General features: G+C 51.2%; 6 protein-coding genes and 1 pseudogene across 6 annotated transcripts; 3 read left to right on the top strand and 4 right to left on the bottom strand.

Moving 5' to 3' along the window:
* Positions 1-13,988: 13,988 nt before the first annotated feature.
* LOC139440657 (tetrapeptide repeat homeobox protein 2-like) lies at positions 13,989-15,502 on the bottom strand. Its single transcript, XM_071220514.1, has 3 exons — positions 15,394-15,502; positions 14,948-15,117; positions 13,989-14,483 (listed from the first exon to the last, which is right to left on the bottom strand). Exons 1-3 carry the CDS (start codon positions 15,500-15,502, stop codon positions 13,989-13,991), a joined length of 774 nt encoding a protein of 257 aa, XP_071076615.1.
* Positions 15,503-28,031: 12,529 nt separating this feature from the next.
* LOC139440656 (tetrapeptide repeat homeobox protein 2-like) lies at positions 28,032-29,656 on the bottom strand. The gene is made up of 3 exons (XM_071220513.1): positions 29,548-29,656; positions 29,099-29,268; positions 28,032-28,634 (listed from the first exon to the last, which is right to left on the bottom strand). Exons 1-3 carry the CDS (start codon positions 29,654-29,656, stop codon positions 28,032-28,034), a joined length of 882 nt encoding a protein of 293 aa, XP_071076614.1.
* A 3,303-nt stretch (positions 29,657-32,959) lies between these two features.
* On the top strand, positions 32,960-38,838 carry LOC128780179 (DNA ligase 1-like). The gene is made up of 5 exons (XM_053917989.2): positions 32,960-33,061; positions 34,770-34,823; positions 35,456-35,599; positions 38,523-38,615; positions 38,742-38,838. Exons 1-5 carry the CDS (start codon positions 32,960-32,962, stop codon positions 38,823-38,825), a joined length of 477 nt encoding a protein of 158 aa, XP_053773964.1. The 3' UTR covers positions 38,826-38,838.
* Positions 38,839-41,280: 2,442 nt separating this feature from the next.
* On the top strand, positions 41,281-49,631 carry LOC128780180 (calcium-binding protein 5-like; annotated as a pseudogene).
* A 3,202-nt stretch (positions 49,632-52,833) lies between these two features.
* Positions 52,834-69,352, bottom strand: LOC128780178 (epididymal sperm-binding protein 1-like). The gene is made up of 7 exons (XM_053917987.1): positions 69,283-69,352; positions 68,693-68,744; positions 65,387-65,462; positions 61,967-62,096; positions 58,120-58,266; positions 55,069-55,227; positions 52,834-52,991 (listed from the first exon to the last, which is right to left on the bottom strand). Exons 1-7 carry the CDS (start codon positions 69,350-69,352, stop codon positions 52,834-52,836), a joined length of 792 nt encoding a protein of 263 aa, XP_053773962.1.
* A 3,856-nt stretch (positions 69,353-73,208) lies between these two features.
* Positions 73,209-101,417, top strand: LOC128780177 (binder of sperm protein homolog 2-like). The gene is made up of 6 exons (XM_053917986.1): positions 73,209-73,297; positions 92,957-93,021; positions 94,872-94,904; positions 97,618-97,758; positions 98,025-98,172; positions 101,346-101,417. The coding sequence occupies exons 1-6, from the start codon at positions 73,209-73,211 to the stop codon at positions 101,350-101,352; spliced, it is 483 nt and encodes a 160-aa protein (XP_053773961.1). The 3' UTR covers positions 101,353-101,417.
* Positions 101,418-125,558: 24,141 nt separating this feature from the next.
* Positions 125,559-127,183, bottom strand: LOC139440655 (tetrapeptide repeat homeobox protein 2-like). The gene is made up of 3 exons (XM_071220512.1): positions 127,075-127,183; positions 126,626-126,795; positions 125,559-126,161 (listed from the first exon to the last, which is right to left on the bottom strand). The coding sequence occupies exons 1-3, from the start codon at positions 127,181-127,183 to the stop codon at positions 125,559-125,561; spliced, it is 882 nt and encodes a 293-aa protein (XP_071076613.1).
* Positions 127,184-131,495: the final 4,312 nt, after the last annotated feature.

The raw sequence follows: 131,495 nt of genomic DNA, 5'->3' as shown, positions 1-131,495 counted from the left end.
GTCGTTTGAGTCCTCAGCACTGACTGGGACCTCGGCTGGAGCTGGAACTGGAGCTGGAGATGCAGCTGGAGTGGATGCGGCGGGGACCGGAATCTGGGCGTCCTGGGCAGGAGCCCCCCAGGTCTGCAGGGGGCTAGAGGCACTGGTCTCTGCTGCTGCGACACCTCCCAAGGTGTTGTGGAAACCTGAGCCCCCAGGAAGCATAGAGCCCCCGGAGGACTCGGGATCCTCGGGAAACAAAAGGTCCCAAAGGGACTCCAAGTCCTCAGTGAACCCAGGACCTGAGGGCAGTGCCGGTTCCTCTGGGAACCCAGGACCCACAGCTGCAGGTGCTGGCCCGGGGACTCCTGGGCCCTGGGACGAGGTGGGGGCTTTCGAGCCTGGCTGCCTGGTTCTGGTTCCTCCCTGCAGCCTAGTCTGTTTGGCCCGGCGGTTCTTGAACCACACCTGGGGTGAGAGGGGACAGGAGCAGGTGTAAGAGGACAGGACCTTGGAGGACCCACTTGTGCCCAGGGGTGAGGCGGCCCAGGTGAGGAGGGCCATGTGGCCTCACACGTCTCCCTCCAACCCCAGACCCAGCATTTGGCTCTGGGTTTCAGTGGCCACAGGCGGGGACACCCAGGGGCCAGGACGCGGTCTGCCCCAGAGCACCCCGGGTTCAGAGAGGCCCTGAGGCCCAGGCATGGGGAGACTCCGGGGCATCGCTTTGGGATAATTGCATTGGCCGGTTTGCACCACACAGGGTGAGGTGGGCTCGGGGCTGGGCCCTGGGTCCACACGGGTGATCCCTTGCTATCGGGGTGACCCCGGGCAGCACTGGGCTCTCTGGCCCCTCGTCCGCCCCACCTGCGGCCCAGAGGGAGGGCAGGCGGCCTGTGGTCTCCAAGCTCTGGGATTGGGTCGGGAGGTACCTGCACTTGCTGTTCCTGGAGGTTCAGCCTGGCCGCCAGGGTCTCGCGCTCTTCGTAGGACGGGTAATGGTTGTTCTGGAAGAACCTCTCCAGCTCATCCCGCTGTACCACGCTGTACACCGAGCGCTGCTGTCGCCGCCGCTTTGGGGGCTTTAGGGGCAGCGAGAAGCCTGGAAGAAGCGGAAAACGGGGTCAAAGGAGCCTCACAGACAGTCCCCAGGCCACCCCACCTGGGCCAGCCCTCAACTGCAGGTGAGGATGCGAGTGGGGGCCGAGGCCAAGGTCGGGGCCGCACTGTGGTGCAGCCTGGCATCCAGACCAGCCGCCCAGACCCTCCACCTTCCTGACCCGGCCCTCACCCATCTACACCTCAGTCTCCACATCTTCAAAATGGGAGCAAGAACAGCGCTCGCAGCCCGCACAAGCATGCGGGGACCCAGGCTCACGCAGCCTGGCGCCAGGGGGTTCCTGCCTCAATCGCTTCACCACCCTCCACTCGCTGCAGGGAGCCTCCCGCACGTGCAGGAGGCCGCAGGATCCAGGCCCTATTCTCATCACGCTGCTCCCAAATATCCTTCCAGCCCCAAACTCACTAGGCCCTCCCAGACAAGGGGTCCTCTTCTGCACATCCAAGAGCTGGCTGGCACAGCCTCGGCCCTCCGCCTCTTCTCCCTTCCTGCCTCGGTGGACCCAGACTCACCCTCCCAAGACCTGGGTTTTTGCATCCTGGATGCTGCTGAGTCTGCCGTGTTTGATGCTCTGTCTTCCAGGTCTGGGCTTTAAATACCCCCGAGTGGGACCTCAGGGTCCTCGGAAACCACCTTCACCCTTGGCCACGCCCCCTCAGGAGACGCATTCCTGGACTAATCCTTTTATTGAGGACCTACTGTGTGTGGGGCCTATCTTGGGGACTGGAACCTGAGAGGCCAGATAGCCTGGGGCTGTAGCTCCGGAACCGGGTGGAGTAAGGTAGGGTGGGGTCAGGTGGGGTGAGGAGTGGCGGGGACCTAACCATTCCCTGGTGGGGGGTAGGCATTGCTGGAAACGTCCCCCCCGGGGTCCAGCCAGGGCCGCGGGCTCACCCTCTCCCTGGCCAGTCCTGGGCGTCCCACCTGCCCCACCACCCAGCAGCCTCCTCCCAGGTGCCCAGAGCCCACGGGCATTTCTCCACGCTGGTGTCCGGTGGTCCCCAGGCCCGGGTTCAGACACACTGGCCCTGACCGTGGCGTGAATTCGTAGGGGCTGGTTTTCCTCCCCGGTGGCAGTGCGAGGGGGCCAGGTGGACAGTGAGCCGATGTCGGCCGTGAACGAATGAACCGGGTCTGGTCTGTGTGTCTCTGTTCACCGCTTCCAGCCCCTGCGAGCGGTGCAGACCCGCGTGGAAACGTCAGGCCGGGCTCCTCGCCTGTCCAGGGTCTGCTGGGGACTCGGGTCAGGAGACAGTTCAACTCACAGCGCTCACCCCCTGGGGACTTTTACTATCCTCGGTGCGAGTGGCGGCTCACTAGGGCTCAAGTACAGAGAGAGACGCGGCGGAGCGATCTGGTGGCTGGGGTCACCTCCCGCGCCCAACCGCGGCTTCCCGGCTCAGGGCGGCTTTCCTAAGTCCTCCCACGGTTCTCCCGCTTCTCGGGAGCGCGCTGGTCGCCAGACCCGAGGCGGGCCCTGATGGCAACGCGGGAAAACCAAGCAATTTCCGTGGTCTGCAACGTGTGACGAGAGGCCCCCTCTCGCTGCTGTCGAAAGGAGATTAAGTGTAACGTCGTGCTGATTCGATGGGCAAAGATGAGGAGAGGGGTCCACCCTGGGCTTGGCGGCTGAGGGGGTGGGGAGGCGCCAGTAAACCTCCCTCTGTCATATTTGGAGGGTGGGTTGTTTCTGCGAGGGACTCGGTGGTATCTGTCTGCGTCCCTCCGCCAACGACTATCAGGAAGACAGCGGAGATGAATCTGTTCTGGCCAGACCCCTAGGCGACCTCATCTTGTGGCAGGACCCTGGTGGGGCCTAGGGGTCCTTTGTCAGGCTAAGCCTGGCTCACAAGGCTCGCCGTCGGCGAGCTACAGATCTCCCGGGAGATCAAATTCAAACTGAATAAACCATACAGACATGTTCATTGCGATTTAGCTCATAGTTTTGGCCTGCTACCTCACGCTCTATGCTGGCAAATGCCGCAAGCCATGGCCAGTGCTCGTCAAACAGGTTGACACGCCTATGACCCTGTAACCAGGCTGGGCGGGGGGAGGGGCGGGAAAGCCCTCGGGGATTCGGGAGTGCAGCCCTGTAATGGGCCAGGAAAGGTGTGGGTGGATGGACAAGTTGACAGTTCACAATCGCCAGAAAAGCAAAAACAAACCCAAACCACTATCAACTGGGGAAGGGAGAAACCAAGCCTCGTGTATTCGTGCAACGGAATATTAGTCAGCCATGAAAAGGAACGAAATGCTGACCGATTCCGCAAGGCGGGCGAGCCTTCCAACAGATCACAAAAGGGCGTATAGTGTCCGGCTCTGTTCGCACAAAATCCCGGGACAACTCCCTAGAGGCGGGGGTGGAAATGGTTGCCGGAGGCTGGGGGGAGGGGAAGTGGAGAGTAACTGGTGACATGTGGTTGGTTTGGGTTTCTACCTGGGGTGACTGAAACGTCTTATCCTTGCTGGTGGTGGTGGATGGGAGACTCTGCGGGTGAACTGAAAAACTCTGAATTGCGTGCTTTAAACGGGTGGCTTTTGCGGCAGGGGCATGTAGCAATACCGAGGAAAAGCGGACGTCACGCTCCTTTTCCTGTCCACTGGGCTGATCGGGGCGAGAGCAATGGGTTGCGTGCAGACCCGGCGGGGTGCGGGAGGAGGGAGTGGCCTTCGCTTCCCATCCATGGAGTGTAGGCTGGTGGGGGAATTTCTTCAGGGATGTGGGAGCCTGCGTCGGTAAGGTGGGTTGAGGGATCAGCCCTGGATAGTATCTTTGCCCCAACAGATTTATCGTCAAAAGAAAAAATTGCTCTGGGAGAATTCCTGTCCACTGGGAACAGGCACAAATATACATTTTTCGACATATCAGTGAACTGCGTTCATTGAATTAATTCATGTCCGGGAGCAAGAGAAAAATTAAATCATGCTTGGCAACGCCAGACTAATGAAGGGTTAAAAGGCGTGAGAGGAGGGACTTTTAGCAACAACTGAAGATTTTCCGCGTGCTGTTTGGGCTGTGCGCCTGGTGGAGGAGGTCTGACTTCCTGTTTCCAGCGGGTTCTGGGTCCTTGGGAGACTTTTGCTCCCTAACTCCGTTGTTTAGAATGAGAAAAGCTCCAGGTGACGACTAATGATGAGTTGTTGCCAGCGAGTAATGTCTCATTTCTGAGAAGGGACACATTTAATTAGCACATGGAAAAACAAAAAGAAAAGCAAAAACGCATGTATGCAGACACACCTAAGGTATTTGTGCGCACTCCTGGATTCTGCCCCACCCCCATGGTTGACCCACCTCTTGCCCCCAAGATGCAAACCTCCAGGAAAAGAGCTAAGGGCAACGGAGATAAGCAATCTATCAGATGCAGAGTTTGAAACGCTGTTTATAAAGATTCTCCAGGAACTCAGTGAGGACCCCAGCAGCATAAAAAAGACCTAGTCAGAACCCAAGGATACACTAATTGAACTAAAGGACCATTTACAGGGAAACAACAGTAGAGTGGATGAAGCCAAGTATCAAATCAATGATTGGAACATAAGGAAGAAAAAAAATCAACCAATCAGAACAACAAGAAGAAAAAAAGAATCCAAAAAAAAAAAAAAAATGAGGACAGTGTAAGCAGCCCCTGGGACACCTTTAAGAGGTCCAACATTTGCCTCATAGGAGTGCCAGAAAAGGAAGAGAAAGGGCAAGAAATTAGAAATCTCTCTGAAAAAAACAGTGAAAGAAAGCTTCCCTAAGTTGGTGAAGGGAATAGACATACAAGTCCAGGAAGCACAGAGAGTGCCAATTATGATGGATGCAAAGAGGCCCACTCCAAGACACATCATAGTTACAAAACCAAAGGTTAAAGAGAAAGAGGAACTCTTAAAAGCAGCAAGAGAAAAGAAGTTAGTTACTGGAAGGTTGCCAGCTGCGAGGGGGAAGGGGCAGAATGGGGGAAGAGGTGAGGAGATTAAGAACAGATAGGCAGTTACAGAAGAGCCAGTGCAGTGTCAAGTGCAGTAGGAAATGGAGAAGCCAAAGAACTTCGATGCACGACCCAGGGACGTGAACAATGGTGGGGGGATTGCCTGAGGGAGTGGGAGGCACTGGGTAGAGGGAGGCAAGGAGGACAAGTCAGGACAACTTTAATGACATTATCAATAAAATATACTTTTAAAAAAGATCTCATAAACCTCCATTGGTATTCAAATGTTCCTTATGACGAACCATGTTCCTTGATGGGACATTCAGCATTTGAAATCAACCCTTTACGTCTTTGTCAAGTCCTCCCTAAACCTCCCCTCGCTTAACCCACCTCGTACTTGTCCAGACGACGTTCTAAAAGTCTCGTAAGAAAACCTACGCCGCCCTATATTTTACTGGCAAGGTGTCCCGAATTCAGTTACACTGGGAAATTCATGTGGACTCGGCCTTTTCCATAGTTGTTCTCTTTCTGTTTCCCTTCTTCCCTTTCTCCCTCCTGGTCACGTCCAACTCCACACTTCTGTGCTCTCCCTCTCCTCCTCTCCCTCCTTCTGCTCCTCCTCCTGCCATTTCTCCTTCCCGTCTCCTTTCCTTCGCCCTTTCCCTTCCCTACCCTCTCTTTGGCATTTTCTTCTTCCAGGACACAAGAAGCACTCTACAGAACATCTGCCGATGCCTGGGCAAGACATTAGAACCAGAAGAAGTTAACTTAGTCCTCAAGAATAGCCCCTTCCTGGTCATGAAGGAAAAACAAGATATCCAGTTACTTTCTCCCGCCCAATTGGCTTTTAGATGGGAAGAAGGGATCACTTACTCGAAAGGGCCAATGAAAACGGCCCTCCTTCAGAAGGCAGCGGAGTACGCACAGGGCATTCTTGTGCTCAGAGTAGGGCACTAACAGTCGGGACCAGGGAGTGTTTGAACTTGTCAACTTTAACTGCTCATCCCCCCAGAGAATTCACGTGATTGTTTTAAAGATTGTATTATTCATTTATTTTTAGACAGAGAGGAAGGGGAGGGAGAGAAACATCAATGTGTGGTTGCCTCTCTCGTGAGCTCCCTGGAGACCCGGCCTGCAACCCATTTGCCCTGACTGGGGATCGAACCAGAAATTCTTTCCTTCTCAGGCCGGTGCTCAATCCACTGAGCTACGCCAGCCAGGGCTCTTCATATACTCTTATCAGGGGGTCTCTTTTCCAAGGACTGGTGTGACCTGCAGACATTTGGAGGGGGTTGATTAGACCTGGAGTGGTCACCTGACTTTGCAGGCCATTCAGATTCTGTCTCCTGTGATTCTGGCGTGGGGGTGTCCGCTGTACACAGTGTCCGGGTGAACTTGCCACACCTGCCGACTTGCCAGCTGGGATTGACCAGGGAGGCGAGGACAGGAGTGGGGATGGTCGTGTTGGTGCTGCCGCGTTGCTGAGTTAGCACAAAGTCCCAGCCTGCACAGGGACGTGTGTAAACAATGACTCAGCTGGACAAAGGAGAGAGGAGAGACCTTGCACGCAGCTGAGAGCCGGTGTTGCTGTCAGACACTGTGGTGAGCGATTACTCACATCCATGCCTCTGGGCTAAAGGTGAATGAAGAGTGTCCCCTGCACCGGATAGGAGGAGCCTGAAATTCCCAGAGCCCTGAAATTCAAGACTGTCCAGGATGACCCATGGAAGGAAGAATGTAAATGATTCAAGAGACCACAAATGGTGGGGGCTGCCCCTCAGGGCAGATGGGATGCGGGCCACCACCCCAGTGGGCCAGAAGGTCAGAGCAGCGGGACAAAAAGGCGAATTCCCGATCCTTAAAATCTAGAGGGAGCCCCAGCTGGTGTGGCTCGGTGGATTGAGTGCGGCCTGCAAACTGAAAGGTGGTCGGTTCGATTCCCAGTCAGAGCACACGCCTGGGTTGCAGGCCAGGTCAGGCCCCAGCTGGGGGCGTGTGAGAGGCAACTGCGGTATATCCAGTCCATCGACGTTTCTTTCCCTCTCCTCCCCCCTCCCTTCCCCTCCCTCCAAAAATACACAAACAACACCTTTAAGAGAAATCTAGAGGGTTACGGGACTTACCATGATCACTCCATAAGATATATAAATGTCTCACACCTGAAACAAATATAATATTACATGCTAACTACACTTTAATTTAAAAAAATTTTAATTTAATGGACGATGACCTGCTAGATTGGATTGGCTTGGGACCCACGATGCCTTTCTTCTTTCTGATTTCTCCCTTTTGCAGTGGGACTGTCTACCCTGTGCCTTTCATACCATCGCATTTTGGAAGCAGACAACTTGTTGGATTTCTCAGGTTCGCCTGCCGAGAATCGTTCTCTCGGCTGATGTTTCCTCCGGGGCAGCCATACTGAATTTTCCGAGATTCTGGTACCTCAAGAGCCGCTTGTGGCTTACGACAAGTCGGGCGTGTTATGGAGGACACGTGAGCATAGGAAATCGATTCTAATAAGAATTGTTCCAGTAACGATGTTGATGAGCCCGAGAGTGACAGCACATGTGTATAGGACAGCAATTATTTACTAGACATTCTGCTCAATTATTTCTATGCACATAAGTGTATAATTTATATTCCTAATTTATATATAAGTATATATTATTCTGTTGTATGTTAATTTAACTAACGTGTTAAATTAGTTACCATATTAATATAATGCCCAAGTATTCATTTATAGGACCTGCAAAGTAATAATATGATCATAAATTAAGAGTACGGCTTTTGCTGTCAAAATCTTTTGCTTCAAATCCACATCTCTATCGCTTTCTACCTGTGCAGCCTCTCACGGCCTCCGTCTCCTCACCTGTGTGTGCAACGGGGTAATAATAGAACATCCCAGATTCTGCCGTCACCCTGCCAACAAACACTTGAGTACTCGCCGTGCGTCCGTGCCTCGGAACAGTAAGCCTTTGGCGATTCAGAAAGCAAAGTGTATGACTTCCTAAAACACACAGTGGAGATACGCGCCACCCACTGAGAAAACCGCAATGGAGCGAAGACTTGAAAGAAGCCAACGGGCACCACAGGACTATTCCCGGACGAGCCGCACCCCAGGAAGAAGGATGGGAACTGCAAACCGTCTGAGAAGGGAGCGGTGCCTAGCAGGTTGGGGGCCAAATCAGAAGACTCAGCGTGAGGGAGTGGCGTGAGCAAGTGGACTGTCATAAGAGGCGGAGTCAGAGAAATGAGAGGGACCGAGTCACCTTAAGCCCCCTGGAAGCCGTGGCACTTTCTCCGACTGACCCCAGAAGTCCTCGGAGAACCTGAGCAGGAAGTGACTTGTTGCTCTGGAGGAATCAGATGGCCACCATGCTGAGAACGACTTAGAAAGGAGAAAGATCCTAAACGGAGAGACTCATTACAAGTCTAACACCCTCCTAGTCCAGGTGAGAAATGGTGCTGGCGTGGGCCATGGTGGTGGTGGAAAGAGAGGTGGTGAGAAATGGCCAGATTCTAGATGCGTCTGAATGAGAGCTGCATTACTGTCGGTGAGTGGTGCGTGTGCAGGGTAGGCTGGGAGAGAGGAGAATGGAGGAGATCGTTTCCAGATGGAGGGAAGTGGGAATGCACCGCACAGGTGTGGCTGCAGGCAGGAAGAGGCCCACCAGTGGCCCACTGGTCATTCTGCGACATTAACTACCGAGCAGATGCGTTGGGGACTTGAGACCTGCCCCTATTCTGATCTGAGTCTTGTTTTACATTTTTCAGGCACTGCTGGGGACTGGAAAAGTCACTTCACGGTGACCCAAGCTGAAGTCTTTGAGAAAAGATTCCAGGAGAAGACGGCAGGTCTTCCTCGAGAGCTGTTCCCATGGGAATAATGTTGAAGGACTTCTACGTCTCATAAAAATAAATATTTGTTCTCCTGCTGTGAAAGGCTGGCCAAATCTGCGGGAAACCAATTATTTCATCCCGGAGGCTTCAATGATGAAATCTCTGGACTTTGACAACTTGATTGTTAAAAATTAACAGGCCACCTCTAGTTCACTGTGTGACATCCAAGCTCTTAAAAAACATGTAATACATTTAGAAGGATACAAAATAATATAAATATTACCAAAGCTATTCCCAAAATTATTTTATAAAAATGAGAAATAAAATTACAAAAGCAGCTAAGGCTCCTTTTCTCTCCATCGCCTGTATCTCCCCAGTTGTTCATTCCTGTGACCTTGCGGTCTGTAAGTTCCAGCCTCACATGATTGGACCGGAACCGATATATAGTATCAGTGGAAGCCTTGGAAACTTACATAAATGGCGTACCGTATGGTGCTGTCACCAACCGGCATTTTTACCCCGTATTTTATACGTGCTTTGCACCATGTTGACTACGTAACTAGTTCAGTATTTACTATGGAGACGCGTTTCAGTGACCCATGCTCCCGTGGGTGAATCTGGGCTCCTTCCCCACCAGCTTTTCCCTGTTTAAAACACGGCTTTGGCCAAAACGTGGGCTGTCCCGGAAAATGTTCGAGAGACGGGTGGATAAAGGCCATGCAATGTACACACAAATGGAGGATTAAGGAGCCTCAAAGGAGGAAATTGTGCCATTTGCGGCAACATGGATGAAACTGGTGGACGGTAGGCTAAGTGCCAGGAGCCAGAGAGAAGGACACGTAGTGCACAGCTTCCCCTGGGTGAGGAATCTAAAATAGGCCAGCTGCTGGACAGAGGGGACAGTGGGGGCTGCCCAGGGCTGCGGGTACCAAGTTCCGGTTACACCAGGTGCGTAAGGTCCAGAGACCGGCTATAGAGTTGTACCCACAGGTAACGATACCGTATTGTCCATCTACGATTCGTTAAGGTGGCGGATCTCACGTTAAGTGCTTGTGCTCACAAACAGTATGTTACGGAGCGACTGGAGCAAAATTTACTTCATTCGTTAGATGGTTGATGGGCGATTGGGAAGTTTCCAATTTGGACTATAATCCCTCACGCGCCTCGGAATGTGTGTCTCCGTGTGTCCCTCGGCGGACACCCCCATTGGGCAGACGCCCAGGGCTGGGACTGTGGATTCCAAAGGCGTGCGTGCAACAGGTGGTTCCAATTCAAATTCCCGGGTGACAGGGTTCCCAATCCTTGCCAAATTAGCATCCTCTGGCTCTTTTCGTTTTAGCTTCACATTAGACTCACAGAAACAAATAGAATCTTATCTGCGTGTCTTTTCTCCCACTTGAATGTGGAGCGTCTCTCCCATCCCACCCAAGGTCCCCGGCTCCGGAGCAGTGGTGTGGCGATGCCCCCTAGTGGTCCAGAAGCATTACCACAGGTATGGGGACACCCGGTATCTCCCGGCCCTGTGGGTTCCCCTGAATGAACCACATCTTCATCTGACCCAGCTGTATCTCTCGCAATGTGTTCACGGCAACAACAATTTTGAAATTCCACTACTTCAGGGTTATTTTCTATTAGGCATTTTATTTAGCAGAATTTCCAGTACAGAGTCAAACAACGGTTTAAATTTCTTTTTACAAGCAAAATTATGGGCACATAGTGTACTCATTTACTACAAAAACAACGATGGCCATTTTTAAACATTTTATTTATTTATTTTTAGAGAGAGGGGACGTGAGGGAGAAAGAGAGGGAAAGAAACCAATGCGTGGTTGCTTCTCCAAAATCCCCTACTGGGGACCAGGCCCACAACCCAGGCATGTGCCCTGATTAGGAATCGAAGGAGCAACACTTTGGTTTGCAGGCCGGGAGTCAACCCACTGAGCCACACCAGCTGGGACCCATTTTTTAAAATCTTTCTTTTTTGGCATTTAATTTGTGTGTGTGCCTCTCTCTCCCTTTTTTTAAATTTTTTTGTGGGGTGTGTGTGTGTGTGTGTGTGTGTGTGTGTGTGTGAATTCTGCACAAGGATAACCAGATACAGCAATTTTGAATTTTCTATTCACAAACTCCACTCTTGGTGTGGTCTTCATGCTGACAGCTCTGTGTCTACTGAGTCCATCTGCTCCTCAGCAGAGCAGTGACTGAGGTTTGCATGTAGGAATGAATCCCTTCATTCTCACTCCCAGAGACCCTGCTGCATAAAAATGTTAAAACGGCAGGAGACAAAGTTGAGGCCCACGGCATCTGAGATGAAGCAAATGGCTAAACGTGAAGGTCCCCCTGTGGGGTGCGCGTCCTCTAGGGAAGGGCCTGGCAGACTGGAGTTGGAGGTGCCAGGTAATACGTCTGCGTGGAAGGGGCAACAGAGAGCAGATTCCAGGTGAGGTGTCCAATGCCCACCTTCCCCCTCGCCAGGATGAGAGCCAGCACCCCTGGATTTCAAACAGTGATTCTGTCTACTTCAAATAGCTCTCTATCCTCGGCGCCACTCAAAGACTCCACTTGTCACTGCTGGAAATCGGCTTGCCTCTTCAATTTTCTCCAGTTGCCATCTTTGCATCCGAGAAACACAAGCTAGAAGCTGATCATCTGCCTGCCTGGCCCTGCAGTCCCTCGGATCTGGCTGCCTTCTTACAGTCTGGTCCAGATTCATTCCACCTGGAGAGTGGGACACCCCCTATCTCCGGGTCCCAGTCCATACCACGCTGTTCCCTAGCTATTTCTGCTGACTCGGACCTGCTGAATTCAGAGACCCTTCTGGCCCCTTCTGCCCCCTCATTCCTGGGCTCTCCGGATTTCCCTTTGGCTTCCTCCTCCCCTCTCTGATCGTCTGACCAGGCAAGGACCCTTCTGCCCGCACCACTGCCCTCTCCACCCCACTCACCCAGAACGGCCTTAAGCTTGAACTTCACCCGTGCGTTCAAGGTACAATGAACTCTCTTCCTATACGCCCTGAGTCTAAAAGCTTCACTTTCTCCACAGCAAAACGCACAGATTCACATCTTTACCACGGATGCCATGGAGACCACCAATAGGTCTGCAAGGACTGCCGTGGGTACCATCAGAGACGGACCTGTGTGGTGCGCAGGGTCCCCGGTAGGCGCCAGCAAGTTCAACGGGGAGCCCATAGCCATGTGACTGAGGGCGCAATTTTTTAAAATTAATTAATTAATTTTGCTACAGCTAGGCAAAGAGAAATTCTTGCTCTGGCACTACCCTGGAAGACACAGCTATGGGGAACTTAAGACCTGAACTGAGGGAGAAGCCCAGGCATTGCTATTGGGGATGGTCGGGGCACAGCCTGGGCTTGTGAGGAGACCTAGGGTGGAGCTTCCTAGGAGTTGGTATTATCCCGCGTGCAGAAAAAGGGTGTGTGGTGGGGAGGAGGGTTGGGGAAGGAGGTGGAAAGGAACTGAGAAGATGAGCAAGGGACGTACCCTGTGTCACTTAATCCACTCACTTTCTACTCGGTCAGTCCGGACTTGTGCAAACTCTGTCTCCATTCTTTAGAAAATGAATCCGGTTTCCATTCACGCCAGGTCCTTGCGTATCTGCAGCGCGACGTGGGCTCTGCCCTCCCTCCCCCCACCCCCACCCCCACCCCCACCCCCACCCCCGCCTCTGCCTAGGGTGCGAATCCGAAACTCATCTCCTACCTCCTGCCCTCAAGAACTTCCCCAAGGTCTCCCCCACCTGAGCTCCCTCTGCAGGGATAGGTGGGAAATTCTTGGATTTCTTCCTGCAGTTCCTAAGATGTTAGGGTCTAAATGGAGTTTTGGTTCCAGTGGTGTGGGGGTGTGCGGGTGCGTCCTTGCGCGTGCGTCCGTTCGCGCGCTCGCGCGCAACCCTACCTGGGTCTCTCCGGGAAGCGGGAGGGGCTTTCATTGCATCCCGCCAGTCCGCCTGTCCCTCCCGCACCCCCAGCACTCCCCGCCCGCAGTGCGCCCGAGACCGGCCGCCAAAATCTGATCTAATTGTCTCTGTGCTCCGAAGAGGCTGGCCTGGCCTGAGAGGGTTGGAGCGTTTGCTGTGTGGGACCAGGACCGGGTCAGGGAACCGGCTGGGGGAGACGCAGGGGCCAGCACGGCCACAAGGAGGCGGCAGAGGAAGCGGGAGGTGAGGCAAAGGAGCAGAGAGAAGGGGTCAGGGGCGCTCCCCCCCTGCTGGACTGGGGGTACCCGAGGAGGAGGCAAACTCGCAGTCCCTGCAGGAAACAGTGTTTACAAGGTAACCATGCACTTTATTAATTTTCAAATCATAAATCCCCCCGCAATGTCCAGGTAAGCCATTAGCACTTGAACAATTGGAGTCAGGTCCCTGCCTCAAAATAATAGTATCAACTGATAACAAAGTCGGTCAACTGAGTCCTATAAATAGGGCGTATTTGAAAATACCTTCCAAAAAGTCAGGCAATAATCCAGCGCTAGAACTGAACCCACATAAATCTGTGCCTAAGCCCATGACGATTAAAATCAAAACACTTTGTAGGGAACCTTTGTAAAATTCTAATGAAGAAAGAAACGATAGACTTAGATTGGATTTTAATTTTTTTAAATTATTTCATTTACTTGGTTTTACACACAGGGTGAGGGAGGGAGAAGGAGCCAGAGGGATACATCCTTGTACAAGAGAAACACGGGTGGGCTGCCTCCTGTACGTCCCCACGTGGCTCTCGACCCAGGCATGGGCCCTGACACTGAATCGAACGGGCCACCCATCAGTTGGCAGGAAGGCTCTCAATCCGCTGAGCCACACCAGCAAGAGCTGAGTGTGATACTTAGACTGTAAATCTCAGCAGCGGACCTCTAACTCCCAAAGTTAGAGAAATAGAAGTGGATTCACGCTGCACCAGAGTAACCCACCACCAAGCCCCGCCAGCCCTGCTTCCCGCACCCGCCTGGGCCCACGGTGCTGGAACAGACACCCTGGTCACTTCTGGTCCCACGGGGTCTGGAGGACTTCGCTGGGACAGATGCCCCGTTAGATCCAGGGACATCCTGGGGTAGGAGTCCTTCCCTTCCACAGAGTCCATTCCTCGGTTCCCGGACGGAGGAGGCGAGGAAGAGGGTCCCTTCAATTGGTTTACAGGGAAAGCAGATTCATGAGATCAAGGTCTTGCCAGAGATCCCCGTCGTTTGAGTCCTCAGCACTGACTGGGACCTCGGCTGGAGCTGGAACTGGAGCTGGAGATGCAGCTGGAGTGGATGCGGCGGGGACCGGAATCTGGGCGTCCTGGGCAGGAGCCCCCCAGGTCTGCAGGGGGCTAGAGGCACTGGTCTCTGCTGCTGCGACACCTCCCAAGGTGTTGTGGAAACCTGAGCCCCCAGGAAGCATAGAGCCCCCGGAGGACTCGGGATCCTCGGGAAACAAAAGGTCCCAAAGGGACTCCAAGTCCTCAGTGAACCCAGGACCTGAGGGCAGTGCCGGTTCCTCTGGGAACCCAGGACCCACAGCTGCAGGTGCTGGCCCGGGGACTCCTGGGCCCTGGGACGAGGTGGGGGCTTTCGAGCCTGGCTGCCTGGTTCTGGTTCCTCCCTGCAGCCTAGTCTGTTTGGCCCGGCGGTTCTTGAACCACACCTGGGGTGAGAGGGGACAGGAGCAGGTGTAAGAGGACAGGACCTTGGAGGACCCACTTGTGCCCAGGGGTGAGGCGGCCCAGGTGAGGAGGGCCATGTGGCCTCACACGTCTCCCTCCAACCCCAGACCCAGCATTTGGCTCTGGGTTTCAGTGGCCACAGGCGGGGACACCCAGGGGCCAGGACGCGGTCTGCCCCAGAGCACCCCGGGTTCAGAGAGGCCCTGAGGCCCAGGCATGGGGAGACTCCGGGGCATCGCTTTGGGATAATTGCATTGGCCGGTTTGCACCACACAGGGTGAGGTGGGCTCGGGGCTGGGCCCTGGGTCCACACGGGTGATCCCTTGCTATCGGGGTGACCCCGGGCAGCACTGGGCTCTCTGGCCCCTCGTCCGCCCCACCTGCGGCCCAGAGGGAGGGCAGGCGGCCTGTGGTCTCCAAGCTCTGGGATTGGGTCGGGAGGTACCTGCACTTGCTGTTCCTGGAGGTTCAGCCTGGCCGCCAGGGTCTCGCGCTCTTCGTAGGACGGGTAATGGTTGTTCTGGAAGAACCTCTCCAGCTCATCCCGCTGTACCACGCTGTACACCGAGCGCTGCTGTCGCCGCCGCTTTGGGGGCTTTAGGGGCAGCGAGAAGCCTGGAAGAAGCGGAAAACGGGGTCAAAGGAGCCTCACAGACAGTCCCCAGGCCACCCCACCTGGGCCAGCCCTCAACTGCAGGTGAGGATGCGAGTGGGGGCCGAGGCCAAGGTCGGGGCCGCACTGTGGTGCAGCCTGGCATCCAGACCAGCCGCCCAGACCCTCCACCTTCCTGACCCGGCCCTCACCCATCTACACCTCAGTCTCCACATCTTCAAAATGGGAGCAAGAACAGCGCTCGCAGCCCGCACAAGCATGCGGGGACCCAGGCTCACGCAGCCTGGCGCCAGGGGGTTCCTGCCTCAATCGCTTCACCACCCTCCACTCGCTGCAGGGAGCCTCCCGCACGTGCAGGAGGCCGCAGGATCCAGGCCCTATTCTCATCACGCTGCTCCCAAATATCCTTCCAGCCCCAAACTCACTAGGCCCTCCCAGACAAGGGGTCCTCTTCTGCACATCCAAGAGCTGGCTGGCACAGCCTCGGCCCTCCGCCTCTTCTCCCTTCCTGCCTCGGTGGACCCAGACTCACCCTCCCAAGACCTGGGTTTTTGCATCCTGGATGCTGCTGAGTCTGCCGTGTTTGATGCTCTGTCTTCCAGGTCTGGGCTTTAAATACCCCCGAGTGGGACCTCAGGGTCCTCGGAAACCACCTTCACCCTTGGCCACGCCCCCTCAGGAGACGCATTCCTGGACTAATCCTTTTATTGAGGACCTACTGTGTGTGGGGCCTATCTTGGGGACTGGAACCTGAGAGGCCAGATAGCCTGGGGCTGTAGCTCCGGAACCGGGTGGAGTAAGGTAGGGTGGGGTCAGGTGGGGTGAGGAGTGGCGGGGACCTAACCATTCCCTGGTGGGGGGTAGGCATTGCTGGAAACGTCCCCCCCGGGGTCCAGCCAGGGCCGCGGGCTCACCCTCTCCCTGGCCAGTCCTGGGCGTCCCACCTGCCCCACCACCCAGCAGCCTCCTCCCAGGTGCCCAGAGCCCACGGGCATTTCTCCACGCTGGTGTCCGGTGGTCCCCAGGCCCGGGTTCAGACACACTGGCCCTGACCGTGGCGTGAATTCGTAGGGGCTGGTTTTCCTCCCCGGTGGCAGTGCGAGGGGGCCAGGTGGACAGTGAGCCGATGTCGGCCGTGAACGAATGAACCGGGTCTGGTCTGTGTGTCTCTGTTCACCGCTTCCAGCCCCTGCGAGCGGTGCAGACCCGCGTGGAAACGTCAGGCCGGGCTCCTCGCCTGTCCAGGGTCTGCTGGGGACTCGGGTCAGGAGACAGTTCAACTCACAGCGCTCACCCCCTGGGGACTTTTACTATCCTCGGTGCGAGTGGCGGCTCACTAGGGCTCAAGTACAGAGAGAGACGCGGCGGAGCGATCTGGTGGCTGGGGTCACCTCCCGCGCCCAACCGCGGCTTCCCGGCTCAGGGCGGCTTTCCTAAGTCCTCCCACGGTTCTCCCGCTTCTCGGGAGCGCGCTGGTCGCCAGACCCGAGGCGGGCCCTGATGGCAACGCGGGAAAACCAAGCAATTTCCGTGGTCTGCAACGTGTGACGAGAGGCCCCCTCTCGCTGCTGTCGAAAGGAGATTAAGTGTAACGTCGTGCTGATTCGATGGGCAAAGATGAGGAGAGGGGTCCACCCTGGGCTTGGCGGCTGAGGGGGTGGGGAGGCGCCAGTAAACCTCCCTCTGTCATATTTGGAGGGTGGGTTGTTTCTGCGAGGGACTCGGTGGTATCTGTCTGCGTCCCTCCGCCAACGACTATCAGGAAGACAGCGGAGATGAATCTGTTCTGGCCAGACCCCTAGGCGACCTCATCTTGTGGCAGGACCCTGGTGGGGCCTAGGGGTCCTTTGTCAGGCTAAGCCTGGCTCACAAGGCTCGCCGTCGGCGAGCTACAGATCTCCCGGGAGATCAAATTCAAACTGAATAAACCATACAGACATGTTCATTGCGATTTAGCTCATAGTTTTGGCCTGCTACCTCACGCTCTATGCTGGCAAATGCCGCAAGCCATGGCCAGTGCTCGTCAAACAGGTTGACACGCCTATGACCCTGTAACCAGGCTGGGCGGGGGGAGGGGCGGGAAAGCCCTCGGGGATTCGGGAGTGCAGCCCTGTAATGGGCCAGGAAAGGTGTGGGTGGATGGACAAGTTGACAGTTCACAATCGCCAGAAAAGCAAAAACAAACCCAAACCACTATCAACTGGGGAAGGGAGAAACCAAGCCTCGTGTATTCGTGCAACGGAATATTAGTCAGCCATGAAAAGGAACGAAATGCTGACCGATTCCGCAAGGCGGGCGAGCCTTCCAACAGATCACAAAAGGGCGTATAGTGTCCGGCTCTGTTCGCACAAAATCCCGGGACAACTCCCTAGAGGCGGGGGTGGAAATGGTTGCCGGAGGCTGGGGGGAGGGGAAGTGGAGAGTAACTGGTGACATGTGGTTGGTTTGGGTTTCTACCTGGGGTGACTGAAACGTCTTATCCTTGCTGGTGGTGGTGGATGGGAGACTCTGCGGGTGAACTGAAAAACTCTGAATTGCGTGCTTTAAACGGGTGGCTTTTGCGGCAGGGGCATGTAGCAATACCGAGGAAAAGCGGACGTCACGCTCCTTTTCCTGTCCACTGGGCTGATCGGGGCGAGAGCAATGGGTTGCGTGCAGACCCGGCGGGGTGCGGGAGGAGGGAGTGGCCTTCGCTTCCCATCCATGGAGTGTAGGCTGGTGGGGGAATTTCTTCAGGGATGTGGGAGCCTGCGTCGGTAAGGTGGGTTGAGGGATCAGCCCTGGATAGTATCTTTGCCCCAACAGATTTATCGTCAAAAGAAAAAATTGCTCTGGGAGAATTCCTGTCCACTGGGAACAGGCACAAATATACATTTTTCGACATATCAGTGAACTGCGTTCATTGAATTAATTCATGTCCGGGAGCAAGAGAAAAATTAAATCATGCTTGGCAACGCCAGACTAATGAAGGGTTAAAAGGCGTGAGAGGAGGGACTTTTAGCAACAACTGAAGATTTTCCGCGTGCTGTTTGGGCTGTGCGCCTGGTGGAGGAGGTCTGACTTCCTGTTTCCAGCGGGTTCTGGGTCCTTGGGAGACTTTTGCTCCCTAACTCCGTTGTTTAGAATGAGAAAAGCTCCAGGTGACGACTAATGATGAGTTGTTGCCAGCGAGTAATGTCTCATTTCTGAGAAGGGACACATTTAATTAGCACATGGAAAAACAAAAAGAAAAGCAAAAACGCATGTATGCAGACACACCTAAGGTATTTGTGCGCACTCCTGGATTCTGCCCCACCCCCATGGTTGACCCACCTCTTGCCCCCAAGATGCAAACCTCCAGGAAAAGAGCTAAGGGCAACGGAGATAAGCAATCTATCAGATGCAGAGTTTGAAACGCTGTTTATAAAGATTCTCCAGGAACTCAGTGAGGACCCCAGCAGCATAAAAAAGACCTAGTCAGAACCCAAGGATACACTAATTGAACTAAAGGACCATTTACAGGGAAACAACAGTAGAGTGGATGAAGCCAAGTATCAAATCAATGATTGGAACATAAGGAAGAAAAAAAATCAACCAATCAGAACAACAAGAAGAAAAAAAGAATCCAAAAAAAAAAAAAAAATGAGGACAGTGTAAGCAGCCCCTGGGACACCTTTAAGAGGTCCAACATTTGCCTCATAGGAGTGCCAGAAAAGGAAGAGAAAGGGCAAGAAATTAGAAATCTCTCTGAAAAAAACAGTGAAAGAAAGCTTCCCTAAGTTGGTGAAGGGAATAGACATACAAGTCCAGGAAGCACAGAGAGTGCCAATTATGATGGATGCAAAGAGGCCCACTCCAAGACACATCATAGTTACAAAACCAAAGGTTAAAGAGAAAGAGGAACTCTTAAAAGCAGCAAGAGAAAAGAAGTTAGTTACTGGAAGGTTGCCAGCTGCGAGGGGGAAGGGGCAGAATGGGGGAAGAGGTGAGGAGATTAAGAACAGATAGGCAGTTACAGAAGAGCCAGTGCAGTGTCAAGTGCAGTAGGAAATGGAGAAGCCAAAGAACTTCGATGCACGACCCAGGGACGTGAACAATGGTGGGGGGATTGCCTGAGGGAGTGGGAGGCACTGGGTAGAGGGAGGCAAGGAGGACAAGTCAGGACAACTTTAATGACATTATCAATAAAATATACTTTTAAAAAAGATCTCATAAACCTCCATTGGTATTCAAATGTTCCTTATGACGAACCATGTTCCTTGATGGGACATTCAGCATTTGAAATCAACCCTTTACGTCTTTGTCAAGTCCTCCCTAAACCTCCCCTCGCTTAACCCACCTCGTACTTGTCCAGACGACGTTCTAAAAGTCTCGTAAGAAAACCTACGCCGCCCTATATTTTACTGGCAAGGTGTCCCGAATTCAGTTACACTGGGAAATTCATGTGGACTCGGCCTTTTCCATAGTTGTTCTCTTTCTGTTTCCCTTCTTCCCTTTCTCCCTCCTGGTCACGTCCAACTCCACACTTCTGTGCTCTCCCTCTCCTCCTCTCCCTCCTTCTGCTCCTCCTCCTGCCATTTCTCCTTCCCGTCTCCTTTCCTTCGCCCTTTCCCTTCCCTACCCTCTCTTTGGCATTTTCTTCTTCCAGGACACAAGAAGCACTCTACAGAACATCTGCCGATGCCTGGGCAAGACATTAGAACCAGAAGAAGTTAACTTAGTCCTCAAGAATAGCCCCTTCCTGGTCATGAAGGAAAAACAAGATATCCAGTTACTTTCTCCCGCCCAATTGGCTTTTAGATGGGAAGAAGGGATCACTTACTCGAAAGGGCCAATGAAAACGGCCCTCCTTCAGAAGGCAGCGGAGTACGCACAGGGCATTCTTGTGCTCAGAGTAGGGCACTAACAGTCGGGACCAGGGAGTGTTTGAACTTGTCAACTTTAACTGCTCATCCCCCCAGAGAATTCACGTGATTGTTTTAAAGATTGTATTATTCATTTATTTTTAGACAGAGAGGAAGGGGAGGGAGAGAAACATCAATGTGTGGTTGCCTCTCTCGTGAGCTCCCTGGAGACCCGGCCTGCAACCCATTTGCCCTGACTGGGGATCGAACCAGAAATTCTTTCCTTCTCAGGCCGGTGCTCAATCCACTGAGCTACGCCAGCCAGGGCTCTTCATATACTCTTATCAGGGGGTCTCTTTTCCAAGGACTGGTGTGACCTGCAGACATTTGGAGGGGGTTGATTAGACCTGGAGTGGTCACCTGACTTTGCAGGCCATTCAGATTCTGTCTCCTGTGATTCTGGCGTGGGGGTGTCCGCTGTACACAGTGTCCGGGTGAACTTGCCACACCTGCCGACTTGCCAGCTGGGATTGACCAGGGAGGCGAGGACAGGAGTGGGGATGGTCGTGTTGGTGCTGCCGCGTTGCTGAGTTAGCACAAAGTCCCAGCCTGCACAGGGACGTGTGTAAACAATGACTCAGCTGGACAAAGGAGAGAGGAGAGACCTTGCACGCAGCTGAGAGCCGGTGTTGCTGTCAGACACTGTGGTGAGCGATTACTCACATCCATGCCTCTGGGCTAAAGGTGAATGAAGAGTGTCCCCTGCACCGGATAGGAGGAGCCTGAAATTCCCAGAGCCCTGAAATTCAAGACTGTCCAGGATGACCCATGGAAGGAAGAATGTAAATGATTCAAGAGACCACAAATGGTGGGGGCTGCCCCTCAGGGCAGATGGGATGCGGGCCACCACCCCAGTGGGCCAGAAGGTCAGAGCAGCGGGACAAAAAGGCGAATTCCCGATCCTTAAAATCTAGAGGGAGCCCCAGCTGGTGTGGCTCGGTGGATTGAGTGCGGCCTGCAAACTGAAAGGTGGTCGGTTCGATTCCCAGTCAGAGCACACGCCTGGGTTGCAGGCCAGGTCAGGCCCCAGCTGGGGGCGTGTGAGAGGCAACTGCGGTATATCCAGTCCATCGACGTTTCTTTCCCTCTCCTCCCCCCTCCCTTCCCCTCCCTCCAAAAATACACAAACAACACCTTTAAGAGAAATCTAGAGGGTTACGGGACTTACCATGATCACTCCATAAGATATATAAATGTCTCACACCTGAAACAAATATAATATTACATGCTAACTACACTTTAATTTAAAAAAATTTTAATTTAATGGACGATGACCTGCTAGATTGGATTGGCTTGGGACCCACGATGCCTTTCTTCTTTCTGATTTCTCCCTTTTGCAGTGGGACTGTCTACCCTGTGCCTTTCATACCATCGCATTTTGGAAGCAGACAACTTGTTGGATTTCTCAGGTTCGCCTGCCGAGAATCGTTCTCTCGGCTGATGTTTCCTCCGGGGCAGCCATACTGAATTTTCCGAGATTCTGGTACCTCAAGAGCCGCTTGTGGCTTACGACAAGTCGGGCGTGTTATGGAGGACACGTGAGCATAGGAAATCGATTCTAATAAGAATTGTTCCAGTAACGATGTTGATGAGCCCGAGAGTGACAGCACATGTGTATAGGACAGCAATTATTTACTAGACATTCTGCTCAATTATTTCTATGCACATAAGTGTATAATTTATATTCCTAATTTATATATAAGTATATATTATTCTGTTGTATGTTAATTTAACTAACGTGTTAAATTAGTTACCATATTAATATAATGCCCAAGTATTCATTTATAGGACCTGCAAAGTAATAATATGATCATAAATTAAGAGTACGGCTTTTGCTGTCAAAATCTTTTGCTTCAAATCCACATCTCTATCGCTTTCTACCTGTGCAGCCTCTCACGGCCTCCGTCTCCTCACCTGTGTGTGCAACGGGGTAATAATAGAACATCCCAGATTCTGCCGTCACCCTGCCAACAAACACTTGAGTACTCGCCGTGCGTCCGTGCCTCGGAACAGTAAGCCTTTGGCGATTCAGAAAGCAAAGTGTATGACTTCCTAAAACACACAGTGGAGATACGCGCCACCCACTGAGAAAACCGCAATGGAGCGAAGACTTGAAAGAAGCCAACGGGCACCACAGGACTATTCCCGGACGAGCCGCACCCCAGGAAGAAGGATGGGAACTGCAAACCGTCTGAGAAGGGAGCGGTGCCTAGCAGGTTGGGGGCCAAATCAGAAGACTCAGCGTGAGGGAGTGGCGTGAGCAAGTGGACTGTCATAAGAGGCGGAGTCAGAGAAATGAGAGGGACCGAGTCACCTTAAGCCCCCTGGAAGCCGTGGCACTTTCTCCGACTGACCCCAGAAGTCCTCGGAGAACCTGAGCAGGAAGTGACTTGTTGCTCTGGAGGAATCAGATGGCCACCATGCTGAGAACGACTTAGAAAGGAGAAAGATCCTAAACGGAGAGACTCATTACAAGTCTAACACCCTCCTAGTCCAGGTGAGAAATGGTGCTGGCGTGGGCCATGGTGGTGGTGGAAAGAGAGGTGGTGAGAAATGGCCAGATTCTAGATGCGTCTGAATGAGAGCTGCATTACTGTCGGTGAGTGGTGCGTGTGCAGGGTAGGCTGGGAGAGAGGAGAATGGAGGAGATCGTTTCCAGATGGAGGGAAGTGGGAATGCACCGCACAGGTGTGGCTGCAGGCAGGAAGAGGCCCACCAGTGGCCCACTGGTCATTCTGCGACATTAACTACCGAGCAGATGCGTTGGGGACTTGAGACCTGCCCCTATTCTGATCTGAGTCTTGTTTTACATTTTTCAGGCACTGCTGGGGACTGGAAAAGTCACTTCACGGTGACCCAAGCTGAAGTCTTTGAGAAAAGATTCCAGGAGAAGACGGCAGGTCTTCCTCGAGAGCTGTTCCCATGGGAATAATGTTGAAGGACTTCTACGTCTCATAAAAATAAATATTTGTTCTCCTGCTGTGAAAGGCTGGCCAAATCTGCGGGAAACCAATTATTTCATCCCGGAGGCTTCAATGATGAAATCTCTGGACTTTGACAACTTGATTGTTAAAAATTAACAGGCCACCTCTAGTTCACTGTGTGACATCCAAGCTCTTAAAAAACATGTAATACATTTAGAAGGATACAAAATAATATAAATATTACCAAAGCTATTCCCAAAATTATTTTATAAAAATGAGAAATAAAATTACAAAAGCAGCTAAGGCTCCTTTTCTCTCCATCGCCTGTATCTCCCCAGTTGTTCATTCCTGTGACCTTGCGGTCTGTAAGTTCCAGCCTCACATGATTGGACCGGAACCGATATATAGTATCAGTGGAAGCCTTGGAAACTTACATAAATGGCGTACCGTATGGTGCTGTCACCAACCGGCATTTTTACCCCGTATTTTATACGTGCTTTGCACCATGTTGACTACGTAACTAGTTCAGTATTTACTATGGAGACGCGTTTCAGTGACCCATGCTCCCGTGGGTGAATCTGGGCTCCTTCCCCACCAGCTTTTCCCTGTTTAAAACACGGCTTTGGCCAAAACGTGGGCTGTCCCGGAAAATGTTCGAGAGACGGGTGGATAAAGGCCATGCAATGTACACACAAATGGAGGATTAAGGAGCCTCAAAGGAGGAAATTGTGCCATTTGCGGCAACATGGATGAAACTGGTGGACGGTAGGCTAAGTGCCAGGAGCCAGAGAGAAGGACACGTAGTGCACAGCTTCCCCTGGGTGAGGAATCTAAAATAGGCCAGCTGCTGGACAGAGGGGACAGTGGGGGCTGCCCAGGGCTGCGGGTACCAAGTTCCGGTTACACCAGGTGCGTAAGGTCCAGAGACCGGCTATAGAGTTGTACCCACAGGTAACGATACCGTATTGTCCATCTACGATTCGTTAAGGTGGCGGATCTCACGTTAAGTGCTTGTGCTCACAAACAGTATGTTACGGAGCGACTGGAGCAAAATTTACTTCATTCGTTAGATGGTTGATGGGCGATTGGGAAGTTTCCAATTTGGACTATAATCCCTCACGCGCCTCGGAATGTGTGTCTCCGTGTGTCCCTCGGCGGACACCCCCATTGGGCAGACGCCCAGGGCTGGGACTGTGGATTCCAAAGGCGTGCGTGCAACAGGTGGTTCCAATTCAAATTCCCGGGTGACAGGGTTCCCAATCCTTGCCAAATTAGCATCCTCTGGCTCTTTTCGTTTTAGCTTCACATTAGACTCACAGAAACAAATAGAATCTTATCTGCGTGTCTTTTCTCCCACTTGAATGTGGAGCGTCTCTCCCATCCCACCCAAGGTCCCCGGCTCCGGAGCAGTGGTGTGGCGATGCCCCCTAGTGGTCCAGAAGCATTACCACAGGTATGGGGACACCCGGTATCTCCCGGCCCTGTGGGTTCCCCTGAATGAACCACATCTTCATCTGACCCAGCTGTATCTCTCGCAATGTGTTCACGGCAACAACAATTTTGAAATTCCACTACTTCAGGGTTATTTTCTATTAGGCATTTTATTTAGCAGAATTTCCAGTACAGAGTCAAACAACGGTTTAAATTTCTTTTTACAAGCAAAATTATGGGCACATAGTGTACTCATTTACTACAAAAACAACGATGGCCATTTTTAAACATTTTATTTATTTATTTTTAGAGAGAGGGGACGTGAGGGAGAAAGAGAGGGAAAGAAACCAATGCGTGGTTGCTTCTCCAAAATCCCCTACTGGGGACCAGGCCCACAACCCAGGCATGTGCCCTGATTAGGAATCGAAGGAGCAACACTTTGGTTTGCAGGCCGAGAGTCAACCCACTGAGCCACACCAGCTGGGACCCATTTTTTAAAATCTTTCTTTTTTGGCATTTAATTTGTGTGTGTGCCTCTCTCTCCCTTTTTTTAAATTTTTTTGTGGGGTGTGTGTGTGTGTGTGTGTGTGTGTGTGTGTGTGTGTGTGAATTCTGCACAAGGATAACCAGATACAGCAATTTTGAATTTTCTATTCACAAACTCCACTCTTGGTGTGGTCTTCATGCTGACAGCTCTGTGTCTACTGAGTCCATCTGCTCCTCAGCAGAGCAGTGACTGAGGTTTGCATGTAGGAATGAATCCCTTCATTCTCACTCCCAGAGACCCTGCTGCATAAAAATGTTAAAACGGCAGGAGACAAAGTTGAGGCCCACGGCATCTGAGACGAAGCAAATGGCTAAACGTGAAGGTCCCCCTGTGGGGTGCGCGTCCTCTAGGGAAGGGCCTGGCAGACTGGAGTTGGAGGTGCCAGGTAATACGTCTGCGTGGAAGGGGCAACAGAGAGCAGATTCCAGGTGAGGTGTCCAATGCCCACCTTCCCCCTCGCCAGGATGAGAGCCAGCACCCCTGGATTTCAAACAGTGATTCTGTCTACTTCAAATAGCTCTCTATCCTCGGCGCCACTCAAAGACTCCACTTGTCACTGCTGGAAATCGGCTTGCCTCTTCAATTTTCTCCAGTTGCCATCTTTGCATCCGAGAAACACAAGCTAGAAGCTGATCATCTGCCTGCCTGGCCCTGCAGTCCCTCGGATCTGGCTGCCTTCTTACAGTCTGGTCCAGATTCATTCCACCTGGAGAGTGGGACACCCCCTATCTCCGGGTCCCAGTCCATACCACGCTGTTCCCTAGCTATTTCTGCTGACTCGGACCTGCTGAATTCAGAGACCCTTCTGGCCCCTTCTGCCCCCTCATTCCTGGGCTCTCCGGATTTCCCTTTGGCTTCCTCCTCCCCTCTCTGATCGTCTGACCAGGCAAGGACCCTTCTGCCCGCACCACTGCCCTCTCCACCCCACTCACCCAGAACGGCCTTAAGCTTGAACTTCACCCGTGCGTTCAAGGTACAATGAACTCTCTTCCTATACGCCCTGAGTCTAAAAGCTTCACTTTCTCCACAGCAAAACGCACAGATTCACATCTTTACCACGGATGCCATGGAGACCACCAATAGGTCTGCAAGGACTGCCGTGGGTACCATCAGAGACGGACCTGTGTGGTGCGCAGGGTCCCCGGTAGGCGCCAGCAAGTTCAACGGGGAGCCCATAGCCATGTGACTGAGGGCGCAATTTTTTAAAATTAATTAATTAATTTTGCTACAGCTAGGCAAAGAGAAATTCTTGCTCTGGCACTACCCTGGAAGACACAGCTATGGGGAACTTAAGACCTGAACTGAGGGAGAAGCCCAGGCATTGCTATTGGGGATGGTCGGGGCACAGCCTGGGCTTGTGAGGAGACCTAGGGTGGAGCTTCCTAGGAGTTGGTATTATCCCGCGTGCAGAAAAAGGGTGTGTGGTGGGGAGGAGGGTTGGGGAAGGAGGTGGAAAGGAACTGAGAAGATGAGCAAGGGACGTACCCTGTGTCACTTAATCCACTCACTTTCTACTCGGTCAGTCCGGACTTGTGCAAACTCTGTCTCCATTCTTTAGAAAATGAATCCGGTTTCCATTCACGCCAGGTCCTTGCGTATCTGCAGCGCGACGTGGGCTCTGCCCTCCCTCCCCCCACCCCCACCCCCACCCCCACCCCCACCCCCGCCTCTGCCTAGGGTGCGAATCCGAAACTCATCTCCTACCTCCTGCCCTCAAGAACTTCCCCAAGGTCTCCCCCACCTGAGCTCCCTCTGCAGGGATAGGTGGGAAATTCTTGGATTTCTTCCTGCAGTTCCTAAGATGTTAGGGTCTAAATGGAGTTTTGGTTCCAGTGGTGTGGGGGTGTGCGGGTGCGTCCTTGCGCGTGCGTCCGTTCGCGCGCTCGCGCGCAACCCTACCTGGGTCTCTCCGGGAAGCGGGAGGGGCTTTCATTGCATCCCGCCAGTCCGCCTGTCCCTCCCGCACCCCCAGCACTCCCCGCCCGCAGTGCGCCCGAGACCGGCCGCCAAAATCTGATCTAATTGTCTCTGTGCTCCGAAGAGGCTGGCCTGGCCTGAGAGGGTTGGAGCGTTTGCTGTGTGGGACCAGGACCGGGTCAGGGAACCGGCTGGGGGAGACGCAGGGGCCAGCACGGCCACAAGGAGGCGGCAGAGGAAGCGGGAGGTGAGGCAAAGGAGCAGAGAGAAGGGGTCAGGGGCGCTCCCCCCCTGCTGGACTGGGGGTACCCGAGGAGGAGGCAAACTCGCAGTCCCTGCAGGAAACAGTGTTTACAAGGTAACCATGCACTTTATTAATTTTCAAATCATAAATCCCCCCGCAATGTCCAGGTAAGCCATTAGCACTTGAACAATTGGAGTCAGGTCCCTGCCTCAAAATAATAGTATCAACTGATAACAAAGTCGGTCAACTGAGTCCTATAAATAGGGCGTATTTGAAAATACCTTCCAAAAAGTCAGGCAATAATCCAGCGCTAGAACTGAACCCACATAAATCTGTGCCTAAGCCCATGACGATTAAAATCAAAACACTTTGTAGGGAACCTTTGTAAAATTCTAATGAAGAAAGAAACGATAGACTTAGATTGGATTTTAATTTTTTTAAATTATTTCATTTACTTGGTTTTACACACAGGGTGAGGGAGGGAGAAGGAGCCAGAGGGATACATCCTTGTACAAGAGAAACACGGGTGGGCTGCCTCCTGTACGCCCCCACGTGGCCCTCGACCCGGGCATGGGCCCTGACTGTGAATCAAACGGGCCACCCATCAGTTCCCAGGCAGGCTCTCAATCCACTGAGCCACACCAGCAAGAGCTGAGTGTGATACTTAGACTGTAAATCTCAGCAGCGGACCTCTAACTCCCAAAGTTAGAGAAATACAAGTGGATTCACGCTGCACCAGAGTAACCCACCACCAAGCCCCGCCAGCCCTGCTTCCCGCACCCGCCTGGGCCCACGGTGCTGGAACAGACACCCTGGTCGCCTCTGGTCCCACGGGGTCTGGAGGACGTCGCTGGGACAGATGCCCCGTTAGATCCAGGGACATCCTGGGGTAGGAGTCCTTCCCATCCACAGAGTCCATTCCTTGGTTCCCAGATGGAGGAGGCGAAGAGGAGGGTCCCTCTAACGGGTCTCACAGGGACAGCAGATCCAGGAGATCAATGTCTGGCCAGAGATCCCCGTCGTTTGAGTCCTCAAGACTGACTGGGACCTCGGCTGGAGCTGGAACTGGAGCTGGAGATGCAGCTGGAGCGGCTGCGCCGGGGACCGGATTCTGGGCGTCCTGGGCAGGAGCCCCCCAGGCCTGCAGGGGGCTGGAGGCACTGGATTCCGCTGCTGCAATGCCTCCCAAGGGGTTGTGGAAACCTGAGCCCCCAGGAAGCATAGAGCTGCCGGAGGACTCGGGATCCTCGGGAAACAATAGGTCCCAAAGGGACTCCAAGTCCTCAGTGAACCCAGGACCCGAGGGCAATACCGGGTCCTCGGCGAACCCAGGACCCAAGGACAATACCGGGTCCTCGACGAAACCAGGACCCGAGGGCTGTACTGGGTCCTCAGTGAACCAAGGAGGCGAGGGCAGTACCAGCTCGTCTAGCAACCCAGGTCCCACTGCAGCAGGTGCGGCCCTGGGGACTCCTGGGCCCAGGGACGAGGCGCAGGCTTTCGAGCCAGGCTGCCTGGTTCTGGTTCCTCCCTGCAGCCTAGTCTGTTTGGCCCGGCGGTTCTTGAACCACACCTGGGGTGAGAGGGGACGGGAGCAAGTGTAAGAGGACAGGAGCTTGCAGCACCCACTTTTGCCCAGGGGTGAGGCGGCCCAGGTGAGGAGGGCCACGTGGCCTCACACATCTCCCTCCCCCCACAACCCAGCTTTTGGCTCCTGGGTTCAGTGGCCACAGGCGGGGACACCCAGGGGCCAGGACGCGGTCTGCCCCAGAGCACCCCGGGTTCAGAGAGGCCCTGAGGCCCAGGCATGGGGAGGCTCCGGGGCATCGCTTTGGGGATAATTGCGTTGGCCGGTTTGCACCACACAGGGTGAGGTGGGCTTGGGGCTGGGCCCTGGGTCCACACGGGTGATCCCTTGCTATCGGGGTGACCCCGGGCAGCACTGGGCTCTCTGGCCCCTCGTCCGCCCCACCTGCGGCCCAGAGGGAGGGCAGGCGGCCTGTGGTCTCCAAGCCGTGGGATTGGGTTGGGAGGTACCTGCACTTGCTGTTCCTGGAGGTTCAGCCTGGCCGCCAGGGTCTCGCGCTCTTCGTAGGACGGGTAATGGTTGTTCTGGAAGAACCTCTCCAGCTCATCCCGCTGAACCACACTGTACACCGAGCGCTGCCGTCGCTGCCGCTTTGGGGGCCTTAGGGGCAGCGAGAAGCCTGGAGGAAGAGGAAAATGGTGTCAAAAGAGCCTCACAGACAGTCCCCAGGTAACCCCACCTGGGCCAGGCCCTTGACAGCAGGTGAGGATGGGAGTGGGGGCCGAGGCCAAGGTCGGGGCCGCGCTGTGGGTGCAGCCTGGCATCCAGACCAGCCGCCCAGACCCTCCACCTTCCTGACCCGGCCCCTCACCCGTCTACGCCTCAGTCTCCACATCTTCAAAATGGGCACAAGAACAGCGCCCGCAGCCCGCACAAGCATGCGGGGACCCAGGCTCACGCAGCCTGGCGCCAGGTGGTTCCCGCCTCACCTGCTTCACCACCCTCCACTCGCTGCAGGGAGCCACCCGCACTTGCAGGAGGCTGCGGGTGCCAGGCCCTATTCTCATCACGCTGCTCCCAAATATCCTTCCAGCCCCAAACTCACTAGGCCCTCCCAGACAAGGGGTCCTCTTCTGCACGCCCAAGAGCCCGCTGGCACAGCCTCGGCCCTCCGCCTCTTCTCCCTTCCTGCCTCGGTGGGTCCAGACTCACCCTCCCAAGACCTGGGTTCTTGCATCCTGGATGCTGCTGAGTCTGCCGTGTTTGATGCTCTGTCTTCCAGGTCTGGGCTTTAAATACCCCCGAGTGGGACCTCAGGGTCCTCGGAAACCACCTTCACCCTTGGCCACGCCCCCTCAGGAGACGCATTCCTGGACTAATCCTTTTATTGAGGACCTACTGTGTGTGGGGCCTATCTTGGGGACTGGAACCTGAGAGGCCAGATAGCCTGGGGCTGTAGCTCCGGAACCGGGTGGAGTAAGGTAGGGTGGGGTCAGGTGGGGTGAGGAGTGGCGGGGACTTAACCATTCCTTGGTGGGGGGTAGGCATTGCTGGAAACGTCCCTCCCCGGGTCCAGCCAGTGCCGCGGGCCCACCCTCTCCCTGGCCAGTCCTGGGCGTCCCACCTGCCCCACCACCCAGCAGCCTCCTCCCAGGTGCCCAGAGCCCACGGGCATTTCTCCACGCTGTTGTCCGGTGGTCCCCAGGCCCGGGAGACGGGCAGGGTTCAGACACACTGGCCCTGACCGTGGCGTGAATTCGTAGGGGCTGGTTTTCCTCCCCGGTGGTGGTTCGAGGGGGCCAGGTGGACAGTGAGCCGATGTCGGCCGCGAACGAATGAACCGGGTCTGGTCTGTGTGTCCCTGGTCACTGCATCCAGCCCTTGCGAGCGGTGCAGACCCGCGTGGAAACGTCAGGCCGGGCTCCTCGCCTGTCCAGGGTCTGCTGGGGACTCGGGTCAGGAGACAGTTCAACTCACAGCGCTCACCCCCTGGGGACTTTTATTATCATCGGTGCGAGTGGCGGCTCACTAGGGCTCAAGTACAGAGAGAGACGCGTCGGAGCGATCTGGTGGTTGGGGTCACCTCCCGCGCCCAACCGCGGCTTCCCGGCTCAGGGCGGCTTTCCTAGGTCCTCCCACGGTTCTCCCGCTTCTCGGGAGCGCGCTGGTCGCCAGACCCGAGGCGGGCCCTGATGGCAACGCGGGAAAACCGAGCAATTTCCGTGGTCTGCAACGTGTGACGAGAGGCCCCCTCTCGCTGCTTTCGAAAGGAGATTAAGTGTAACGTTGTGCTGATTCGATGGGCAAAGATGAGGAGAGGGGTCCACCCTGGGCTTGGCGGCTGAGGGGGTGGGGAGGCGCCAGTAAACCTCCCTCTGTCATATTTGGAGGGTGGGTTGTTTCTGCGAGGGACCTGGTGGTATCTGTCCGCGTCCGTCCGCCAACGACTATCAGGAAGACAGCGGAGATGAATCAGTTCTGGCCAGACCCCTAGGCGACCTCATCTTGTGGCAGGACCCTGGTGGGGCCTAGGGGTCCTTTGTCAGGCTAAGCCTGGCTCACAAGGCTCACCGTCGGCGAGCTACAGAACTCCCGGGAGATCAATTCAAACTGAATAAAACATACAGACGTGTTCATTGAGATTTCGCTCCTAATTTTGGCCTGCTACCTCACGCTCTATGCTGGCAAATGCCGCAAGCCATGGCCAGTGCTCGTCAAACAGGTTGACACGCCTATGACCCTGTAACCAGGCTGGGCGGGGGGAGGGGCGGGAAAGCCCTCGGGGATTCGGGAGTGCAGCCCTGTAATGGGCCAGGAAAGGTGTGGGTGGATGGACAAGTTGACAGTTCACAATCGCCAGAAAAGCAAAGACAAACCCAAACCACTATCAACTGGGGAAGGGAGAAACCAAGCCTCGTGTATTCGTGCAACGGAATATTATTCAGCCATGAAAAGGAACGAAATGCTGACCGATTCCGCAAGGCGGGCGAGCCTTCCAACAGGCCACAAAAGGGCGTATAGTGTCCGGCTCTGTTCGCACAAAATCCCGGGACAACTCCCTAGAGGCGGGGGTGGGAATGGTTGCCGGAGGCTGGGGGGAGGGGAAGTGGAGAGTAACTGGTGACAGGTGTGGTTGGGTTGGGTTTCTACCTGGGGTGACTGAAACGTCTTATCGTTGCTGGTGGTGGTGGATGGGAGACTCTGCGGGTGAACTGAAAAACTCTGAATTGCGTGCTTTAAACGGGTGGCTTTTGCGGCAGGGGCATGTAGCAATACCGAGGAAAAGCGGACGTCACGCTCCTTTTCCTGTCCACTGGGCTGATCGGGGTGAGAGCAATGGGTTGCCTGCCGACCCGGCGGGGTGCGGGAGGAGGGAGTGGCCTTCGCTTTCCATCCATGGAGTGTAGGCTGGTGGAGGAATTTCTTCAGGGATGTGGGAGCCTGAGTCAGTTAAGGGGGGATGAAGGATCAGCTGTGGATAGTATCTTTGTCCCAACAGATTTATCATCAAAAGAAAAAATTGCTCTGGGAGAATTCCTGTCCACTGGGAACAGGCACAAATATACACTTTTTGACATATCAGTGAACTGCGTTCATTGAGTTAATTCATGTCTGGGAGCAAGAGAACAATTAAATAATGCTTGGCAACGCCAGACTAATGAACGGTTAAAAGGCGTGAGAAGAGGGACTTTTAGCAACAACTGAAGATTTTCCGCGTGCTGTTCGGGCTGTGTGCCTGGCGGAGGAGGTCTGACTTCCTGTTTCCAGCGGGTTCTGGGTCCTTGGGAGACTTTTGCTCCCTAACTCTGTTGTTTAGAATGAGAAAAGCTCCAGGTGACCGCTAATGATGAGTTGTTGCCAGCGAGTAATGTCTCATTTCTGAGAAGGGACACATTTAATTAGCACATGCAAAAACAAAAAGAAAAGCAAAAACGCATGTATGCAGACACACCTAAGGTATTTGTGCGCACTCCTGGATTCTGCCCCACCCCCATGGTTGACCCACCTCTGGCCCCCAAGACGCACACAAGTGGCAGACGCCTCCCACCCTCTCTGCAAGGAGAGGCGTCACTCCGTGGCGGGGGAGGAGGCGCTCTAACAGGGGGGAGGGGAGGGAGGTCAAGCTGGGCTTTGAAACAATGATGGGCTGCTGAAGAGATGGTAGTCGGCTTCTGGCCTGGCTTTGTCCATTGCGGTTCCTCCCGATGTCTGTAGACATTGCCCTCTGCCTCCTCTTTCTCTCAGAAGTACGGCCGATCCCCCATATTTGTGGATGCCATACTGGGGTGTTCCCTGCTGCCAGGGGGCACGCAAATAGTCTGCCTTCCTGCACTGGAGACACGGGTCCTCTGGGTATATTCAGTGCTGAAATGTTTGCATTTCTGGGCCGGGGGAGGCGGGCCGGCCGCTACGGGGGCTTCCTGCTGGCCTGCTACGATGAAGACAGCGAGGGGCTGCAGGCCATCTGCAAGGTTGGTGCTGGGGGCGTGGCTAAGGCTCAGGCGGGGGTCGATGCCGCTCCCCCTGGGGAGGGCCTCCCCGCAGTGGATAATTCTTTTTTCTCGTTCCTCTTCACTTTTTCTGATCCTATAAAGTAACTCTTGCTTCACATAGAAAAGTGGGCTGGTATAGAAAGATGGGAGGAAGCTGTGTCGCTTAGGAATTGAGTTCAGATAACAGTGGCTTATGTGAGAGAAGAATTTCTTTTTCTCTTGTGTAATGAGAAGTCTAGAAGGGGGCAGGCAGCTCTTCAGTGTCATTAGGGACCCAGGCGGCTTTCCCCACAATGGTTTTTGTCATAAGCTTCAGGCCTCTTCTGCACAAGGTGGCTGCAGAAGCTCCAGCCACCACAGCCACACATGCTCGGCCCATAGGCAGAGGGAGAACAGGCTGCCTGAGTCAGCCTTAGCCAGTGAGCAACTTCTGCTACTTCTGCTTAAGTTGCATGGGTTGGAACCTTGCTCTGCAGCCCAGCCCTGCTGCAAGGGAGCCTGGGAAATGTAGGGGTTTTTCATTTTGTTGAAAGCCACACACATTGTTGATCTAACAGATTTGGGGCTTTTGCCACAGAAACAGAATATCACCCACAATTCCACTGCCAGAGGGAACCCCTAATCACTTTTAAGGGAATGCTTTTTTCAAAATTTTTATCTTTTTAAGATTTTATTTATTTATTTTTAGAGAGAGTGGAAGGGAAGGAGAGAGAGGGAGAGAAACATCAGGGTGTGGTTGCCTCCTGTGCACCCTCTACTGGAGACCTGGCCCACAGCCCAGGCATGTGCCCTGACTGGGAATCGAACCGGCACCCTTTGGTTCACAGCCTGCGCTCAGTCCACTGAACCACACCAGCCAGGACAGGAATGCTTTATTTTTATAAAATTGTGTTCCTTCTCTACAAGTAATTCTGTTTCCTGCTTTTGGCCCTACAAGTACTGTGTTTTCCACACTGTCAGATGTGTTTGAGTCACAGTGATGAGGAATGTGAGCGGGTTTTCACGCGCCATCCAGGACCCTTACGAACGAGGCGCTGAGAGCTCCGTGAGAGTCCCGTGTAGCCGGGCCGTTCCTGAACCACCCCTGCGGGTGCCTGGTCGTTGTTGCGGCCTTGTTCTTGTGAACCGGTCCGCAGGTTGCGTGTGCTCACTCACGGCCGTGGTAGGAGTGATTTTACATTTCACAATTGTCTGTGGCCACCCGTCTGTCACCATTTTACGTTATTTACTTAGAATAGTTTTCTGCGGGAGCCGCTGCCTGGACAAAAGGTGGGAAATTTTACAGCTGCCGGTACAGAAGTTGTCCGTCTTGCTCTTGTGCCGGCACCAGGGAATATTCTTTAGCCTTTTGCGTTGGTGGGCGAGAGAAAACTCTTGGTGGTGTTCAGGTTGGACATGACAGCAGTTACGGGGCGGGCGGGATGTCGGGGGCCCCAATACCGAGACTTCCGGGCCAGGGAGACGGAGCAGGAGGAGCAGGCACGGTGGCCCAGATGGTAGGTCCCCACATCCAGGGTGTGTGAAGGGGTAGGCTGGGTGCTCAGCACCCCGGCCCTTCCTCAGTGGCTTCTGTGGGTGCTGCCGAGGCTGGAGCGGGGTGGGGGCCACTGGTGTACAGATTCCGGTCCTCAGGGGCGGGAGCAGGGAGGCAGTGCCCAGCCTCTGACCCTCCCTGCCCTTCCCGCAGCTTGGCACCGGCTTCAGTGATGAGGAGCTGGAGGAGCACCACCGGAACCTCCAGGTGAGCGGTGCAGCGCACTCTCCGTGCGTGTGGGGCTCCCAGCCTCACTGACTCGTTTCGGGGCTCAGGGTACAGACAGGGCAGTGGACAGTGAGCCGGCTTTGGAGCCCAGCCGGTCCTGGTTCAAGTCCCAGCTGTGCTGGCCACTAGCCAGTGACACCAGTCAGGGACCGGGGGGCAGTCGTGGGGCAGGGCGCTGTTGCAGGGTTCCCTGAGTCAGTCCGTAGGGTGCTAGCTGAGCCCTTATTACTAAGTGGGAGTGTTTGTGGTCACAGGTGTTCGGGTGTGACTGTCCTTCTGTGTGCTGGTGTCTCTGGTTCTGTTTCTGTTCATTCTGTGGTTCTCTCTCTCTCTCTCTCTCTCTCTCTCTCTCTCTCTCTCTTTCTCTCTGGGTCTCTGTCCCTCTCTGTATCTCTGTTAGTCTTTAATTTCTTGTCTCAGTTCCTGGGGTCTCCATCTTTCATTTCTTCCCTCCTCCCATTTCTCCCCACCCCCATCCCTGACTTCATACTTTGAGTGTCTGTGTGTCTGTCTGTCTTCCCCGCCCCGTGGTTTTACTTCCCAACCCCCAACCCTCAGCCTTGACTCTGAGACCCAAGACCCTCTCTTCCATCTCCCGCCGCTCACTACAGGCCTTGGCGCTGTCCACCCCGCGCTCCTACGTCCAGGCAGATGGTGCCGTGGCCCCCGACCACTGGCTGGAGCCCCGCATGGTGTGGGAGGTCAAGTGCGCCGACCTCTCCCTCTCCCCGATCTACCCTGCAGCCCGGGGCCTGGTGAGTGGCCAGGGCTGGGGTAGACCCTCCAAAGGAATTCAGATGGGAGAGTGGTGGTCTGCCCTTCCTGGGTGATGATTGGGAAAACTCGAGCTTGCGTTTTATTTGGGTGTCAGATAATGGGGTCAAAAATCTCATGGTTTTTTTTTTTTTTTAAAGAAATGCCCGAGGGGAGAACCAAGATGGCGGCGTAGGTAGACACACTGCGCCTCCTCGCACAACCAGAACTGACAGAGAATCGAACAGCAAGGGGGACCAACACCAAGAAAATAGAAAATAACCATTCATCCAGACTGGTAGGAGGGGCGGAGACGGGCACCGGGGTGGAGAGGACTCGCGTGGCTGTGGCGGGACTGAGACTGGCAGAGTGTGGGACAAATGGCGCAGGCAGTCCGAGCACTAGCAGACCCCGCGGCCCCACATCTGCGCAGATAAACCCAGAGGGCCGGACTCAGAGGGGCGGAGAGTGGGGCAGGCAGAGCAGCGGGTAGCACCCGGCGGCACCAAATTCGCCCACAGATAAACCTGACGAACGGCGGGCAATGAAGCAGACCATGTAACCCAGGGCTCCAGCTCCAGGAAATAAAGCCTCAAACCTCTGATTGAAAGCGCCCCCGGGGGTTGGGGCAGCAGCAGGAGAGACTCCCAGCCTCACAGGAGAGGTTGTTGGAGAGACCCACAGGGGCCTAGAGTGTGCACAGGCCCACTTACTCGGGAACCAGCACCAGAGTGGCCCAGTTTGATTGTGGGTAGCGGAGTGAAAGATTGAAAGCCGGAGGACAGTGAGGCCGGCGCCATTGCTCCCGCTCGGCCCCTCCCCCACGTACAGCGCTCGGCCCCTCCCCCACATACAGCGTCACAGCTCAGCGACCAGCGTTACCCCGCCCTGGTGAACACCTAAGGCTCCGCCCCTTAAAGTAACAGAAGCGCCAAGACAAAAAAAAAAAAAAATGGCCCAAATGACAGAACACTTCAAAGCTCCAGAAAAAATACAACTAAGCGACGAAGAGATAGCCAACCTATCGGATGCACAGTTCAAAGCACTGGTTATCAATATGCTCACAGACTTGGTTGAATCTATTCGAAAAACAGATGAAAAAATGAAGCCTATGCTAAGAGAAACAAAGGAAAATGTACAGGGAACCAATAGTGATGAGAAGGAAACTGGGACTCAAATCAATGGTGTGGACCAGAAGGAAGAAACAAACATCCAAATAGAAAAGAATGAAGAAACAAGAACTTGGAAAAATGAGGAGAGGCTTAGGAACCTCCCGGACACCTTGAAACGTTCCCACATCCGAATTATAGGGGTGCCAGAAGGAGAAGAGGAAGAACAAAAAATTGAAAACTTATTTGAACAAATAATGAAGGAGAACTTCCCTAATCTGGCAAAGGAAATAGACTTCCGGGAAGTCCAGGAAGCTCAGAGAGTCCCAAAGAAGCTGGACCCAAGGAGGAACACACCAAGGCACATCATAATTACATTACCCAAGATTAAACGCAACGACCTACATCCAAGATTACTGTATCCAGCAAAGCTATCACTTAGAATGGAAGGGAAGATAAAGTGCTTCTCAGATAAGGTCAAGTTAAAGAAGCTCATCATCACCAAGCCCTTATTATATGAAATGTTAAAGGGAGTTACCTAAGAAAAAGAAGATCAAAAATTGGAACAGTAAAAATGACAGCAAACTCACAGTTATTAACGGCCACACATAAAACAAAAACGAGAGCAAACTAGGCAAACAACTAGAACATGAGGGTTGTCATTAAGTGAGTGGGAGGGGGAGAGAGGGGGAAAGGTACAGAGAATAAGTAGCATAGATGATAGGTGGAAAATAGACAGGGGGAGGGTAAAAATAGTGTAGGAAATGTAGAAGCCAAAGAACTTATAAGTATGACCTATGGACATGAACTATAGGGGGGGAATGTGGGAGGGAGGGGGTGGGCAGGATGGAGTGGAGTGGGGGGGGAAATGGGACAACTGTAATAGCATAATCAATAAATATATTAAAAAAAAAGAATAAATAAACTTTTAAAAAGCAAAAAAAAAAAAAAAAAAAAAAAAAAAAGAAATGCCCGAGGGGTAGAAAGAAACAATGAAGGGGCTCTGTTTCCTATCATAGCCTCACACTCGTCTCTGCAGTAGTTTTTGAAAACAGTTCTTCTAACTGGAAGCTTATGGCACAACCGGCGACCAAGTTGTAAATCCCTTCCCTCACAAGCGGCTCAGTCCTCCCCCGCTACAGCGGCAGGCGCCCGCTGCCCCACAATAGGGTGGCTCCAGCCTCCTCCCTCAGGAGAACCGGGGTCACGTTTACCAGGGGACTTCCTCTGGGCTCTCTTCTCATCCCTCAAAACCTAGCAGATGCTTTTCTGGTTAGAAGCGGACTTCCATTTAGAGGTTTTGGAGAACTCGTGTTTTGGATCAAATTTCTTTCCTGTGTCTTCTCATTGGCGAAGTCAGGGTCCCCGGCTCGCACGTCATGGAGCAGGGCACAGGCGCCTGTCCCCACAGAAACGCTGCACAGCCCCGGTGGACGATGGGGAACAGAGTCCCAGGGAGCTTCGGCACCTGGCCTTGGGCCTCACGGCCCTGGGAGTTGGGAGTTGGGACTTGACACCCCCCCACCCCCCCTTCTGGCTCCAGGGTCCACACCCTGACTCCGCTGCTGTGCCTCTCGGCCCCAATACTACTAACCACTGTCACGGCTGGCGTTTCTTACACTTCCCGTGCGCCAGCTAGGGCCCGAGGTCTTCACTACCTTCTGTAATCCTCGCAGCAGCCCGTTGCTGAGCCCCACTGTGGGCCCCACTGTGGGCATCACAGGTACGGGAGCGGGGAGGGGGTGTTGTCAGGGAGCTGTTCGTGAGGACTGAGGGCGGGACCCTGGAGGTGCCCATCGTCCCCCTGCCTCCCCAGGTGGACAGTGAGAAGGGGATCTCCCTTCGCTTCCCTCGGTTTATTCGTGTCCGTGAAGACAAGAAGCCAGAGGCAGCCACCACCAGTGCCCAGGTGAGGCCCCAGGGAGGGGGCAGGCTTGCCTGGTGGGGCCAGCTTCCCGGAGAAGTGGGCGCTGGCCCAGGATGGCAGGCGGGCGGGCAGCCCCTGGCTCTGACCACCTCCGGCCCCTCTCCCCAGGTGGCCTGTCTGTACAGGAAGCAGAGTCAGATCCACAACCAGCAAGGTGCAGACGCAGACTCCGACCGGGAGGACTTCTACTAGACCCTGGGCAGCGCAGGGCAGCCGGGGCGGGCCCCCCGGGGACAGCCCTCTGGGGAGCAGACCCCGAGTGCAGTCACAGTGCGCGGGTCTGTGTGTAGGGGGGGGGTGGTTTAAGCTGGGGGGGTTCTTCAGTCATTTTTCTGTCAATAAATAATTATTAACACCTACTGTGTGTCAGGGTCTGTGCTGAGCCCTGGGGTGCGCTCTGTGAGTTCACGCTCGGCTAGCGTGTGACAGCACCAGGCCCGACTGTCTGAGCCAGCGCCTCCAGCACAGCTTTCTGCAGGGACGGAAATATCTTCCGTCCGGCTGTGCAGTGTGACAGCCAGCAGCCACCGGCAGCTGGTGAGCACTTGAAATGTGGCCGGTGCCCTGGCTGGTGGGGCTCAGTGGATTGAGTGCCTGCTTTCAAACCGAGGGGTCACCAGTCCAATTCCCAGTCTGGGCACACGCCTGGGGTGCGGGCCAGGTCCCCAGCTGGCAGCGCACAAGAAGTGAACACACATCGATGTTTCTCTCCCTCTCTCCTTCCCTTCCTGTCTCTCTAAAAATAGATAAATAAAATCTTTTTTTTAAAAAAAAGGAAAAGAAATTGTTGAAACCAGTCCAGGGTGATGATGCTTGGCGCAGGCTCTGGGGCGGTGTCTGCAGTCCACACGTGCATATAAATGAAGTCGCTTTCCACATGACACGTTGCTGATGGTGTTCATTTCGATCACCTGATTCAGGTAGCGTCCGCCTGGTTTCCCCACTATGAAGCAACTCTCCTTTGAAATTGGTATTTTGTAAGGGGGTATTTGAGCTATGCAGATATCATCACACTTTCCACTGATTTTTAAAACAATCCGTGTGGACTCCTGGTTTCCTACCTTACCCGGTATAATTTGATATTACTTTGACTTTCAAACCGCCCCTGACGTGCCCAATGGCACTCCTTCGAGCTGCCCTCTGTCCCCGAAACAGCATTCCCGCTTTATGGCAGGACGGGGTGTTCTGGGCTCACCTCCCACTTCCTGCTCCAGATGCCTGATCTGAGGTTTCTCCCAGGAGTCTGGCTTCCTTCCAGCAGAGAGTGGGGTTCAGGGGTCAAGACCTGGAGGAGAGAGGTCATCAACAGCAGGATGCTGTGTCCTCTGACAGCTGGAGGTCAGACGTCCAAGTTGCCTGCACACACAGCGGCCGGGAATCCCTGACCCTCACCTCCCAGCACCATGGAGCTCCCCCCTTCCCTGCTCCTGACTTCCCGTTCCAACTGAGAACACGGACTTCATTGTCCTTAACACAATCCGCGCGTGGAGCCAGCCTCCCTTCTCCATCGCCATCCCCTCTGCGGGGACACCTTTCTCGCCCTGACCTGGCTTCAGCGCCCTCCACCGTGCCACCCCCACGAGTGGACGTCCTCGTACACACCCCCATGCCAGGCGAGGACACCTGCGTCGCGCCCCCCTCACTCAGCTCCTGCCCCAGTGTGCACCCCAGGCTGCCCGCCCACCCGCCCTTGGTTCATCCTTCCCAGGCCGCAACCCGCGGGCCGGGCTGCCCCTCTGTGGGGACACCTCCCTCACTCCAAACCTGATGTGAGCTCTGGCTGGCCGCAATGTTGCCCCCGCCCAGTCCTCTCCCACCCTCAGGCCCTCCTTGGGCTCTGACACCAGCATGGCCTCTCACGTGACCCCCGCACCAGCATAGCTGCCTGCCTTGCTCCCACCTCTCCCCTCCCCTGACCCCAGATCATTCGGGATGAAAGGAAGGGAAGAGATGAGCAGGGATGTGCTAATACCAACCTCTTAGCCGCTACACACTCCTCCTTCCTGGGGTCAGACTGTCACCTAATTCCCACGGCCTGCTCATTGGTGCACTTTCCTGACTTCCTCAACAGCTCCTTGAGACCTAACTAAAGGTGCCCACTGGAACCAAACAGCCCTGGCCCTGCCGCTGCCTAATTCCAAAAGCTTAAAGCAAGCGACTTCACGGCTCACAGCCTCCGTGTCCTCATCTGTAACATGGGAATGACAGTGATCCCGACCTCGCGAGCAGTTCTGAGGATTAAATGGCATCAGGAACGCAGAGCCCTTTGCACAGGGCAGGGCGCGCAGCAAGCTCTGCGAAGTCTTGCCGTGGGACGTCCTCGCGGTGTCCGCGCGCGCAGAGGCCCGCAGAGGCCCGCAGAGGCCAGCAGAGGCCGGGTCTCGAGTGAGCCCTCGTCACCCTTGCTGGAGCGCCGAGTGAAGGAACGGACGCCCTCCGCTCTAATCCCCACTCTTTAAACTCTTTCCAATTCCATGCTGCTAATAAAACGTCAGAGCCTGACACCGGCTGCCCCTCCCGGCTCGCTCAAGCCAGATGGGGAGGCAGGAACCCCTGTGACCCCTCCCCGTCCCTCCCGTCCCGAGGAGAGATTTCCCGCCCAGCTGTCACAGCTCTGGGACACAGGGACCGAGGGAGAGGCCAGGAGAGGCAGGAAGGGTTGGCAGAAAAGTGGTAAGAGAAGGAGATAAGGAGGCTGAGCAACCGAGGGGGCTGAGAAGGAGGGGACCCATCTAGAGATCAGTGCGTGCTGCCCGGCCCCTCTATGCAGTTCCCCATGGGCCCCGCCTGCATCTTTCTGCGGAAAGGCATCGCTGAGAAACAGCGGGTGAGGTGGGGGACACTGGGGACGGGTGGCGGGCAGGGCCAGGGGAGCTGGACCCGTGAGGAAGAGAAGGGGCGGGATGGGCGCAGGGAACGAGGGGAACAGGCTGGGGGAGCGTAAGTTAGGAAGGCAGGAGAATCTGGGGAGCGCGGTGGGGACTTGGCGGCTCCGCCAAACGGGTGAGGGTGAAATTGGGAGTCAGGCGCTAAAGGAGGGAGGTGAAGGGGGTGAAAAAATGAAGGAGGAACTGGGGTGATATCAGTACGGGCGACCGTCATCAGTTTTCTACATGGACAGCCACCCGTACTGGCGGTGGTGACGATGGTGATGGTGATGATGATGATGGGATGATGACGATGATGGCTGCCACTTACGAAGTCATTGCTGTGCGCCCAGCCCTGGGCAAAGGGCTCTGATGTCATTTAACCCTCAGAACTGCTCGCGAGTCGGGAACACTGTCATTCCCATGTTACAGATGAGGACACGGAGGCTGTGAGCCATGCAGTCGCTTGCTTTAAGCGTATGTGATTAGTCAGTGGCAGAGCCAGATCTGTTTGGTTGCAATGGGCATCTTTGTCCGTCTTTAAATCAAATAATAATAATTAGCCCTGGCTGGTGCGGCTTAGATTGAGCACAGGCCTGTAAACTAAAGGTTCATGGGTTGGATTCCCAATGAGGGCACATGCCTGGGTTTCAGGCCAGGTCCCCAGTAGAGGGCGCCCCAGGCAACCACACATTGATGTTTCCATATACTGATGTTTCTTTCCCCTTCTTTCTCCCTTCCTTCCCCTCTCTAAAAATAAATAACTACAATCTTTAAATAATAATAATTATAGCAATAGAGGGAGGAGCTATAGGGGGACGGGGATAATAAGAAAAGAGGCTAGGGAAGGGCTCCAAGGGTAAAGGGAAACGGGTGAAAGAGGCCGGAGGTTGGTGGAATTCCCCAGGTGTGGGGCCTCATAGCCAAGCCTGTCCCTTCAGGTATGCCGCGAGTGGGTGGCAGCAAAAATGATTGCAACTTCTTAAAGCTTTTAGGAATTGGTCGTGTGGCCCCAACCACCCCTCCGGATGCGGCTGACACTGGCCCCCACACAAGGGCGACGCCAGCTCTTGGGAGAAAGACTCCATGGGCTCCGTCCGTGGTGGAGAGAATTCTGACCTGGGAGTCAGGGGCCCTGAGTTCAAATCACAGCACCCGCTGCAGCTGGCTTGCTGCATGCACTGTGAGCTGTGTGACCTTGGGCAGGTTCCTTAGCCTTCCTGCTCCTCAGCTTCCTCTTAAATGAGACGGGAATGGTGTTCGGATTGACATCACAGAGCGGTGCTGAGGTTTAAACAGAAAGATTATGGAAGCTGCCCGGCTCGGTCAGCGCTCTGAACCTGTCGCTGGGATTGTGAGGTTCACTTTCTTCCTCTGCAGCAGGAGGGGGTGGATTGGATGGCAGAGGAGAGGGATCAAGGCTCAGGGATGGGAGAGAGGAAGTGAGAGGCGTACGGGGGAGCAAGGATTGGAGGAGGAAGAGGAAAGGGTGGGAGAACGTGGGGACATGTTTGGAGAACTAACTGCACGTTGGACCCCTGACCCCTCTCCAAATTCCATCTCCCGCGCATTCCCCGCCAGGAACGACCGCTGGGACAAGATGAGATCGAAGGTAACACTCTCCTCCCCAAATGCCCCCACATCACCACCCACCCGCTCGCTGTCTCTGCCCCTTTGTGCATCTCAGTGTGAGTCCCCTGACCTGAAAATTTCACATCGCTCTCTTTTCGCTCAACCGTGATTTTGCGGAACTCTTTCTCATGGCGGTGTAGGCACTTCCCAGTCTTTAGAAGGCATGCCCACCCCCGAGTGTCTCAGAGACCCAGGAGGGACACGTTAGTTTTAAGATGAATCCAAGATTATTGGTTTTTCTGTCGATGGTTTGGGCATTTCCCATAACTTATTTTCACCCAACACTTTGAAGGACTTCAATGCTGTTGTTTGGAGGCCTCAGGAATCATTTGTCTTCTAACACATTTCGTACATCATTCCTTATTGAAATTTTGATTTTAAAAAATGTGTTCTCCTGTGAGTAATCTCTAGTCTGTGCCTCACCGGTGGTTTCAAGGGATGCCACTCTTCCCCATTGACGGTTTCAAGTTCCTCCATAGCTCTCTCCTAACTTTCAGAGCTTCGGGAGGCGTTTCTTGAGTTCGACAAGGACCGAGATGGGTTCATCTCTTGTAAGGATCTGGGAAATCTCATGAGGACAATGGGCTACATGCCCACAGAGATGGAGCTGGCTGAACTGGGCCAGCAAATCCGCATGAACCGTGAGCCGGGGAGTGGGAGGAAGCACTGGGGCAGGGGAAGGCGAAGAGTGTAATTGGTGAGGATACACAGGCTGAGAGTAGAGGTGGAGACAGGGAGGAGGGTGAGAGGGACTAGAGGTCTGGAAGGAAACGGATCAGCATATACGTAGGGAGGCAGCATTTGAAGAGGTTGAAACGGTGACTCAGAGGTAGATTGGGTTCAAGTCCCAGGTCTATTATTTGCTAATTGTGGTCATTTTGAAAAAGTGGCGTTAACACCCACTCTCGAGTCTCAACTTCCCCATCTGTCGAGTGAAAACGATATCACTCCTTACTGAAGGGGATTGTGGGAAGGAAGGGATAAAGGCGCTCACGCAGGTCAAGGCTTAGCCTCCAGTAAATGCGTGTTAAAGGTTGGTCGTAACATCACCGCTCAGACTCACCAGGACCACAAGACCTGCTGTTGATGCAGGAAACAAACTTGGCCTTGGGGGTAACGTTGGTGAGTCATGTTGCAGAGGATGGGTCTTCTTAGCGGCAACCAGAGCTGATTTTGAGATGAAATTTGGGATAACATTTGTATTGGGTTTGCTTCTGGGCCTGTTACTGAGGGAACAAGGCTGAATGCAAGGACGGGGTAGGATTCGTATCTGGAAGAGACGCTGGTGCTCATTTAGTTCATACCCTTCCTTCTATAGACCTACAGTGAGGGAGCGTAGGTGTGAGCCAATGACGGGATTGATTCCAGGTTACTCGGACAGTTAGGTACTGCCGCCCGTGTGCTCGCTCCCGTTCAGATTCGGGAGACGAGAGGGCTTGAGGTGGCCGAGAGGGAAAGCCCCAGAAGGCAGAGCCTGGAGAAGAGCTATGTCTTGAGCAGACATGATGGGCAGAGTGAGGGAATGGAGGGTAGGGACCTACAGAATCTCACTAGACCTCCTTCCCCCTCCTCAGTGGGGGGCCGTGTGGACTTTGACGACTTTGTGGAGCTGATGGCCCCAAACTGCTTGCGGAAACGGCGGGGATGATCGGCGTCCAGGAGATGCGCGAGGCCTTTAAGGAAGTGAGTTGAGAGAGTTTCACAATGCTGGTGGGGGCTGACGGAGACCCAGAGGTCCCTGATTAGTCATGGGCAGCACCCACCCAAACCAGCTTTATTTCCTCACTCTGGTGGCATTCGTAGGAAAGGAAAAGAACCTATGCCAAGCTCTTGCAATGGACGGGGTCCTCCCCCTATTTTATCCAATGTGACCCTCACAAGTGAGGGTAGGGGTTAGTGTTCACTGACCTGACCCTCATACATGAAGAAACTGAGGCTCACAGAGATTACAGATCTCACCCAAGATTCTGCAGTCTCCAGAACACATTAGGGCCACACACCTTCCAGCCTGTAATAAGAAGACGGAATCCAAACGTGAGATCCCAGGTGGGAACTCAAAGATCATGTGGTTTAACACACTTGTTGAAGACATGCTTTAAAAATGAGATCCAGCCCTGGCTGGTGTGGCTCAGTGGATTGATTGCCAGCCTGTGAACCAAAGGGTCGTCGGTTCAATTCCCAGTCAGGACACATGCCTGGGTTGTGGGCCAGGCCCCTCAGCTGGGGGCATGCAATAGGCAACCGCACAGTGATGCTTCTCTCCCTCTCTTTCTCCCTCCCTTCCCCTCTCTCTCCCTCTCTTTCTCCCTCCCTTCCCCTCTCTCTAAAACGAAATAAATGAAATCTTAAAAAAAAGTGAGATCCAGGCAGTGCGGGATGGGAGACTTGCTGAGGTTCACTTCTATCCCCTGATAAAATGCTTTGCTCACTCAGAGAGCTTCCAACTCTGTGAGACAAAAAGAAAGAATAGGACAGAGTTTGGAAAGAAAGACCTTGGAGCCAGGGAAACATGGGTCTGAAACCAGGAGATCTCCACCTACTGGCTGTGGGATCGGCTCTCCCAGTTCCACAGAAAGGCCTGGAGCGGCAGCATCCCACCGAACTTCCTGTGGTCATGGAAACGCTCCGTCCTAGCCGGTAGCTGCCGGCCACTTCACTGTGGCAATCGAGCCTTTGAAATATGACGAGTATGACTGAGGACCTGAAATTTTAATTTTATCTACTTTTGATTAATTTCACTTGTCATTTATTTAATTCCCATGTAGATTCAGTTGACTATAAATTCAATTTGTTTCAATTTTAAAAGAATACTCGATGCAATTACTGGCAAACATTTGCGGAGAACAACTTGGGTGTGCGCGTCTCCCTTCTGAGTACAAATTTTGTGAAGCCTACGCACAGACTAGGTGTTTCTGACAACATTTGGTGTCTGAACTGAGAAAGGCTATAAGCGCCCAGCACACTCCAGAGGCAGCTCAGTCTCCTTAGCTCAGGAGGCCCTGTGGGCCGAGTTGGGTGACTAAGCACGTTAAGTACGTACTGCACTGCGTACGCCCTCGGTGTGGAAGTGCGCTGAGCCTGAGAAACCCAGTCTGTGGGAAGAGAAGGTAACACAACTCACTCATAATTTTACAACTGATTGCATGCTGAAGTGGTAATATTTTTGAAATATGGGGTTAAATAAAATCAATGATTAAAATTAATTTCGTTTGTTCCTTTTAACTTAAAAAAATTGTTTTTTAAAACACTCATCCAGAGATATGTTTATTGACTTTATAAAGAAAAGCAGGGAGGGAGAGAGGGAAACATCGATTGGTTGCCTCCCACCCGTGCCCCAGCTGGGGCTGGAACCTGCAGTCCTCTCGTGTATGGGATGGTGCTCCAACTGACCGAGCCGCCTGGCCAGGGCGTATTATTATTATTATTATTGTTATTATTATTATTCATTATTGCTAATACAGTTGACCCTTGGACAACATGAGTTTGAACAGCACGAGTCCACTTATATGCGACTTTTCTTCAATAAACATATTGGAAAAGTTTTTGGTGATTTGTGACAATTTGAAAACCTCACAGATGAACCTTGTGATTTTCTGCATACCCACTTTCTTCCCTCTGGTCTGCTCCGTGGTAAGAACACAGTGCAAAACACACGCAACATGGAAAATGCGTGTTAATGGACTGGTGTATGTTATCAGTGAGGCTTCTGGTCAGCAGTAGGCAGTTCATCGTTGAGTTTGGGGGGGGTTGTCAAAAGTTATAGGTGAATTTTTGACTGCACAGGGGGTTGACGCCCCTTGCCTCCGAGTCATTCGAGGGTCAACCGCATCGTCCCCCTTCTGCCCCTGTTCAGTTTGACACCAACGGCGACGGGGAGATCACCCTGGGAGAGCTGCGGCAGGCCATGCAAAGACTTCTGGGGGAGCGGCTGACCGCCCGGGAGATCGCCGAGGTTGTCCAGGAAGCCGATGTGAATGGGGACGGCACTGTCAACTTTGAAGGTGACGCTTTCCACTCCAACACCCCGTGTGACTTTCCAAGTCGGCTGTCCCTTCTCACCTGTCCTCCAGTTTTAGGTTGGGAGGGGGGCGGGAGGGCAGCAGGGTTGGGAAGGGTTTTTATTGCAGCCCTTTCTGCCCACGTCATTTCAAAGACCTCAGGGTCTCTCCCTGCCTTGTTCCTGCCCCTGGCTGCTGCTGGGAACACCGTGTCCAGGACCACAATCCTGTGCGTGCTGGGGCAGGACTCACGTCCACCTCCCCTGGTCCCTTTGTGTTCACTAGGCACCTTTGTCATTGGAACAAAATGTCCCATCAGAAGATCATACTGGTTAGTAGCTGAGACTCTGGGGTCAGATTCACGGGGTTCAAATTCAGTCTCTTACTAACTCCGTGGCCTTGACCTATGGCTTGTTCACTGTAACTGTTGGTTTTCACATCTGCAAAATGGGGTAATGACGATACCTTTCTCCGGAAGTTCTGGAAGAAGTTGAAAGGAATCATATGCCACCTCTCCTTGTCCTCACTCCTGTCGCCATTCTGTCTGGAGCACCCTTTTCTCTTTCTGCTGGCTAACTCTTAGCTGTGCTCCTGGAAGGCGTTCCCACCTCGCAGACCGGGCTCGGTGACCCCATAACCCCCGTGCAGGCCTCTGCAGTAATCCTGACCCACGGCGTCACGATGGCTTATGTTAGTTTATAGCCTGTTTCCTCCTGGGCCACCGACTCAGTCTTTCACCATGTCCCCAGTCCCCAGCCCAGAGTAACTGGATTGAGTGACTGGAGGAATGAAAAAGCCTGGAGACCCAGGTGGGTGGGGGCGGAGGCCGTTTTTGTGGGAGACAAGGTGGGCACATCAAGTTCTCCTTAAGACACTCTCTGGTCCAAAAATCGTAGCATCTGACGGCTGCCTGAAGACCCAAGTCCAGATTCTTAGTCTGAGGTTCAAGTACATCAGAGACCCGACCCCGTCCCTTCACCGTATCTTCTGTGACCACCCTGTGAACTCCCACATCCTGGTGCACCCTGGGCACGTGCTCTGCTCTCCCCAGCTTCTGTCCCCTTCTACCCGGTGTGTCCCTTCCACACACCACACCCTTCCCAGACCATAGGGACCTTATCCATCCCTCGGGAATTGATGCCAGTGAGCCCTCTGCTGAGAAGCGCCCCTTTGTCCTTAGCTGGGTGTATTAGTCCCAGCGCTGGGGTCGTACAGATCTTCCTCTTCCTCCCCCCAAGGAAGCTACCGCTGCAGGCCTGGGTGTGTCGGCTGTGTCTGCCTCCTAGGCTGTGAAATCCTGGGAGGTGGGACGTGAGGGGTCTTCCCTGAACCGTCTCTGCTCGAGAACTCCCAATGCTTAGTCCACATTTGTTGCATCGCTGCGACGTAGCCAGCGTTGTGGGTGCTGCTGGGTCTGGCCAGGCTCGGCGGTGCCGTGGGCATCAGTGAAGCTCTGGAAGAGGCAGGACATAGACCGTAGCGGAGACAGAGCCTCAGGCCCACCACGGGCAGGGGAAGGACAGACCGACCTCAAGAGCTGGGCGGGACCAGTAAGTTCAGGGGACGCGGGGTCCCAGCAAAGTCAGAACAACCTGCGTTCATTCCGGGGCTCGCCATTCATCCCCCACTCGACCTCATTGGTCAGCCTCACTGGCCTTGGCTTGCTCATCTGCGACATGGTGCCTACCCCTCTAGGATGGGTTGCAATGGTGAAATGAGGCACTTGTCATTATTATTTACTGAGCACTTACTGTGACTTATAAGCATTATATTGTTTAACCATCTCACAAACCATATGAGGTGGCTTCTCATTGTATCGATGAAGAAATCAAGGCACCGAGAAGCCGAGTAATTTCCCAAGGATCACCCGCCCTTCCCGACACGTAGGAGAGACACAAAAAGGTAAGGTCGCTGCTGTTACGAACAGACACCTCACCAGGGGCTTTTCTTCACAGAGTTTGTGAAGATGATGTCTCGCTGAGGAGGTTCGGAAACCCCAGTCTCTCCCCACCTGGTGGATCAAGCGTTTGTGGAGGACTGAACCCCTAAAAGGGGGGAGGGGTGTGGGGACTGGAGAGGTTAGGCTGACAGAGCTTTGCCAGGATTGGGGCGGGGGAAGGGCATTACATCTCTAGAACTAGATTAAGGAGGAAGAATCTACATATGGAAATGGGAATGGGACTGGGGTCCAGTTGCTGTTGCAAAAATCCCGAAGACTCACAGCATCTTTTGAGTTCATGTAATCGTAAGTCCCTATGACCAGTCCATCTCTTCCCCAGCTTCCTCTTGCATTAAAATAGTCTATTCTGTTAGATTCAAAAAGTTCATCAGCCCTGGCTGGTTTGGCTCAGTGGAAGGAGCGCAGGCCTGAGAACCAAAGGCTCACTGGTTCATTCCCAGTCAGGGCACATGCCTGGGTTGCAGACCAGGTCCCCAGTAGGGGGCGCACAAGAGGCAACCACGCATCAATGTTTCTCTCCCTCTCTTTCTCCCTCCCTTCTCCTCTGTCTAAAAATAAATAAAGAAAGAAATCTTAAAAAAAAAAAAAGTTCATCACAGCCCTGGCCAGGTGGGCCGGTTGGCTGGAGCGTCGTCCCCTACACCAAAGTGTTGCAGGTTCAATCCCAGTCCGGGCACCTACCTAAACTGTGGGTTCCATCCCTGGTCAGGGCGCACACGAGGAGGCACCCATCGATGTTTCACTCTCTCTCTCCCCTGTCCTCTCTCTCTAAAATCAATAAACATATCCTCGGGTGAGGATTTTTTTTTTTAAAGCCAAACATAGTTCTACCTCCCCCCTTCCTACTCCATCTGCCTCAAACACCTCCCTCTGTTTCCTTCTCTGGGCAGCAGGGAGGTGCACCAGCCAGGGGGTGAGCCACAGGGTACTGGGTGAGACTGTGCTTGGAAACGGTTCATTCAACAGGCATGAGAGGGAGCTCACCCCGCTCCTCCTTGATTTCCTGGAGGCTCAGTCTGCTCTTTCCCCTCTGGCTTCCTACCTCCTTCTCCCCGTGTAAGATACTCAGGCCACTGAATTAAACCACAAATCGGGATTATCAAGGTTTAGGACAAGCTGATCCCCAGGGAATTAATCCCCTGCAAAATGTCATTGTGCAGAGAGAGAGAGAGAGAGAGAGAGAGAGAGAGAGAGAGAGAGGGGATGGGAGCATGCAAATCCTGGGCTCAGCCAGGTTCCCCGAAGCCCTTGCTGGAAGCCCCCTGCCCTCACGCTGTCTGCCTGGGCCATGGGGCGGGGCAGAGGAGGGGATGGGGAGAGATTCCTCCTGGTCCCTGGGAGTCGACTCCATCCCCAATGACTGCGCTGCACAACTGGAGGCCACCTTCCTCCTCACCTCTACCTGGGAGCAGGCCACCTCAGCAATGCCAAGGTCCCCCAAATCAAGAGTTCAGTTCATGCCTTCCTCCAAGGTTTTCTCACTTTTGAAACCCCTGAGGTAGATGTATAGGGTGGCTCATCGGGTTCAACGGCTGCGTTCCACAGACTCAAAGCTTCAGTTTAAAGAAGATGGGATCAGACCAATGTACATCCTGGCCCCTTACTGTGGCCTCTCCTTATTGTCACCGTCACCATCCCGAGTCCATTTCATGTCAAGCTTCCTACCAGCATTCCCTTTCCCCTTCCCTTTCCCCTCCGTCCACCCTTCGTTCCTTCAACCGCGTCCTAGGAGCTGCTAGCTCTGCACACACATTGATATTTCGCTCCCTCTCTTCCTCCTCCCTCCCCCTCTCTAAATAAATAAATAAAATCTTTAAAAAGGAGAGAGGGAGCAGCCCAGATCAGGAAGATACTATGAGGAAGACAAAGTGGGGTGGTGAGGTACCACGAGATTTGGGGGAGGAGCCCCGCGTGGTTGTAGAAGGCTGTACTTCCTTCCCAGGGCCCCGGGGCTGCCAGTCTGATCTGCCCACCGGGAGTCTCCCCAACGCCGTCACCGTCACCAGCGTTTCTGTCCCCGCGCACGCACACCCCTCACCATCTCTCTCATTCCAGGAGGCCGGAAGGGCAGCCCGAGTAAATTGGGGGCTCCTTTATTGGTGGCTAGGCCCCATGCTCCCTCTGCGTTTCACAAGTGACCACGTGCTTAAGCAAGATTGTGGACAGGGTATTTCGAAAGGGGATCAATCATCCAAGCTCGAAAGAGGCCATTAAAGAGACGAGGCTGGTTCCAGCCTCCACGGGTCCGTCTTGCTCTGAAGACGTTTCTTGTCTCCTTGAAAAGAAAATCAAAAGCCAGCGATGAAGCAGTAGGTCTGCGTGATATCAATTGTATTGATTTTCGAGACTCCGTCAGAAGCACCTGAGTCTCAATAAGGGTTTAGACACCCCCCGCCTGTCACCTGACTCATGGGAGCCAGTCAGCCAATGAGCAGTGAGTGCCTCCACCTCCCCTCCGTTGACAAGGGTTTGGCGGGAGAGGGACCTGCAAGAGGAGAGTTCTGCTCTGGCGGGTGGAAGTTGGAGGATGGCCCTAAAAATGCTCTTAGTCCCAGACGCAGACTGGGGCCCACTGCGGGTGTTTTCGAATGTCCACCCTGTTCAGATCGCACCCGGAGTTCCAAACCCATCTCATTGCCTCTCCGCCACGCAGGGGAGAGCCTTTTCACAGCCAAGCCAAAACTGAAGAATGGCCACTGATTTTGGCGTCATCCATAAGCCACATGCTTTATGGGGAGAAGGGGAAATACTGCCAGAGTTTTCCACCCTGGAAGGAAGGGCCGGGGGAGTTTTGTGCACACATCTGATGAAAGGGCTTCTCTCTATGTGTAAATGCCAGAATTTCAGCCCTGGCTGCTGTGGCTCAGTGGCTTGAATGCTGGCCTATGAATCAAAGGGTTGCTGGTTCAACTCCCAGTCAGGGCACATGCCTGGGTTGTGGGCCAGGTCCCCAGTAGGGGGTGCGCAAGAGGCAACCACACACTGATGTTTCTCTCCCTCTCTCCCTCCCTTCCCCTCCCTCTAAAAATAAATAAATAAAATCTTTACAAAGTAAGTAAAATAAATGTCAGAATTACAGAGTGATTAGGTCAGCTGATTCCTGCAGGAAGTCTGGAGAGAATTTCCATGGGCTTCAGAATGCTGAAGCCAGAAGGAAAGGCGAGAAAGAAGGAAGGACAGAGTTGGTCCTGTGGAGATAGCTAACTTAATGTGCTGAAGTTGGGTGGGGCCCCAATGACAATGAGGACAAGGGAACCCCACCTTTTCCTCTGTGAGCTGCTCAGTCATGGGCATAATGGGCCAACCGCATGGTGCCGTGGCCTCTGGGGACCAGAGAAGTTCCCATTATCACCCTTCAAAGTGGTCTTCCCATCTCACACTCCAAGCTCAAAGCTCTCAGACTTAAAACTTGGAAGGACACCCTTCTGGGTCTGAAAAGATTTTCCGAGCTCCTACCCCTGCTCTCCCAATTTCTTCCAGACTTCCAATCTGGGAAGTTGTCCCAATCTCCTCCTCCACCGCCCCCCCTCCCCCACACAACACCCTCTATCTCTGAGAAACAGAGTTCACCTTGCTGGGAACAGCAGCCCTGCTGGAAGGAACAGACCCGGCCTTCGCCCCAGCAACGCCCCAGCTGTGCTCCCTCGCCTCCCTTTCCCATCAGCCACGCCCTCCCAGCCGGTGCCTGCTCCAGCCCTGGCGTGCAGGAGGCACCCAGGCAGAACACCTGTCTTACCTCTGCATCAGCAGTACACCCAGGTGCCGTCCTCCTCATAGTTGTAAGAGGTTGCACACCAGGAAAGGTTCTCCTTGGATCCTTTGCTAGTGCAGTTAAAATAATTCTTGTTTTTATAGTTGAATGGGAAGTGGCAGGGAGAGCCGGAAACCAAGGAGGAAATTCCTTGGAAGAAGCAGAGGAGAGAGGGTGGTTATCCCAGGCCTTTGTGCTAGGGCAAAGCTTTGGGAACGTGGTCGGGTGTCCTGGCACCGCCCCAGTACTCCCGTTGGAGGTGGGGAATGCTGACCTGAACCTAAATGTCAGAGGAATTCTCTTCCTTCCAAAAGTTATTTGGGTTCCGAACTTGGGGAAGGGTGGGGGATGGTATTGGGGACCAAGGGCAGAGTGAAAAACGCAAGGGGTTCTGGGGGTGTTGGGGGGAAGAACTGGGGAGCAGCAGAGTGGAGGCACTCAGAGGATAAATTCAGGTGGGTCCTCTTTATTCACAGATCTCCAATTGTGGATTTGCCTCCCCGCTAAAGTTTACTTGGGCCCCCCAAATCGATCCTCATGGTAGGTCGTTTGTGGACAGCAGAGCGGCGGGCAATTTGAGCCCCCCACACCCACGCTCCTCCCTGAAGCCCGGAGGCAGCCCTCTGCCCTCTGGTCTCCCCCTCGAATTGTGAACAGGTTCCTCCTGGTTGTGGCCCACGTGGTCCTTCCCTTTTTGCATTTTTGTGCTTTTGGTAGGGGGGAAGGGGGGGCAGATTTCACTGTTTTAAATGGCCCCAAGTCGGAGTGCTGGCCAGCGTTCCCGGGTGCAAGGGATGGTGCTGTGCCTCCCAGAGAAAATGCACATGTTAATAATGGGTGAGCTTCCTTTAGGCACAAATTATAGGCTGGTAAGAAAAATGTTTCTTGAAAAGGGCTGCCCTGGCCGGGTCGATTTGCAGGCTGGAGCACCGTCTTGTACACCAACAAGGTCGTGGGCTTGATCCCCGCTCGGGCACAGAGAGGAGGCACCAATTGATGTCTCTCTGTCTCTGTCTGTCTGTCTGTCTCTTTCTCACTTTCTCTCTAAAATCAGTACACATACCACATATCCTCGGGTGGGGATTTTTTTTTTTTTTAATTAAGAACTTGAAATAGGGCCAAAAGTTTGGCACATGACCTTTTCATGTCACTCTAGACCCTTGTCTGCTGACAAGGTCAAGCCCTGTGAGTCACCCGATTCTCTGGCGCAGCGTCAACAAGCTTTGTGGAAAGGGCCGGGCGGCCGGCATTTTCAGCTTTGCCCATCACGCAGTGTCTGCCTCGATTTTTCACTCGCCATCAACCGCCCCGAAGTAAATGGGCGTGGCTGTGTTCTAATAAAATCCTCTATCGATGGACCTTGAACTTCAAATTTCATGACACTCTCACCCGTCACGAAACAGGATTCCTCTTGTTTTATCCAACCATATTAAAAAATGGAAAAACTATTCTCAGATTTTGGACTGAACAAAAACGAGCGTTGGTCAGGATCTGGCCCATCGGCGGGTGGAGTTTGCAGACGCCTGCTCTAGGAAGCAGGACTTTGTCTGACCCCCTGTCTGCTGTGATTGGTGATTGGAGGCCCCAACGCTGTAACTTGTAGAAGATTAATACCCTGTGCATGATTTTTGTTCAATAGTGATGCCGATAATTCCTGTCTGGTGGACGAGACAGCCCCAAAGGTTTGGTAGCCCTTTAGATATTAATGGACGTTGTATCTAACATAGCAACCTTGCTTCTGCTCAGCGTTCTTTTCTTCACTGGCTAGAAGTGTATCTCCTAACATCCTAAGAGCTGGCTTTCTTACTCTTCTAGTTTTCTTAGGAATAGATTTTTTCAAATTTTATTTATTTATTTTTAGATAGAGAGAGAGGAAGGGAGGGGAAAGAGAGGGAGAGAAATATTAATGTTTGGTTGCCTCTTGGGCACCCCCTACTGGGGACCTGGCCTGCAACCCAGACACGTGCCCTGATTGGGAATGGAGCCGCAGACCCTTTGGTTCACAAGCCGGTGCTCAATCCACTGAGCCACACCAGCCAGGGCTAGAAAAAAATTTTTTTTAAACCTTAGAAATAGTATCGTTTATGCTACCTGTTCATCAAACCACGGAGGGCAGGACTCTGCCTTATTCCACACAGTGTCCCCAGAGCCCCACACAGTGGGCGTTTGATGAGTGAATTAACGAAGGGGTCTGCCCACACCCGCTCAGTCCCCGCCCCCCGATTACGGGTGTCGGCGCAGAGACTCCACTTCCCGTCCTTGTCCGTGTTCTCCGTGGTTGGGCACCAGAGCTTGTTGTTTTCGTCCTCGAGGCACTCAGAGATCACGCTATTTCTGTAGGTGGAGGGGAAGATGCACGGCTTGCTGACGGAGTTCCCCCCCCCCACTCTGAAAATGACCGCGCAAAGGTGAGCGGGCACGAAGAGGTGGTGCCCAGGGTTCCCGTTCATCACGCACCAGCGATGGGCCACGCTTTGTCCCGCGAGAGGAAGTGTAACACTGAACACTCGCGAACACCCTCCTGTGATGTTATTATCCCCGCTTTACAGGTGAGCGAGAACCCCAGCTATTGACGCGCACTCAGTTTACTAAGTAACAAGGCTAAAGCCTGTTCCCCTGGGCTTCCTCAACACCGCTCTACTCTTCTAGGGAATTCTTGCCCGCGAAGAGAAAAGCTGCAAATAACTTTATGGTTCATCTTAGAAACTTTCAAAAAAAAAAAAAGCCATTTACATAAACATCGGACCTTTCAACTTTTCAATAAATTGCATCAAAAGGCGACTTACTCTTCAAGTGTAATTGAAAAATATATTTTAAAAAATGGCCCTGGCTGATGTGGCTCAGTGGATTGAGTGCCGGCCTGCGAATCAAAGGGTCGCTGGTTCGATTCCTAGTCAGGGCACATGCCTGGGTTGCAGGCCAGGTCCCCCGTCCAGGGCATGCAAGAGGCAACCACACATTGATGTTTCTCTCCCTCTCTGTCTCCCTCCCTTCCACTCTCTAAAATAAATAAATGAAATCTTTTAAAAAAAAGTTTTAGCCCTGACCAGGTGGCTCAGTTGGTTGGAGCATTGCCCCGTGCCCCAAGGGGTTGCAGGTTTGATCCCCAGTCAGGGTATATACAGAAGGCAAATAATTGATGTTTCTCTCTCAGATCAATGTTTCTCTCTCTCTCTCTCTCTCTCTCTCTCTCTCTCTCTCTCTCTCTCTGTCTCTCTCTCCATTCCTCCCTCTATAAAATCAATAGAAACATGTTCTTGGGTGAGGATTAAAATTTTTTTTTAAAGACTATTTATTCTTCAAGACACTTTGAATCCTTCTCAGAAACTTCACCATGTCAAGACCACCGACTCTAAACTATTGTATTATTACCCACACCCAATTTTCATCACATCCCCACATCGAAAGACCCCCAAACCTCATTGACATCCCGACCTCTCTTTCAGGTGCTATTAAGACCCCGTGAATTGTCACCCTCCCTAACTCTGGTGTGTGATAAACCCCACATTGCCTAGTTAGCAGGCTGCTTCAGTGGGGTTCCAGGAAAAGCCTGAATTAGACTAAGGGGACTGGGGTTTAAAGGCAGAACCGCCTAGTGATTAAGAGCAAGATTTCTGGCCCTGGCTGGTATAGCTCAGTGGATTGAGCGTGGGCCTGCGAAAGCAAAGGCTTGCAGGTTTGGTTCCCAGTCAGGGCACACGCCTGGGTTTCGGGCCAGGTCCCCTGTGGGGGGCGTGCAGGAGGCAACCACACATAGATGTTTCTCTCCCTCTCTTTCTCCCTCCCGTCCACTCTGTCTAAAAATAAATAAATAAAATCTTTTAAAATATATTATCATAAGTTGACTCTACCTTTAATATCTAAACTTCTGTTTATCCTTCATGTGATCCAAGCTCCTCAGACCCAAATTAGATGGGGGGAGACATTAGGATTTGCCTAAAGCACCAGACAGATGCTCAAGAATAGGTCCTGGAAGGGAAGGTACATTTTAGCTCTGGCTTCTTCCTCAGCCTTGGGAAAGCCATTTCTTCTCTTAGTCAGCTTGTTCCCTGCAAAATCAGGACACTAAGGCTGACTTCAAAGGTTTTTGTAACGATTAGAGTTCATTTTCATAAAAGGCCTGTCGCGGTGTTTCGAACATACCACATGACGAAGAAGTAGGAGTGTTCCACCTTGCCTATCCACCTGCCTACTAGGGACCTGGCCCGCAACGCAGGCCTGTGCCCTGACTGAGAATCAAACTGACGACCCTTTGATTTGCAGGCCAGTGCTCAATCCAATGAGCCACACCAGCCAGGGCAAGTTGACTTGCAATAAGATTTGAGGTGGATTTAGAACTGTACACAGTGTTATGATATTATCATAAAATTGATATCTTAATCCATTTGGTTGGTTTAGGATTTCAAAATACCTAAAATGATGAGCGTGTGGATAGAATTTAGAGTTAAGAATGGAAATGGACTTGGATGAAAATTGAGTTCAGAGGTAAGACAGAGTTATGGTGAGATTTAAGGATAAGGCTGGTTTAGCGTCAAGGACACGAGTGGTGGGTGACTAGGGCTAGGATAAAATTAGGTTGTGTTGTGTGCTAAGGGAAGAACACAACTGGCATTTTACACAGGAATAAGTGTGCTCGTGAGTTGAGTACCTCGCATGCATTTTCGCTTCTATGGAGGGAACGTGGTGAGCAAACGTGGGCCTTGGATCCTTAGGGACTTGAATTCAAATTCTAACTCTGACTTCACCTAGGAGTGTGACCTTGGGCAGGACTTAATTTTACTGGGGCTGTGTATTGACTTAGGGGGAAAACAGCATCTCATAACAGAGCTTCCCTGGAAAGATGCAGTGGGATCGTGTGTAAAGAGCTCCCGGACCACAGTCTAATACGGAGGGGGTGCTAGAACGAATGGAGGTCATTATTAAGTGAAGAGGAGGCGTAGAATGGAGATGAGATGTTAAACTGCGCTGAAATGCAGGTAAGGTTTGGCACTGTCCGAGGACTAGATTGTCAATCTAGAAACAGAAATACTTGAAAACCAATATCAGGACTACCGCCCATGGGTTTGGTTGTCGGGGCAGCTGGCTTGTTGGGACTCGGGAGAACGTGGCCTCAGGACATTCCTGTGCCCTGTGGCTGTCACTGCCTGCTCTCTGAGAAGACCCCTGGTCCTTGGAAGTATCTCTCCTAGTGCTTTGCTCCCCACCTTGCCACCACGCCCCTATGAGGTTCACCGCTTGCCACCCACCTGTCCACCACGTGCCCCATCCTGGCCCTTACCGTTGACTTCACAGTATTTCCACTGATGCTTCTCATCAAAGCTGGAGGTGACTGAGCACCACAGCTTCCCAAAGAAGCTGCCCTCCGTGATGCAGCTGTGATAGGACTTTCCTCGGTAGATGAAGGGGAAGACGCATCGTGGGTAATCTGTATGGGAAGCAGCCCACAAGTGCTTTCACTGTCTGGTCGTTCACAGGACAGTCAATCAATCACCAATCAATCCATCAATCAACAAACACCAAAGCACAGGACCACACATCAGGTTTTATACATGCGTTTGATCCATTCGTTTCATCACGCATTTGGTAAAGAAAGCCTACTCCATGTGCTTTCAAAGCTTCTCCAATCAGCCCTGGCCACTGTGGCTCAGTTGGCTAGTGTGTTGTCTCGAAACCGAAGGGTTGAGGGTTTGATCCCTGCCTGGGTGACCAGGAGGCAACTAATCGATGCTTCTCTCTGTCATCGATGTTTTTCTTTCTCTCTCTCTCTTTCTTCCCTCCCCCTTCCTCTCTCTCCAGAGGTGGTGAAAAGGTGTCTTGGGGTGAGGACTGGAAAAAAAAGAAACCCCAAAACCTTCCCCAATAGAGTTCCCAATCTCAACCCATGGCGTCCCCTTTGAACAAACCTAGTGTCTTATAAAACTAATCTGTCACAATCACCAAAAGATCAGTGGGAATAAAGTCGAGACCAGAGCTTTTTAGTGGTTTATGATCAACAGATGAAGTCAAGATGTTGATATAAGAAAAAATCTGAGACTGCAGAACAACGTCAAATGTCAGTGAAGTCAGATATAGGAAGTTACCACGTGGGCGCTGGTGCCTTACTGCAGCTTCCATGAAACAGACTGAACTTCCCGCCACAGAGGCACTCCAACAAAGGGAGTTTCTGACATGACGTTTATCGTGGGTGGATTTGCTCCCGCACAGTGAGGGTTTCTGGCTCATCTGGGAATGACGGAGGGGCTGTCATAGGTGCAGGGGTGAGGGAAGGAACAGGTGACATTTGAGAAGAGACCCGGCCATGCAAAAATCTGGGGGAGTGACTTGCAGGTGGAGGGAATAACAGTGCAAGGAGTTCACAGATGGGAAGGAGTTCAGAATGTTCCAGAAGCATGACAACAGCTGCAGCTGGAGCTCAGCAGATAAGGATTTGAGGGGTAGGAGATGAGGATGGAGAAGGACAAGGTCATGCAAAGCAAACCAAGGTGGGAGGGTTTCTTTCTGTCTTTTTCCCTAATTGAGTTGTATGTGTTTTTTATATAGTTGGAATAATAACCCCTTTTCAGATATGTGATTTGCAAATATTTTCTTCCATTCCATACGTTGTCTTTTCATTTTGGTGATGGTTTCCTTGGCTCTAGGGAAGCTTTCGAGTTTATGAAACCCCCCTTGTTTTTGTTGCCTTGGCTTTTGGTGTCAAATCCAAAACATCATTTCCAAGACCAGCGTCTAGGAGCTTACCGCCTATGTTTTCTTCTGGGAGTTTTATGATTTCAGGTCTTACATTCAAGTTTTTAATGATTTTGAATTCGTTTGTGTGTATGGTGTAAGATATGGGGTCGAGTTTCTTACTTTCCTTTTCTTTTCTTCTTTTTTTTAATTTTTATTTTTACGTGCAGCTGTCCCATTTTCCCAACACCAATTATTGAGGAGCCTATCCTTTCCCCATTTTATCTTCTTGGCTCCTTTGTCATAAATTAATTGACCATATGTGCATAAATTTATTTCTGGGCTCTCTATCCTGGCCCATTGATCTATGTGTCTGTTTTTATGCCAGTACAATCCTGTTTTGATTCCTGTAGCTTTGTAACATAGTTTGAAATCAGGAAGTGTGAAGCCTCCAGCTTTTTTTTTTTTCCTCAAGATCGCTTTGGCTATTGGGGGTAAGGACATTCTCCTAAGTGTGATGGAGGCATGGAGGGGCGTGAGCATTCTAAAAAAGGTGTCTTTGGCTGATGGGGCTAGATTAGAGGAAGGTGAGTGGAATTTGGAGCAATCAGTTAGCAAATAATTTTTCAAGCAAAGAGCTGATGGTGGTTTGGAGAAGGGTGGAAACTGGAGAGATGGGAAGAAGCTGGTGTCGGCATCTGTTTTGAAGGCAGAGCTAACAGGCTAGGAAACTGGAGAGATGGGAAGAAGCTGGTGTCGGCATCTGTTTTGAAGGCAGAGCTAACAGGCTAGTTGGCGGATTAGACGTGGGGTTGGAGGAAAAGAAGAATCAGGGATGATGCCCGCGTCTCTGGTCTGTGCAGTGGGAGCATCTCGTCCTCACTGAGGAAGCCTGCCAATGGGCAAGACAGCGCCGCGCAGCACTCACGAGGCAGTGCTTGGGAATGCCCGGGGACCACCGCTTCCCCGCCTTTGGGGCGCACAGCTGAGATGTGAAAGCTGTTAAGAGGTGGTGAGAAAGCTGTCCGTTACAGTCCAAAGAGCCTTGCTGGCTCAGAAACCAGAGCTGAGAAAGAAGATGCAAAGGCCAGCCTTTATCCACACAGGAGCCCCGGGTGGCTGGGCTGAGGGGGACTTAATCAAAGGCAGGTGGTTGGCTTCCTTAATTTGCTCGCCATGGTGTTATAGTGGAAATAAGTCTCTCTAGTCCCTGGGTGCGTCTACATGTCCACTTTGGGCAGAGTTTTGCCCCCTTTCATGTGTCTTAAGAATGTTTGGGGACCTTCGTTCGCCCCAGAATTAAAAGCAAATGCCTATTTCTAGTTTTGTAATTCAGTTGCAACCAGGGGATCCAGATTTGCATGGTTGGAACTGGAGTGGAAGTCTTCGAGTCTGGAGCGGTGGTGTTGCTTCCGGGTTAGGATTTGGTTTTTCCACGTATGAGGGCTTTTCTAATGTAGTCGTTTTTAGCTCTTGTGATCAAAGAGATTCTGCTTGGAGGCTCAAGTCTCTGGCTTTTAATGTCTTTTAATGTCTTTCAGGTTAGTTATAGTCATGCACGCTTATTCCTTTAGGATCAATTGCTTTCATTTTATTTGTCTTATATTACAGTTGAGTAATTATGTGATTTTATTCTGAAACGATGAGTATAGATAGGTAATGTTATTTATAAAATCCATGTCAAGCTGGTAAAAGGGGTGTTATATTTATTATAAAACAGGGGTATGTGATCCAAAAGTCAAGGACAGTGATACCAGAGGAAGTAAATCATAAATATTCAAAAGCTGGGCCCTAGGAGAACAATTGAAATGTCCAACAATAGGATATCGGTTAAAACAAACTAAATATCTTTTGTCCTGTGCACGAAAAAGAGAACTCACGTAACCGTCGGACATGTCTTGGTCTCCGAGAAAAAGTGAACTGAACCTCTCCTTTCCCTTTTCTTGGGCAGTTTGTTTCATCTTTTCCGTATTAATTTAGAAAATTAAGAAAGAGACAGAGAATACTATGGTTCTCTCTGGTGACTGGGTTTATTATCCCTCCATTTAGAAAGCACGGTTTTTTAGAAATCCTCACCCAAGGACATTTTTCTCATTGCTTTTACAGAGAGGGGAAAGGAGCGAGAGAAAGAGAAACATCAGATGTGAGAGAGAAACATCGATTGGTTGGCTCCCATACGCGCCCCGACTGGGGATCGAACCCTCAACTGTCTGATGTAGGAGACGACATTCCAACTAACTGAGCCACACCGGTGGGGGACAGTGTTTTATACACTGTCTTGTGAACATTAGTACCCATTGCTAACATTCAGTGTTTGGCTTCCCAGAGCATTTCCTAGGCACGCATGCGTTATTTTAATTTCTCCACGAAAACGTGACCCCGTTACGCGCATTCACACAGTCTCCTTCGAAATCCCTCATTTCCAGAAACCTGCCAGCGGGACAGCGGGCTCCACTCACCTTCCACCAAGCACGACTTCCACTGCCCGTCGTACACGGCTCTGGTTGCACACCACGGCGAGAAGCTCCTGCTTCTGGTGCAAGAGAAGTAGACAGACCCCTTGTAGGTGAAGGGAAAGACGCACATGGCCTAGTCATCTGAAGAAGAGAAGGACAAAACAGGAGGGCGCCCGTCACCATGCGGGAGCCAAGGCTGAGTCTGGGCTTGGCTCTTGCAGTCGTCCGAAGGCTGCCCCTGCGGTCCTGGCAGCCAGCTTCCTACAGATGGATGAGGGCGTGCCCGGTTCCCGTTCGCAGCCAGAGTATCAGGGAAGCGCTTCATAAACAGCGAAGGCAGCCGAGCTAGGCTGTTTCTCAGAGTGGGCCCCACCGATGCCGCATGGCATACATTTGGTGGGTCACAAGGTCACACGTTAAATCATTTTGAAACACAGACTGAAAAGCAATTTCCTTTTCCAGTCCTTCTGATTCTACAAAAGAGAAAGCTCCCATGTAATGCTGGTCTTTCTACATCACACCTTGGATACTTATTAATCTCCCCTTTTAACAAAAAGGAGGGCAGGGCTTGGACAAAAGTATCTAGTAGAGTTTGGTCACAGGATTTTGGGTTTTTTAAAAGGTTTTACTTACTTATTTTTAGAGAGAGGTGAAGGGAGGGAGAATGAGGGAAACACCAATGTGTGGTTGCCTTGAACACCCCCCCTACTGGGGACCCAGCCCCCAACCCAGGCATGTGCCCTGACTGGGAATTGAACTGGCAACCCTTTGCTTTTCAAGCCTGTGCTTAATCCACTGAGCTACACCAGCCAGGGCTGTAGTATTTGTTTTTATTTGCACTTCCTATTTATGGCAAGCACTAGTGAATTACAGGGCTGAGGTTAAAAACTCTTCTTTTAGAATAAATGTATTAAAGTGAAGAAAATGAGCTCATTTACAGGGGCGGGCACTAACATTATCGGGGGGATCATTTTGCAAATTGCAGAGCTGTCTCATCACCATGCTGTACACCTGGAACTAATATAAAATAATGTTGAATATCAACTGGAATTGAAAAATAAAACACTAAATTTAAAAAAGAGAGTGAGCGCCTTTAACACAAGTGTTGAGTAAGTAAGGGTGCTGGCGGTGTGCAGAGGTGGCAAATATTTGGGGAGCACAACCTTTGACCTTTCTATGTTTCTGTAGGAAGATGGGAACTTTGTCTTTTACACAATGTATCCTCAGAACCTAAAACAGTCACTTGCTCACAGTAGGTGCTTACAAAGTAACTGACGGAATAAAATAAGTTTGGGAAACACCGTGGGAAATAAGCAGGTTTCTTTCCTGAAGGGCTCATGGGAAGGGTCAATATGCAAATGGGTAGTGGGTTTGCAAGGGAGGCACAGAGTATACTGGGTTGTCTTTTATTTATTTATTTATTTATTTTTTAAGGTCTTATTTATTTACTTTTTAGAGAGGCAGGGGGAGGGAGAAAGAAAGGGAGAGAAACATCAGTGTGCAAGAGATACATCCATCAGTTGCTTCTCGCACGCCCCCTACTGGGGATCTGGCCCACAACCCAGGCATGTGCCCTGACCAGGAATCCAACAGGCCATCTTTTGGTTCACAGACCGGCACTCAATTCACTGAGCCACACCAGCCAGGGCTTGCTCCTTCTCTCTCTCTCCCACCCCCTCTCTCTCCCGCCCCCTTCTACTCTCTCTCTTTCTTTCCCTCCCTCCCTCCCTTTTCCCTTCCTTCCTTCCTTCCTTCCTTCCTTCCTTTCTCCTTCCCTCTCTTTCTTTTTCTACCCAATAGCACTAGAGACTAATGGTCCCTGAAACGCATCTTGAGAAGTGCTTGTCTAAAACTGGTTGTTGCCAGATGGGTGGGGGATAGGGTATCGGGGTGAAAAAGGCGAAGGGAGTCAGAAGTACAAGCTGGCATTACAAATAGTCACGGGGATGTAGAATTCGGCACAGGGACGTGGTCAGTAATACTGTAATAACTTATGTATGGGGCCAGGCGGGTACTTGAATTATCGGAGGGATCATAAATTCTCTAACTGTCTAACCACCATGCTGTACACCTGGAACTAATATAAAATAAAACTGAGTGTCAACTGTAATTAAAAAGTAAAATTTAAAAAAAAATGCTGTTCTAGCCCAAAGTCTTGATTTCATGGAGAAGGAAATGAAGACCCCCATGAGATAAAGAATCATTTAAAGTTAACGCCTATTTATTTACTTTTAGAGAAAGGGAAAGGGAGGGAGAAAGAGGGAGAGAAACATCGATTGGTTGCCTCTCACACTGGGGACCGAACCCACAACCCAAGCATGTGTCCTGACTGGAAATTGAACCCATGGCCTTTTGCCCTGTGGGAACGGCGCCCAACCAACTGCGCCACACTGGTCAAGACCATCGCCTTCTTTTTTTTTTTTTAACCAGAACTAGGATGAGAACTTGGACTTTTCGTCCACTGGTTCAGGATCACGGCTTCCCGCTGGCCTTTGTTTAGGCATCTCCCCCTTTCTCTCCCCATATAAGGACGAGTTACCATGAGTAAGACGCTGTGATAGGTTGCGTGTGTGGGTGTGCACACATCTGTCCATGTGTCTGTGTGTGCCCAGGTGTTTGCTCATGTTACAAAGATGGCGAGGCAACGCTTCCATGTGCTTATGAACCCAGCGTCCTTTTCTTTCTGGGCTCATAGCTCGGATCTACTCTTCAGCTTCTTCATGGTTCCGTGGGACCACGTGACTAAATTATAACTCATAGAATATGGGCAGAAATGGTAAGAAATAAACACTCCAAGCCGTGCTCCACGCTCCCATCTTCCTCTGTCTGCCAGCTGGCTCCGATGGAGAAGAAAGGGCGGTCATGCTCCTCCCCAGGGGCCACCAGACAAGGTTTGGGGACACTTTGGCCTGTGATAGCTGGGAGGGAGGGATGGCAGCTGGGCTGCTGGTATCTACTGAGACAGGGATGTTGCTAAACATCTTCCCAGGCATGGGACAGCCCTCCAGAACACAGTCACCAGCCCCAGATGCCAAGGCTGAAACATTCTAATAAAGAGGACGCTGCCGAGAATGCTGCGGCCCTCGGGGATGGTGGGGCCACAGTACAGAAGGATCCCGTGTCTCCGAATCACAAGAAAAGAGGCGTCCCACCACACACCCACACTGAGTGTTCACTGAGTCCAACCCGAACTCCATTTGGTCCAGCCACTGACTGCCGTGAGCTGCTTGTTACAACAGCTGGCCCCTCACTCATACAGGTGGGCAGGGCACAGCCTCTGTCTTCAGCCTAGGAGTCCCCTCTTGTCCTGGATCAGATTCTTACCCTGACAACCTGGCAAAGACCATGACGGGGATATGGGAGGTTTGGGGAGTGAGTGGGAGAGGCGGAGCTCCATCTTTGTGCCTCGCCAATGGGGGATACTCTAGGGTTCCTTAAGTAATGCTGCCCTTTCCGCCTCTGGGTCTCCTCTAGATCTCGGACCTGTTTGGTCTTGGCGCTACCAGGATTAAACCAGTTACGATTTGGAAAGTGCCCGGCAGAGCACCTGGAGCGTGGCTGCTCAACAAATGCAAACTATCCCTGTCATCGTCATCACCATTGTCATCGTCACCACCACCGATGATGTTCCTCAGCCATGGGCATCACTGAGTCTGCGGGATGCTGGGGGGGAGGGGAGGGCAGGCAGGCAGATGCCCCCTGTGCCGAGAATGAAGGTTATCCTTGGGACTTGTTCGTAAACATCAACATGTAATAGGCACTATTAGCCATCTGCAAAGTAATCCAGCAGATGGCCTCATCTTCTTAACTGGGTCAAAATCCTCCATAATCGGGGCCCTGCTGCCCTCTTGGTTCTCAATCCCTGGTTAACATTTCCTTGACCTTACTCCCCACTCTCCTGCCTTTGGGGTTTTGCTCCTGCCCTTTGCCCTGCCCCGAGTGAGTTTCCTCTCTTCCTAGCTTCCCTCCCTGCCCCCCACCCATTGAGGCTTGGTCCAGTCTGGTTTAACACCCTTCTTCACTCTTACAGTACTCAGAACCAATCTCCATAAGTGTACTCACCAATTCTTAAAAGACTATAGTTATCACCCTGGCCAGGTAGCTTACCTGGTTGGAGCATCATCCCATACACCCAGTAGGAGCACATACAATAGGCAATAGACTGATGTTTCTCTCTCACATCGATGTTTCTCTCTCTCCCCCTTCTACTCCCTCTAAAATCAATAAAAACATATCCTAGCATGAGGATTAAAAAAGAAAAAGAATATAATTACCTATTGGCATATCTGTCACTCCAAGTCACTGTGAGTTCTCTGAGTGTGAGGCTTGGGTTTTATTTATTGCTATGTTTCTGGACCCTAGTTATGTGCCAGGCCCTTAGGAATCACTCAACAGATACATATGGAATAAATGAGTTTAGGACTCCCGGCCAAGATGGACGCGTAGGTCCTTGTAGAACCAAAAGAAGGACAACAACAAATTTAAAAGCAAAAAACAACCAGAACTGCCAGAAAATCGAACTGTATGGAAGTCTGACAACCAAGGAGTTAAAGGAGAAACATTCATCCAGACCGGTAGGAGGGGCGGAGATGGGCAGCCAGGTGGAGAGGACACACAGCAAGGTGGCATCTGGCAGAGCAGGCCATCCCACATTCACAGGCAGATGAACCAGGAGGAACAACTGGGGAGTGAGACAGACCCACAACCCAGGGCTCCAGTGCAGGGAAATGAAGCCTCAAACCCCGGACTGAAAACCCCTAGGGGGTTGAGGCGGCAGGGGGAGAAACTCCCAGCCTCACAGGAGAGTTTTCTGAAGAGACCCACAGGGTCCTAGAATGTTCACAAACCCACCCACCCAGGAATCAGCACCAGAAGGGCCCAATTTGATTGAGGGTAGCAGGGGAAGTGACTGAAAACCGGCAGAGATGGAGCAATTACCACTGTTCCCTCTCGGACCCTCCCCCACATACAGTCACAATGCAGCAACCTGGGTTGCCCCGCCCTGGTGGACACCTAAGGCTCCACCCCTTATTATGTAACAGTCACCAAGACCAAAAAAATGGCCCAAATGAAATAGCACATCAAAGCTCCAGAAAAAATACAACTAAGTGATGAAGAGAGAGCCAACCTATCAGATGCACAGTTGAAAACACTGGTAATCAGGATGCTCACAGAATTGGTTGAGTGTGTTCACAAAATAGAGGGAAAAATGAAGGCTATGAAAAGTGAAAAAAGGAAAATGTACAGGGAACCAACAGTGAAGGGAAGGAAACCGGGACTCAAATCAATGGTTTGGACCAGAAGGAAGAAAGAAACATTCAACTAGAACAGAATGAAGAAACAAGAATTCAAAAAAATGAGGAGAAGCTTAGGAACCTCCAGGACATCTTTAAATGTTCCAACATCTAAATCATAGGAGTGCCAGAAGGGGAAGTAGAAGACCAAGAAATCGAAAACTTATTTGAACAAATAATGAAGGAGAACTTCCCCACTCTGGTGAAGGAAATAGACTTCCAGGAAGTCCAGGAAGCTCAGAGAGTCCCAAAGAAGTTGAACCCAAGGCGGAACACACCAAGGCACATCATAATTACATTACCCAAGATGAAAGAGGAGAGAATCTTAGAAGCAGCAAGAGAACAGTTACCTACAAAGGAGTTCCCATAAGACTGTCAGCTGATTTCTCCAAAGAGACCTTGCAGGCAAGAAGGGGCTGGAAAGAAGTATTCCAAGTCATGAAAGGCAAGGGCCTACATCCAAGATGACTCTATCCAGCAAAGCTTTCATTTAGAATGGAAGGCCACATAAAGTGCTTCCCAGATAAGATCAAGTTAAAGGAGTTTATCATCACCAAGCCCTTATTATATGAAATGTTAAAGGGACTTATCTAAGAAAAAGAAGATAAAAAATATGAACAGTAAAATGACAACAAACTCACAACTATTAACAACAGAACCTAAAAACAAAAACAAAAACAAATTAAGCAAACAACTAGAACAGGAACAGAATCACAGAAATGGAGATCACGTGGAGGGTTATCAGTGGGGGAGTGGGAGGGAGAGAGTGGGGAAAGGTACAGAGAATAAGTAACATAAATGGTAGGTAGAAAATAGATAGGGGGAGAGTAAAAATAGTATAGGCAATGGAGAAGCCAAAGTACTTATATGTATGACCCATGGACATGAACTAAAGGGGGGGAATGCAGGTGGGAGGGGGTGTGCAGGGTGGAGGGGAATAAAAGGGGGAAAGTAGGACAACTGTAATAGCATAATCAATAAAATATGTTTTAAAAAATAAATCAATGAGTTATAAATATGTGCAGAGGGAGCTCCGGCTGGTTTGGCTCGGTGGATTGAGTGCCGGCCTACTAAGCAAAGGGTGGCTGGTTTGATTCCCAGTCAGGACACATGCCTGGGTTGCGGGCCAGGTCTTCAGTAGGGGGTGTGCGAGAGGCAACCACACATTGATGTTTCTCTCCCTCTCTTTCTCCCTCCCTTCCCCTCTATGAAAGAAAAAGAAAGAAAGAAAGAAAGAAAGAAAGAAAGAAAGAAAGAAAGAAAGAAAGAAAGAGAGAGAGAGAGAGAGAGAGAGAGAGAAAAGGAAGGAAGGAAGAAAGAAAGAAAAAAATTTGACACAGGCTACAACAAAGGCGAACCTGGAGGACATCATTCTCAGTGGAGTAAGCTGGTCACGAAAGGCCAAATACTGCGTGACTCCATTTATATGAGGTACCTAGAGTAGTCGACTTCATAGAGGCAGAAAGTTAAGTGGCGGTGGTCGGGGTCTGGGGTGGGGAGGGGCAAATAGAGGTGGTTTAATGGGGCAGAGGTTTAGTGTTGCAAAATGAAATGAGTCCTGGGTGTTGGTTACCCCACAATGTCAATGCACCTAACACTAGTGAGCAGTACCCTGAAAAATGATTAAAGTGGTAAACTTTATGTTCTGTGTATTTTACCACAATTTTTTAAAAAAGAGTGTAAAGGGAGCCCAAGTTGGGGTCTGTGGGTTCAGTGCACTGAAATTGTGAGCCCCCCTTTTAATGAACATAGTACCGGCATTCCCCTTCCATGTGCTGAGCATCACGGGAGATGCGTGTGTCCATTACTCTATTCAGTCTTCCAACAGCCGCAAGAGGTCAATGCCATTGTTCCTCCTTCCAGGTGGATTGCATTCCTGGATGAAGGCGACCCAGACAAAAAGGGTCCAAACCCCAGGTCTGTCCCAGATTTCTACTAAGCCATCTTGGATCCAGGAGTCGTTACGTTGGCCCATTCACTCTTTCCAGTTTCCAAATCCACCCCATTATTTTCCGGTATACTCACTTCCCCTCATCTCGCAGAGGTAGAGGAGGAAGGTCATCCATCGCAACAGGTGAAAGGACCGTTGGTTCATCCCCGCTGGCCTCTTCTTTCTGTAGTGAAGGAAGACAAAAACTGTGCTCCCGTGGATCCCTTGGGACTCTTCCACTAAGCCCCAAGTTTGACGTCACACATGCCGTTTTTCTTTCTACTGCCAGAGAGGAACAAAGAATGACATTCTTGCCCTGGCTGATGTTGTTCAGGTGGTTGGGGATCGTCCCGCAAACTGAAGAGTCACGGGTTCGATTCCTGGTGAAGGCACATGCCTAGGTTGCAGGTTCAGTCCCTGGTTGGGGTGCGTACCGAGGGCAACCAGTCAATGTTTCTCTCTCACATTGATGTGTCTCTCCCTCTCTTTCTCCCTCCCCTCCCCTCTCTCTGAAAACAAATAAGTAAAATCTTAAAAAAAAAAAAAAAAAAGTGGAGCCTTTCCCCTGGCCAGGTAGCTCAGTGGGTTAGAGCCTTATCCTGATACACCAAGGTTGTGGGTTCAATCCCTGGTCAGGGCTCGGAAAGATTCAACCAATGCATGCATAAATAAGTGGAACAACAAATCAATGTTTCTCTCTCAAATCAATACATTTTTTTAAAAATTTTAAAAAGTGGAGCCTTTGAGAGGTGATTGGGTCACGAGGGTGGAGCCCTCCTGCATGGGATTCGTGCCCTTAGAAAAGACACCCCAGGGAGCCCCCTCGCGCATCCGCTATGTGAGGGTGCAGTGAGAGGACAGCCGTCCATGAGCACGGGACACCACCAGACACCGAAGCTGCCAGCGCCACGTTCGCGGACTTCCCAGCCTCCAGGACCACGAGAAAGAAACCCCTGTTGCTTATAAGCCACCTGGTCCACCGGAATTCTGCTACAGCAGCCTGAAACAACTAAGACAATGTGTTCCCCGCTCTCTCATCACCTCGGAAACAAAGCTGTGCTCTTCTTGTCCCCTCCCTGCGTCCTATCAGTCACCAAATCCAGTTGACTCTGCTTGGTGAATCCCTTCCTTTCTCTCTGTCTCCCTCTAACCGACCAAAGCCCAGCTCTTCCCATCTCTGCCTCTGCTGCTTTCTGTTCCCCTCACTGGATCCCTGGCCTCCAGCCTCTCCCCTGTCCGGTCCTCTGAGCGCTGATAGGATCTCTCTTGGAGCGTGTTTTTATGCACTCGGGGCTAGATGCTGAGTGTAGAGCAACATGTGGACCAGGCTTGCTCCCTCCCTTCACTGGGCTGCCTTCCTGTGAAGGACACAGGCAGGAAGTGAATGAACCAGGGACAAATATGATATGTGACTCTTAGTTGTGACCACTGTCCCGGAGGCTACGAACAGAGGCTGCAATTGAGAATAACTGTGTCCAGGTCAGTTTTGACTGGGAGGTTGGGCAAGTGCCTCTGGGGAAATGATGTGTGAACTGGAGGAAGAGAAGGATGGGGCAGATGTGAAAGGTGCTTGAGGGTGGGGGGAGAGGAGGGTAGGCCAGACCCCACAGAGCAGCCTTCGCATTCTAAATTCAACTGGCAACTACAGAGGGATAAAGTGGGGAGAGGTGGCCTTCACTAATTCAAAACTCTCCATCAAATTGATGATAATATAACCCATGTCCACACCATGGCCTTCCTCTCCCAGCCTCTCCGTTCTCTCTTTTCCTCCCTTGATCTGCCCCAGCTACACCGCCTTTTCAGTTCCTTGTACAAGCCAAGCTGCCCTAACCCCAGGGCCTTTGCACCTCCTCTTCTCTCCGCCTGGGATCTCACCCCCCAACCCCCGGATGTCTGCATGGCTTGCTTCTTTGTGCCATAAAGGGTTCTGTGCAAGCGCGAGGAGTTGGTATGGGCTGACGTTCTGCATCGCTAATGAGTCCACCTGGATCAGGTCACGGGTGTTAATAGAAAATATTCTGGAGGCGTTCAAGACAAAGATTGAACTGCAAAGTGAGGCTCCATAGCCAGACACCCACGTCTGGAACATTCCGTTTAGGATTGAGGACATTCAGACACTCGGAGGAGCCTTTGTCCCAGGCTGTGGGGTGGCTGGGGCTGGCCTCCTGCCACTGTCACCTCGCTGGTGGCGGCTCAGAGAGAGGGGTGCTGCGGCTGGGGAGCCAAACCACGGTCAGACATGGCTGCAGCATCCCAGTCGTCAAATATGGGAGAAGAAAACCCACCTCAAGATCTTTTAAAAAAGTAATTTAAGTCCACAAGGATCCATTTAATAGATAAGTGATATTGAAAAAAGCTGTGAGCTGCCCTGCCTGGTGTGGCTCAGTGGATTGAGTGCCAGTCTGAGAACTACAGGGTCGCCGGTTCGATTCCCAGTCAGGGCACACACATACCTGGGTTGTGGGCCAGGTTCCCTGGTGGGAGGTACGCGAGAGGCAACCACACATGGATGTTTCTCTCCCTCTCTTTCTCCCTCCCTTCCCCTCTGCCATAAAATAAATAAATAAATAATCTTTGAAAAAATTATAATCTTAAAAAAAATGACAACAGCCAATACAAAAATCGCCGTCCAGTGTGAACAAATCACAATTAAACCTATTTTTTTTGTGAGACTGGCAGAAAATATACTTTTCGGTGTGCTGTAGGATTTTAGTGATTAGTTTATGTGTGCCTCGAGATGGAAAAGGTTGAAAATCGCTGCCTTAGAGGGCTGGTGCAAAGCCTCTGAGAACCACAAAAGTATTAGTCCACCACCAGGAACTTAACAGCCAGAGGGAAGGAGGATGGGAGGAGGTAGAGGGAAAGGGGCGGGGGAGGGGGCGGGTGAATGGTGATGGAGGGAGACTTGACTTGGGACACATGGTACAGTGTACAGATGACGTGTTGTAGAAGCAGAATTGTGCCCCTGAAACCTATACCATTGTATTAACCCTTGTCACCCCAAAAGATTCCATTTCAAAACAGAACTCCATAGGCAATTTGCCCAGACTAGTTCTCTTTCCTTCCATCTCTTTCCCCAAACTTAGGGTACAGGCAGCCTCCCACTCCCTCAAGGGTCTTAGCAGAGAAAGGGACCCGTCCGCCCCAGGCTGCCTTCCTGCCTCCTCTGGCCCTTCCTTCCCAGACCTCTGAGCCGCGCTGCCCGAAGTCTGACCCCCCGCCACTAACATGCAGCCAGCACCTAAAATGCGGTGAATTCTAATTGTCAGATGTGTCAAATGAGTGTAAAATACCTACTGGAGCCCTGGCCGGTGGGCTCAGTTGGTTGGAGCGCCGCCCAGCGCACCAGAGGGTTGCAGGTTCGATCCGCGGTCAGGGGGCACACGGATTGATGTTTGTCTCTCACATTGATGTGTTTTCTCTCTCTCTCTCTCTCTCTCTCTCTCTCTCCCTTCCTCTCTCCCTAACGTCAATACACATATCCTCAGATGAGGATTAAAAAAATAAGATAAAGCCTGAAAAAAGAATGTAAATATCCGATGATTTTTTGTGTTGATTACATGTTGAAATGATAATATCTGGGACATCATGATAAAACAGAATACATTATTAAAACACATTGCACCTGTTTCTTCTTACGTTTTGAAAACCGTGGCTACTATAAAATTTACAGTGAGTGATACAGACGGCTTGCCTTCTATTCTCTCTGGTGGAGCAGCCGCTTTACACCCTCCTTCCCGGCTGGGGGCGGGAGCAGGGGAGGGGGCGCCCAGGCCTTGCTCCCCACCCCCTCCCAGGTCTCTAGGTTGAGCTGTACCTTTGAGGGAGTCCTGCTTGACCCTACCTGTCTCCACGGCCCATTTTAAGGCTCTGCTCCCACGATCTCTGGATTATCTGGGGATCCGCCCGACTGTTTGGGCCTCAGCCTGCCTGTGGGCGGAGGAGGCAGCTGCCCCAAGGAGGGTTTGGGGGGAGTGGTTACAATCGTCGCAGGCTGGATGGCAGGGCCCCGGGGTCGAGGATGGCCCAAGGTGCGCTCAGGCGCTTCCGCGAGGCCCACGACATTCCATCAAGTGTGCGCTATGGGCCCCTGCGGGGGCTGGAGTCAAGGCGAGAATACTGATGAGCAAGTGGAGAGGAAAGCGCACCCTCCTCGCCAGCAACCAGGAACAGACAGGTTTCAGCTGCAGGACGAACGTCCACGACCCAGGGAAATTTTTAGTGAGAAGGGAAGCGTGGGAGAATCGAGACTCGTTCTCTGAAACACATCGTCTGATTTTTCCTCATGTTGAAATACTGAAAAAAATTCATGAAACGTCCCTAGGCCCCCTCTCGGTGTCGTTCAGGGTGGGCACAGAGATTTCCCCACCTGTGCCCCTGAGCCCAAACACGACTCCCTGGTTTACAGAGGAGGAGTGAGGCACAGAGGTGCCAGGGACCTGTCAGGAGCCACACAGCCAATTGGTGGAGTCAGTGGCACTTGCAGCAATGCCTTTGGGGTCTCATTTTACTGTCCCTTCCCTGCCACTTGCCATTTCACAGGCTTGGGTGGTTTCAGAACCAGAGGCTTTGAGGCTGAATTTTCTCACGTGGCCTCCTCTTCACCCCCATTTTCTCAGCCTCTATGTGTCTCTCTGCTTTACTTCTTTCTCTGCCTTTCTTGTACCGTCTTTTGTCTTCCCTCCGTCTTACCCTCTCTGCCCCTGTCTCCGCCCCTGTCTCTTCCCTCCGTCTTTCCCTCTCTGCCCCTGTCTCTTTTCCCATCTTTTTTAAAAAGATTTTATTTATTTTTAGACATAGAGGAAGGGAGAGAGACACGGAGAGAAGCATGAATGTGTGGTTGCCTCTCACATACCCCCTGCCAGGGACCTGGCCTGCAACCCAGACATGTGCCCTGACTGGGAATCGAACCTGTGACCCTTTGGATCGCAGGCTGGCATTCAATCCACTGAGCCACACCTGCCAGGGGCAGCTGTTTTCATTTTTTTATATGCATAACCTCAGTAATACTAACAAGGCATGTCTTCAATTCATCTTATTAGGTTAATATTCACCTTTAAATACGAGTCTGTATTTTAGATATATTGGCAGGTAAATCTTACACAGTTTATATGTAGAAATTATGTCAGTAACATGATATGTCCAACTAGTTTGTGCAAAACGCAGCAGTAGTCAACGCTATTGTGAAAGCAGCATGAAAAAGTGAGTTATGGAGAAGTCTCAGCTATATGGGATAAGGAAATGGATCAATAATTTGTATGAAAATTGTGAAAGTTAACCAGTCAACTTTCAGGAGAACATTACATCCCTTTAGGGTGAAATACGGGTGTGATTTAAATCATAAACAAGGCAGAATAATGGAGATTAAGAGTTTGCCTGTACCTACACCCGTGCCTGTGCAGTTATGCGGAATTTCAGATTCCTGCTATTACACAGAATCTTTAGGGATCCTATTTATTACACTTAGGCCATGGATCTCTCTCTCTTTTTTTTAAAATCCTGTTTTAGAATTCTTCCAGTATTGTGAGCATAAGTTAAAAGCATAACTATAATTTTGCCATTCTTCACATTAATCACGCGAGACCCTCTTTTCTTCTAGATGTCCTCAAGAATACAAAGAGCATGAAAAAAAAGAAAGAAAAATATGGCAGAGAAAAGTAGGATATGCTAATCCATTTTCTTCTCATTTATCAAACCTCCAAACAGCAGACTTTACCAAAAATATTTTGAGAAAAGCATTCTTGTGAACCTATGAAAGCTAAGAATCTAGACAATTTGTCAATGATTGCTCCGCATGGCCAACAGGTTTGAGTAGCTGAAGGTTTTTGAGATGTGCGCAAATAAATCCGAGATACGATGTTCCGGGGCGGCGGGGGGAGGGGGGCGCGGATGGGATTCAAAAACCTTTCCCCTGAATTACACTCCCCTGTGTGTACAAAAAGTTTGGTGACCCGATTAGATATGCTCATCCTTAACCCATTCGTCGATACGCAGGCGTGCAGAAATAGCATTTCTGCACAGCATGAATAAAAGAAGTTAAAAATAAACAGCAAGATGGGCGAATGAGAAATTTAACTCTCTTCTGCTTCATTTGCTTTCTAAGGGACTCTTGGCTCTCCTCTGCCTAATAACAAAGTGAACCCGATTAAGGACACATTTGCAGAACGGGGAATTGGTGACGTGCCTTCCAATTGCGACTGATGTGGAAGAAAGATGGTGATTTAGGGATTGCAAGTGGAACAGGCCCTGGTTTTGTGCTCATAAAGAATCGACCAGAATAGCAAAAAGATCGTGAGCCAAGGACCAACGGTTCTGTTGTGGAATGTATCCCAGACCTGCCTTATCCCGTTTGGGTGAAAGATATTCAGACAAGAAGGGGAAGCAGCTCTGATGGTGGAAGGCTTTGTGAACAGTGAAGATGCTTGACCGGGGCGTGCCCTGGCTGCCTGGGTCACCGGGGGAAGGCTGGCTGGCACAGCGTAGTCTGTGCACGGAAAGGCCGCAGAAGCACTAAACTCTGAGGATGGAAGGATTTCTGCCAGATCCTCGCTGATGGCAGAACAAGGCCACAGATCGTGCAGCCAGACAGTCAAAACGCGCCCTGAACACTCATTTGAAAGACGCTCTGCACGCCTGTGTTCACTGCAGTATTATTTACAATCGCCAAGTTAAGGGAGCAACTTAAATGCCCATCCACAGACGGCCGGATAAAGAAGAGGTGGTACATATGTGTAAGGGAATATTACTAGGCCGTTAAAAAGAATGAAATGTTACCGTTTGCGACAGCGTGAATGAATGCCTAGAGGGTATTATGCTAAGGGAAATAAGTCAGACAGAGAAAGACAAACACCGTGTGATTTCATTTAAGTGTGGAACTAATGAGCTACATAAAGTAACAATCGGAAATATAAATACAGCAAGCAGGCTGATGGTTGGCAGATGGGAGAGGGGCGGGGGGCTGGGTGGAAAAGGTGAAGGGATTAGGAAGTACAAACTGGCAGTTACAACATCGTCACGGGGATGTGAAGTACAGCACGGGGAATCCGGTGAACAGTAGTGTAGTAACTATGTGGAGTGCTAGGTGGGTGCCAGATTTGTGGGGAGAACGCTTTGCAAATCATATAAATGTCTGACCACTGTGCTATACACCTGAAACTGATGTAAAATGGAATGTCCACTATAACTGACAAGTAAAATAGAACAAAAGAACACTACTCACTGTAATAAAGGAATGGACGTTTATCATTTAAAAAAGAAAGAAAGCATTCACCCTAGCATTGTCTATCCTATGGCACCAGTCAAAACCCACACACAGCACAGGGGACCACATACTAACACCCCGCCCCCAAACCCGCCTTTGCAAGAAAAGCCCTGATCCCCTGGCGCCTGCGCAGTAAACTCTCATTCTGTTACAATAATGGAACTCTATAGAACGAGCAGACTCCCTTTTCCTCTCTTTCAACGCACCCCAACACGAGCCCAGGAGGAGACTTGCTGGATGGCATCTTGCCTCCTGTCTCCTGACTGGTGGACTTTGCAATAAAAGACTTGCCTTCTCCCAAAGGCCGGCGCCATAGAATTGGCTTCCGCGCGGGTAGGGCAGACAGCCCTTGCTGGTCACAGAAGTTCGCCTGGGTCGCAAGAATGGACGCCGAGATGCTGCCAGGAAGTCCCAAATGCCGGTTGCCCTGTGTTTGGACACATCTGTAGTTGCAAGATTTAGGGACAAAGTTGCCCACGTAGTTGTAGGGAGCAGCACACGCCCACAGAAATGTTTGAAGTCAGCGAAGGCACCGACTCCTCCAATGTCTTGGGTTTCCCAGAGGTAGGTTAGCCAAAAGGAAAAATCTGCTGGGCCAGGGCCGAAGTCCTGCAGGGGAGAGCATCCGATTTGACAGCTGTTGACGTGTGCGTGGTCGTAACATCAGTCGCTTTGCCATTTTTCCAAAGGAAATTCTTGCCTGACATTTAAAAATGACAGAGACAAAATGATAGACATGCTTTCAACATTTAAAAATCTTAGGAGCACAGGAGAGTGCGTTTCAGACTTCACGATTTATCTTCCTCTGCCGAGTTGGGAAACGCCAGTGAGCAGAAATCTTGCCTCACTCAGCGCTGAGAACCGCAAGCCCGCCTGCAGCTGGGGAGGAGAATCTCCGAGGGCGGCCAGGTCTGCACGCTCGGGTCCGGGTCAGGCTGCGTCCTCCTCCGGAGCCTCTCCAGGGGACTTCGGCCTCGGCGTTCAGACACTGAGGAGGTCTAAGACACAGACAGACCTAGGACTGCCGTTGTGACCCTTGAAGGTCATTGTCTTGGCAACAACCTGAAATTCCTCATTGGGACTGTTCTTATCTTCATCTATGTTACATGCCAGTTACCTTAAGGGTGTTGTTTTTTTTTTTCTGTGTTTCTTCCTACACGAAGTAGGTGTCTAGCTTTGTGGCAGAGACGGGGAGGGAGGAAAGGTGAAAACGAAGAATAAAGAGGAGAAAGAGGGAAGGAGGAGGGGCAGGGAGAAGAAGATGGAGGTAGAATAGGAGAGAGAGCAGGAGGAGGAGGAAGGAGAAGAGAAGAAAGAACATTAGAAGTAGGTAGAGGCTGCCGTGGCTGGGGTGGCTCTGTGGATTGAGGGCCCAAACCGAAAGGTCACTGGTTTGATTCCCAGTCAGGGCACATGCCTGGGTTTCGGGCCCAGGTCCCCTGTTGGGGGCGTGAGAGAGGCAACTTGCCTCTTGCACATGGAAGTTTCTCTCCCTCTCTTTCTCCCTCCCTTCCCATCTCTCTAAAATAAGTAAATAAATTAAGTAAATAAAATCTCTAAAAAACAAAACAAAACACCAAACCTTCAAAAGTAGGTAGAGGAGAAGGAGCCCCGGGACAATGGAGAAAGGGGGGAGGAGCAGGAGGAAGGGGAGAAGTGGAAGGAGGAGGGAGGAGGGGACCAGGAGGAGGCGTGGCCGTGGCTATAAAGCCCTGAGGAAGATCTGGCATCCCTGTCGCTGGAAGGCGGAGCATGGGGCTGCGCTCCGGGCTCCTGCTGCTTTGCTTCTGCGGGCTTCTCTGCGTAGCCGGTCAACACTTCGGAGGTGAGGAGCTTGGCCTGGGGTTGGGCACATCTGCTGCCTCTGTCATCAAGTCTGAGATGCTGTGGAGGGTAAGAGTCACCCCAGTTTCACGTGCTCTAAGAGAGAAAAAGACGCTCCTACCAACTGAGCCACTTTAAGAAGAGAAATCTTTGTCTTTGCAATAAGATCGTGACCACACGCTGAGTGCTTTCTATGCGCAGGGCCGAGATACCGTTTCCTGGAGCCCCCACAGCAAACCCGTGGAGCCTTGAATGGCAAAGGCTTTCTTTAACAGGTGCGAAATTAATTCGATCTTATTGTAAAGGTCAAGGACACATCAATAAACTTTTCTTCAACTTGTACCTTTCACATAAGACTGAAAAGAAATAAAATAAAATGAAACAAAAGAATGGTGAAATGATAAAAACAAAAAGTCTTCCCTATTATAGTGTGATTAATTTTGCAGGAAAGTGTGGAAAAAAGTAAATCACTCACTTTGACCTGCTGAATTATTTTTGTTTTTAAAATGATTTTCATTGTTTTTGTTCAATGACAATATTTGGAAAATACAGGTGAGGCAAAAGGAAAAATTAGAAATCACCCCCAATCATACTATTAAAAAGAAGCAGTAATGAAATCTGGATGCACCACCTTTAAAATATTATTATTGTTTCTAGAATATAATTTGGTAAAGTTTTCAATTTTATTTCCAAGGCTAAAACTAGTGAAATAAATATTTGTTTAAAATTATGTCTTTCAGGTGATGGTATGTCAAATGAAGGTGAGTCGATCAAAACTCTTTTATTATAATTTCTTTTTAAATTTTAGACTAAAATGTGAAGGTGTTGAATACTATCCTTCCTTTCCTGGTAAGAAATCATATTTTTCATGAAAAACTGCTATTTTTATGTCCTTGTATATAAGAAAAAGTACATCCTATGTTAAAATAGTCAAAGAAAAAGAAGAAGAGAGCAAGTATAATGTCCCTGTAAATGTTACTGTAACTATTTTCGAGTGAGCAACTATTTCATTGTACACAACTTTACAATGGGATTTCCTCTTTGCAAAAAATAGTCCTCATAGAACATAATGAAACAGAAAATGTCTTTTGTCGCCTACAGATGAAATGCAGAAATTTCCATGTTCATTCATATCTCATCGTTATGAATGCCTATGTGATATTATAAAGCTATAGTTTATTTCAAAATTCCCTGGGTCATAGATATTTTTGGACTGATCTTAACTATTTTACTATTATGGACCATGCTGAAGTGAACATTCTTAACCTCTAAAACCAGGAAAGTACAGAGGTCAGAGGTATCTATTTTGACTAGTACAGGTTAACATTACTGGGGGAGGAGCTATTCTGACACATGTGATATTGCAAAAGGAAATAATCCCTAAGCCTGCAGAAAGTAACAGACAAATTATTTTATGATTATAAACTTAAAAATTCCTAGGAACACTAAGAAAGATTACTAATTTTTTTAATCCTCACCCGAGGAGATGTTTATTGATTTGAGAGACAGAGAGAGAAACATTGATTGGTTGCCTCCCATATGCACCCCAACCGGAAATTGAACCCAAAACCCAGGTAAGTGTCCGGACCAAGAAATCCAACCTGCAACCTTTCGGTGTGTGGACGACCCTCCAGCCCACTGAGCCACCCGGCCAGGGCAGTAACTAGTTTGAATGAAAGAATCTGACTGTGTGGCTGGATCTAAGACAAGTATACACAGCCACTAGTTCTTCTCTCTGCTGGTAAGAACCTACCACACGTTGACGAAAAGGGAAGCGTTCCACTTCACACCCGCGACAAAAACCATTTGGGGGTTCAGTCAGCGAGAAACGTGCAGGACTTCCGTGAAGTAACCGATGAAGTCGAGTTGAAGAACTTACAGCAGGTTCTGAAAGAAGATCGTGCCGTCTTCTTGGATGGAGGACATAAGAATAGTAAAATCAATGTCAGCTTCCAATTTTCTTTTTCAGAAATTACGGTTTTCTTTCCAGAAGACAAAAGTAAGTTGATCATAAAACTTTTACTGCTAAAATGCGCTTTCTTTTCATGTTGTGAAAATGAGGAAATCGGTCGGTGCGTTTTCTTTTTTTAGTAAAAAAAGTATATATCTTTTTTCTCCTTTCACAAAATGTACTAGACATACCGTGTCAACAGATAAAGAGAACTGACAAGTAGAAATCTTCTTGCATCTCACTGTTGCTGTTTCTACACTTTAATTTCTGCCAACCTGTTAGAGAATACTTAATGTGGAAGTTCATAGAAAATATGTCCAATAGTAATCAGGGAAATTCTGGAAAAATAGTGCTGAGGTGGAGAAGCACTATTTAAACCAACCAGAAATATAGTGTATTAAATAGCATGGTCCCAGCCCAGCAAGATTCAAAGAATAATAAGTGATATTTTCTGACGGGTCGTTGGCTGCTGACCCTGTTCGTTTCACCACCTTTCATTTCTTTCTTGCCAATAATTTCAATAGACTTGACAGAAAACGTAGGATGGACCTCAGGATAAGGTACTGGAATCTAATCACGGTTTTAAATGTATGGACATGTAAATGAAGAGTTACTTTATCTTTACTTAATTTGCACCAATTTATCTTTACCTAATAGCTACTCGAAAGAACATTAAGTTGCATTCCCCTCTTGCATCGTATGGAAAACTGAGTTGCTCTCTAATTAAATTTTCAATGTGAAGGAAACAAAATCATTGAATTTAAGAAGAAAATATAGGAAATGCGGGTGTGTCCTAGGACCAGGAGAGCTTTTCAAGCAAAACAAGAATCATCTGTTATCAAAGTAATATTTAAAAAGTGTGTAAATGTTTCATGCTGGTGAAGACTCCGGTAAAAGAGCCCATTCGTGGGCAAGAGGAACGGCTAGATCCCTAGAGAGAGCAATGCCGCCGGTGCTGCAAATTCACCTGCGCTTTAACCCCATAACCTTGGCTCTGGGGCTTCCAGCCTATAGAACCAAATGCTTCCGTGCAGAAGGACTTACGTACACTGTGCTCGTTTCGGCCATGTTTACAGATCGAAAAAGTCTGAATGTGACAAGTATTGAGTAAACTGTGGCAAGACCCAGATCACAGAAGGGGACCCAGCATCAGAAAGGAGATAGAGCTACAGAAGTTAGACGCATGCGTGGAAAAGGATCTCTATGATATATTACGTTAGAAACTGAAGTTATGGATGTAAAGGAGGATTTATTTGGGGAGAGAACAAAAATCTGTATGCGTGTATATTATGTGTGATTACACATGCAATATATGTTGCAGGGATGGAGATACATGTCATCTATTACAGAAATAGATGGGAGACAGAGATGCCCATCTATCTGGAAAAACGTGTGGGATGCTGCAAACCAGGCCATATACATTCAGTGTGTCTGTGTGCACGTGTGTGGCAGGCATGTCTCTCTGTGTGCACGCGTGTGTGGCGTGTGGGTGGGTGGGTATGACGGTGGAAGAGAGTGAAGAGAAGAAATACAGGGGGAAATGGTTTAATAGATAAATGCCCACATTTATGTGTCTAAGCTGAGGGTAGATTTCTGGAACGGGGGCCAGATACTAACTAAGCAAAATGCTAAGGTCGTGCACGCCGGGGGAGAATGGGACAAGGCTGGGAGTCTGCCCCCAAAGCCTTTCTGGACGGAGGCCCCCAGCTCTGCTCCCGCGCAACACCCCCCTCCACCCCCCATAGCGCTCGGTAGAACCCAGGCAGTGGCTCTGGCGGCAGCGAGCAACCGCCCTCGGGACAGAGGCAGCTTTGTTCCGTCCCGCCCAGCAGTCCCAGAGCTGGAGGAGATTTTGTTTTTCCCTAGATGGCAAGTGCGTCTTTCCCTTCCACTATAACAAGGGCGTGTTCTACGACTGCATCAACTTCAAGCCCAAACACAAGTGGTGCTCCTTAACTCACACTTTTAAAGGACGTTGGAAGTACTGTTCTGAAGATGGTGAGTGTCCGCCCTCTGAAGCCCTCCAGGTGGTCGTCCTGGGGGCTCGCTGAGGCTCTTCCGGGGGCCCAGCAAATGGAGTGCCCAGTCCATGAAACTTCAAAAATAGGTCAGGGCAGGCGTGAACATCCCATCGCACCAAAGATGTATTGTGAGTGCTTCCACCACATGACCTTGAAAGAAATCTTTTAGCTCTGGCTGGTGTGGCTCAGCAGACTGAGCGCTGGCCTGCAAACCAAAGGGTCGCCTGTTCGATTCCCAGTCAGGGCACATGGCTGGGTTGCAGGCCAGGTCCCCAGTAGGGGGCACGTGAGAGGCAACCACATGTTGACGTTTCTCTCCCTCTCTTTCTCCCTCCCTTCCCCTCTGTCTAAAAATAAATAAATAAAATCTTTTTTAAAAAAACAGATTTCAAAAAAATATTAAAGAAAAGAAATCTTTCAGCAGAACCTCAATCCCCCGCCAGTACTGTTGCCGTATGCTTTTAGTGGAATACAGCAGACTGAGAAACAGGTGTGTGTGAGAGATGCCGAAGAAGCACAGAAAGGAAAGCCTTCTTCTGACTGCTTCTTTCTTCTGTGTAGACTTGGCAAAATGCGTGTTTCCCTTCTGGTACAGACGCATGATCTACTGTTTGTGTACCGAAGATTCAGAGGCATTTGGGAGAAAGTGGTGTTCGCTGACCCAGAATTATAACAAGGAAAAAGTTTGGAAATATTGTGATCCATGATGAGATTCAGGGGGGCGGGGCTAAAGGGGTTGCATCGTTCTTGTGGCAAAGAATCCTCAGTTTTTATTGGGAAAGCAGGAGGGAGGGTTTGAAGGTGGTCTGGCTGTAAATAACTTGGGTTTTGATTATGGTTATAGCGTTTCTAGCCTCGGCACTCTTACTTCTTAACTGTGTAAAATTTGGCCCTTAAAAAAATAGTGTACGGACTGGGGGTGATCAGGAGGTGCCAACGCCATTGACTTTAACAAATGTCCCGGTCTGGTGGGGAGATATCGATCACGGGGAGACTGTGCTTACATGTGGGGTCAGCGAGGATGTGGGAGCTGTGTCTCCTGCTGGATGTTGTTGTGAACCTAAAACCACAGAAAATAAAGTCTGTTCTAAAATGCGTTACCCTGATGAAGACTTGTTTTTTTTAAAGCTTTTATTTATTTATTTTTAGAGAGAGGGGAAAGGAGGGAGAAAGAGAGGGAGAGAAACATCAATGTGAGAGAGAAACATTGATTGGCCACACCCTGACCGGGGCCCGAACCTGCAACTCGGGCATGTGCCCTGACCGGGAATCGAACCAGCAACCTCTCTCTTTGTGGAACGATGTCCAGCCAACTGAGCCACACCAGTCGAGGCTGTTATTATTAATCTTTCTAGCAACCCCATGAGATAAACATTGTCGCCATTTTCAGAAATTATGAGTCAGGTGGATTAGCTAATTTGGGGGCAGGGGGTGGGAATTAACTAACTTTTAAAGAGTCCATAGCTTTAAGAGTCTTATGATATAGCCCTGGCTGATGTGGCTCAGTGGATTGAGCACTGGCCTGCAAACCGTAGGGTCACCGGTTCGATTCCCAGTCAGGGCACATGCCTGGGTTGCAGGCCAGGTCCCCAGTAGGGGGTGTGCAAGAGGCAACCACACATTGATGTTTCTCTCCCTCTTTTTCTCCCTCCCTTTCCCTCTCTCTAAAAAAATAAATAAAATCTTTTTAAAAAAAGACTTTTATGATGTAAAATGGTGGTAAAAGTCAAAAGCTAAACAGCATTACCACATGACCCAGACATTCTACTTTTAGGCACATGTTCAAACGAATGGAAAGCGGGGACTCAAACAAATATTTCTACATCAGTTTCCTTCTCAGCCCTATCCACAATAGACAAAGGAGGAGGGAACCCAAATATCCATCAGCAGATGAGGGGGTGAATGGAATGCGGTAGAGCCATGCAGTGCAGTATTATTCCGCCTTAAAAAAGCAATGAAGTGGAGCCCTGGCCCGGCGCTCCATTGGGTGGAGTATTCATAGTCCCGTACAGCAAAAGGCAGCAGGTTTGCTTCCCGTCAGGGCACATACCTAGGTTGTGGGTTTGATCCCCAGGGGGAGCACATACAGGACGAAACCAGTCTCTCTCTCTCTCTTAAAAAAAAAAAATCAATTAAAAAAAGCAATGAACTTGATACATTCTACCACATAGATGAACCTTGAAATCATTACACTAAGTGAAATAAGCCAGACGCAAAAGACCACACACTGTATAACTCCATTTCCATAGGGAAATTCTTAGAGACGGGCGGTGGATGAGAGGTTACCAGGGGCTGGGAGGAGGGGAGCATGGGGAGTTATTGCTTAAGGGCACAGAGTTTCTTGCCGTTCACCAGAATAACAGTCTCGTTCTTTCCCGTGGCCTTGCACAAATACTGACCTGCTGTGGGCTCTCACTGGGTACCAGTATGTGCCCTGACTAGGAATCGAACCCTCAACCTTTTGGTGCACGAGATGACATGCCAACCAACTGAGCCACCCAGCCAGGGCTGGAGGGATATGTTTTGAATTCACTTATGACAGGTGATTTCCCCGAGCTCTCTAAGCCTCAGTTTCCTCCAGTGTAAAATAAGATTAGGGATGATAGACGTCTCGTGGCTCTTTGTGAAGATAAAATAATACGTGCAATTCTTATTACTTGGGGTAGTTACGTTCTATAAAGTTGCTGCGAGCACCGAGTTAGTGAATACTGAACTATTGCTCGTAGGGGCAATACAGGGCTAGGCTCCTGCCAGCAGCGTTTTAACATTTGCATCAACTTTGTACGTGTGTTTCTGATACCTGTGTAACATATATTCTTGCCCTGTCCAGAGTGGCTCCGTTGATTGGGCGTCGTCCTGAAAACCGAAAGGTCACAGGTCGGATTCCCGGTCAGAGCCCCCAGTCCGGGCAGGTGCAGGAGGCCACCAATCAATGTTTCCCTCTCACGTGGATGTTTCTCTCTCTCTTTCTCTCTTCCCTTCTTTCTGGAATCAATAAAAAGAAAAAAAATACATATATTGTTGATTCATTAACACGGAACTCACAGTCAACACATCATGTAATTGGTGCCTGAACGGAACTTCTCTAACGCGGAGATTTTCTCCGCCGGATACAGCACAGCCTTCTTGTGCCTGGGGGCATCTTCTTGTGCCTGGGGGCATCTTCTTGTGCCGTGGGGGCATCTTGAACAGCAAAGTCACCAACAAAAAGCACCAGCCACCCCCCGCCCTCCCTCCCACACCAAATTACTCACAGGATGAAAGCTGAACATACACACTGAAGAGCTCAAAAGTTTTGTTGCTCTGCGCTTGTTTGAATTTCTGTCAGGGTGGACGGTGTGCAGTTTGTAAGATTCATAACTCACGCGCACCCTCTGCCGTCCAGGTGGGGAAGGGCAGTTAATTTCAAGGATAGCTTTGCTTTGTGTTGGGAGGAAGGGTGCGTTGGGACGGGAAGGTTTGTTTTATCCTATTGTGGAATGTCCTAACGTGTCTCCCTCCTTTTTCTCTTCCCAGCCAACCTCCAAAGGAGATCTTTCTCTTCCGTTTACCCCTTTCTCCTACAGAAGTGGTGCTTTCTAAGTGAACCACCTCACACACACGCACCTCTAAGTGCCCGCAACCATCCCGCCCCCCTTCTCTGACCTACGAGAACTCCTTCTCAGTATTTTCTCAGGGCGAGATGTCTCTCCTGGCGGAGATTGTCGCCATAGCTTTGCCTTTTCCAGGACGTTACAGGGTTTAAATCATACAGTACAGTCATCCCTGGGTACCCACTGGGGACTGGCCCTGGGATCCCTCACCAAAATCTGGAGACGCTCGTCTCTTACATAAAATGCTGTGGTATCGGCCTATAACCCAAGCAATCCTCCCGCGTTCTTTAAATCACCTCTAGATTACTTGTAACGCCTAGCGCAGTGGAAATGCTACGTAAATGGTTGTTAGCCCGTGTAGTTTAGGGAGTAATGACAAGGGGAAAATTCTCTACATGTTGGGCATAGATGCAGCCATCACCCATCATAGGCCTAACTGCACACTACACGTCAGCGACAATGTAACGTTTTATTTTGTTTTTATTTTTTGAGTATTTTTGATCTGCAGTTGGCTGAATCAGCCTATGTGGAACCCACAGATCTGGGGGGGCGGGGGTGACTTAGGTAGCATTTCACACAGGGTTTCTTTCACCTTGCAATATGTATTCAACATTTCCCCACATCTTTTCATGGCTCGAGAGCTCCATCCCTTTCTGGTTTTGATTTCTAATTTAATTCCTTTGACATCAGAGAATGTGCTTTGTATGAATTGAATCTTTTTGAATGTATTGAGACTTGCTTTATGGCTAAACAGGGGTGTCCAACCTTTGGCGTCTCTGGGCCACACTGGAAGAAGAAGAGCTGTTTTGGACCACACATTAAATACATAAACACTAATGAAAACTGATGAGCCAAAAAAAAAAAAAAGGCTTTAAGTAAATTTATGATTTTGTGTTGGGCTGCATTCACAGCCTTCCTGGGCTGGTCTCCAGGAGGGGGCGCTCCAGAAGCAACCACACGTGGATATTTCTCTCCCTCTCTTTCTCCCTCCCTTCCCTCTCTCTAAACATAAATAACTAAAATATTTTAAAATTAATTAATTAATTAATTAAAAAGATTGTTTATCTCGTGGCACGTTTGGCTTCCCCACATGTCTCACAAACCCTCACACCACACCCACGAGGGAGGCTCGGCCTACTCACTCAACAATGGCTACTAACTGTTCCTAGTGGACAGGCAACTGTTTTCTGTTAGCAGAGATAAGAATTGAACGGGAGAGAGTGCTCGCCGCCAGAGTCTGCCATGGACCCAGGGAGGAAGATAATAAGCAAATAAAACACCCACGTTCATAGCTATGGGTTTAGACAGGGGCGTGAATGTGGGATGTCAGAGGTCAGGTCAAGGAGGGGCTTTGGCCCAGGTGTCGGGAAGGCTATCAAGGATCCTCACCAGAGCAGCCACGCTATCTCGCTCTAACTACCGCGTGGAGAGGATGGAGGGGAGGCAAAGATGAAGGGGGGGCGTGGGTTAGGCAGGTGTCATGTACCCGGGAAGGATAGTGGTCGGATGAGAGAGCATTGGCAAAAATCAGAAGCAGCTGGATTCAGGATATAGTTCCATGGTAGAGTCTGTAGGATTGGCTGGCGGACTGGACTTCGGATGGGAGAGAGGACCCAAGGGTGACTCCTGTGTGACCCATGCATGCAGGTGAATGGTGGTGTCACCTGCTGAGAAGGGCCACAGGATGAGCAGGTCTGGTGGGGAAATAAGGAGTATTTTGACACCCCGCCCCCCCGGGCTTAGATGAGAAAAACGAGATTGACAGAGGTTAAGCCAGCTGCCCACAATCTCCCCGCGAAAAAAAGGTGGGCATTGAATTTAAACCCAGGTGTGGCTCAGTTTGTCGGGCATTGTTCCTCAAAGCGAAAGGCCTCAGGTTCGATTCCCAATCAGGGCACAGGCCTGCGTTGGGGGTTCGGACCCTTAACCCTAACCCCAGTCAGGGTATATACCATCGATGTTTCTCCCCCTCTTTCTCTCCCTCCCTTCCCCTCTGTGTAATAAATAAATAAATCATTATTTTAAGTTTAAAAAAATTTAAACCCTTAACAAAAGGCTCATCCACTCTCTCTTTGTTAACTTCTTTGTGTGCCCATGAATTTCCACGTCTCTAGCTCTCTCCTGAAACCCTCAACTCTGTGAGCTATAGATAAAACTCTGAGCACGTTTTCTACACGTACGTGCAGTTTAACTTTCCCAAGAATCGAGACATCTTGGCTCTTCATGCTGGCTCTCAACTCATGCCTGTGATTCAAGGTTTAAACACGCGACAAGGCTGAGATCAACAATCTCATTTTGCAGAGATGAATCAGGGTGTTATGGATTGAACTGTGTTCCCCATATATTCATATATTGGGGAACAATATATATTCATATTCATATTCAACAATATATTCAACAACATATTCATATATTCCCCAAATTCATATATTGACACCCTGACCCCCCAAAGAGACACCAGAGATAACTCTTCACTTGTGCACGGAGGAAAGCTCATGTGAGGACACTGCAAGAAGGTGGCCGACTACGAGCCATGAAGAGAGCCTTCGCCAGAAATTTTGCGGCGCCTCGGTCGTGGACTTCCAGCCTCCAGAACTGTGAGAAATCAGTGCACGTTGCTTAAGCCACACAGTCCGTGGCATTTTGTTCTGACAGCCCTAACGGATGCGTGCAAGGGTCTCGGGAAGGCATATGTATCTTATGTGCAACACTCAACTCCTACAAAAGACAAGGGCCAGTGAAGGTTGAATGCCTGGTAATGACCTTGTGCTATGCATCTAGACATTAAATCACCCCCCTGAAAGGACAGTGGGTAAGTTATGTAGCCACCCTTCCCAGCGAGTAAGTAGGAAATCCAGGATTTGGAAGTTAGTCTATTTGATATCGACGCTCATGTATTTTTCCACTGGTTCCAGAGCCAGCATCAGAAGTTGGGATTCTGAGTCCTAACCCAGGGCTGTCTATCTTTTTCATTTTTGCAGCAGGTAAAACTGAGCTCTGTTTAGTCCCTTCTCTGCTGGAATCATCGGTCACTTCTGCCTAGTGCCCTGTGATTGATGTTCTCCATGGAAAGCACTGGAGTCTACATCCAACTCTGCCACTGGGTAGGTCTATAACTTCGGTAGATTTTTCTCTTCCATTTTCCCCCAGCCCTCCCAATACTGTTGGCTAGATACCAACTTCAGTTCTGGAAACTTTATCACAGTGGGTTGAGTGCCTTGAGACTTAATGACTATTCAGTTGAACGAGAAAGGACTGATGGGTTCTCTCTGATGTCCCCGGCCACCCTGCCGGGGGGAGGGTGTTCTGGGTTCTGCTTGAAGTGTCCTGGCCATGCCTCCAGGGTGCGGGGTGGGTGAATCTCCAAAACGCCTCGCCGACTTAGCACATGCTCAGCGCCGCCTCCGCAAGTCGTGAATATTCAGGAATATAACTTCCCATTGTCTTCGGGAGAAGGTACAATTAGAATTAAGGACATTGTGTAAAATTCACCAAAAAAGAGAGAGAGAAATCAAAGATGCACTATCTTTCCTACTAAATAACAAAAGCTCAAACACCAACCACAAATTTTAGTTTACTAAATAAGAGGCACAGGAAACCGGTCTCACATCCTCATCGATTTTGTTTGTATGCACCCTGGATATAGTGATTGTTGTTACTTGGATACTGTGGCGTGACGGGAAATAATTAACTGGAATTAACTCAAAAAAAAAAAAAGAAAGAAAGAAAGAAAAAATATTTTCTGAGCGCTCAAACCCATGCTTGTAGCCCAGACATTTTAGAGATTTGCCTGCAGGCTTAGAAATCAGAAGCAACTTTCCCCAGTCACTGAGCTGGCAAGTGTCAGAAACCGGGGCAGTTCTGTCTTGGGGACCAGTAGGAGTGAGAGTTGAGCCTGTGACCCTGAGAAGACCGGCTTCCTCTGCTGGGTCTTCGCCTGTGAGGCCTCCGTGACCATGCGGTGAGAAGAACCAGGAGTCCTGGCATCGGACCCCCTGATTGAGTCTGCGCTGCCACACTTTCATTCAAGCCACGTAACCTGGACGGATGCTGTGGCCTCTCTGAGCCTCAGTTTCCCCAGATAGCACACGGGGGACACGATTCCACGTCTTGAAGCTGTAGGGGACTTCTCCCAGCTCTCGCAGGGGCAGCACTGATGCCGACCCACGGGATTGCTCTGGGGCCCACTAGGTTCCCCACCTGTTTGTTGGTTCTCACTCTCCCTACCTCTTCTCTCTCCTATAAGGCGCTCTCACCTCTTCTGTTCTCCCCAGGCCCCTCTGTGCGTTCCACGCACCGGCTGACCGCAGCCACGGAGCTTGGCCTTTCTGGGCCTTACGTGTCCAGGAAGCTAACACTGGCTTTGCCTTTCTCACTGGACTTCCTTTTCCTTTTTACTTTTTTAGTCCTCCCTCAAGGATATGTTTATTGATTTTTAGAGAAAGAGGAAGGAATAGAGAAAGAAGCATCGATCGGTTGCCTCCCTTTTGCACCCCAACCAGGCAGCAAACCCACAACCTCGGTACGTGCCCCGACCGGGAATGGAACCCGCAACCTTTTGGTGTACGGGACGATGCTCCAGCCAACGGAGCCACCTGGCCAGGGCGGACTCTTGTTTTTAAAGACTAATCAAGCCCTGGCTGGTGTGGCTTCATGGACTGAGCATGAATTTTCTCTCCCTCTCTTTCTCCCTCCATTCCCCTCCACTCTAAAAATTAATAAATGAAATCTTTAAAACAAATTTTAAAAATAAAAAATAATGAAGGGAGTCAATGAGATGAAGTGGACATGAAAGTACTAAGCCGGAGCGGTGGTTCTCAAACTTCGGCGAACATCGGGCTCAGCTGGAGGGCCCCTTACAACCCCAGGCCTGGCCCGGTCTCTGCCCCAGAGTTCCAGCAGCTCTGGAGCCGGGCCTCAGTATTTGCATTTCTAGCGAGTTTGCAGGTGAGAGGGGTGGAACTGGTCCAGGGGCCTCGCTCTCAGCATGCTTCTCAGAGGGTTGTCCCTAGTTTCTGTGTGCACCGGAGAGTCGGGGCACCGCATCGGACGAAGCGATCTGGGGTAAGTCTGTGCGTGGTGGAGCAGGTAGAGTGGGAGGGGCAGGGATCAGAGAGCATAAAGTCAGAGGCAGCCTCTCCTCTGGCCACCTGTGGGTAAATGGAGGTGATGAGAAAGCTGGCGGGCTGGGTGTCCCTGGTCCTCTGTGTGCATGGGCTGAGAGCAGGTGAGAGGGCCAGGGGAGGGGAGAGGAGGGGGAAGGGGAGGGGAGGGGAGGGGGGAGGGGAAGGAGAAAAGGGAGATCTAGGAGGCAGTGGTTTGGGGCAAGACAGGCGGGAAACAGGTTCTACTCACTGTCCCTAACATCGTTTAAGTACAGCACAGGGGGCGGTGTGGAGCAGAGGGTTTGGAGAGTCATGAGTTCAAAGCCTTGCTCTTCCTCCTCTCGCTGGTTGGGTGAGCGTGAGTCGCTTTGCCTCTCTTTAAGCCTCGGCCTTCTCACCTATAGAGTGGTTGTAGCTGTGAAGACGGAGGAAGCTTCAAAGCTGTGACAACATAGATGAACCCGGGGGACATTATGACAGTGAAGTTAACCAGCTACAGAAGGACAAATACGGCATGACTCTAGCCCCGTGGAGTGTCTCAAATAGTCAAACTCGTAGGCAGAGAGTGGACGGCGGATGGCCAGGGGCAGGCGGGAAGGGAAGAGGGGGCTGTGCAAGGGGCACCCGTGTCAGGCACGCAAGATGAGCAGGTTCTAGAGCCCTGCCCTGTGACTTGCGTGCCCGGAGCCAGCGATGCCGCGCTGAGCGCCCCATTTCCTAAGAGGGTAGATCTGTTAGGTGTTCTTACCACAATTTAAAGAAGAAGAGGAAGAGGAAGTTTGATAGCTATTGTGTGGGAAAGTTCTCCAAGGTCTTTCATTACAGGATCAAGATTCAAAATAAACAGTGTGGAGGCTGGGCTATGCTTTGTGTAAAATAGAAGGAGTGAATCAGACCTGGCCAGGCAGCTCAGTTGGTGGGGGCGTCATCCCAATACGCCAAGGTTGGGGGTTCAATTCCCGGTCAGGGCACGTACAAGAAGCGACCAACGAATGCATCAGTAAGCGGGAAACAAATCGATGTCTCTTTCTCTTTCTCTCTCTCTCTTTCTCTCTCTCTCTCTCTCATCTCTCTCTCTCTCTCTCTCTCTCTCTCTCTCTCTCATTCTCTCTCCCTTTTTTTCTCTCTCCCCCTTTCTTTCTCTCTCTAAAATCAATTTTAAAAATACTTTCCTTGAATATTCATAAATTGCCTCTGAGGGTCTCACCGGAATGACAACACCTGTTATCTGTGTGTGTATGTGTGTGTGTGGGGGGGGACAGGGTGGTGGGGGTCAGGTATGGCTGGGAGGACTTTTATGATTTCCCTTTTATAACTTCTCTGAAGTTTGAGCTGTGTGAATTGCGTCCCCAGAAGGCAAATAAATTCAGCCAAGAGAAAGTGATCTCTCTCTCGGTGTCATTGGAAGGGTCGGAGTAGGAAAGGTGGGCAAACCCAGGGATGGTCACTGCCCCACACCACGCAGATTGGTGCAAGTCGGGTTTACCCCTCCCTGGAGTCAAGAAGACCATGCATCTTGGGGTGCCATGGAGCACCTCGGGGTTCTAAACAGACAGCGTTAGAACAGATTCTAGGGTTTGGGCTCTGGTTGGGAGGTTTGGGGTAATTAATTTAAGGAAGACGGGTTCGCTCAACAATGGACGTGGTCAGAAAGCGGGGGTGACCCCGGGATCTCCATGGGTCTCACGGGGAAGACAGACCAGAAGGAGAAGGCGTCATCGCCACCCGTGAGGAAGCAGCAGTCACAGACGGGGAGGAGGCGTTTGCTAGTCTGTGACACGGCGACCTTGTTTTTGACTGTGTTTAGGCAAAACCCTGAAGTGGACTTGCTTTTTGTCTTGTTTTCTCACGGCCTGCGGAGCCGGCTTGTCCAGGTTGTGATTCTGGGGGAGAGCTTATGCCCAGCAGCTGGGGTGTCAGGTCGGCTTTTGGATGGGGGTGGGGGTGGGGGCAGGGGGAGGGCTGCCTTCTGTTATCTGTCTCAGAACGCATTGGACAGGCTGTTAATCCTCAGTCAGAACTGGGGGTGGCGTCTCTTCATCCTCGTTAGCTGGAGGGGAGGAGGGAAAGAATCAAATGGTAAAAATCGCAATGTTTGGCGGGAGGTGCGATGTGGTAGCAACATAATGGGCGAGGAGAGAAGACCTGCGAGGATTTGGCCGTGTTCCGCGATATCAGTAAAGGAAATGGCAAAGGACCATTTCTGGGGGCACCCGGGTCTGAAATAAGTAGCTCATTCCTTGGAACCAGAGGTCCCCGGAGTCCAGGCTGCGCCCGTTTCTGGCCAAGCAGACAGCGTTTCAGTGGAAGTATCTCTCTGCTCTTTCATCTGTAAAACGAGGAGAAGGCTGTGGGGAATACAGAGAGTAGAGACGGAGGTTTTAAAGACTCACCGCTGTGACAGGACAAAGCAGAAACCCATCCAGAGCCGGCTAGCCTGTATAGCACGGTGTAAGTGCCCATGCGTTTACCCTAAACTGACCCTAACCGCAGGACCAGGAGGCTCGGCTTGGCGGCAGCACAGCTGAAACAGTTTCGGGGTCAGAAACAGTGCCACTCCCCCACCCCCCAACAAAGGCAGAGTTATTTTAGAGGCTCAGTTTCTGGAGCCAGAAGAACTGAACTACTTCTTTTCTTTTCTTTTTTAAAAATGCATTGATTTTAGAGAGAGAGGAAGGTGGAGAGAGAGAGAGACAGTGAGCGTGAGAGAAATGACTTGTTCCACTTATTCATGCACTCACTGGTTGATTCTTATCTGTGCCCTGACTGGGGATCAAACCCACAACTTTGGCCTATTGGGATGAGGCTCTAACCCACTTAGCTAGGCAGGCAAAGCTAGAAAAAAAAATTTTTTTAATGTTGACATCAGCCCCCGCTGGTGTGCCTCAGTGGACTGAGTGCAGGCCTGAGAACCAAAGGGTCTCAGGTTCTATTCCCAGTCAGGGCACATGCCTGGGTTGTGGGCCAGGTCCCCAGTAGGGGGCGCACAAGAGGCAACCACACATCGATGTTTCCCTCCCGCTCTTTCTCCCTTCCTTCCCTTCTCTCTAAAAATAATTAAATAAATCTTTAAAAAATGTTTAAAATTCTTATAAATGTTGACATCTTGTTAGCTACTTTCTCAAGAGCAGGGCCACTATCAGCTAACACGATGCCTAATCACCACCTAGTAGCTCCCAGTTCAAGTCTGACGCAAATTCTACATTAACGTCACATGGACGAGGAGGAAAGTGAGACACAGGCTTTCGGTCACCACACGGGTGTGTGGCAGTTCCGACGTCATGTTAATGCTGCGTTCCCATCGCAGTCTCCGAAGTCGGACTCCTAGAATGCAACCTTGCTCCCACCAGTCAGGGGTCACATCACTTCCAGTCTTTCTCAGTTGCCTGTGACCTCTCAACTGTGAACCTCTGAGGGATGGAAGGAGAAGAGAGCCCTCAATTATAATCTCTCCTCCATGGTGCGGCGGTGAAGGTCCACTGAGGACAATGACTGGAACAGAGGAATGGCTCTCGCACTGAACAAATAGGTTGTTTTCCTGAAATGTTGATATGGGCAAAAGCTAGGACGGTCCCTCTAACGTGCAGACTTGTGGCATTTCAACCATGGGTGGGGGGGCGGCGGCGGGAGTTGCCTGACATTGGGTTTATTCTGACTTACTCAGAGAAAGACCTTTGGATGGGTCGGAGCTCATACTGAGCTAATGGGCTGTGTTGTAGGTGGATGTGAGATCCGCTCCCCCCCCCCCACCAACTCCTTTACCAGTTAGAAGGAATCATAAGTCATCCAAAATGTGCCAGCAAAACTTTTTCTGCAACAGGAGAACAATTGGCTGCATGAACTTCAAGGTACTTTTAATAGCCATTAGCTTAGGAATGGAGTATTTTTGGGAGTGGTCTTAATTTTACCCATTTTTTTTACTCTTTCAGAATTTATTGAACGTTCAAAACCTCCGATTCCAGGTAGGAATATATTTCTTTTATTTTTTTTAACTTAGGATCAATAATGGGGAATATCTTCTGTCTAAATCTTCCTCTCTCTTTTTTTTAAGTTTTTATTTATTTACTTTTAGAGAGGGGAAGGGAGGGAGAGAGAGAAACATCAATGTGTGGTTGCCTCTCGCGCGCCCCCTACTGGGGACCTGACCTGGCCCGCAACCCAGGCTTGTGCCCTGACTAGGAATTGAACCCGCAACCATTTGGTTCTCCGACCCGCACTCGATCCACTGAACCACACAAGCCAGGGCTATTTCTTTATTTGTCAGCGTTTCAAATGTAAGCCCCCACCGATGAAACAATTTTATATTCCTGAAAGTTGCTTGCACTTTTCTGCTGTCTTACGCTTTCCTTTGCTGAGGACAATGACTGGAACAGAGGAATGGCAAACGAAAGGCCCTCCCTGGCCCAGGCAGCCACATCCTGCATTTCAAGACCCATTCCAGCCAGCTCCCCACCCCCCCGACTTCCTCCCCTGCCCTTTCAGAAAAGATCTCTCTTCTCCTGTGGTACTAACATCAATATTTGCAGCTCTTGTTGTTTGGTTGGTTGTTTCTTCTAGCAGCCTTCTGTGCAGAGGTCTAACCTACGTGGCATAAAATTCATCCATTTTAAATGTACCATTTGATGATGTTTTAATAAATTCTCAGAGTGGTGTAAACATCAGCTCAGTCCAATTCTAGTACATTTTCGTCACCCCCCGGAAGATCTCTTGTCTTCATCTGCTGTCACCCCTACCCCCACGCAGCCGCTAGGTTGCTCGCTCTTTCTTTGGATTGGTCTTTTCTGGACACTGCGGATGTGTATGATCTTTGGTGTCTGTTTTTCAAGTCGAAACGTTAATCACGGAGCTCATGTGGGTTCACCATGGATTACTGTGTCTCAGCATCTGTTCCTGGAAGACGTGAGCGATATGTGTATATGGACGGCTGGTGCTCAACTTTAACCTATTCAGCTCTCATGACGCTGGGAGTTTTAAGAGAGAAGTAAAGATGTCGGAACACTTTATGGGGATAGTAGTCAAGCCAGTGAAAGGGGAACTTTGGTTACAGAATGTGTTGCGTGGCCCCGGCTGGTGTGGCTCAGTGGATTGAGCGCCAGCCTACAAACTGAAAGGTGGCGGGTTCGATTCCCAGTCAGGGCGCATGCCTGAGTCGCAGGTCAATGTTTCTCTCCCTCTCTTTCTCCTTCCCTTCCCCTCTCTCTAAAAATAAATAAAATCTTTTTAAAAAACAGAGTATCATGTAGCGAGGTCACTGAGTGCCAGAAATAGGCCTGGATCTTTAAGGAGAAATATGTTGATTGGTTCTTAAAGCTATTTCAATCAGCAATCACTTGTGTGGAGTTAGGCCATTAACGTCTGGAGCATATGGTGGGGAAATGTGGCACGTCAGCGCCCTTGCTTTTGGGGTCAGAAGGAAGCTATTTTCAGAGCAGCGGACGTGAGGATTTCTCGGTGTATAAGGATCGCATGCTGGGGACCAAAGTCGTCCCTGGGAAGAGCCTGTGACAGCACCCAAGTCAGGGGACTGATGTAAGGACACCCCTAGACATGCCAGTGTTTGTAAGCTGTGCACAGAGTGTCCAGGAGAGTAAGCCCTGTAATCGCTTTTTCCACGAAGAAGTCATAGCTAATGAATAATGAACATCGTAACAACTGATGCTAATGAAATGATTAAATAATAATTTGACCTATTAAGTGATAACTATTTTAACAATATAGTTAAATAAGAGAAGAATAAAAGTTCTGACATAATTGTTAAAAATTATAATACCATTACTATTCAATAATTAATGTATACTGATAAGTAATAAAAGTTGCTAAATAATCATAACAATAAATGAATCTCATATCAAAATGATTCCAGGCTTAGGAAGGACCAACGAATATTTATTAAGCTTCTGTTTCTGTACCGGTTCCTACCAGTCGATACCCTGGGTTTAGCTTTGAACAGGTTGCCAGTGGTCATTTCTGACAAACCAGAAAAACTCTGAACAGGTCCTCACGCGTTCAGTAAGCGGAAGAAAAGGGAACTAGTGAGGAAGCTCAGCACGAATGGATCTAGCATGGTCTAGGTGTTCGAGGAAGTCCCGTGAAGGTTCACATGCGGGCTGAAGGGAAGAGGAGCAAAACAGGCAGCGGGGAGGTGGGTGTTGTTCCGCCAGGCAGAGAAGGTCCCGCCTGTGCGTCAAGACAAGCATTACGGCCACACACTCGGAGCCTTCCGAGGCCTGAGCAGAGAGAACACAAGGAGAGGCGCTCCCTGGTGAGGTGTTTTGGGGAACCAGATCGAGCAGGGCATCATAGCCACTTCAATGCTATTTGTTGTCCTGAGAACAACAGGTCAGTGGCAAGGTCAGGCTAGTATTTAAGAGAGAACATCCCGCCCTGGCTGGGTGGCTCGCTTGGCTGGAGCGTGTCCTGTGCACCAAAAAGTTGAGGGTTCGATTCCTGGTCAGGGCACATACCCAGGGTGTGGGTTTGATCCCCAGCCCAGATGTTTTCGGGAAGGCACGCAATCATGTTTCTTTCTCACATCGGTGTCTCTCTCTCCTTCTCTACCCCCATCTCTTAAAGCAATGAAAAAATGTCCTTGAGTGAGGATTAAAATAAAAAAGAAGAAGAACGCCAATTCCCTTTGTAAGCTTGCCCCCGCTCGGCATGTTTGCTCTTTTCCAGAATTCGTTTACACTCCCTGCGTCTTTCCATTTACGTACCACGACGCGACCCACTACAACTGCATCTCCGCCCACAGCGACTATGCCTGGTGTTCCCTGGACGAGAAATTCCGAGGCCGGTGGCGGTACTGCACGGGGCAGGGTGAGCGCTCCGACTGGCCGCCGTGTCTGGGATGCCTCGGACCGAGAAGCAGTTGACAGTAGCGGCGGCCTACGTGATTTGGGGGACCTGATTTGGGGGACCGCGTACACCTGAGTCCGAATCCTGACTTTTCCACACGTTTTAACAGCTTCGAACATAGTTTCGGGCAGTCGAAAAGGCACGCGCTGTTAGCTTCCCGGGGGTCATCCGTGAGACTTACATTTCTCCATTCACGTTGCTCCCTCTGCTCCTCTCTTTCCCTGCAGACCCCCCCAAGTGCATCTTCCCTTTCACCTTCAGAGGAAAACACTTTCAGAGTTGCACGAAGGAGCACTATATTTTCAATCGTAGTTGGTGTTCGCTGACCAGAAATTACGATGCGGATGGAAAATGGAAACAATGCTCCCCTTACAAGTAAGCTGGCTGGGGAAGGATGGAGTTGAGTGGGGGCCGGGGTGGGAGGCGAATCTTAGAGATCTCTTCGAGTGGGGGGCCCTCTGGATCAACGGAAAGGGAAGTTGGGGTCTAGACGACCTGTTGATGGGTTGATTAGATCAAGGGCCAGCAAACGTTTCCTGTAATGAGTTCAATAGTGAGTATTTTAGGCTGCAAAGACCATAGGGGTCTCTCACATACTCAACGCTGCCCTGTGCCATCAAGGCGACCCCAGCAATTAAAAAAAAAAAAACGCGCCACAAATTAACGTTACTGTGCTCCAACAGAACTTTATGTATAGAACTTTATAGCAATTTGAAATCTCATCATGTCAAATTTCAGGTGTCACAGAATAGTTCTTGTCTTTTGATTTTTGTTTTTGTCAACCGTTAAAGTATGAGAAAACCATTAGCTCCCAGACCGTACAGAAGCAGGTGGTGTGCGGGTTGGATTCAAACTCTGGGCTCTGGTTTGCCGGCCACTGGCTTGAATGATCTGCCCTTGACCCCGTGCCAATAAAGGAGTTCAGTTTCCTTTGAAAAGAAGATGTGGGAAGGGGAGAAGGCCTGGGCAAGAGACGCTGTAGAGTTCCTCCGTCTCCCTGCTTGAATTATAGGGAGGGTTTTCATGAGTACACGCAGTGTCTCGTTTGACCTCCGTGATGACCCCAGGAAGTGATTGTAGGCGTCATTATGCCCATAGAGATATGAGGAAACTGAGGCTTAAGAGGCTAGATTGTGTCCTAACCCAGTGTCACATTTTATCATCTTAAAGACACTTGGTGAAGAGACCACCTACTAACCAGTTCCATTAAGTAGCCCCGATGGTAGGCTCTGTGGTGAACTTCCCACCCCTTCTCTCTCTCCCCATCAAAATTGCCATTTTGTGGGTGTGCGACCAGACACTGGGGACTCGAGCATCGTAGCCAATCCGCCAGTGAGACGCGAAGCCCCCAGCCCGGCTCCGACTCGGTCATGGCTAAAATCAGCATTCATTTCTGCCCCACTCCCCACGGCTCTACGTAAGCATTTGTCAAAACGCATACGCCCACTCATTCGGAAGCGCCTTTGGGGTCACTGTCTGCAACATCAGTGACACCCAGATAAAGACCCTTGTGGGACATTTTCTTCTAATCTGGGCTGAGTAACTGCTTCTTCCCTCTCTGCCTTGAAACCTTTCTGGTCGGGCTTCCAGGAAAGTCTCAGCCCTATTAGGGACCCAGACACAGCAGCTGTGTTGTTCTGTACAGGCAAGCAGTTTTACTTCCTCCCGGAGCCTGACCCTGACCCTGACCCTCCAACCCACATCTGCCTTTGTTGAACCTGAACCTTCTCTGGAGCTTGGCCAATAGTCAAGCCCTGAGCTGGTCTGCACATGCGCTCCTCGGTAAGACGCCAGGAAGGGTCTGTGGCCTCCACACATGCCTTTCGATTGCCTGTTACTCACCTGAAGCCTTTGATTACCTTAGGGTATCAGTGGTGCTTAGCTACAGGCAATCAATTCATTATATAGTTGCCGTTTCCTGGGACTTCTCAACTTCCGGAAACACTGGACCAGCTTGTGGGTATCCCTTCACTGGGACACCATCCAGTTCAAGTCCAGCGAGAGTGTTAACAGTTGGACCACCTCCTGGAGCCAGGGCCTGTGTGGCCTTTGCCTGCCCCCAGGGATGGGGTCTCCTTGCCACCACAGGTTGGGAGTGACCCAGCTCCGAGTCCCCATCATGTGCCTCCTCTCCTGGACCGCTCCCAGAACCGCCACACGCTGGATTCTCAGCAGTGGACATGCCACCTCTCCCTCCCTTCTTTCTTCCCTCCTTCTTTTCTTTTTTACTGCTTTGGCCCAGAAAGTTTAAGGCAGCTGATGAAAATAACTAGGTAATAATAATAAAATGAGTAGATTAAAAATCTAGGAAATTCAGAGTAATATAGCAAGAGGTCAAGTTAGCAGTGCACACTTTGTACAGGGTGAGACTGTACAGAGCTGAGCTTCCTAGCAGCCAAGTAAATATGAATACATGTTTAGTTCCATTAAATACATTGTCCACAATGTTGAAATCCTACTTTGTAGAGAAGACTTTCAGGGGGATTAGTTGTTTGTTGATTTTAAAGAGAGAGGGAGGGATGAGAGAGAGAGACAAACACATCATTTGGTTGCCTCTCCCATGCCCCCAACAGGGGACCCAGCACACAACGCAGGCATGTGCCCTGACCGGGAATTGAACCGGTGACCTTTCAGTTTGTAGGACGACACTCATCCCACTGAGCCACACCAGCCAAGGCTGTCATATGTTTTGACCTTCATTATGGAGAGTTTTCCATGTGAATGCAGAAATCTACCTCATCTTTCCTCATGCTTTCCCCAAATTTCAAACTATGGATATACTATTCCCCTATTAAAGCATACTTCGCCCTGGCTGGTGTGGCTCAGTGGATTGAGTGCCGGCCTATGAACCAAAGGGTTACAGGTTTGATTCCCACTCAGGGCACATGCCTGGGTTGTGGGCCAGGTGCCTAGCAGGGGGCATGTGAGAGGCAACCACACACTGATGTTTCTTTTCCTCTCTTTCTCCCTCCCTCCCTCCCTCCCCCTCTCTAAAAGCAAATAAATAAAATCTTTAAAGCATAATTTGATGGGTTTTAATACTTTGATACGACCATGACCAAAGGGGTACCTTCCACACTGATTTTTGAGTAACCGTGTGAGGGTGTTTTTGTCTGATTTTTGATCATCTGAGTGAAGTCACCAGGTCAGTGGATATGTACAGTTAAGTGTACGTGCATTAGATTTTAAATTATTCTAAATCATCCTCAGTCAACATATGAGACTGCCCACTTTTAACAACTTCCTTGACCCTGACAACAAAAATTTAATAAATTTGCTCCAAATAACGGACGGCATAGCTTATGTTAAAATGTTCCATTTTAAAAACCAAGCCATACAATAATCAACAATGACGTGTTGTATTTGAGAGAAATAAATACTTCCACCGTCCCCAGGCCACTGCTCCCTAACGCCCTTCTGTCCCTCCCCTGTTCCATGCACTCATGCTTGGTCCTTGGGGGTAGACCAGATCTCCCACCAAGGAGAGCGGCTCATCCTGGAGGCTGAAAGACTGGTCCTGACCCTCACGCCTGTTTTTTCTTCCACAGTCTGTAGATCAGTCTTGGCATTCCTGAAGGGTCAGAGGTTATAGGATTCCTCAGCTGCCTGTCAAAACAAAGCCTTTCCCTGACCACTCTGGCCAGTGAAGAAGTGATTGCTCTTCACGTGGGCGACGCCTTTTCTCCAAACAAGGCGCAGCCAAAGCTCCATGGTGACCGATGCAGCGCTGGACGTGGTGGGGACCCAGCAGGGCATTTGTGGGGAAGAACTTGCATTCAAATCCAGGTCCTGGTGAATCGCTTCCAGTATACGGGGTCCGGCAGAAGTCCCGCCTGCTTGAGTGTGGTTGCTAGGGTGGTAAGATGGGTATAATAATTTATAGATTCCATTTGAACATTTCACCGAAAATGTCACATGATTGTTGTTACAGAATTTCACACTTATGATTTTGTAAAAAAAGGGGGGCGTTATTTGTGCCAGACCCTGTAGATAGTCTTTGGCAAGTCAACGAAATTCTCAGAGAAACTCAAGCTTCCCCTCATACATATAATCCTTAAAATTTCTAATTAAAGTACGATGTAGCCCTGGCTGGTGTGGCTGAGTAGATTGAGCGCTGGCCTGCAAACTGAAAGGTGGTCAGGTTAATTCCCAGTCAGGGCACGTGCCTGGGTTAGGGGCCAGGTCCCCAGTAGGGGGCGGGCGAGAGGCAACCGATTGATGTATTACTTACACATGGATGTTTCCCTCTTTCTCCCTCCCTTCCCGTCTCTCTAAAAATGAACAAATAAAATCTTTTTGAAAAGAATCTATGGTGCTCTGTGTACTGATGAGAGCTGTTATGAATGTCCTTACATTCCAGAAGGTAGGGAGCAGTTTGATGCCTTGTTTGAGCTCTCAGAGGCCTGAACATTCTGTTCAGAGATGGGACTCTCTCTGCGCGGACCATTGAACGGCCCATCACGGTGCCCTGGGGGCGGACGACGGCCTCCGGCCTGGTCTCTGCTCCACTGGCTCCCTGCTCTGACGTTTGCGTGCACTCAGTCTCCCCGACAGGGGTACTCGCATATCCTGCAGGTGCTGGGGCGGGGCTGTTGGAGTAAAAATATCTGGATTTTTTTTCAGACTCAACAGTTTTGTGCTGTAAACATCAATATAAGCAGAGCCACTTTAACATGGAGCCAGAGCGGCCACCCTAGAGGAACAGGTCTTGTGCCTCAAACCTCTGGATGTTAAAACTGGGCAAAGCGACCTAGAACAGGGCCTGAAGCAAACAGTTCTTTGCAAAGGTAACAAGAAAGCAGATATTATGACTCCTGGACTGATGACTACTGGACTGAATATTTAAAACATTGTTTAGAAATAAGATCACTACACCCTGGCTGGTGTGGCTCAGTGGATTGAGTGCCAGCCTTCAAACCAAGGGGTCGCCGGTTCGATTCCCAGTTGGGGCACGTGCCTGGGTTGTGGGCCAGGTCCCTAGTAGGGGGCACATGAGAGGCAACCACACATTGATGTTTCTCTCCCTCTCTTCCTCCCTCCCTTCCCCCTGTCTAAAAATAAATAAATAAAATCTTTAAAAAAATTAGCATCTCTTTTAGCTTATAGATGCCAAGAGATACCTCATTGTCTTTTGTCTCCTACTCAGAACACTTTTTTTGCCTTCTGCCTGAATCAACGCTTCCCCAGTAGCTATTCCTCTTTTTGTTCGTTTGATCTGAAATAAACACTTGTTGGCCGCCACTTGGAAAGCCCTTTTGTTTTTAGGTTAATGGTGTGTTAGTTTTGTATGTGCGGTTTGAGGATCGTATGGAATAGAAGCTCTGAATTCTGCACTGAGAACTTGCTGTTCCTGGAGGATGTCCTTCCCTCCCAGCTCCTTACACAGCCTAGACTCCGAGACCTCCACCCGGGTCGTGTGAGATTCTGAGTGGTGTCAGCTTCGGCTCTGCACGTCGGAACTGATGGGCGTTACAGGGCGAGGAAGACGCCTGTAGCTCCGGAGGGAGCCATGTGGCGTGGGATCAGAGAGCACTGTGTCCGTGGCCAAGGCTGCTAGTACCAATCGACACAACCTTGGGGGCGTAAATCAACAGAAGCTTATTCTCTTACAGTGGTGGGGGCCGGAAGCCCAAATCAAGGTGCACGCATGTGTGTGCCCCCTCTGAAGGCCCGAGGGGAGGGTCTGTCCGTGTCTCTTCCAGCTTCTGGTGGCTGCAGGCATTCCGCGGCTTGTGAATGCAATCCCGGCCTCTGTCTCCACATGACTTTCTCCTCTGCATGTCTGTCTTTTCCTCTTCTGTCTCTCCCTTTTAAACAAGGATTTTATGTATTTATTTTTAGAAGGAGGAAGGGAGAGAGAAAGAGAAGGAGAGAGACACTGCCTCTCGCATGCCCACAGCTGGGGACCTGGCCTGCAGCCCAGGCATCTGCCCCAACTGGATTCATGTGTCGTTGTCCTGATTTTGTTGAATTTTCTTCCTTAAGGATGTGGGTTCCATCCCCAGCTGGGGTGCATATGGGAAGCAACCAATGGGTGATTGTCTCTCACATCGATGTTTCTCTCTCTCTCTCTCAACAGCAGTAAAACATATCCTTGGGTGAGGACTTAAGTAAATAAATATCACCTCCTCTTGGCACTTCGCCTGTCTCCTAAGTCTTAGTGAGCTGCTCTTCCATGTGTTTTTATAGGTCCCTTCACTTTCACCTTCCTGGAAGTTAATACACTGTTAAATATCGTCTGGTTTCTTGTCTTTCTCCCTCAAAGGCCAAAAGGAGCCTAAGGAGACATAACAGACAACTTGATGTAATGTGGTGTCCTGCAGGGGATCCTGGGACAGAAAACTGACATTTGGTATAAGCTAGGGAATTCTGAGTAAAGTATAGATTATGCAAATTGTCTATACTATCTTTGAAATTTTTCTGCATATCTAAAACCGTTCTGCCCTGGCTGGTGTAGCTCAGTGGATTGAGCGCCAGCCGGTGAACCAAAGGGTCGCTGGTTCAATTCCCAGACAGGGCACATGCCTGGGTTGTGGGTTGGGTCCTCAGTGGGGGGCGCTCCAGAGGCAACCACATATTGATGTTTCTCTCCCTCTCTGTCTCTCTCCCTTCCCCTCTCTAAAAATAAATAAAATCTTTAAAAAAAAAAACCCTGTTCTACAAATAAATTCCATTAAAAATATTTTTAATTCGCCCACATTTCTACATCCTTGCTTGGGCTTGTTGAATTCCTGCTTCCGTCCCATGAATTCAAAGCCAGGTTACCCCATCATGATGTCTTCACACTTGCTCGATCTCATTGGCCTTGCGATCACCCCTCCTTACAATATCCGCTCCTCTTTATCATCAGGCAACTGCTCAACAAACCCGGGAGGTTAATGGTTATTTTCTCTTTACTATAAAACGTGATGTCTCGGCAGCTGCCGCAGGCTCTCACTGTGGCTACGGCTGGAACTCTGAACGCCAGTTTCAAAGAGCTCGCTGTAATGTCACACGGGTACACGTGGTTTGAAGGGACCCCTTCCCTGTTGTGGGTTACACAGGGGAGCACCCGAGAGCACTGCAGAATTCTGTGTTTAAGGATGAAGGTGTCTTAACACTGTCTTTCCCCAAATCAGGTGAGGGAGCGGATCAGACGCCGAGACAGGCCGTGGCTGCCTCCCCCATCCATTCGCGAGTGCTTTCTCTTCGTCAGCCCATGTGCAGGGCTTGGGGGGCGAAAGCTGGGCCCTAATACCAATCGCATTCAGACAAAAGGAGTTAGCGAGGCACTTACATGGTAGGAGGAGTGTTCAGAGGGGGTAATCGAAGGTGTTGGGGAACCCGGACGAGCAAATCCCAAGGCAGATCTGGGCGCTTGTGTGGAGAAGTGGAGGGCGATGACCAGCCAAGTCCCCACAGAAGAGACAGGAAAGGAAGTAATTATGTGGGATGATGGGTCTGTTCATTAGCTTGAGTGTGGTAATCATTTCACAACGTATACATACAAACACCAACTCACCGAACCGTACTCTTTAAATGTGTGCCATTTTCATTGGTCAGGTACCTCTGAATGAACCTGGGAGGAAGGGGTGAATGAAACACATCCACCAGAGCCAAAAAATAAGGAGTAGATTAAAAAAAAAAAAAAAAAGCATCTCAGTCGAGATGAAAACAATGAATGTGACACTGTGTAGTGCAAAGAGGGATTTTCAGTAAAGGCTCAGCATGGACAATGGGCAGGAGCTGGAAACGAGCCTGGCCAATTCGAGGGCCTGAAAGGGTGTGGATCGTGTCTCTAGGAGAAGAACGGGGAGCAGGAAAAACTGCAAGATGGGCACGGACTGAGGCTGGAGACGCTGGAAGAGGCGCAGTAGTGGAAAGTCAAGGGTGATGGATTTAGGCAAATAGCCAAAAGGTGGGAGAAACCTAAATGTCCTTTGGCAGATGAACGGATGACCGAAACGTGGTGTATACACACAATGGAATACTATTCGGCCTGAAAAAGGAGCAAAGTCCTGACATAGACTTCAACATGGGTGAACTCCGAGGACATCAGCTAAGTGAAATACACTGGTCACAGGAGGAGAAATACCACCCGATCCACTTTCATGAGCTCTGGAGAATAATCACACGCTAAAGAGCAGGAGGGTGGAGGTTGCCAAGGCCTGAGGGGAGGGGAAAATGGAGAGTTGTTGTTTAACGGGTACAGAATTTCGGTTTTGCCAAATATAAAGTTTCTGGAGATCGGTCGTGCACCAGTGTGAACATGCTTAACACCCCTGGACTGTGTGCTCAAAAATGGTTAAGGAGGCAGTTTATGTTACATTTTATCATGATATTTTTTAAAAAGTCAGATTAGCTCTGGCTGGTGTGGCTCAGTGGATTCAGCTGCGAACCGAAGGGTCGCCGGTTCGATTCCCAGTCAGGGTACATGCCTGGGTTGCAGGCCAGGTCCCCCCCAGTAGGGGATGTGCAAGAGGCAACCCCACATTGACGTTTCTCTCCCTCTCTTTCTCCCTCCCTTCCCCTCTCTAAAATAAATCAATAAAATCTTTTTTTAAAAAAAAGTCAGATTCCAAAAATGAGTGACCATCCTTTTTTCTTCTTTATCCAGGAACAAACTGATTGATTGAAATTCTCTGCCTGATTCACTCCAAGGGGGTTTCCACATAGATCCCATCTGTGCCCATTTGGGAATGCTCTCCCTGGTTGGAGACCACGCACGGCTGCAAAGTCCTAAAGGACAAGGGAGGCCCGCGCCTCATCACCTCCCACGCCCCGTCCAACTCTTCCCCAAGTCTCTCTTCAAGTCCAAGACCAAGGTCAGTGCACAATGGTTAAGATATGTTTGATTAACGCTTTTCAAATGTTAATGCGCCTGGGAATCACCTGGGGGTCTGGCTGAGGTGCAATCTCACTCAGTAGGTCTGACGGGGGTGGGGGGTGGGGGGGGCGCAGACCTCAGATTCTGCATCGGGCGACGCCACGGTCCAAACCAGAAGCAAAGCGAAATGGTAATGCCAGAGTCTTAGAAAACTATGTTTTAAACCCAAGCAGAATTTATAACGGTGTTACATACCAGATAACCCCCCTTTGTTGCTGTAAAAAATAATAATAATTAGCCTGTTTTAATTAAATAAATACCTCCTGCCTCTCAGGCAGATGAGGCAGGCATAGAGCTGGCCATTTGGGAAGCAGAAAATTCAAAAATCAAGACTGAATCCAGGGTGATTGCTTCTTCATCGTGACTGGTTTCACTCAGCACTGTGCTTTGTTTAGGGGACAAAGACAAGAAACTAGACCTAGCTGTTTGTTGAGCTTAGCAGCCCCATGAGCCTCTCCTGGGGCTGTGGATGCCCCCGGAAGGGATCTCGGAAATCTTAGCACATCTCAGATGCTGTTTAGAAGCACACTGCCCTGGAAGGTGCTAACTGGTTTGTGGGGTTTTTTAAAAAGTGTTTTGTGCTTCGATTAGATTGCCAAGCTTAGAATAATATTCTCTTCTCTTGGAAATTTCACAATATGTCACAGCACGGGGAAGATTTTTTGTCAATTTTATTTTTCAATTACAGTCGGTATTCAATATTGTATCAGTTTCAGGTGTACAGCCTAGTGCTAGACATTTGTGTAATTTATGACGTGATCCCCCAGTAAGTCTAGTACCCACCTGGCGCCATACATAGTTATCATAATACATTGACTAGACTCCCTAAGCTGTACTGCGCATCCCCAAAGAAATCCAAAACACGAATTTGAAAAGTTACGCAAATCGCTACGTTCACTGCGGCCAAGACAGGGAAGCAACCTGAGTGTCCTTCTATAGAAGATTGGATAAAGAAAATGGAGGGGTTTTTACAACCCATCGCTTCTCAAGCTTATTTATAACACACCTATTGTAGTGTTACTCGCATTCACATCATGATTCCTCCGTGCTCTTTTGAATCCCTGCGTGAGGAAACCGAGGCTTAGAGAGTTGAAGCCTAGGATCATGTCAGGAAGAAAGTTGGTGCAGAATCCAGGGTGTATCTTCAATGTTCAAATGCCGAGGTTCTTGCAGGTGTGTGTATATTTGCACTAATCTGGAGTATTAGGTTGTCGAATCTTTACGTGTGTGCACGACTGGGCAGCTCCCTTCCAGATGCTGGTTTAGGAGATTGTTGCCCCCCGACAACATTCCCTCGGCACCTTCCCAGTCAATGCTCACCCACAGAGGAGATTACTCCACTGACTTCTAACTCAACAGATTATTTTTCCGCATTCTTTTTTTTTAATCCTCACCAAAAAATATGTTCATTGATTTTTAAATGATTTTATTTATTTATTATTTTAGAGAGAGGGGAAGGGAGGAAGAAAGGGAGGGAGAGAAACATCAGTGTGTGGTTGCCTCACATGCATCCCCAACTGGGGACCTGGCCTGCAACCCAGGCATGTGCCCTGGGCTGGGAATCACACCTGCAACCCTTTGGTTTGCAGGCCGGGAGTCAACCCACTGAGCCACACCAGCTGGGGCCCATTTCTTACAATCATTCTCTTTACAACACTTGATTCTTCTCTCTCTCTCTCTCTCTCTCTCTCCCTCTCTCTCTCTCTCTCTCTCTCCGTGGATTCTGCAAAGGGATAACCTGATAAAGCAATTTTGAATTTTCTATTCACAAACTCCACTCTTGGTGTGGTCTTCATGCTGACAGCTCTGTGTCTACTGAGTCCATCTGCTCCTCAGCAGAGCAGTGACTGAGGTTTGCATGTAGGAAGGAATCCCTTCATTCTCACTCCCAGAGACCCTGCTGAACCGGCCTGGGGCATAAGAATATTAAAAAGACAGAGGACAAAGTCAAAGCCCATGGCATCTGAGATGAAGCAAATGGCTAAACCTGAAGGTCCCCTGTGGGGTGCATGTCCTCTAGGGAAGAGCCTGGCAGACTTGGAGCTTGGAGGTGCCAGGTAATACGTCTGCTTGGAAGGGGCACCTGTGAGCAGACTCCAGGTGAGGTGTCCAATGCCCACCTTCCCCCTCGCCAGGCTGAGAAGCAAGCACCCCTGGGTTTCAGACAGTGATTCTGTCTACTTCAAACAGCTCTCCATCCTCGGCACCACTCAAGGACCCCACTTGTCACTGCTGGAAAAAGGCTTACCTCTTCAATTTTCTCCAGGTGCCATCTTTGCATCTGAGAAACACAAGCTAGAAGCTGATCATCTGCCTGCCTGGCCCTGCAGTCCCTCGGATCTGGCTGCCTTCTTACAGTCTGGTCCAGATTCATTCCATCTGGAGAGTGGGACACCCCCTATCTCCGGGTCCCAGTCCATACCACGCTGTTCCCTAGCTATTTCTGCTGACTCGGACCTGCTGAATTCAGAGACCCTTCTGGCCCCTTCTGCCCCCTCATTCCTGGGCTCTCCGGATTTCCCTTTGGCTTCCTCCTCCCCTCTCTGATCGTCTGACCAGGCAAGGACCCTTCTACCCGCACCACTGCCCTCTCCACCCCACTCACCCAGAACGGCCTTAAGCTTGAACTTCACCCGTACGTTCAAGGTACAATGAACTCTCTTCCTATACGCCCTGAGTCTAAAAGCTTCACTTTCTCCACAGCAAAACGCACAGATTCACATCTTTACCACGGATGCCATGGAGACCACCTATAGCTCTGCAAGGACTGCCGTGGCTACCATCAGAGACGGACCTGTGTGGTGCGCAAGGTCCCCGGTAGGCGTCAGCAACTTCAACAGGGAGCCCATAGCCATGTGACTGAGGGCGCAATTTTTTAAAATTAATTAATTAATTTTGCTACAGCTAGACAAACAGAAATTCTTGCTCTGGCACTACCCTGGAAGACACAGCTATGGGGAACTTAAGACCTGAACTGAGGGAGAAGCCCAGGCATTGCTATTGGGGATGGTCGGGGCACAGCCTGGGCTTGTGAGGAGACCCAGGGTGGAGCTTCCTAGGAGTTGGTATTATCCCGCGTGCAGAAAAAGGGTGTGTGGGGGAGAGGAGGATTGGGGAAGGAGGTGGAACGGAACTGAGAAGATGAGCAAGGGACGTACCCTGTTTCACTTAATCCACTCACTTTCTACTGGGTCAGCCCGGACTTCTGCAAACTCTATCTCCATTCTTTAGAAAATTAATCCGGTTTCCATCCACGCCTGGTCATTGTGTATCTGCATCCAGCTGTGGGCTCTACCCTCCCTCCCCCACCCCCACCCCTGCCTCTGCCTAGGGTGCAAATCCGAAACTCAGATCCTACCTCCTGCCCTCAAGAACTTCCCCAAGGACTCCCCCACCTGAGCTCCCTCTAGAGGGATAGATGGGAAATTCTTAGATTTCTTCCTGCGCCTCCTACGATGTCACGGTCAAAATGGAGTTGTGGTTCTACTGGTGTGGGGGTGTGGGTGTGTGTCCTTGCGCGTGCGTCCGTGCGCGCTCCCGCGGAACCCTACCTGGGTCTCTCCGGGAAGCGGGAGGGGCTTTCATTGCATCCCGCCAGTCCGCCTGTCCCTCCCGCACCCACAGCACTCCCCGCCGGCAGTGCGCCCGAGACCGGCCGCCAAATCTGATCTAATTGTCTCTGTGCTCCGACGACGAGGCTGGCCTGGCCTGAGAGGGTTGGAGCCTTTGCTGTGTGGGACCAGGATCCGGTCAGGGAACCGGCTGGGGGAGACGCAGGGGCCAGCACGGCCACAAGAGGCCGGCAGAGGAAGCGGGACGTGGAGACAAAGGAGCAGAGAGAAGGGGTCAGGGGCGCTCCCACCCTGCTGGACTGGGGGCACCGGAGGAGGAGGCAAACTCGCAGTCCCTGCAGGAAACAGTGTTTACAAGGTAACCATGCACTTTATTAATTTTCAAATCACAAATCCCCCCGCAATGTCCAGGTAAGCCATTAGCACTTGAACAATTGGAGTCAGGTCCCTGCCTCAAAATAATAGTATCAACTGATAACAAAGTCGGTCAACTGAGTCCTATAAATAGGGCGTATTTGAAAATACCTTCCAAAAAGTCAGGCAATAATCCAGCGCTAGAACTGAACCCACATAAATCTGTGCCTAAGCCCATGACGATTAAAATCAAAACACTTTGTAGGGAACCTTTGTAAAATTCTAATGAAGAAACAAACGATACACTTAGATTGGGTTTTAAATTCTTTTTATGAATTTATTTACTTGCTTATACACACAGGGGAGGGAGGGAGAAGGAGCCAGAGGGATACATCCTTGTACAAGAAAACACGGGTGGGCTGCCTCCTGTACGTCCCCACGTGGCCCTCGACCGAGGCATGGGCCCTGACACTGAATCACACGGGCCACTCATCAGTTCCCAGGCAGGCTCTCAATCCACTGAGCCACAACATCAAGAGCTGAATGTGATACTTAGACTGTAAATCTCAGCAGCGGACCTCTAACTCCCAAAGTTAGAGAAATACAAGTGGATTCACGCTGCACCAGAGTAACCCACCACCAAGCCCCGCCAGCCCTGCTTCCCGCACCCGCCTGGGCCCACGGTGCTGGAACAGACACCCTGGTCACTTCTGGTCCCACAGGGTCTGGAGGACTTCGCTGGGACAGATGCCCCGTTAGATCCAGGGACATCCTGGGGTCAGAGTCCTTCCCATCCACAGAGTCCATTCCTGGGTTCCCGGATGGAGGAGGCGAGGAAGAGGGTCCCTTCAATTGGTTTACAGGGAAAGCAGATTCATGAGATCACGGTCTTGCCAGAGATCCCCGTCGTTTGAGTCCTCAGCACAGACTGGGACCTCGGCTGGAGCTGGAACTGGAGCTGGAGATACAGCTGGAGTGGATGCGGCAGGGACCGGAATCTGGGCGTCCTGGGCAGGAGCCCCCCAGGTCTGCAGGGGGCTAGAGGCATTGGTCTCTGCTGCTGCGACACCTCCCAAGGTGTTGTGGAAACCTGAGCCCCCAGGAAGCATAGAGCCCCCGGAGGACTCGGGACCCTCGGGAAACAAAAGGTCCCAAAGGGACTCCAAGTCCTCAGTGAACCCGGGACCTGAGGTCAATACCGGGTCCTCTGCAAACCCAGGACCCGAGAGCTGTACTGGGTCCTCAGCGAACCCAGGACCTGAGGGCAGTACCGGTTCCTCTGGGAACCCAGGACCCACAGCTGCAGGTGCGGGCCCGGGGACTCCTGGGCCCTGGGACGAGGTGGGGGCTTTGGAGCCTGGCTGCCTGGTTCTGGTTCCTCTCTGCAGCCTAGTCTGTTTGGCCCGGCGGTTCTTGAACCACACCTGGGGTGAGAGGGGACAGGAGCAGGTGTAAGAGGACAGGGCCTTGGAGGACCCTCTTGTGCCCAGGGGTGAGGTGGCCCAGGTGAGGAAGGCCATGTGGCCTCACACGTCTCCCTCCAACCCCAGACCCAGCATTTGGCTCTGGGTTTCAGTGGCCACAGCAGGGGACACCCAGGGACCAGGATGAAGTCTGCCCCAGAGCACCCCGGGTTCAGAGAGGCCCTGAGGCCCAGGCATGGGGAGACTCCAGGGCATTGCTTTGGGGATAGTTGCGTTGGCCGGTTTGCACCACACAGGGTGAGGTGGGCTTGGGGCTGGGCCCTGGGTCCACACGGGTGATCCCTTGCTATCGGGGTGACCCTGGGTGCACTGGGCTCTCTGGCCCCTCGTCCGCCCCACCTGCGGCCCAGAGAGAGGGCAGGTGGCCTGTGGTCTCGACGCCCTGGGAGCGGGTTGGGTGGTACCTGCACTTGCTGTTCCTGGAGGTTCAGCCTGGCCGCCAGGGTCTCGCGCTCTTCGTAGGACGGGTAATGGTTGTTCTGGAAGAACCTCTCCAGCTCATCCCGCTGTACCACGCTGTACACCGAGCGCTGTTGTCGCCGCCGCTTTGGGGGCTTTAGGGGAAGCGAGAAGCCTGGAAGATGAGGAAAACAGGATCAAAGGAGCCTCACAGACAGTCCCCAGGTAACCCCACCTGGGCCAGGCCCTTGACAGCAGGTGAGGATGGGAGTGGGGGCCGAGGCCAAGGTCGGGGCCGCGCTGTGGGTGCAGCCTGGCATCCAGACCAGCCGCCCAGACCCTCCATCTTCCTGACACAGCCCCTCACCCGTCTACGCCTCAGTCTCCACATCTTCAAAATGGGCACAAGAACAGCGCCCGCAGCCCGCACAAGCATGCGGGGACCCAGGCTCACGAAGCCTGGCGCTAGGGGGTTCCTGCCTCAATCGCTTCACCACCCTCCACTCGCTGCAGGGAGCCTCCCGCATGTGCAGGAGGCCGCAGGATCCAGGCCCTATTCTCATCACGCTGCTCCCAAATATCCTTCCAGCCCCAAACTCACTAAGCCCTCCCAGACAAGGGGTCCTCTTCTGCACATACAAGACCCGGCTGGCACAGCCTCGGCCCTCCGCCTCTTCTCCCTTCCTGCCTCGGTGGGTCCAGACTCACCCTCCCAAGACCTGGGTTCTTGCATCCTGGATGCTGCTGAGTCTGCCGTGTTTGATGCTCTGTCTTCCAGGTCTGGGCTTTAAATACCCCCGAGTGGGACCTCAGGGTTCTCGGAAACCACTTTCACCGTTGGCCACGCCCCCTCAGGAGCGGCATTCCTGGACTAATCCTTTTATTGAGGACCTACTGTGTGTGGGGCCTATCTAGGGGACACGAACCTGAGAGGCCAGATAGCCTGGGGCTGTAGCTCGGGAAGGGGGTGGAGTAAGGTAGGGTGGGGTCAGGTGGGGTGAGGAGTGGCGGGGACCTAACCATTCCTTGGAGGGGGGTAGGCATTGCTGGAAGCGTCCCCCCCGGGGTCCAGCCAGGGCCGCGGGCTCACCCTCTCCCTGGCCAGTCCTGGGCGTCCCACCTGCCCCACCACTCAGCAGCCTCCTCCCAGGTGCCCAGAGCCCACGGGCATTTCTCCACGCTGTTGTCCGGTGGTCCCCAGGCCCGGGAGACGGGCAGGGTTCAGACACACTGGCCCTGACCGTGGCGTGAATTCGTAGGGGCTGGTTTTCCTCCCCGGTGGCGGTGCGAGGGGCCCAGGTGGAGAGTGAGCCGATGTCGGCCGCGAACGAATGAACCGGGTCTGCTCTGTGTGTCTCTGTTCACCGCTTCCAGCCCCTGCGAGCGGTGCAGACCTGCGTGGAAACATCAGGCCGGGCTCCTCTCCTGTCCAGGGTCTGCTGGGGACTCGGGTCAGGAGACAGTTCAACTCACAGCGCTCACCCCCTGGGGACTTTTACTATCCTCGGTGCGAGTGGCGGCTCACTAGGGCTCAAGTACCGAGAGAGACGCGGCGGAGCGATCTGGTGGCTGGGGTCACCTCCCGCGCCCAACCGCGGCTTCCCGGCTCAGGGCGGCTTTCCTAGGTCCTCCCACGGTTCTCCCGCTTCTCGGGAGCGCGCTGGTCGCCAGACCCGAGGCGGGCCCTGATGGCAACGCGGGAAAACCGAGCAATTTCCGTGGTCTGCAACGTGTGACGAGAGGCCCCCTCTCGCTGCTGTCGAAAGGAGATTAAGTGTAACGTCGTGCTGATTCGATGGGCAAAGATGAGGAGAGGGGTCCACCCTGGGCTTGGCGGCTGAGGGGGTGGGGAGGCGCCAGTAAACCTCCCTCTGTCATATTTGGAGGGTGGGTTGTTTCTCCGAGGGACCTGGTGGTATCTGTCCGCGTCCGTCCGCCAACGACTATCAGGAAGACAGCGGAGATGAATCTGCTCTGGCCAGACCCCTAGGCGACCTCATCTTGTGGCAGGACCCTGGTGGGGCCTAGGGGTCCTTTGTCAGGCTAAGCCTGGCTCACAAGGCTCACCGTCGGCGAGCTACAGATCTCCCGGGAGATCAAATTCAAACTGAATAAAACATACAGACATGTTCATTGAGATTTCGCTCCTAATTTTGGCCCGCTACCTCACGCTCTATACTGGCAAATTCCGCAAGCCATGGCCAGTTCTCGTCAAACAGGTTGACACGCCTATGACCCTGTAACCAGGCTGGAGGGGGGAGGGGCGGGAAAGCCCTCGGGGATTCGGGAGTGCAGCCCTGTAATGGGCAGGGAAAGGTGTGGGTGGATGGACAAGTTGACAGTTCACAATCGCCAGAAAAGCAAAAACAAACCCAAACCACTATCAACTGGGGAAGTGAGAAACCAAGCCTCGTGTATTCGTGCAATGGAATATTAGTCAGCCATGAAAAGGAACGAAATGCTGACCGATTCCGCAAGGCGGGCGAGCCTTCCAACAGATCACAAAAGGGCGTATAGTGTCCGGCTCTGTTCGCACAAAATCCTGGGACAACTCCCTAGAGGCGGGGGTGGGAATGGTTGCCGGAGGCTGGGAGGAGGGGAAGTGGAGAGTAACTGGTGACAGGTGTGGTTGGGTTGGGTTTCTACCTGGGGTGACTGAAACGTCTTATCGTTGCTGGTGGTGGTGGATGGGAGACTCTGCGGGTGAACTGAAAAACTCTGAATTGCCTGCTTCAAACGGGTGGCTTTTGCGGCAGGGGCATGTAGCAATACCGAGGAAAAGCAGACGTCACGCTCCTTTTCCTGTCCACTGGGCTGATCGGGGTGAGAGCAATGGGTTGCGTGCAGACCCGCCGGGGTGCGGGAGGAGGGAGTGGCCTTCGCTTCCCATCCATGGAGTGTAGGCTGGTGGGGGAATTTCTTCAGGGATGTGGGAGCCTGAGTAAGTTAAGGGGTGATGAAGGATCAGCTGTGGATAGTATCTTTGTCCCAACAGATTTATCATCAAAAGAAAAAATTGCTCTGGGAGAATTCCTGTCCACTGGGAACAGGAACAAATATACATTTTTCGACATATCAGTGAACTGCGTTCATTGAGTTAATTCATGTCCGGGAGCAAGAGAAAAATTAAATCATGCTTGGCAACGCCAGACTAATGAAGGGTTAAAAGGCGTAAGAGGAGGGACTTTTAGCAACAACTGAAGATTTTCCGCGTGCTGTTTGGGCTGTGCTCCTGGCGGAGGAGGTCTGACTTCCTGTTTCCAGCGGGTTCTGGGTCCTTGGGAGACTTTTGCTCCTTAACTCCGTTGTTTAGAATGAGAAAAGCTCCAGGTGACCGCTAATGATGAGTTGTTGCCAGCGAGTAATGTCTCATTTCTGAGAAGGGACACATTTAATTAGCACATGCAAAAACAAAAACAAAAGCAAAAACGCATGTACGCAGACACACCTAAGGTATTTGTGCGCACTCCTGGATTCTGCCCCACCCCCATGGTTGACCCACCTCTTGCCCCCAATATGCAAACCTCCAGGAAAAGAGCTAAGGGCAACGGAGATAAGCAATCTATCAGATGCAGAGTTTGAAATGCTGTTTATAAAGATTCTCCAGGAACTCAGTGAGGACCCCAGCAGCATAAAAAAGACCTAGTCAGAACCAAAGGATACACTAATTGAACTAAAGGACCATATACAGGGAAACAACAGTAGAGTGGATGAAGCCAAGTATCAAATCAATGATTTGGAACATAAGGAAGAAAAAATCAACCAATCAGAACAACAAGAAGAAAAAAAGAATCCAAAAAACCTGAAGACAGTGTAAGCATCCCCTGGAACACCTTTAAGAGGTCCAACATTTGCCTCATAGGGGTGCCAGAAAGACAAGAGAAAGAGCAAGAAATTAGAAATCTCTCTGAAAAAACAGTGAAAGAAAGCTTCCCTAAGTTGGTGAAGGGAATAGACATACAAGTCCAGGAAGCACAGAGAGTGCCAATTATGATGGATGCAAAGAGGCCCACTCCAAGACACATCATAGTTACAAAACCAAAGGTTAAAGAGAAAGAGGAACTCTTAAAAGCAGCAAGAGAAAAGAAGTTAGTTACTGGAAGGTTGCCAGCTGTGAGGTGAGAGGGGCAGAATGGGGGAAGAGGTGAGGAGATTAAGAACAGATAGGCAGTTACAGAAGAGCCAGTGGGAGTGTAAAGTGCAGTAGGAAATGGAGAAGCCAAAGAACTTCGATGCACGACCCAGGGACGTGAACAATGGTGGGGGGATTGCCTGAGGGAGTGGGAGGCACGGGGTAGAGGGAGGCAAGGAGGACAAGTCAGGACAACTTTAATAACATTATCAATAAAATATACTTTTAAAAAAGATCTCATAAACCTCCATTGGTATTCAAATATTCCTTATGACGAACCATGTTCCTTGATGGGACATTCAGCATTTGAAATCAACCCTTTACGTCTTTGTAAAGTCCTCCCTAAACCTCCCCTCGCTTAACCCACCTCGTACTTGTCCAGACGACGTTCTAAAAGTCTGGTAAGAAAACCTACGCCGCCCTGTATTTTACTGGCAAGGTGTCCCGAATTCAGTTACACTGGGAAATTCATGTGGACTCGGCCTTTTACATAGTTGTTCTCTTTCTGTTTCCCTTCTTCCCTTTCTCCCCCCTCCTGGTCACGTCCAACTGCACACTTCTGTGCTCTTCCTCTCCTCCTCTCCCTCCTTCTGCTCCTCCTCCTGCCATTTCTCCTTCCCGTCTCCTTTCCTTCGCCCTTTCCCTTCCCTACCCTCTCTTTGGCATTTTCTTCTTCCAGGACACAAGAAGCACTCTACAGAACATCTGCCGATGCCTGGGCAAGACATTAGAACCAGAAGAAGTTAACTTAGTCCTCAAGAATAGCCCCTTCCTGGTCATGAAGGAAAAACAAGATATCCAGTTACTTTCTCCCGCCCAATTGGCTTTTAGATGGGAAGAAGGGATCACTTACTCGAAAGGGCCAATGAAAACGGCCCTCCTTCAGAAGGCAGCGGAGTACGCACAGGGCATTCTTGTGCTCAGAGTAGGGCACTAACAGTCGGGACCAGGGAGTGTTTGAACTTGTCAACTTTAACTGCTCATCCCCCCAGAGAATTCACGTGATTGTTTTAAAGATTGTATTATTCATTTATTTTTAGACAGAGAGGAAGGGGAGGGAGAGAAACATCAATGTGTGGTTGCCTCTCTCGTGAGCTCCCTGGAGACCCGGCCTGCAACCCATTTGCCCTGACTGGGGATCGAACCAGAAATTCTTTCCTTCTCAGGCCGGTGCTCAATCCACTGAGCTACGCCAGCCAGGGCTCTTCATATACTCTTATCAGGGGGTCTCTTTTCCAAGGACTGGTGTGACCTGCAGACACTTGGAGGGGGTTGATTAGACCTGGAGTGGTCACCTGACTTTGCAGGCCATTCAGATTCTGTCTCCTGTGATTCTGGCGTGGGGGTGTCCGCTGTACACAGTGTCCGGGTGAACTTGCCACACCTGCCGACTTGCCAGCTGGGATTGACCAGGGAGGCGAGGACAGGAGTGGGGATGGTCGTGTTGGTGCTGCCGCGTTGCTGAGTTAGCACAAAGTCCCAGCCTGCACAGGGACGTGTGTAAACAATGACTCAGCTGGACAAAGGAGAGAGGAGAGACCTTGCACGCAGCTGAGAGCCGGTGTTGCTGTCAGACACTGTGGTGAGCGATTACTCACATCCATGCCTCTGGGCTAAAGGTGAATGAAGAGTGTCCCCTGCACCGGATAGGAGGAGCCTGAAATTCCCAGAGCCCTGAAATTCAAGACCGTCCAGGATGACCCATGGAAGGAAGAATGTAAATGATTCAAGAGACCACAAATGGTGGGGGCTGCCCCTCAGGGCAGATGGGATGCGGGCCACCACCCCAGTGGGCCAGAAGGTCAGAGCAGCGGGACAAAAAGGCGAATTCCCGATCCTTAAAATCTAGAGGGAGCCCCAGCTGGTGTGGCTCGGTGGATTGAGTGCGGCCTGCAAACTGAAAGGTGGTCGGTTCGATTCCCAGTCAGGGCACACGCCTGGGTTGCAGGCCAGGTCAGGCCCCAGCTGGGGGCGTGTGAGAGGCAACTGCGGTATATCCAGTCCATCGACGTTTCTTTCCCTCTCCTCCCCCCTCCCTTCCCCTCCCTCCAAAAATACACAAACAACACCTTTAAGAGAAATCTAGAGGGTTACGGGACTTACCATGATCACTCCATAAGATATATAAATGTCTCACACCTGAAACAAATATAATATTACATGCTAACTACACTTTAATTTAAAAAATTTTTAATTTAATGGGCTATGACCTGCTAGATTGGATTGGCTTGGGACCCACGATGCCTTTCTTCTTTCTGATTTCTCCCTTTTGCAGTGGGACTGTCTACCCTGTGCCTTTCATACCATCGCATTTTGGAAGCAGACAACTTGTTGGATTTCTCAGGTTCGCCTGCCCAGAATCGTTCTCTCGGCTGATGTTTCCTCCGGGGCAGCCATACTGAATTTTCCGAGATTCTGGTACCTCAAGAGCTGCTTGTGGCTTACGACAAGTCGGGCGTGTTATGGAGGACACGTGAGCATAGGAAATCGATTCTAATAAGAATTGTTCCAGTAATGATGTTGATGAGCCCGACAGTGGCAGCACATGCGTATAGGACAGCAATTATTTATCAGCGATTCTGCTCAATTATTTCTATGCACATAAGTGTATAATTTATATTCCTAATTTATATATAAGTATCTATCATTCTGTTTTATGTTAATTTAACTAACGTGTTAAATTAGTTACCATATTAATATAATGCCCAAGTATTCACTTATAGGACCTGCAAAATAATAATATGATCATAAATTAAGAGTACGGCTTCTGGTGTCAAATCTTTGGCTTCAAATCCACATCTCTATCGCTTTCTACCTGTGCAGCCTCTCACGGCCTCCGTCTCCTCACCTGTGTGTGCAACGGGGTAATAATAGAACATCCCCGATTCTGCCGTCACCCTGCCAACAAACATTGGAGTACACGCCGTGCGTCCGTGCCTCGGAACAGTAAGCCTTTGGCGATTCAGAAAGCAAAGTGTATGACTTCCTAAAACACACAGTGGAGATACGCGCCACCCACTGAGAAAACCGCAATGGAGCGAAGACTTGGAAGAAGCCAACGGGCACCACAGGGCTATTCCCGGACGAGCCGCACCCCAGGAAGAAGGATGGGAACTGCAAACCGTCTGAGAAGGGAGCGGTGCCTAGCAGGTTGGGGGCCAAATCAGAAGACTCAGCGTGAGGGAGTGGCGTGAGCAAGTGGACTGTCATAAGAGGCGGAGTCAGAGAAATGAGAGGGACCGAGTCACCTTAAGCCACCTGGAAGCCGTGGCACTTTCTCCGACTGACCCCAGAAGTCCTCGGAGAACCTGAGCAGGAAGTGACTTGTTGCTCTGGAGGAATCAGATGGCCACCATGCTGAGAACGACTTAGAAAGGAGAAAGATCCTAAACGGAGAGACTCATTACAAGTCTAACACCCTCCTAGTCCAGGTGAGAAATGGTGCTGGCGTGGGCCATGGTGGTGGTGGAAAGAGAGGTGGTGAGAAATGGCCAGATTCTAGATGCGTCTGAATGAGAGCTGCATTACTGTCGGTGAGTGGTGCGTGTGCAGGGTAGGCTGGGAGAGAGGAAAATGGAGGAGATCGTTTCCAGATGGAGGGAAGTGGGAATGCACCGCACAGGTGTGGCTGCAGGCAGGAAGAGGCCCACCAGTGGCCCACTGGTCATTCTGCGACATTAACTACCGAGCAGATGCGTTGGGGACTTGAGACCTGCCCCTATTCTGATCTGAGTCTTGTTTTACATTTTTCAGGCACTGCTGGGGACTGGAAAAGTCACTTCACGGTGACCCAAGCTGAAGTCTTTGAGAAAAGATTCCAGGAGAAGACGGCAGGTCTTCCTCGAGAGCTGTTCCCATGGGAATAATGTTGAAGGACTTCTACGTCTCATAAAAATAAATATTTGTTCTCCTGCTGTGAAAGGCTGGCCAAATCTGCGGGAAACCAATTATTTCATCCCGGAGGCTTCAATGATGAAATCTCTGGACTTTGACAACTTGATTGTTAAAAATTAACAGGCCACCTCTAGTTCACTGTGTGACATCCAAGCTCTTAAAAAACATGTAATACATTTAGAAGGATACAAAATAATATACATATTACCAAAGCTATTCCCAAAATTATTTTATAAAAATGAGAAATAAAATTACAAAAGCAGCTAAGGCTCCTTTTCTCTCCATCGCCTGTATCTCCCCAGTTGTTCATTCCTGTGACCTTGCGGTCTGTAAGTTCCAGCCTCACGTGATTGGACCGGAACCGATATATAGTGTCAGTGGAAGCCTTGGAAACTTACATAAATGGCGTACCGTATGGTGCTGTCACCAACCGGCATTTTTACCCCGTATTTTATACGTGCTTTGCACCATGTTGACTACGTAACTAGTTCAGTATTTACTATGGAGACGCGTTTCAGTGACCCATGCTCCCGTGGGTGAATCTGGGCTCCTTCCCCACCAGCTTTTCCCTGTTTAAAACACGGCTTTGGCCAAAACGTGGGCTGTCCCGGAAAATGTTCGAGAGACGGGTGGATAAAGGCCATGCAATGTACACACAAATGGAGGATTAAGGAGCCTCAAAGGAGGAAATTGTGCCATTTGCGGCAACATGGATGAAACTGGTGGACGGTAGGCTAAGTGCCAGGAGCCAGAGAGAAGGACACGTAGTGCACAGCTTCCCCTGGGTGAGGAATCTAAAATAGGCCAGCTGCTGGACAGAGGGGACAGTGGGGGCTGCCCAGGGCTGCGGGTACCAAGTTCCGGTTACACCAGGTGCGTAAGGTCCAGAGACCGGCTATAGAGTTGTACCCACAGGTAACGATACCGTATTGTCCATCTACGATTCGTTAAGGTGGCGGATCTCACGTTAAGTGCTTGTGCTCACAAACAGTATGTTACGGAGCGACTGGAGCAAAATTTACTTCATTCGTTAGATGGTTGATGGGCGATTGGGAAGTTTCCAATTTGGACTATAATCCCTCACGCGCCTCGGAATGTGTGTCTCCGTGTGTCCCTCGGCGGACACCCCCATTGGGCAGACGCCCAGGGCTGGGACTGTGGATTCCAAAGGCGTGCGTGCAACAGGTGGTTCCAATTCAAATTCCCGGGTGACAGGGTTCCCAATCCTTGCCAAATTAGCATCCTCTGGCTCTTTTCGTTTTAGCTTCACATTAGACTCACAGAAACAAATAGAATCTTATCTGCGTGTCTTTTCTCCCACTTGAATGTGGAGCGTCTCTCCCATCCCACCCAAGGTCCCCGGCTCCGGAGCAGTGGTGTGGCGATGCCCCCTAGTGGTCCAGAAGCATTACCACAGGTATGGGGACACCCGGTATCTCCCGGCCCTGTGGGTTCCCCTGAATGAACCACATCTTCATCTGACCCAGCTGTATCTCTCGCAATGTGTTCACGGCAACAACAATTTTGAAATTCCACTACTTCAGGGTTATTTTCTATTAGGCATTTTATTTAGCAGAATTTCCAGTACAGAGTCAAACAACGGTTTAAATTTCTTTTTACAAGCAAAATTATGGGCACATAGTGTACTCATTTACTACAAAAACAACGATGGCCATTTTTAAACATTTTATTTATTTATTTTTAGAGAGAGGGGACGTGAGGGAGAAAGAGAGGGAAAGAAACCAATGCGTGGTTGCTTCTCCAAAATCCCCTACTGGGGACCAGGCCCACAACCCAGGCATGTGCCCTGATTAGGAATCGAAGGAGCAACACTTTGGTTTGCAGGCCGGGAGTCAACCCACTGAGCCACACCAGCTGGGACCCATTTTTTAAAATCTTTCTTTTTTGGCATTTAATTTGTGTGTGTGCCTCTCTCTCCCTTTTTTTAAATTTTTTTGTGGGGTGTGTGTGTGTGTGTGTGTGTGTGTGTGTGTGTGTGTGAATTCTGCACAAGGATAACCAGATACAGCAATTTTGAATTTTCTATTCACAAACTCCACTCTTGGTGTGGTCTTCATGCTGACAGCTCTGTGTCTACTGAGTCCATCTGCTCCTCAGCAGAGCAGTGACTGAGGTTTGCATGTAGGAATGAATCCCTTCATTCTCACTCCCAGAGACCCTGCTGCATAAAAATGTTAAAACGGCAGGAGACAAAGTTGAGGCCCACGGCATCTGAGACGAAGCAAATGGCTAAACGTGAAGGTCCCTCTGTGGGGTGCGCGTCCTCTAGGGAAGGGCCTGGCAGACTGGAGTTGGAGGTGCCAGGTAATACGTCTGCGTGGAAGGGGCAACAGAGAGCAGATTCCAGGTGAGGTGTCCAATGCCCACCTTCCCCCTCGCCAGGATGAGAGCCAGCACCCCTGGATTTCAAACAGTGATTCTGTCTACTTCAAATAGCTCTCTATCCTCGGCGCCACTCAAAGACTCCACTTGTCACTGCTGGAAATCGGCTTGCCTCTTCAATTTTCTCCAGTTGCCATCTTTGCATCCGAGAAACACAAGCTAGAAGCTGATCATCTGCCTGCCTGGCCCTGCAGTCCCTCGGATCTGGCTGCCTTCTTACAGTCTGGTCCAGATTCATTCCACCTGGAGAGTGGGACACCCCCTATCTCCGGGTCCCAGTCCATACCACGCTGTTCCCTAGCTATTTCTGCTGACTCGGACCTGCTGAATTCAGAGACCCTTCTGGCCCCTTCTGCCCCCTCATTCCTGGGCTCTCCGGATTTCCCTTTGGCTTCCTCCTCCCCTCTCTGATCGTCTGACCAGGCAAGGACCCTTCTACCCGCACCACTGCCCTCTCCACCCCACTCACCCAGAACGGCCTTAAGCTTGAACTTCACCCGTGCGTTCAAGGTACAATGAACTCTCTTCCTATACGCCCTGAGTCTAAAAGCTTCACTTTCTCCACAGCAAAACGCACAGATTCACATCTTTACCACGGATGCCATGGAGACCACCAATAGGTCTGCAAGGACTGCCGTGGGTACCATCACAGACGGACCTGTGTGGTGCGCAGGGTCCCCGGTAGGCGTCAGCAACTTCAACAGGGAGCCCATAGCCATGTGACTGAGGGCGCAATTTTTTTTAAATTAATTAATTAATTTTGCTACAGCTAGGCAAAGAGAAATTCTTGCTCTGGCACTACCCTGGAAGACACAGCTATGGGGAACTTAAGACCTGAACTGAGGGAGAAGCCCAGGCATTGCTATTGGGGATGGTCGGGGCACAGCCTGGGCTTGTGAGGAGACCTAGGGTGGAGCTTCCTAGGAGTTGGTATTATCCCGCGTGCAGAAAAAGGGTGTGTGGTGGGGAGGAGGGTTGGGGAAGGAGGTGGAAAGGAACTGAGAAGATGAGCAAGGGACGTACCCTGTGTCACTTAATCCACTCACTTTCTACTCGGTCAGTCCGGACTTGTGCAAACTCTGTCTCCATTCTTTAGAAAATGAATCCGGTTTCCATTCACGCCAGGTCCTTGCGTATCTGCAGCGCGACGTGGGCTCTGCCCTCCCTCCCCCCACCCCCACCCCCACCCCCGCCTCTGCCTAGGGTGCGAATCCGAAACTCATCTCCTACCTCCTGCCCTCAAGAACTTCCCCAAGGTCTCCCCCACCTGAGCTCCCTCTGCAGGGATAGGTGGGAAATTCTTGGATTTCTTCCTGCAGTTCCTACGATGTTAGGGTCTAAATGGAGTTTTGGTTCCAGTGGTGTGGGGGTGTGCGGGTGCGTCCTTGCGCGTGCGTCCGTTCGCGCGCTCGCGCGCAACCCTACCTGGGTCTCTCCGGGAAGCGGGAGGGGCTTTCATTGCATCCCGCCAGTCCGCCTGTCCCTCCCGCACCCCCAGCACTCCCCGCCGGCAGTGCGCCCGAGACCGGCCGCCAAATCTGATCTAATTGTCTCTGTGCTCCGACGAGGCTGGCCTGGCCTGAGAGGGTTGGAGCGTTTGCTGTGTGGGACCAGGATCCGGTCAGGGAACCGGCTGGGGGAGACGCAGGGGCCAGCACGGCCACAAGAGGCCGGCAGAGGAAGCGGGACGTGGAGACAAAGGAGCAGAGAGAAGGGGTCAGGGGCGCTCCCCCCCTGCTGGACTGGGGGTACCCGAGGAGGAGGCAAACTCGCAGTCCCTGCAGGAAACAGTGTTTACAAGGTAACCATGCACTTTATTAATTTTCAAATCATAAATCCCCCCGCAATGTCCAGGTAAGCCATTAGCACTTGAACAATTGGAGTCAGGTCCCTGCCTCAAAATAATAGTATCAACTGATAACAAAGTCGGTCAACTGAGTCCTATAAATAGGGCGTATTTGAAAATACCTTCCAAAAAGTCAGGCAATAATCCAGCGCTAGAACTGAACCCACATAAATCTGTGCCTAAGCCCATGACGATTAAAATCAAAACACTTTGTAGGGAACCTTTGTAAAATTCTCATGAAGAAAGAAACGATAGACTTAGATTGGATTTTAATTTTTTTTAATTATTTCATTTACTTGGTTTTACACACAGGGTGAGGGAGGGAGAAGGAGCCAGAGGGATACATCCTTGTACAAGAGAAACACGGGTGGGCTGCCTCCTGTACGCCCCCACGTGGCCCTCGACCCAGGCATGGGCCCTGACTGCGAATCAAACGGGCCACCCATCAGTTCCCAGGCAGGCTCTCAATCCACTGAGCCACACCAGCAAGAGCTGAGTGTGATACTTAGACTGTAAATCTCCGCAGCGGACCTCTAACTCCCAAAGTTAGAGAAATACAAGTGGATTCACGCTGCACCAGAGTAACCCACCACCAAGCCCCGCCAGCCCTGCTTCCCGCACCCGCCTGGGCCCACGGTGCTGGAACAGACACCCTGGTCGCCTCTGGTCCCACGGGGTCTGGAGGACTTCGCTGGGACAGATGCCCCGTTAGACCCAGGGACATCCTGGGGTCAGAGTCCTTCCCATCCACAGAGTCCATTCCTTGGTTCCCAGATGGAGGAGGCGAGGAGGAGGGTCCCTCTAACGGGTCTCACAGGGACAGCAGATCCAGGAGATCAATGTCTGGCCAGAGATCCCCGTCGTTTGAGTCCTCAAGACTGACTGGGACCTCGGCTGGAGCTGGAACTGGAGCTGGAGATGCAGCTGGAGCGGCTGCGCCGGGGACCGGATTCTGGGCGTCCTGGGCAGGAGCCCCCCAGGCCTGCAGGGGGCTGGAGGCACTGGATTCCGCTGCTGCAATGCCTCCCAAGGGGTTGTGGAAACCTGAGCCCCCAGGAAGCATAGAGCTGCCGGAGGACTCGGGATCCTCGGGAAACAATAGGTCCCAAAGGGACTCCAAGTCCTCAGTGAACCCAGGACCCGAGGGCAATACCGGGTCCTCGGCGAACCCAGGACCCAAGGACAATACCGGGTCCTCGACGAAACCAGGACCCGAGGGCTGTACTGGGTCCTCAGTGAACCAAGGAGGCGAGGGCAGTACCAGCTCGTCTAGCAACCCAGGTCCCACTGCAGCAGGTGCGGCCCTGTGGACTCCTGGGCCCAGGGACGAGGCACGGGCTTTCGAGCCAGGCTGCCTGGTTCTGGTTCCTCCCTGCAGCCTAGTCTGTTTGGCCCGGCGGTTCTTGAACCACACCTGGGGTGAGAGGGGACGGGAGCAAGTGTAAGAGGACAGGAGCTTGCAGCATCCACTTTTGCCCAGGGGTGAGGCGGCCCAGGTGAGGAGGGCCACGTGGCCTCACACATCTCCCTCCCCCCACAACCCAGCTTTTGGCTCCTGGGTTCAGTGGCCACAGGCGGGGACACCCAGGGGCCAGGACGCGGTCTGCCCCAGAGCACCCCGGGTTCAGAGAGGCCCTGAGGCCCAGGCATGGGGAGACTCCGGGGCATCGCTTTGGGGATAATTGCGTTGGCCGGTTTGCACCACACAGGGTGAGGTGGGCTCGGGGCTGGGCCCTGGGTCCACACGGGTGATCCCTTGCTATCGGGGTGACCCCGGGCAGCACTGGGCTCTCTGGCCCCTCGTCCGCCCCACCTGCGGCCCAGAGGGAGGGCAGGCGGCCTGTGGTCTCCAAGCCGTGGGATTGGGTTGGGAGGTACCTGCACTTGCTGTTCCTGGAGGTTCAGCCTGGCCGCCAGGGTCTCGCGCTCTTCGTAGGACGGGTAATGGTTGTTCTGGAAGAACCTCTCCAGCTCATCCCGCTGTACCACGCTGTACACCGAGCGCTGCCGTCGCTGCCGCTTTGGGGGCCTTAGGGGCAGCGAGAAGCCTGGAGGAAGAGGAAAATGGTGTCAAAAGAGCCTCACAGACAGTCCCCAGGTAACCCCACCTGGGCCAGGCCCTTGACAGCAGGCGAGGATGGGAGTGGGGGCCGAGGCCAAGGTCGGGGCCGCGCTGTGGGTGCAGCCTGGCATCCAGACCAGCCGCCCAGACCCTCCACCTTCCTGACCCGGCCCCTCACCCGTCTACGCCTCAGTCTCCACATCTTCAAAATGGGCACAAGAACAGCGCCCGCAGCCCGCACAAGCATGCGGGGACCCAGGCTCACGCAGCCTGGCGCCAGGTGGTTCCCGCCTCACCTGCTTCACCACCCTCCACTCGCTGCAGGGAGCCACCCGCACTTGCAGGAGGCTGCGGGTGCCAGGCCCTATTCTCATCACGCTGCTCCCAAATATCCTTCCAGCCCCAAACTCACTAGGCCCTCCCAGACAAGGGGTCCTCTTCTGCACGCCCAAGAGCCCGCTGGCACAGCCTCGGCCCTCCGCCTCTTCTCCCTTCCTGCCTCGGTGGGTCCAGACTCACCCTCCCAAGACCTGGGTTCTTGCATCCTGGATGCTGCTGAGTCTGCCGTGTTTGATGCTCTGTCTTCCAGGTCTGGGCTTTAAATACCCCCGAGTGGGACCTCAGGGTCCTCGGAAACCACCTTCACCCTTGGCCACGCCCCCTCAGGAGACGCATTCCTGGACTAATCCTTTTATTGAGGACCTACTGTGTGGGGGGCCTATCTTGGGGAATGGAACCTGAGAGGCCAGATAGCCTGGGGCTGTAGCTCGGGAAGGGGGTGGAGTAAGGTAGGGTGGGGTCACGTGGGGTGAGGAGTCCCGGGGACTTAACCATTCCTTGGTGGGGGGTAGGCATTGCTGGACACGTCCCTCCCCGGGTCCAGCCAGCGCCGCGGGCCCACCCTCTCCCTGGCCAGTCCTGGGCGTCCCACCTGCCCCACCACCCAGCAGCCTCCTCCCAGGTGCCCAGAGCCCACGGGCATTTCTCCACGCTGTTGTCCGGTGGTCCCCAGGCCCGGGAGACGGGCAGGGTTCAGACACACTGGCCCTGACCGTGGCGTGAATTCGTAGGGGCTGGTTTTCCTCCCCGGTGGTGGTGCGAGGGGGCCAGGTGGACAGTGAGCCGATGTCGGCCGTGAACGAATGAACCGGGTCTGCTCTGTGTGTCCCTGGTCACTGCGTCCAGCCCTTGCGAGCGGTGCAGACCCGCGTGGAAACGTCAGGCCGGGCTCCTCTCCTGTCCAGGGTCTGCTGGGGACTCGGGTCAGGAGACAGTTCAACTCACAGCGCTCACCCCCTGGGGACTTTTATTATCATCGGTGCGAGTGGCGGCTCACTAGGGCTCAAGTACCGAGAGAGACGCGGCGGAGCGATCTGGTGGTTGGGGTCACCTCCCGCGCCCAACCGCGGCTTCCCGGCTCAGGGCGGCTTTCCTAGGTCCTCCCACGGTTCTCCCGCTTCTCGGGAGCGCGCTGGTCGCCAGACCCGAGGCGGGCCCTGATGGCAACGCGGGAAAACTGAGCAATTTCGTGGTCTGCAACGTGTGACGAGAGGCCCCCTCTCGCTGCTGTCGAAAGGAGATTAAGTGTAACGTCGTGCTGATTCGATGGGCAAAGATGAGGAGAGGGGTCCACCCTGGGCTTGGCGGCTGAGGGGGTGGGGAGGCGCCAGTAAACCTCCCTCTGTCATATTTGGAGGGTGGGTTGTTTCTGCGAGGGACTCGGTGGTATCTGTCCGCGTCCCTCCGCCAACGACTATCAGGAAGACAGCGGAGATGAATCTGTTCTGGCCAGACCCCTAGGCGACCTCATCTTGTGGCAGGACCCTGGTGGGGCCTAGGGGTCCTTTGTCAGGCTAAAGCCTGGCTCACAAGGCTCACCGTCGGCGAGCTACAAATTTCTCGGGAGATCAAATTCAAACTGAATAAACCATACAGACATGTTCATTGAGATTTCGCTCCTAATTTTGGCCCGCTACCTCACGCTCTATGCTGGCAAATGCCGCAAGCCATGGCCAGTGCTCGTCAAACAGGTTGACACGCCTATGACCCTGTAACCAGGCTGGGCGGGGGGAGGGGCGGGAAAGCCCTCCGGGATTCGGGAGTGCAGCCCTGTAATCGGCCAGGAAAGGTGTGGGTGGATGGACAAGTTGACAGTTCACAATCGCCAGAAAAGCAAAGACAAACCCAAACCACTATCAACTGGGCAAGGGAGAAACCAAGCCTCGTGTATTCGTGCAACGGAATATTATTCAGCCACGAAAAGGAACGAAATGCTGACCGATGCCGCAACGCGGGGGAGCCTTCCAACAGGCCACAAAAGGGCGTATAGTGTCGGCCTCATTTAGCAAAAAATCCCGGGACAACTCCCTAGTGGCGGGAGCGGCTGGGGGGGGAGGGGTAGTCGGGAGTAACTGGAGACAGGTGTGGTTGGGTTGGGGTTCTACCTGGGGTGATGGAAATGTCCTCCGGTTGCTGGTGGTGGTGGTGGATGGGAGACTCTGCGGGTGAACTGAAAAACTCTGAATTGCCTGCTTTAAACGGGTGGCTTTTGCGGCAGGGGCATGTAGCAATACCGAGGAAAAGCAGACGTCACGCTCGTTTTCTTGTCCACTGGGCTGATCCGGGCGAAAGCAATGGGTTGCCTGCAGACCCGGTGGGGTGCGGGAGGAGGGAGTGGCCTTCGCTTCCCATCCATGGAGTGTAGGCTGGTGGAGGAATTTTTTCAGGGATGTGGGAGCCTGCGTCGGTAAGGTGGGTTGAGGGATCAGCCCTGGATAGTATCTTTGCCCCAACAGATTTATCGTCAAAAGAAAAAATTGCTCTGGGAGAATTCCTGTCCACTGGGAACAGGCACAAATATACATTTTTCGACATATCAGTGAACTGCGTTCATTGAATTAATTCATGTCCGGGAGCAAGAGAAAAATTAAATCATGCTTGGCAACGCCAGACTAATGAACGGTTAAAAGGCGTGAGAGGAGGGACTTTTAGCAACAACTGAAGATTTTCCGCGTGCTGTTTGGGCTGTGCGCCTGGCGGAGGAGGTCTGACTTCCTGTTTCCAGCGGGTTCTGGGTCCTTGGGAGACTTTTGCTCCCTAACTCCGTTGTTTAGAATGAGAAAAGCTCCAGGTGACCGCTAATGATGAGTTGTTGCCAGCGAGTAATGTCTCATTTCTGAGAAGGGACACATTTAATTAGCACATGCAAAAACAAAAAGAAAAGCAAAAACGCATGTATGCAGACACACCTAAGGTATTTGTGCGCACTCCTGGATTCTGCCCCACCCCCATGGTTGACCCACCTCTTGCCCCCAAGATGCAAACCTCCAGGAAAAGAGCTAAGGGCAACGGAGATAAGCAATCTATCAGATGCAGAGTTTGAAACGCTGTTTATAAAGATTCTCCAGGAACTCAGTGAGGACCCCAGCAGCATAAAAAAGACCTAGTCAGAACCCAAGGATACACTAATTGAACTAAAGGACCATTTACAGGGAAACAACAGTAGAGTGGATGAAGCCAAGTATCAAATCAATGATTTGGAACATAAGGAAGAAAAAAAATCAACCAATCAGAACAACAAGAAGAAAAAAAGAATCCAAAAAAAAAAAAATGAGGACAGTGTAAGCAGCCCCTGGGACACCTTTAAGAGGTCCAACATTTGCCTCATAGGAGTGCCAGAAAAGGAAGAGAAAGGGCAAGAAATTAGAAATCTCTCTGAAAAAAACAGTGAAAGAAAGCTTCCCTAAGTTGGTGAAGGGAATAGACATACAAGTCCAGGAAGCACAGAGAGTGCCAATTATGATGGATGCAAAGAGGCCCACTCCAAGACACATCATAGTTACAAAACCAAAGGTTAAAGAGAAAGAGGAACTCTTAAAAGCAGCAAGAGAAAAGAAGTTAGTTACTGGAAGGTTGCCAGCTGTGAGGTGAGAGGGGCAGAATGGGGGAAGAGGTGAGGAGATTAAGAACAGATAGGCAGTTACAGAAGAGCCAGTGGGAGTGTAAAGTGCAGTAGGAAATGGAGAAGCCAAAGAACTTCGATGCACGACCCAGGGACGTGAACAATGGTGGGGGGATTGCCTGAGGGAGTGGGAGGCACTGGGTAGAGGGAGGCAAGGAGGACAAGTCAGGACAACTTTAATGACATTATCAATAAAATATACTTTTAAAAAAGATCTCATAAACCTCCATTGGTATTCCAATGTTCCTTATGACGAACCATGTTCCTTGATGGGACATTCAGCATTTGAAATCAACCCTTTACGTCTTTGTCAAGTCCTCCCTAAACCTCCCCTCGCTTAACCCACCTCGTACTTGTCCAGACGACGTTCTAAAAGTCTCGTAAGAAAACCTACGCCGCCCTATATTTTACTGGCAAGGTGTCCCGAATTCAGTTACACTGGGAAATTCATGTGGACTCGGCCTTTTACATAGTTGTTCTCTTTCTGTTTCCCTTCTTCCCTTTCTCCCTCCTGGTCACGTCCAACTCCACACTTCTGTGCTCTTCCTCTCCTCCTCTCCCTCCTTCTGCTCCTCCTCCTGCCATTTCTCCTTCCCGTCTCCTTTCCTTCGCCCTTTCCCTTCCCTACCCTCTCTTTGGCATTTTCTTCTTCCAGGACACAAGAAGCACTCTACAGAACATCTGCCGATGCCTGGGCAAGACATTAGAACCAGAAGAAGTTAACT

Source organism: Desmodus rotundus, unplaced genomic scaffold, assembly GCF_022682495.2.
Source record: "Desmodus rotundus isolate HL8 unplaced genomic scaffold, HLdesRot8A.1 manual_scaffold_91, whole genome shotgun sequence".
NCBI classification, from domain to species: Eukaryota; Metazoa; Chordata; class Mammalia; order Chiroptera; family Phyllostomidae; genus Desmodus; species Desmodus rotundus.
This window is presented reverse-complemented; position numbering and strand designations above follow the sequence as displayed.

What these genes read in the sequence shown, in the direction of transcription:
- LOC139440657 (XM_071220514.1), bottom strand. Translation starts at nt 15,502, where the DNA reads ATGAGAATAGGGCCTGGATCCTGCGGCCTCCTGCACGTGCGGGAGGCT. An exon ending in ACCCCCTGGCGCCAGGCTGC is followed by an intron (nt 15,118 to 15,393) that starts GTGAGCCTGGGT and finishes CGCTTCTTCCAG; the next exon opens with GCTTCTCGCTGCCCCTAAAG. An exon ending in TCCAGGAACAGCAAGTGCAG is followed by an intron (nt 14,484 to 14,947) that starts GTACCTCCCGAC and finishes CTCTCACCCCAG; the next exon opens with GTGTGGTTCAAGAACCGCCG.
- LOC139440656 (XM_071220513.1), bottom strand. Translation starts at nt 29,656, where the DNA reads ATGAGAATAGGGCCTGGCACCCGCAGCCTCCTGCAAGTGCGGGTGGCT. An exon ending in ACCACCTGGCGCCAGGCTGC is followed by an intron (nt 29,269 to 29,547) that starts GTGAGCCTGGGT and finishes CTCTTCCTCCAG; the next exon opens with GCTTCTCGCTGCCCCTAAGG. An exon ending in TCCAGGAACAGCAAGTGCAG is followed by an intron (nt 28,635 to 29,098) that starts GTACCTCCCAAC and finishes CTCTCACCCCAG; the next exon opens with GTGTGGTTCAAGAACCGCCG.
- LOC128780179 (XM_053917989.2), top strand. Translation starts at nt 32,960, where the DNA reads ATGTTTGCATTTCTGGGCCGGGGGAGGCGGGCCGGCCGCTACGGGGGC. An exon ending in GGCTGCAGGCCATCTGCAAG is followed by an intron (nt 33,062 to 34,769) that starts GTTGGTGCTGGG and finishes CCCTTCCCGCAG; the next exon opens with CTTGGCACCGGCTTCAGTGA. An exon ending in CAGCCACCACCAGTGCCCAG is followed by an intron (nt 38,616 to 38,741) that starts GTGAGGCCCCAG and finishes CCCTCTCCCCAG; the next exon opens with GTGGCCTGTCTGTACAGGAA.
- LOC128780178 (XM_053917987.1), bottom strand. Translation starts at nt 69,352, where the DNA reads ATGAACCAACGGTCCTTTCACCTGTTGCGATGGATGACCTTCCTCCTC. An exon ending in TATGAAGTCGACTACTCTAG is followed by an intron (nt 65,463 to 68,692) that starts GTACCTCATATA and finishes TAATCCTGGTAG; the next exon opens with CGCCAAGACCAAACAGGTCC. An exon ending in GAGTCTCTGCGCCGACACCC is followed by an intron (nt 52,992 to 55,068) that starts GTAATCGGGGGG and finishes GCTTCTTCCAAG; the next exon opens with GAATTTCCTCCTTGGTTTCC.
- LOC128780177 (XM_053917986.1), top strand. Translation starts at nt 73,209, where the DNA reads ATGGCCCAAGGTGCGCTCAGGCGCTTCCGCGAGGCCCACGACATTCCA. An exon ending in CTGCGGGGGCTGGAGTCAAG is followed by an intron (nt 73,298 to 92,956) that starts GCGAGAATACTG and finishes GTTAATCCTCAG; the next exon opens with TCAGAACTGGGGGTGGCGTC. An exon ending in TTCAAAACCTCCGATTCCAG is followed by an intron (nt 94,905 to 97,617) that starts GTAGGAATATAT and finishes GCTCTTTTCCAG; the next exon opens with AATTCGTTTACACTCCCTGC.
- LOC139440655 (XM_071220512.1), bottom strand. Translation starts at nt 127,183, where the DNA reads ATGAGAATAGGGCCTGGCACCCGCAGCCTCCTGCAAGTGCGGGTGGCT. An exon ending in ACCACCTGGCGCCAGGCTGC is followed by an intron (nt 126,796 to 127,074) that starts GTGAGCCTGGGT and finishes CTCTTCCTCCAG; the next exon opens with GCTTCTCGCTGCCCCTAAGG. An exon ending in TCCAGGAACAGCAAGTGCAG is followed by an intron (nt 126,162 to 126,625) that starts GTACCTCCCAAC and finishes CTCTCACCCCAG; the next exon opens with GTGTGGTTCAAGAACCGCCG.